General features: G+C 41.4%; 3 protein-coding genes across 3 annotated transcripts; all 3 read left to right on the top strand.

Moving 5' to 3' along the window:
* Positions 1–79,343: 79,343 nt before the first annotated feature.
* cpxm1b (carboxypeptidase X (M14 family), member 1b) lies at positions 79,344–102,432 on the top strand. Its single transcript, XM_060902720.1, has 13 exons — positions 79,344–79,674; positions 86,594–86,703; positions 88,240–88,379; positions 88,658–88,742; positions 91,177–91,327; positions 92,674–92,762; positions 94,114–94,237; positions 97,830–98,026; positions 98,219–98,398; positions 98,618–98,912; positions 101,016–101,155; positions 101,486–101,588; positions 102,125–102,432. Exons 1-13 carry the CDS (start codon positions 79,344–79,346, stop codon positions 102,430–102,432), a joined length of 2,253 nt encoding a protein of 750 aa, XP_060758703.1.
* A 722-nt stretch (positions 102,433–103,154) lies between these two features.
* On the top strand, positions 103,155–125,932 carry LOC132869131 (cytochrome c oxidase assembly protein COX18, mitochondrial). Its single transcript, XM_060902486.1, has 7 exons — positions 103,155–103,293; positions 108,434–108,815; positions 111,406–111,506; positions 113,509–113,675; positions 115,582–115,697; positions 116,234–116,341; positions 124,780–125,932. Exons 1-7 carry the CDS (start codon positions 103,274–103,276, stop codon positions 124,945–124,947), a joined length of 1,062 nt encoding a protein of 353 aa, XP_060758469.1. The 5' UTR covers positions 103,155–103,273; the 3' UTR covers positions 124,948–125,932.
* Positions 125,933–127,951: 2,019 nt separating this feature from the next.
* Positions 127,952–143,873, top strand: igfbp7 (insulin-like growth factor binding protein 7). Its single transcript, XM_060901148.1, has 5 exons — positions 127,952–128,447; positions 130,152–130,261; positions 135,959–136,066; positions 138,778–138,904; positions 143,317–143,873. The coding sequence occupies exons 1-5, from the start codon at positions 128,015–128,017 to the stop codon at positions 143,337–143,339; spliced, it is 801 nt and encodes a 266-aa protein (XP_060757131.1). The 5' UTR covers positions 127,952–128,014; the 3' UTR covers positions 143,340–143,873.
* The last annotated feature ends 306 nt before the right edge of the window (positions 143,874–144,179 follow it).

Genomic DNA, 144,179 nt, shown 5'->3' with positions numbered 1-144,179 from the left:
AAGAAAAAAGAAATGGTGGCAGTGAAAAATAAAGAAACAAGTCATAAGAAAGAAAGAAAGAAAGAAAGAAAGAAAGAAAGAAAGAAAAGGAGGATGGAGGAAAGAAAACAAGCAAAAAAGAAATGGTGGCAGTGAAAAAGAAAGAAACAGGTCATAAGAGAAAGAAAGAAAGAAAGAAAGAAAGAAAGAAAGAAAGAAAGAAAGAAAGAAAGAAAGAAAAGGAGGATGGAGGAAAGAAGAAATGGTGGTAGTGAAAAAGAAAGAAACAGGTCATAAGAAAGAAAGAAAGAAAGAAAGAAAGAAAGAAAGAAAGAAAAGGAGGATGGAGGAAAGAAAACAAGCAAGAAAGAAAAAAGAAATGGTGGCAGTGAAAAGAAACACAAGTAGCGAGAAAGAAAGAAAGAAATGGAGGCTGGAGAAAAGAAAGCAAGCAAATAAGAAAGAAAGAAAGAAAGAAAGAAAGAAAGCCATGTTCTCTCTGATTCTGTGGTTCGTTAATTCTGTATCATAATTGATGAGAAGTCCAGGGGTGCAAAAACATTTGAGCAGCGGTGAATTTTCATGACAAAGAAATGGAAATGAAAGTAGATCCTGGTGGTGGACGTGGATCATCCGGCTTTATTAAAACATTCAGGTTTGATCTCTGTGTGTCTGTTTTTTGACAGGAGATGGAGTGTCTCTCTCTCTCTCTCTCTCTCTCTCTCTCACACACACACACACACACACACATACAAAAACACACACACTGAGTACTGTTGTAATTACGAGCACCATCAGCTGCAGCCTCCAGCTCTGTTCCGTGTGTGTGTGTGTGTGTGTGTGTGTGTGTGTGTGTTCCCGTCTCCTTCTCAGTGTGAATCACCAGGACGAAACGGAATGAAACATCTGAACAGATGTGACACACTTTTCTGTTTGATATCGAAGAAGGTTCATGAACTCACGTGTCATGTCAAGACTTTTGCACAGTGATACTGATATCGTATCTATTCATATTAATGCGCTTATCGTTTCCATAGCAACAAGAATTTTTCTGTGAGAAGATATATCCTTGAGGATTTACGGAAGGAGTCTCCAGTGTCGGAGTCGGAAGGAAAGTTGGAAGGAGTTTAAGAGACGCTCGACAGCTTCTTGGTGACACGACAACATACTGTAGGTTTTGTTTTTGGAGGGAAAATGGAGGCGAGGGAGGAAGTGACTCTTTTCATTGATGTTCCACAACATTAAACATGTGGATGAATGTGACAATATGACGCCATTCTTAAGAAGTCGAGCCTGTGTGTCTGTCTTCCTTCATCCATTTTACTTTCAATCTCAAGTCAGAATTGTTGGTGTGTTATGTTTTGTTTCAGAGAAATTTTCTCCTCGAAAAACCCGAGTGCCTTCACACAGGACAGAGGCTGATACTCAGCAAATCAGGTGAAAAATCTAATTCACTCCAAATTGCTTGAAACTGCTCTCACTGAATTCAGAACTGAATGCAGAACAACATACTTTTTACAGAATTAAAATATGTTTATCTGTTCTTGAGATTGAAAAAACGGCTTAATTTTTAGAAAACGTCTGTAAAATTCTGTATGAGGATCACGTGGTCCAAAACGGGCCTCATTAACCTCATCTCATCTCATCTCATTATCTCTAGCCGCTTTATCCTTCTACAGGGTCGCAGGCAAGCTGGAGCCTATCCCAGCTGACTACGGGCGAAAGGCGGGGTACACCCTGGACAAGTCGCCAGGTCATCACAGGGCTGACACACAGACACAGACAACCATTCACACTCACATTCACACCTACGCTCAATTTAGAGTCACCAGTTAACCTAACCTGCATGTCTTTGGACTGTGGGGGAAACCGGAGCACCCGGAGGAAACCCACGCGGACACGGGGAGAACATGCAAACTCCACACAGAAAGGCCCTCGCCGGCCCCGGGGCTCGAACCCAGGACCTTCTTGCTGTGAGGCGACAGCGCTAACCACTACACCACCGTGCCGCCCGGCCTCATTAACCACTGAGATCAAATGTTTTTTTTTCTTCATAACTTTTCTATTTTTCAAGATATTTACATTGAAATTGGCAGGAACATAGATGGTTGGATGCTGAACACAAAGTTTGAAAAATTAGTAAAAACCAAACATGCAAATTAGTATTTCATGAGTATTAATTATGCTAATTAAGTTTAAAAAATTTTTTAAATCAGTTCACTCAGTAAAGAAGTAAAAAAGATTATTTCTAATCCCCTCTTTGTGCTCTGTAGGCCTTTGTATTTCTCAGGAAGGCCTACTAGTGTTTATCTGAAAGAATATAAATGATTAATATTCACAGCTTTCAAGGTGAACCACGAAAAAACTGTCTGATCCACATCCAGTAAGCAATTCACATGAGCTGGACTGAAATCGACGCTCGCGTTTCTGACTTCCGTTTTTTTTAAATCTCATTCCGACCACTAAGATCTCAATATTTTTCATCAAAACAACTCCAGTTATATTCTAAAACAGTTATTTATTTACAGGAATCGGTTTGATTTGAAAAAATAAGGAGGTAAAGCTCTGAAAACTCACTTCAAAGTCTCCTGTGAATCAGAACATCAAAACTAGCAGAGGGAAAATTTTGCTGAATCTTAGATCAGAAACAGTGAGAGTGAGAGAACATTTCGATAAAAGTTATCTGACTGATATTGACGAGTAATCCAGTGGGAAACTGATCAGAAGAGAGAGAGAGAGCCTGAGCGCTTTCAGTTTCCTGACGTCTCGCGAGCAGAGTTTTTACTCTGTTGTACCGACTTCAACCTGCCGTTACTACCAAAAAGTACTGAACAGATCTTAACCAGATAGATTTCTTTGGAAATCAGAGATTATAAGCTTTTTAATGATCATATTCATGATAGAAAATATTCACGAGTTAAGCAATGACAGGTTTGGAAACTTTGATGAGCGTCTGATATGCCGACTGATCTGAGGCGAACCTGAAGATTGATTCTCCAGACAGGAAGTGATCCTACTTTACATGGCTTATGTACTTTTGTCACTCTAGTCATTTCCCTTATCATCATCAGCCATCTTAGGATGATCATAATATTCCACAATTTGCCAGACAAACACCAGTTTGTTTCATTTATCAATGTTTTCCCGATTCCTGTTCAGAGCCTCTGCTTGAAAACGTCTCAATTCCTGAGCGCCCTGACCTGATAGAGCATCGAAAAGTGCTCAAGTATTCTCTTTTCTCAAAATTTCTCCTTGAGATCATTTTATCAAGCATGTCATCTGTACACCGAGCCAGTGCTGCGTCCTGTACCGTCTTAAACACATAATCCAGTGTTAGAAATGCTAACGAGGCTACTACGGCCTTATAACTGCTCACAGAACTCGTGTGTGTGTAAGTCACGCAGTGTTGTAGTCGAGTCATTAAACCTCGAGTCCGAGTCCAGTCTCGAGTCCCCAGTGTTCAAGTCCAAGTCGTTTAAAAAAATTCCGAGTTGAGTCTGAGACTCCAACTGCACTACGTGACGGTGTCCGTTTCAGCGCCATTAACATTAAGTTTGTTCCTGAACATGGCGTATGAACAGGTGAATGTGCTTCTCTTTATCAGGGAGTGTGAAGTATTCTGTCAGAGATGGTTGGGAGATGGATGTAAGTACAGAAGGTGTGTTTATTTATACAAGTGAAGACGGTAAAGAATCCAGAACGGCAGGCAAAATCGTAAAACGGTGAAACAGGCGATCGTAGACAGCAGAATCAAAGACGAGAAACAGGAAATCAGGGATCAGGAACCCAAACAAGGAAATAAGGCTCGGTAATGTGTCAGCAACGGAACTCAATACTTCGCTAAGTAAGTGTGTTTTCACAGTTTTTATATCAGCACGCTGATTGCGCCTTAATCCTGTACAGATGCGAGTCGTTTACAGCCTGCGCAAGAGTCCGCTTGGCGTGTGCACTGTCCAAAGTGTGCCCGAGAGTCTGTCTAATGCACGCGCCAAGGCGCACAGGTGTGACACTCTTACATGAAATTAGTATAAAAATTAATGTAGACATAAATATCTTATGCCAAATTATTATGGCATGTTACAAAAAATAAAGAAAAAATCCGAGTCTCCAATTTCCGAGTCCGAATGCAGTTAATGCACGAGTCCGAGTCATCAGTGCTCAAGTCCAAGTTGAGTCACAAGTCCTTCAAATTAGGGAACGAGTCAGATTCGATTACTACAAGCCTGAAGTCAAGAAATTCTGTTTATCTTGAACAAATTATGAAAAGATAAGCTACAAATGCTAGCTCTGGATTTGACGCTAATCCGAAACGTCATGCTAACATTATCTGTTCACGTCTCATCTCATCTCATTATCTCAAGCCGCTTTATCCTTGTACAGGGTCGCAGGCAAGCTGGAGCCTATCCCAGCTGACTACGGGCAAAAGGCGGGGTACACCCTGGACAAGTCGCCAGGTCATCACAGGGCTGACACATAGACACAGACAACCATTCACACTCACATTCACACCTACGCTCAATTTAGAGTCACCAGTTAACCTAACCTGCATGTCTTTGGACTGTGGGGGAAACCGGAGCACCCGGAGGAAACCCACGCGGACACGGGGAGAACATGCAAACTCCACACAGAAAAGCCCTCGCCAGCCATGGGGCTCGAACCCAGACCTTCTTGCTGTGAGGCGACAGCGCTAACCACTACACCACCGTGCCGCCCCTATCTGTTCACGTGTTTAGCATATTCATTGGTGTGAAATTACTACGTAAATGTTAAAAATAAAGAAAAATAAAATGCCTGTTTCTTCAGCATTTGATCAGTCGATGCACCTCGTTAGCTTTAAGATACACCTTGGTGTTAGAGCAAAACCCGACATTCAAAGTGAACTTGTCAGCTGCATCATTGGAGCCGAATAATGATTCAAAAATGTCACCGGAGATTTCTCATCTCATCTCATCTCATTATCTCTAGCCGCTTTATCCTGTTCTACAGGGTCGCAGGCAAGCTGGAGCCTATCCCAGCTGACTACGGGCGAAAGGCGGGGTACACCCTGGACAAGTCGCCAGGTCATCACAGGGCTGACACATAGACACAGACAACCATTCACACTCACATTCACACCTACGCTCAATTTAGAGTCACCAGTTAACCTAACCTGCATGTCTTTGGACTGTGGGGGAAACCGGAGCACCCGGAGGAAACCCACGCAGACACGGGGAGAACATGCAAACTCCGCACAGAAAGGCCCTCGCCAGCCACGGGGCTCGAACCCGGACCTTCTTGCTGTGAGGCGACAGCGCTAACCACTACACCACCGTGCCGCCCTAATATTTTTTATTTTTAGCGCAGTCGCCTCACAGCAAGAAGGTTCCGGGTTCAAACCCAGCAGCCGGCGAGGGCATTTCTGTGTGGAGTTTGCATGTTCTCCCCGTGTCTGCGTGGGTTTCCTCCGGGTGCTCTGGTTTCCCCTACAATCCAAAGACATGCAGTTAGGTTGACGTGGGGCGGCCTTGGGCTGAGGTGCCCTTGAGCAAGGTACCGAACCCCTGACTGCTCCCCGGGCGCTCTAGTGTGGCTGCCCACTGCTCTGAGTGTGTGTGCGTGTGTTCACTGCTTCAGGTGGGTTAAATGCAGAGGATGAATTTCACTGTGCTTGAAGTGTGCATGTGACGAATAAAGGTTTAAAAAAAAATTTAAATAAATAAATAAACTTTGTGTGTTCATGTTAACGAAGCAGTGCTCACTGATCACGTTCAGGATGCTGAGTTATAGGCCAAGTCTTATCTTTTTTGTCGAACGCCGTGTTTCCTGGGCTTATGCAAATGACAAAAACATGTTCTGTGCTCGCCCCTCCATCCCGATCTGACCCCGTCACCCCCTCATCGTTCCAGGCTTTAGGGATTACGATGAGTTGAATATGATTTTTGGCAGGAGCCCGTGGAAAAATGTCAGATGGCAGGGAAAAAAAAAAAACAGAAAAAAACCCCAGAAAAAGACGCCTGCGCTCAGGAAGTTCATCATGTTTAATGACAGACTGAGAATGAGCAGTTTGAGGATGTCACATAAGGTTATTCCAAACACACACACACACACACACACAGATACACACCAAGCGCTGCCAAAAATCCTGAAAAATCAGGTTTGACTCGTACATTGTTTCCTGTCAACGGTAACAGCTAAAACAACACAAAGAAGAAAAAATGGTCAATTGCCTGCTGTTTATAATCCACTTGAGAATCGTGTTTGACCGATACAAAGATACTGGAAGGAAAAACACAAATTATCTTGTCAGTGATTTAGCGATTAGATGCTAGCCTCTAATCCCTAACCTTAAACCCTTGTTTTAAAGTTTGAGTCAAGCCAAAAAGGAAATGGACATGATATTGTTAGGATTTTTTTTTCCCCTCCAAATATACTCAATCAGGCGGGACTTGTTTGCTGTCTGATGTTTGCTTCTTTAGTTTTGCACTGAAGGTGCAAAGCAAAAGCTACGATCACACTCCAGCTCGCGATGGGTTCACGAATACATGGCAACGAAAAACTGATCGCATCGTCACCAATCGTGCGATGCACAGCGAATGTTCTCTGAGGTTCACGAGCTGTTTTTTTGGTGTGTCTCCGTCTCAAAAACGCAGAGAAAAATTTCAGTGCATGCACTGAAATTTGGTGGCGATGTTTTCGGTGTTTGGGATTACTTCACTTCCAAAGGTTGAGGAAGCATCGCCACCAAACGCCTCGTTTTCATCGATAACCAAAACAAAGCATCGCAAGATGGTATGTGAGCACTGCTTTGCTAACTCTAACACGTGTACTTTAAAAATAAAAAAATTTAAAAATTAAATCTCCGGCAACATTTTTGAATCATTGTTCAGCTCCAACGATGTAGCTTATAGGTTCACCTCGAACGTCAGGTTTTGCTCTTCGCTAGTTTGCAAGCAAGTGAGCCGCATCTTAAAGCTAACAAGGTGCATCGACTGATCAAATGTTGAAGAAATAGCTGTTTTATTTTTATTTATTTATTATTTTTTATTACGAATGTAGCTGACAAGTCAGGGAAACTTATCGCGACAAGTTTTGCGCTGTGCATCCAGTTGTTTAGTTTCACTTGAGATATAAAAAAGGGACAACAAGACATCACAGAGCTAAAAAACAAAACAAAAGAAACCAGACGCAGTACCATCTTGAATCCGATCACGCAGTTTGGAGTCGGATCGTAGCCTTGACCTCAACGTCACAAACTAACCAATGTTCTGCCGAGCAAGCGACAAGTTTCTTGTTTCTCCTGTACCGTAGTTTCACTCCTGTCTGCTCCACTTTGTCACTTTGTGTTCTGCCTACAGGCAGGTCCTTCCTTATAGCTCCCGTTCCATGGCGTGCTTCTTGACTATTACATAGGGGCCGCCATTCTTTACTCTGTCCAACATTCCTGTTCGGGGTCTTCCAGGAGGCCTCCTCCCTTCTATTCTCCCCTCTATTACTAGCGGGAGAAGATCACCATGCCGTAGAGAATGACCAAGCCATCTACTCTGTCTTCTACTGATAATAGATATGATGGCTCTCTTTTCAACAGCACGTCACAGTACTTCTTCATTGTTTATTTTGTCCGACCAAGAGATGTTTAAGACTTTTCTCCAAAGCCACATCTCACAGCTCTCCAGCTTCCACACATCCTCTTTCTTCATAGACCACGATTCGGCCCCATACCGTAGAGTACTCCAGATGACAGTCTTAATAATTCTCTTCTTCAGATCAAGGCTGAAGGCTCTTGTGAGCAACTCCTTTCGTTTAGAAAACGCGTCCTTCGCATGGGCTATTCTTGATCTGATGTCTTTCTCACAATATCCATCCTGGGTAATCAGACTCCCAAGATAGTTGAAGTGTGTTACTTGGTTGGCTGCCCCCAAGGAAGATCACGAATTCCCCACCAGGTCTCTTACTGATTTTCATTACCTTGGTCTTCTTAATGTTGATCTTCATACCATATTCCACTGTGGTCTCCTGCATTTTATCCATCATGAGCTGTAGACCTTCAACCGAACTGGCAAAGGTTGCTTGATCAGCCGCAAAACTCACTGTCTTTATTTCTGATCCAATGGGAACTAATTCCAGGTTGTGAGTGTGGAACTAAAGAAACTTCAGACCTCATAAACTATCAGATTGGTCCCAGGAATCATCCAGCCACAACGAATTTGCATAGAATAGAAAAAAAACCTCTTGCTTTGTTTCGTCGCCTACTCATCTGAACGTTGAAGTGATTTCAAAGTTTGAAACGACTTCCAATTTAATTCAATCTTGATATTTATCTTCAGGAAGCGTTTGATCCTGCCTGGTCAGGTGAGTGGCAAGTCCAAGTGTGGGTTTCCTCTGGGTTCTCCAGTTTCCTTCCACCTCTGAAAACACTTGCCTGGCAAAGATAACCCACCCTGAGTTATGAACAAGTGTCTGGATGTGTGTTTGCACGGTGCTCAGATTAGCGTCAGGTCCAGGATATCGTCCTGCCGAGTACCATGTTCCCGGGATTGGTTCTGGATCCAGACAAAGCACCTGCAGAAGATGGAATTAGAGTGAGTCAAAGAGATAGAGATTGGTTTCTGGTTTGGCAGAAGGACACCAGTCAGAACGTCATTTTCTGAAATATCGCAATTAATGGCGTGAGCCTTCTCGAACACAACGACAGTGTCGTAACTACAACTCGGATATTTTGGAGCCCTGATGGTCAGTTTGATGATAAAATAGGAACATATAAGTGCAAATTTTATACACGAACTATCAAATTTTAACATGAAGACAAAGAAATAAATTTAAAAAAAAAATCTTTCTCAACCAAATCCACTTAAACACGCACCACGTCATCGTCATCACTGTTATCATTCCAAGCAGGAATTGAAAGCAGCATTTCTCAATAAACAAAAGAATTAACTTGTGGAATTGTTTGAATTGGTGGGCGTAATATTAAAAATGCATCACAAACCATAGAAATTGCAACTCGGTCGTGGAAAAATGGGCAAAAATGAACTGATTCTTGGTTCTTAGATCCCTGTTCTTGGCTGTAGGACTGGAACTCAATGTGTTCTTCTGTTTTCTGTTGCATGCTGAGATGCTTTTCTGCTCACCACGGTTGTAAAGAGTGATTATATGAGTTACTATATCCTTCCTGGGCAAAAAAAAAAGCTTGAACCACCTCAAATCTGTCTATTGTCTGATCTCTGACCCTCTTTTATCAACAAGGCATTTGTTTCCACCCACAGAACTGTCGCTCACTCACTCACTCACTCACTCACTCACTCACTCACTCACTCACTCACTCACTCAATGTTTGTTTTTTGTTTTTCGCACCATTCTTTCTGTATAAACTCTACAGACTGTTGTGTGTGAAAACCCCAGGAGATCAGATCAGCCATTTCTGAAATATTCAAACCAACATCAATGACACAATGAAACGAAAGTCACACTTTACTTTGAGATCACAGTTTTTCCCGTTCTGATGTTTGAACATTGCGAACATTAATAAGCTGAAGCTCTTGATTTGTATCTGCATGATTTGATGCATCAAGGGATCGGCTGATGAGAGAACGGCGTCAAACAAAACAGCAGGTGGATGTCTGGGTGTTCCTAATAAAGTGGTCGGTGAGTGTATTTCCATATAGAATGTCAGTCCATTGTTCAGTTGCCTTACTGTAATATCAGATGAGGTCTAATTTTGTCCTGATCCACTGCTCATGAAACAAAACAAGCAAGCGCAATCTGTCAGACTGCATTACTGTGATTGTAAATGTGATGCTGCGCGATCAAAAGTTCATCTGATTCCCATCCACGGAACAATTACTGCATGATCTAAATCGGGCCTGATAATGAGCCACATGAGGGAATGGCCACAATTCCACAATTTCCACTTCGGCAAGGTCACACTCTGTGTGGTTGTTTTTTGTTTTGTTTTTTTCTTTCGTACATTCAGTTCACCGCAGCCATTGTGAAAAAAGATTTCGAGACATGCGCGTTACCCTTTAGATCGCCAAACACATCGCTAGCTCATCCGCTAACATGTGGAAACGATTTATCTGCTCATAATCAATCTCAGAGTTTTAGCAGGAAACAGATTTGGCGTCAAAGTTCTAATGCATTTGTGATGAGAGCTGTGTGTATTCGACTTGTGTTTTTCGTTCTAAATCAAACAATTATTCATATGTTTTCTCTCTCTCTCACTCACACACACACACACACACACACACACACACACACCATGCAGACACAGTTCAGTTTTAGTATTTCACCAGTAGAGGTTGCTGTATTGCACTATATACAGTAAACACATTCATATTTGCACACAAGTTGGGTCTCCACTGTCTCACACTCTCTCACACACTGCATTGGATGATAATTTAAACAACGACTCATTTTACTCGTCACCCACGAAATCGAGAAATCACTTCTTCTTAAATTATTCATTGGTACCATGGGCTCCAGTTATCTTAATCCATCTTGAACATGAGTGTGATTATCATGAACAAACATTTTCACCAGAACTAAAAACAAAACAGTTTCAGATAAAATTTACTTTATAATCAAAGTCTCATGAACTCCAACAATAAATTGTTAAAATGATATCAGGCGAATTCAATCCTCTAGCCATTACGCTCAAAGAACTGTGTTGTTCTTATGACCTGGGCGTGAGAGAAAGTTTTAGCGAGGCTCTTTTTCTCAAGTTTGATCCAAATTTTCATTGTGAAAGCAAAACAATAACAAGTGTTGCCAGGCAAAACACGTATTTTATCCCTATATGTTGATAATGGTAATATTTCTCAATCATCAGCTGGCAGGTCACAGCCCAATGAAAATATATGACCTTGAGTTTGACATTTCAAAGTCGTTCAAGGTCAAAGGTCATGGCAGCAACTGAAAGCCCATATGGGACTTCCTATAAGTTGATAATAGTAAATATCTGGCTATCGTGAACCATTTTAAAGTTATAACCCTTTGAAAACCCATGACCTTCAGTTTGACCTTTCAGGGTCACTCAAGGTCAAAGATCATGGTGCCAAATGAAAGCTCATATGACACTTCCTATAAGTCGATAATGGGAAACATCTGTCTGCCATCAACCATTTTTGAGTTACAGCCCTCTGAAAATCCATGACCTTGAATTTGACCTTTCAAGGTCACTCGAGGTCAAAGATCATGGTGCCAAATGAAAGGCCATAAGGGAATTCCTATATGCTCATAATGGTAAACATTTGTCTATCAGCAACCGTTTTTGAAGTATAATGGAAAATATGTTATTTTGACAGAAAGGTTGACCTTTCCGGTGACCTTGACCTTCACCTTGACTCGATTACGCCGAAAATTTAATTGGGTAATCTACAGACCATTGCCCACCTACCCTGAAAATGTGAAGTCAATCAGTGCAACCGTCTAGACGCTAGATTGTTAACAGACAGATACACAAACAAACAAACTGATTACAATACTTCGCCCAGCTTATTCCGTCATGGGCGAGGTAAAAAGTAGTTCTGGTTACGTTTTGCTGTAGCCATCCTCCTTTCGTGCACAAACATTCGCAATATGATTTGTACAAACCAAAATGACAAATGATCTGAAAAAGTCGTTCCACATTTACAAATATCACAAATATTTTTGCGATAAATTTCTGAAAATATTTCACTTCGAATTTTATTTCGAATTCATGACAAGAAAAAACATCTCAGGTCCAAAAATCAAATTCATGTCATAAATGCGAGCTAGTTTACGAGTTTCCCTTCCTAGGTTACGAGTTAGCTAACTTAATGTGAGCTAGCTTCAGAAGAATTAGCAAGCCAGGCTGCTAGTTAGCTATGAGTGAATGCACGTGATGAAATGTATAGTTTTATGTTATGTTATATTTCGTCAGATTTGGTTCCTGTTGAAATAATGATTGAAAATGTGACAACTCGGAAACTGAAATCCCGCTCATTTGAACCGGCGAGTTAAGTTAGCGAATGAGCAAATGGGAATTCGACATAAAATTGTTTGTCTATTTTGTGATAGTCAGGTTTGGTTGCTGTTGAAGTCATTCGTAATTATCTTTCAGTGAATTGATCGATAAACTGGTTAACACTGGTGAACGAGCAGCTCGCTAGCTGGATAGCTAAATGAGCTCATGTTCATGATATGTCGAAGAGACCAGAAGGACATGAGCATGACAAAATGTCCAACTTGTGTCTCAAGTATTTTTCTAATTTGATATTTTTACGGATTGAATTCCTTTGAGACATTTGATAACTTGTTGATTTGTGTGCTAATCTCCTCAGGATAGCTAATGCGCTAATCCTCAGGCAGAAATGATGAAACAGTGGCAGTTCCTCAAGCCATTAGCATCCAGGCCCATCCGCGCTAATGAAGTGTCATTAACTAGCGCTCGGCTGCTTTCTGTGGGTTTTTCAGAGCCTGGCACTCAGAACCGGCCAGGTGGCAGCTGGGTCTTCACGGGTGCCGTTAGCGTAGCATAAAAAGGTAGAAAAAAAGCAGGAGAAAAAAAAAGCTTGGCTGAAGAACCTTGATCTCTGAGTTTTTCTTCAGGATAACAGCAGTCGGGAGACGCAGAGCGTTTGGCAACGTCGTGACAAACACTGATTCTCACAGCTCGGCACTTTTTACTTTTTTATTACTCGACAGTAAAGACATAAACTCCTCGTTTATTCTTTGCCTAAACTCTTTTACTACTTTTTCTCTGACTTTTTATTCTGATTGTCTTGTTTTGTTTTGTTTTTGTTTTGTTCTTGAATGTCTGGTGAGATCTTTCTGGAACATGGAGCTCATGCGAAGTTAGTACATTCTGTCAGTGGGCTAGTAACCTGTTAGCATTTAGCAAACACGGGAAACATGAGCATCATCATCATTTTCACAGCGATTTATTTGACAGTAGTCTCTCTCTCTCTCTCTCTCTATCTCTCTCTCATCTTTTGTCCTTTCTCTCTTCTTTCTCTCTCCCTTTCCCTTACTTCTCATTTCCTTCTTTGCTCCTTTGTTCCCCATTTTCTCCCTTCATTCTCTCTCTATCACTTACTCTTCTTCATTTTTGACTCTTTCTTCCTTTTCTCCATCATTTCTGCTTTTCTACTTTGTTTTCTTCAGTCTTCTGCTTTTATATTCTCTCTTTCCTTTTCCTCCCCCTTTCTCTGACTTCTCATTTGCTTCTTTGTTCCTTTGTTCCCCATTTTCTCCCTTCATTCTCTCTCTATCACTTTCTCTTCATTTCCCCCCTTTCTTCCTTTTCTCCATTTCTCCTTCATTTTTGTCCTGTTTTTTTTCTACTTTCTGTCTGCTTCCTTCCCTCATGTTGTCTTCATCATTTCTCCATTTCTTTCTCTCTCTCTTAATTTCCTTTTTTTCTCATACATTCATTCAGTCTTCTGCTTCTCTCCCTCTCTCTCTATCTCTGTCTATCTTATCCCTCGTTGTATTTCTTCCATTTTCCCCGTTCTATCCCTCCATACCTGTCTTCCTTCAGTCTCTTCCCTCTCATCTGCATCTCCGTTCCTTTATCTTCTCTCTCTACCTTTTTTTGCCTTTCTTCTTGAATCTTTCTCCTCTTTTCTCTCTCTCTCTCTATCCCTTTCTCTTCTCCTTCATTTTTGTCCTTCCTTCCTCATTCCTTCCATTTCTCTTCTTTCGCTCTCCTCTCTTCTTTCTATCCTGCCTCTTTCTTTTCTTGCTCTTTCTTCTGTCCCTCACCTCCCCACCCTCTCTCTTCTCTCAATCTTCTAATTTTTCTGCCCCCTTTTCTCTCTCTCTCTCTCCTTCCCTCCCTCCAACTTCTTACATCCTGTCTTCCTCTCTTCCTTCTGTTCTTCCGAGCTCTTTGGACTGAACTGAACGTTTACTGTGATTCAGGACTAAATATTCACCTGTTGCTTTGGGACTGGAGCCAGTATTAGCAACATTAGCATTAGCATTGTCGCTCATTCATAACGTCCAGCATTCTTGGCGAATGTCTTGAAGATAAAAGAATAATCGTACGTGCAGTCGTACAAAATAACCTTTTTGAGAAGTTTCCTCACTAAACGCCAAATCGATCATGCGATGCGCTGAAAACAATCATGCGCTGAGCAAGAATCATGCCATGAATTTATCACGCAAAACAAAACTGATGCGCGGATGGAGGACAGGACGGAGCCTGGGGGCCAGACACGAGACGTGAGTGAAAGAAACGCTGATGGTATCAATTAATACCAATAAAGACCTTAAGTGACAACACGGAGAGGCATTAGGGCCGACAAAGCGGCGCTGCTTTGTTCCAGCGAGGCGCCAGCTGCCGAGTAGCGGGCACCGAGGACGGCGTTTCCGTGCCAACGGGCCGCGGATGGCGCGAGGCGACGGGCGCGGGACGACGCCTGGGCTCCCTGCGCGAGTTCAGTATTAATGAGGCGACAGCTCGGCCCTGCTTCCGTATTCATTAGGCATCTGGGCCAGCAGATGTGAAGTGCCGCCTCAAGACGAATAAAAAATGACTCCCCATCTGGAGTCCCTAAACTGGAAAAGACGAGTGCGAGCGAGCGCTTCTTTTTCACACCAACTCACACACTCTTTCTTTCCCTCTTGCCTCCTGCATGTCGTGCCTTTTGACTGTCAAAGTTGCGCGTTTTGATTGAACAAGAACGTGGACACAGCTGATTCGGGATTAATGCTGTGTTACTGATGTGTTTGTTGGATGGGATTTAATACGTGTGTGACGTGTTTGCGTTTAGCAAACTGTCTCTTTCTCATCCAGGATCATTTGCGGAGATAACTGTGTCTATAATTAGCACAGAAATTCAGCATTAAAGGGATCCTCAGACGTTTTTGAACATCATCTCTGTTTTCCACGTTTTGCAGTGTATGTTGTCGTATTTAATCTAATTTTCAAAAATTGCTCTGTTTTTGAGGAAAAAAAAACCAAATCCAGTTGAATTATGTCTAAGGGCAGTTGTAAAATGTCGTTCAAGATACGTCTTCCCTTAAAGGAGAACTGAAGTCATTTTTAAACTTGCTTTATTTCTTAATTAACGTGTTATTCAATTACGTTTTCGGTTTTAGTAACCTTATATCGTGACTCGTATTGGGAACTAATTGCAATTAAATATTATACTTATCGGCCTGTTTGGTTTTTAGCCGTGTTGAATTTAGTTCGTTTGGTCCACGGCAAGCGTCGCTTATCCGCGCAATCTTCATGAGACTTGTGTGAGACTTCAAAACGTGAAGCATGAGCCAGGTGTCAGTGCCGCCATTTTGAAAACTGTTTTCCAAACGAAATATTGCACAAAAACAAGTTTAAATGACGATTACTGCCTACTTTTTTCAAACTTTCCTGATTGCTATCAAAACAAACAAAACTTCCGGCTTGATTACGTCAGCATTCGAAAGAGGGCGCGCACGTCTTTTGACAACCCCTGTGTCCGAAATCGCTCCCTACTGACTATACAGGGCACTATACAGTGGGGACGCCATTTTGTAGTGCTGTCTGAAACCTTAGTGAGGATTGTTTACACCCGATATGGTGCACTCAAAGTATCCCACAATGCATCACGAAAAGTAGTGTACAACGATGTTCACTAACCAAAGCAATATACAGTGGTGCTTGAAAGTTTGTGAACCCTTTAGAATTTTCTATATTTCTGCATAAATATGACCTAAAACATCATCAGATTTTCACACAAGTCCTAAAAGTAGATAAAGAGAACCCAGTTAAACAAATGAGACAAAAATATTATACTTGGTAATTTATTTATTGAGGAAAATGATCCAATATTACATATCTGTGAGTGGCAAAAGTATGTGAAACTCTCGGATTAGCAGTTAATTTGAAGGTGAAATTAGAGTCAGGTGTTTTCAATCAATGGGATGACAATCAGGTGTGAGTGGGCACCCTGTTTTATTTAAAGAACAGGGATCTATCAAAGTCTGATCTTCACAACACACGTTTGTGGAAGTGTATCATGGCACGAACAAAGGAGATTTCTGAGGACCTCAGAAAAAGTGTTGTTGATGCTCATCAGGCTGGAAAAGGTTACAAAACCATCTCTAAAGAGTTTGGACTCCACCAATCCACAGTCAGACAGATTGTGTACAAATGGAGGAAATTCAAGTCCATTGTTACCTTCCCCAGGAGTGGTCGACCAACAAAGATCACTCCAAGAGTAAGGCGTGTAATAGTCGGCGAAGTCACAAAGGACCCCAGGGTAACTTCTAAGCAACTGAAGGCCTCTCTCACATTGACTAATGTTAATGTTCATGAGTCCACCACCAGGAGAACACTGAACAACAGTGTGCATGACAGAGTTGCAAGGAGAAAGCCACTGCTCTCCAAAAAGAACATTGCTGCTCATCTGCAGTTTGCTAAAGAGCACGTGGACAAGCCAGAAGGCTATTGGAAAAATGTTTTGTGGACGGAGGAGACCAAAATAGAACTTTTGGTTTAAATGAGAAGCGTTATGTTTGGAGAAAGGAAAACACTGCATTCCAGCATAAGAACCTTATCCCTTCTGTGAAACATGGTGGTGGTAGTATCATGGTTTGGGCCTGTTTTGCTGCATCTGGGCCAGGACGGCTTGCCATCATTGATGGAACAATGAATTCTGAATTATACCAGCGAATTCTAAAGGAAAATGTCAGGACATCTGTCCATGAACTGAATCTCAAGAGAAGGTGGGTCATGCAGCAAGACAATGACCCTAAGCACACAAGTCGTTCTACCAAAGAATGGTTAAAGAAGAATAAAGTTAATGTTTTGGAATGGCCAAGTCAAAGTCCTGACCTTAATCCAATCAAAATGTTGTGGAAGGACCTGAAGCGATCAGTTCATATGAAGAAACCCACCAACATCCCAGAGTTGAAGCTGTTCTGTACGGAGGAACGGGCTAAAATTCCTCCAAGCCGGTGTGCAGGACTGATCAACAGTTACCGCAAATGTTTAGTTGCAGTTATTGCTGCACAAGGGGGTCACACCAGATACTGAAAGCAAAGGTTCACATACTTTTGCCACTCACAGATATGTAATATTGGATCATTTTCCTCAATAAATAAATGACCAAGTATAATATTTTTGTCTCCTTTGTTTAACTGGGTTCTCTTTATCTACTTTTAGGACTTGTGTGAAAATCTGATGATGTTTTAGGTCATATTTATGCAGAAATATAGAAAATTCTAAAGGGTTCACAAACTTTCAAGCACCACTGTATCCCATTATGCATTGTGGTCACGCTGAAAGAAATCAAATTAAAAGTCTCAAATGTGATTTAATAAAAGGCAGCGGCAAAGAAGAAAGTATTCAGCCTTGATTTAAAAGAACTGAAAGCTGCAGGTACTTTGTATTGATTAATGTGTGAAATACATTCAGTATAATATGGATTTATCACTAAAACACATGCATGTATTAATTATTTTGAAAACCCACCAGCCGACTGATCTGGCACGTTTTAATTGTGCGACAGTAATGACGTAAATACCATCGCGATCACTAGTGTCCGAAAGTGCTTTTACATTTTACCAATGAGCTCACTGTATAGTCCTCAATATAGTAATTCCTTATATAGTGAGTAGGGAGTAGTGAACGAGTGAGCGATTTCAGACACAGGGAACGTTGGCAGATGTTGGTCACTTTGATTTCCGCTATATGTTTTACTTCCGTCCTACGATGTCTCGCACAGGTCTCAGCGAATCTCGTTTATGGCCTTCGCTTTGACATATGGACTGATATATTACAGAGCATATTTCAAACACTCAGAACTTGCTATAGCAGCGACAAAATAGCAATCAAACATGCATTCTCATCTTTAATAAAATGAGATAAATAGAATTTTGATAAGAAAAAATTTGCCTTAAGTTCTCCTTTAAGAGACGGGACTACTTTTTCATAAAAATGAATCTGTCCAAAATCACTCCACAATTGTGAGTCTCTGAAGCGCTCGGCTCATGTTTCTGTTGTTGAAACGTCGAAAACGAAAGCACTGAGCACAAAAAAGTCACGTTTAGAAAATTCAACACTGACGTCAAACCGTCTCTTTTAACTTTTTCATGAAAAAAGAAACATTGAATCAGAATTCACTTCGCATATCAAAATCATCTTTTTCTTGTGTCAAGTAATTGCAATGTCCATGTTGATCATACAGTACATATTTTGTCATTCAGCGCAGGATTAAAGGGATACTCTGACTATTTTCACTTGTTTTGATCCAACGCATCTAATCTGTGTGTGTGTGTACTATAGACACATTTTGATAAATTTCCCAGAACATTTTTTTTAAAGATATTTTTTGGGGCTTTTTTCACCTTCATTGGATAGGACAGTGTAGAGACAGGAAATGAGCGGGAGAGAGAGACGGGGAGGGATCGGGAAATGACCTCGGGTCGGAATCGAACCCGGGTCCCCGGATTTATGGTATGGCGCCTTATCCACCTTATCCACCTGAACTATTTTTTCTAGTGGAAGAATCTTTCATTTCATGTCTCAGCACAACAAAACCATCAGGAAAGTGGAAAGTCAACAAAACTACTTTTTCAACAGAACATCTTCCATCATGTCTGTTTGGTTCGTTCTCCCAATTTCATTTCATTTCATCCAGCTCTGTCAAATACTTTATACATGTATTCACAGGATTTCAACAACTGCCCTTAGACTTTCAATGTAGTTTAATTTCTCTGGAATTGTTTCTCTGTTCTTTTTTTCAGCACAGGTAAAAAAAAAAAGTTTTTTTTTGTGCTAATCGCACATACATCACGGATATAATAAGTGGATTTTAAGTCATTATGAATCATAAAGACCAGACTATTCCTTTAATCTGTATTCCAGGGACCAATAAAGGTGGGTTTTGACGCATGTTTCAGACCATCCATCCATCCATCCATTATCTCTAGCCGCTTTATCCTGTTCTACAGGGTCGCAGGCAAGCTGGAGCCTATCCCAGCTGACTACGGGCGAAAGGCGGGGTACACCCTGGACAAGTCGCCAGGTCATCACAGGGCTGACACATAGACACAGACAACCATTCACACTCACATTCACACCTACGCTCAATTTAGAGTCACCAGTTAACCTAACCTGCATGTCTTTGGACTGTGGGGGAAACCGGAGCACCCGGAGGAAACCCATGCGGACACGGGGAGAACATGCAAACTCCACACAGAAAGGCCCTCACCGGCCCCGGGGCTCGAACCCGGACCTTCTTGCTGTGAGGCAACAGTGCTAAAAATAAAATAAAGCTTAAGTGAGTGATTTTCTTGCAAATAAACTGAAAGAAATGAAATACTTCCTGAAAGCCAGTGATGTTTAATTTTAAAAGAAAGAAAGACAAAGACTTGATGATCTCTCGAGCTCGCTCGTGATCTTCACCACATTTACAATCTGTGCTTTTGACCCTTTTGTGATTTAAAAAGCAGATTTCCTTTCATCTCTGTCCTGTTCGTTTGATCTGCCCCCAAAACGTCTTTGAGTTTTCACCATTTTCCCTCGAAAAACGACAAATTTGGTATGCGGCGCGATTCAGTGGCGTTTCTTTCCATTTTCTTTGACTCTGTATAATTTAACGAGGTGATATTACACTTCCTGACTTTTTTGACAGATCATGAAAAGGTGGTGAACTTGAGCAGTTTGGGCTGATGAGCGAACTCACGGAAGGTGTTGTATTTTTCTGTCATTACGCTCGTTATTCAAACAAGTCGGGTTTTGTTTGACGTGGAAAAGATTGAAAGAAAGAGAAATCAAGATCAAGTGGGGTTTATTTAAAAACCATCGGGGAAACAGAGAGTGACGTGATGAGAAGACAGCGATGTGGGTTGTGGGTTGTGTTCGACTGGACGGATTGTTGTGATTAATGTTGTAACACTAAAAATATCACTGTGACTGAAAGGACAGTGCGCAAGACTTCACCTTTAAAGCTGGACAGCATGTCGACGCCATGCGCCAGTTCAGATCCATCAACTTTCAGCAGGAAAGAAGTCGAGCAGGTGATGGGACGGAGCTCAAACTCAACTGTCAGCTCCTTCTGAAAAACGACTGACGCACTTTGAGTCCGAACTCCAAATTTTGTCCACGTTTGGTCTGGAAGACTTTCAGTTCTGTCATCTTCAGTCATCTAAATTAATTAAATCTATAATTCCATCAATATTCAATCATCTAAATGAATCGTCATAGTAATTAAAAGTTGCTTCTAACTCTATGTTAATTTATTTAAAAGGATTTGCCAGTAGATTATTGATGCAATCTGGGCAAAAATAAATAAATAAATAAGTTAGCTTTAATTTTTTTTATTATTATTCAGCATTAATTAAATTCAAACTTTACGATAAAGTGTTTGACCTTATTTTTAAAAAAATAAGATATTAAATGTATTTTAAACATGACACGGTAATTATTCATTAATTTCTCATGAGTTAATCAATGAGCTTTTAATGTTGATCAACTGTTTTTGTGCTGATAAATGGTTTATTATTGAAGGAAAAACAATATGAAAAAAATTATTTTTCTTTGAATATTATTCCATTGTAAAAAAAAAAACATTTTGGAAATTTTCAAATAATAAATATTCATGAACTATTAAGGTTTCATTGGGAAAGTAATTTTACTCCACTGCATGAAGGTTTTTTTTTTTTTTGTATTTGGAAATTTGGAATATCACCGACCCTGAAGACTTGATTTGAGAATTCTTGCTTTTTTTTTTAATACATTTTTCTTTCAAATTTTAAATCTCAGAATCTTTGGAAGATTTAGAAGCGATGTTAAATTTCTGATGTTAATAAAAGCATCATTTTTTGGCTCTTATTTATATTTACAGTTACTTATTTACAGTTTATAACCCTAGTGCCGCTGTATCCGACGTCTACAGATTTATATTCTATCACAGCAGAATATATTACAAATAATTATATTGTCTTTTTCTGTACATGTTCTAACTGGTCAGCAAAATTTGAGGTGAAAATGAAAATTACAGACAAATTCTTTGGCAAATGATTCCTTCGATCAGCATAAAGTCTAATTTACTAGAGTAAGGAGTGAAATCCCAGCAAACGAAGGCAAACGACACGTCAGCTGATCTGTGTTCTGTCCTTTTGGCCTTTCTTCATTTTCCTAATCAGGCCTCCAATTAAAAGGCTCATTTCCTCTCATCTGCTTCCTGCGTCGTTTTTTTTTCTCTCTTCTTCCTTTCGGCACGAGCTTCAGAGCTCAGAGCTTTGTGAGCTAATCTTGGCTGGATTCCTCAGAACTGTGAAGGTCACCAGTGGACTGCATCTGAGTACACACACACACACACACACATGCGCCTGTGTGTTCCGACACCCTCAGCCTGGGCTGAGAAAGGAATTAAGTCAATCTCAAAAACAACCAAAATGAGTCGAATTTGTCCATCGGTGGAAAGAACACTGCGCAGAAAGTCACATAAATTTCACAAGTGAATGAAAAATGATTTTTAAGCACTTCACAAGTTATGTCATTATTATTTTTCACATTCATTTCTTTTCAAATGAGTCATTGATTTTCACATGCTTTTTCCCACAGTTTATTTATTTCTGGATGATTTTTTTTTTTTTAAGAATTCAAATATTTTTCAAACGATTCGTTTTTTTCACATGATTCACTTTCCACGTGATTCCTTTTTTCACATGATTCATACATGATTCACTTCTTCTCCAATATAATTTTTGACACGATTCATTTATTTCCACATGTGATATTTGCAAACGATTCATTTTTGTTCATATGTTGTTTTTCGCATGATTTTTTAAAAAAATTTTAATTCACATGATTTTCTTTAATCTTTCAAGATTCTGAGATCCTCGAACAGGTCCAGGGGAAAATAAATGAAAAGAAATACATGTGAAAATAAACAAATCATGTGAAAAAGATTTATTTTCTACAATTCAAATATTTTTCAAATGATTCATTTTTCACATTATTCCATTTTCTACATGACTCCTTTTTTGCATGATTCACTTCTTCTCAAATGTAATTTTTGACACGATTCATTATCTCCACATGTGATATTTGCAAACGATTCATTTTTGTTCATATGTTATATTTTTCACATGATTTTTTAAAAAATTTCATTTATTTTTCCCTGGACCTGTTCTTGGATCTGTGAGTATTTAACTTTTAAAGATTATGAGATCCTCGAACAGGTCCAGGGAAAAAAAATTATGAAAATAAATTCACGTGAAAATAAACGAATCATGTGAAAAAGATTTATTTTGTACAATTCAAAAATTTTTCAAATGATTCATTTCTTTTCATATAATTAATTTTCAACATGATTCAGACATGATTTACTTCTTCTCAAATGTAATTTTTTGATACGATTCATTTATTTCCGCATGTGATCTTTATAAATGATTCATTTATGTTCATCCGTTATATTTTTCGCATGATTCATTTATTTTCACATGGTTTATTTTTCCTTGGACCTGTTCCAGGATCTCAGAACTCTGCCTGTATTTTGTTGTTCCTTGTTATAAACTCGACCTGTAGCTGATTTCATTTCATTCATCGCTGATGAAAAAATGTGAAATCTCTTTTTCCAGAAAATATAATTGAATCTTGTGTAATGTGTCAATTTGGACGTGATATCTGGACACACGTTCAAACCTGATGTTCATTTCTTCTGGTCATTTTATTGAGTGTAAAATACACAGGATCATCTGTCCAGACATTGTGCATGGTTTGTCCTGTGAAAAAAAATGACTCACGTGGCATTGTAAAATTTTCTTATTGCCCCTTTAATGCAAGTTGCAAATGGAGTCTTTGTGACTGATCTGTGTTTAGTGACTGTTTTTGAATTTCCAGCCATGAGAAGGTTTTTAGCTCTCATTTTCTCTGAGATAGATCACACACGTATTCGGGAATGTGCTAAAACTATATTGCTGGATGTCTTTTCATCATCACAAAGGTTTTCAAATGAAATTTTTTGCACCAGTCATTCCATGATGGTCGTCCATCACTCTTGCACGGCTACGAGGTGTGATTAAAAATGCACAGGCACGCGGCCAGAGCAACACTGTAATGATCAAGTGAATAAAAACAGACATCTCAGGTGATCTCTCATCATGCTGGACCGGTGTGTGTGTGTGCGTGTTCAGTCAGTTCGGTGTAAAAAACCCTGCAGGCGATTTATTTCTCTCTCTCTCTCTCTCTCTCTCCCTCACACACACACACACACCTCACTCCATCTCTTTAGATGAAGAGTAATGATGTGATGCTTTGGCCAGACCCCCCAGACACGGAGACATCAGGATCATGCCATACATGCACATGAGAGCTGACTCAGCAATAAACCCACTCACGTTTGCACATTATTCATTTCAGTATTAGCAAACGCATGCCAAACCGCCAGGAGTTAATTATAAGTTCGATGATAAGATGATAACTTCGTCCCAACAGTGAAGCATGGTGGTGGGAGCACCATGTTGAAAGTTACTCTCAGCCTCCTGGTCGCTTCTCGAAGTAATGACCTCCTTATATATATTGCTTAAAAAAATCTCAAGAGAGGTAAAAGGAGGTTTTGGAGAGGATAATGTCCAGACATCGGAACTGCGTGCGCATGATGGTGACCATGTTTTCCACACAGAAACAAAGAAAGAAGTCCCTTTTTTAGAGCCCAACTTTTTTGTTTGTTTCTTTCAGATTTTTTTTTTTTTTGGTTGGGGGGGGGTTGGGATAACTGTCTGGCAACTCCATTCCGAGGTTACTCGAAATATTCACTCAATTATACTCTATTACACCGTCCATTACGAAAGCCTCTGAACTCCACTGCGTTTGAGGCGATGCCGTGATTAATGTCATCCAGCCAACCCTCATAAAGTGCTGTTGTGGTTAATGGGGGTGAATACTTCTGCACGACATGCGACATTCCATTGTCAAGAGAAATGATGAATCTACAATAAGAACCAGATTTCTCAGAAACGCTGAAAAGTCCATATCGTCGAGACAGGAAGTTCACAAACGTGTCCATGACATTATACACGAACATGAAGACCGAGACAAAAAAACTGATCTGGGGTCAGATTTCAGCTCTGATCGTGTTTTATGATCCTCTCCAAATGCTGATTCCAGATCAGCAATGCGAGCGCTGATGGTTTTATGACTAGCAGCCGTGATCAGGAGTCAGTGACGGAAAAACGGTCTCGATAAAACGTCGATGACGTGTGGACATCGCTTGGCATGCACCCGTTAAACAACGGGAGCTGCGTAATCCCGAGTCGTAAAGTGTTGACGTGTGGAATGTTGTAAGGCAACGAGAGATGAGAGCAAGGAAGAGAGAGGAAGAGAGAGGAAGCCCTTTCAACCGGGAACATCTGGAACTTTCTGTCCACTCCAAATAGAGACAGGGAGCAGTTTGAGGAAATGAAAGCTGTCACATCTTTTATCCTGCAGCACGCTCATTACAGAGCAGGAGGGCGTGCGCAGCGGTAATTTTTTTAATTTATTTGTTTATGGGAGAAGACAGAGGGGACTGGCACATGGCACTCGCCTCCTTTTTTCTTTTTCTTTTTTTTTCCTTTTTTTTATTGAGAGCATATGGAACGCATTTATCACCATTTGCAGCGATTGGGCCTAAACGATTTTATTAACTAATTTGTAACTTTACACTTTTTTAATCAAACACATGCTGCGCGCTGTAATGTTTCGGGAATGCTCGCGGGCTTTGTAAAGGGAATCTGCGGCACCCGAAGGGAAATAAAAAAAGAAAGAAGTAAAAAATGACATAACACGCAGGAGAGAAAGTTGTGCTGAAGCCTGGAGATGCTAGAAGGCCTTAGCGATTCTTATCGTCATGGCAACCAAGATGATTATGAGTGCATTTTGCATAATGGAGGAAGAGATTTATGATCTCATCATGTGTGATTCTTGACTTAAATAGACGTACAGTACATGTGTGTATATATATATATATATATATATATATATATATATATATATATATATATATGAGAGTAAAAAAATCGGGACCCTATGGGTCCATGTGGCTACTGCTTATAAATAAATTAAAAATTTTCTGATCCCATGTCCATACAGTAAGTATCGCATATATTCATGTGAATGGCGGCACGGTGGTGTAGTGATTAGCACGGTCGCCTCACAGCAAGAAGGTTCCGGGTTCGAACCCAGAGGCCGGCGAGGGCCTGTGTGGAGTTTGCATGTTCTCCCCGTGTCCGCGTGGGTTTCCTCCGGGTGCTCCGGTTTCCCCCACAATCCAAAGACATGCAGGTTAGGTTGACATGGGGCGGCCTTGGGCTGAGGTGCCCTTGAGCGACGTACCGAACCCCTGACTGCTCCCCGGGAGCTCTGGGCTGCCCACTGCTCTGGGTGTGTGTGCGTGTGTTCACTGCTTCAGATGGGTTAAATGCAGAGGATGAATTTCACTGTGTTTGAAGTGTGCATGTGACAAATAATAAAGGGTTCTTAGATTTAATTATCCTCTTCTCATCTCTTATAAGCATCACCAAGCTGTGAGCAGCATCAGGGCTTGGAGTATTTTGGTTCCCAATTCAGTTTACTGTCTTTTGTTCAAAATCCAGTGCTGTGAACTCGATCTATTCTCAAAATCGTAAGAAAGAAAGCACTTGTTCATGAATTGCCTTCGAAGCATTATTTAGTTGAAATGAGCACATTTTGTTTCACAAGTGTAGTGTAAAGACTCTAAAATAAAAATAAAATTAAACAAGTGTTGCCAGATAAAACAAACCACTTATGATGAATATGAAGGAAGACATCACAAAAAAAAGGGTCCCCATGGGTCCATGTGGCTACTGGTTTTATATATATGGGTCCGTATCAGAAACTGGTCTCTCATTTGGGACATTATGGTCAAAAAATAAATTTTCTAATTTTACTTTTTTTTTTTTTGCATTTACTTAACGCTCAATGTTTCTTTTGTCATGTTTAATAAGAATAAAGATAGCATCTTGCTTTATCTGGCCTCCACTGTGGAAAAATTTTTAATGATGTTCTGAAGTTCACTCGCGTAACATGGAAACGTATGTATTTAAAAACCCTCTTTAATAACCAAGGAATATCTTTTTCTGTACATATATTTGTTTCTTTAAATGCACTTACTGGACAGAAAAACAAAAACAAATTTGTTATCATTATTTTTAAATTTTACTCCTTAGTTTCGAATGTTCATAAGTTATCTGGGTGTGATTTGCTGGGGGGGATTGTGGGGATCATCCCCCCCTCTGGTTTTTATCTCTGCTGAAAAAAAATCCTCGGGGACAACCCCATCAATAAAACAAACAAACCAAAAAAAAAAGTTGACATGACAGGCATGTTGTGACACAGTTTTCTATGGTCTACATTGCACTCACTTTCAAAATGACCCGAAGTGGCAGCTTTGATGTTTACGAACGTCCCCAGCAAATAGATACATTGTAGATAATAACAATATCCAGAGTGTGAACGTGGATTTAGCGCCATGAATCACATCCTTACTGATGAGCGCAACAGAATGAATGTATCCACACTGACAGCCTTCTTTTCCTCGCTGTCAATGGGCCAGACGTGCGTTCCTTCCCTGCTGAGAAATTCGCAGAAATGTGGATTAAAGAAGGGCGAAACGCGGCGGATAGCGCACCGACGGGAAAGCAGAAAAGGCCACATGAACTGCGCCATCAGAGCAAACTGTTCATTTAGTATTCATGTATTTTAGTGATTTTCGAGTCACTGTCCATTTAATCCGGAGGGAGAGAAACATCACAGCAACTCGACAAGCAATGCGAACTTTGTTGTGTGCTAGTGTTCGTGTATTTAGTCAGAGAGATACGGTAGGAAGATTTGTTCATTTTCATTTAGTGTTATTCATTTGATGTCATCAGATGTTATTGAGCTGTTAGCCTATTGTTACTTTAATTTTGTGACTTTTCATGATTAAAAAAAAAAAACATCCACCCCTTCTGGTTTTTTGACAAATCGCACCCTGTAAGTTATCATACATTTTATTAAAGTTTACTTTGTTGTGCCTGCAGGATGTCATGTAGATACACCCCTTATTTTGTTCTAAATTATCAATTAGCATAATAGTAATAGCATAATAGTAATAATAGCTGTTCGTATTGCGAGATCACGATTCGCCATTCTGGTGATTGTAATGCTTATGCATATCCGCAGTGCATTATTGTTCCACTCATTCTTCCACTCTTACAACACGATGACATCGTGGCTACTGCCTCGCTTCGCCTCTATGAGGCAGTAACCACAAAAAGTTCATGTTAACACGCGTAACACGTCTTAATGCTGAAACGAAGTTAATTTTTAAAAAATAAATAAGTTATTTCAAGGTCATCTGAATACAATTTAAAGTTCAATTATCGCTCAGAGAAAGACTTTTGAAATAAAAGTCCTTCCGACAGTTAAATTCGGGACAAAACATACCATGTTGTGCAGTTTTCAGAAAAACGATGAAGTCACGCTACTGTTCTTCCTCACAACGATAATTATTTCCCTGTAACTTCCTGAAGTGTTTTATTCCACACACCACAGCAATTTCCTCACAATTAAAATTTTTTTAATTATAATTGTTTCAAGAATGACCAACATTGACTTTTTATCCATTTATTGCGACATTTTCTGTTGTGGAATGTCTACAAAACTGTTCAAGTCTCTTTTTGTCTTGACGAAGATGAAAAAAAGTTACAGAAAACGAATCAACACCTCCTGACCAATCAGAATTCAGAATTCTGCGGCGCCGTGGAAGAAAAGTGAGTTAACATGAACTAATGAGAAAAAAACAAAAACAAATGAATCCTATCACATGCTAAGCGGCACATTTCCATCTCTGGGCAACACGTAGTGCTTTGTTATGCAGCACATCGCACAAATTATGCAGCTTCGGAAAACAGTTGACATGCTGTGACAGAGAGCAAGCTCCTTTTTTCCTTTTTTTTTTGCTTGGATAATAACCTGCGCATCAATATGTGAACGAGTGTGTTATGTTATAATGGTGTTCTCAAAAGGGGTGGCATCGTGCCAGCTCGTTTATTCCGGATCCGCACCACGTCACATGGGATTCAGAGAAAGAGAAAGGGGAAAAAAAGAACTGAACGAGTTGAAGCACCATGCTTTCTGTTTCTTATATTGTGAAGAATAATTCAGTCTTATTTGACCTTGGAGTCACCTTCTGATACAAAAAAAACGTGGATTAATAAAGAACGTAGGTTCGATGAACGGTTTAAGGACCGGTATGTCTTGTTTATATCAATCTGTCAGTCTCAAGGATGCATTCGAAGGTGAGTTGCTCATGGGAACAAATCCGAATGAGTAATATTTCATGATGACGCAGCAGTGATGGACTCGTCAACGAAAAAAAAGTTTGGTGATTCATCTGGCATGGGGAATGAAAATGAACCCTGATCCTGATGCTGTTGTATATTTAACAGTTACTCCACAAAATCGAGTCGTGCATGAGCTCACGTAGCACTGAGTCGTCTATAATCCATGTACGACGAGATTGAGTGGAATAACTGTTTTATTCCATCCACATTCACTGGATTTTGAGGAACAGAGTATTTTTATTTTTATTTTTTTCAAATTCGATCAATAAAAACTTTATACAAAACGTCCGACGAAATAATTTCCGCTTAGAATGCAAACAAACCGGCGAAATGACAATTCGCCAATTTTTATTATAGCAATTTGTGAAAAATGCTATAATAATAATAATTATTATTATTATTATTGAATTTTTAAAAAAAACATACGTTCTTACTATCAAATACTTTCATTCCATATTTTGTTGCTTTTTTTTTGGTATTTTGGGAGTTTTGTTTTCGAGTTGCGTTTTTATTTCGTCCTTGGTTGCTTCAATAACACGCTCCGCCATTTTGTTTTTCTCTCCTCACAGGATATGAGCTAATATCCTAGTATCTGATTAGACTAGCCAATCAGAGTGCACAATTGCTCATATCCAGTGAGTGTGGATTGAATAATTTGATATGTTTGCGAATTCGCTAAGCTTGCAACAACTTCCAGCCGGAACTATATAACTAGACATCTGCCCTCAACGAAAACGCACCAAAAATATGATAGGATATTTAACAGTTATTCCACGAAATTGAGTCGTACATGAGCTGATAGCCGATGAGGCGTGTAGCACCGAGTTGTCTATAATCCATGTACGACGAGATTGAGTGGAATAACTGTTTTATTCTCTCCACATTCACTGGATTTTGAGAAACAGAGCATTTTTTTTTTTTTTGCAAATTAGATCAATAAAAAACTTTCTACAAAACATCCGATAAAATCATTTCCGCTTAGAATGTAAACAAACCGGCAAAATGACAGGAGCAATTTGTGGAAAAGGCTGTAATAATAATAATAATAATAATTCTTGATTTTTTTTTAAAGATACGTTCTTACCATCAAATACTTTCATTCCATATTTTGTTGTATTGGGGGGGGTTGTATTTTTGGGGGGGGTTGTTTTCGAGTCGAGTTTTTATTTCGTCCTCAGTTGGTTCAGCAACACACTCCGCCATTTTGTTTTCTGTCCTCACAGGATATGAGCTGCTATCCGAGGAGGAGAGTAGCCAATCAGAATGCGCGATTGATCATATCCAGTGAATGTGGATAGAATACAAAACATGATCTACATCCAGTAATGAATCATAAACACGACCCGAAATCTGGCACAAACACTCCAACTCAGATGAATAAAACATGACCAAACTTGTTTGGAAAGCGAACATTGAGGTGTTACATGCCAGAAGCTCCATTAGCAGGACAACAGAGCTGATTCTGTCTTAACCGTCTGTGCATGCATGTGTGTGTGTGTGGACTCGGGAGAACAAACAGTGTCGGTCCGCATGATGTCAGCCGTCACACCGACAAAGGTTTGACCGAGAGCGACTTCGACGAGTCTGACTCACTTTGTTTAATGATTAAAGCCGGGAAAAGAAGAGAGAGAGAAACAGAGGTGCACGTCGCCGCTATAATTGAGCCCCATTTGTAGCCCGACAGCTGGACAGAATTCACTATTGCAATTTGGACGCGGGACAACGGCGAAGGAGCCACATGTTCGATTAAAATATGATGATGCGCGTCCCTCCCAAGGTGCACGTGCCGTTTGAAGTGCTCGTCTTTAGGGCCCTAATGGGAAGTACCGGCAGTTGGCACCCTTTAAGCAGCCGCTGGGTGGGATTTGACGCGCTCGTTTGTGGCCAGATGTCGCGGGAACGGGGAGAATGTCACCAACTTCTTCGCTCGGGAGGAGCTGTCAGCTCGACACACAGCAACTGAGGCGACAGAGACGGAGAAGTAAAGCGCACAGAGGAGGAGATGGGGGAAAGGGGGGAAGAAAGTGTGTGAAAGTTATTTCACCTCGAAACACATCAAAAGGTGTTGGGAGGCAAAGTTACAGACGTAGCGTCTACCATTTGATGCGACAAACATTTATTTCCAGACATGACAAAGATTCAAAGTTCACTGCCTTTGGACTATGTGCACGTGTTGAAAATTTCTACTCACTGGCTACTTTATTAGGAACACCCAGCCAAACATCCACCTGCTGTTTTATGCAGCAGAAAAATTGCAATCTCAAAGTGTGACTTTCTTGCACCGTGGCGTTTGAGTATTTCAGAAACGGCTGATCTGATCTCCTGGGATTTTCACACACAACAGTCTGTCGAGTTTAAACAGAAAGAATGGTGCGAAAAACAAAAAACAAACATCGAGTGAGTGAGCGACAGTTCTGTGGGCAGGGGCGCCGCCAGAAATTTTGGGCCCCATGAAAGATTAGAATTTTGGGCCCCCCAACTTTGCCCACCCTCGTCACAATTGCACTATTGTCATTATTTGACTTTTGATGGCCCATGGACCTTGAGTTTGTGACTTTGTTATTACATTTTACGTATTAACCTACCAGGGACTAGATGAAAACTGGTCAGTGACTAATTCTGGTGCATTTACAATCACAAATGAAAATTCAAGATTTTGCCACATGCCTTGTTGTGCTAGGACAATTGGTAGTGAAATGTGTGATGTGACACGTTCTAAACCAATGGTTTAGAACGTGTGAACATTCCACACACGTAACCATGTCAAACACTTGACTGGTGTCCGTTATTAACAACACTTTAATCTAGCAAACTGTATATGGCGCTCGCTCATTAAAAACTTCAATCCTAAAGCATTTATGGGTTGTATTGCTGCTTACCTCCTTCTCCAAAGGGGGGTTCAGTGGTTTGGTAGGGCGGAGGTCCCCCTGAGGCTGAATCTGTGCATATTTAGGGCACCCCATTAGTTATGAAACTGGTTATTAGCACTAGTTATTAGCACCAGCATAACGTAATATTTCATCTTGTTTATCACACAAGTCAGTTCAGTTATTAAAATGGAAAAAATGTCACTGTACAAACTGTAAAAGTGTTCTCTTGATAGGCTAATCCAACCACGTTCATACTGTTCATTTACCATTCGCTAATATTTTGAACACACATGTGAGCGATAGCTACCTTTCTTTGGGAAAAACTGAGTGACCAGTTGTCTGCCTCTCCGGTCCCTCTCAGCTTTCAGCTGCCTTTCTTTACATTTTTGACAGCCACTCTTCATATTTAGCGATCATAGACTGTACGCACTCCACTGCTGGCTGGCTGCTGCACCGCGACACAGCAATCGCGCTTCTACCAGAACTGGACCGTACCGTTTCGCAAAAGGGGGAGGGTTAAAAGACAATATGTTGAAGAACTCAAGAAATAGACAACCTTGTTCAATTAGCTCATTTTACCAGATGGAATATTGCATTGTTGTTATTTCAAAAGTCTTATTAAAATCATTAAAAGCATATTATCAGCCCCTTAAAGGGCCCCATGGCAGTGCTGGGCCCCTAGAATTGTTCTAACCTTTCCCCCCCTGGTGGCGCCCATGTCTGTGGGTGGAAACAAACGCAGTGTTGATAAGAGAGGGTCAGAGATCAGAAAATGGACAAATCTGAGGTGGTTCAAGCTTTTTTTTTTCCCAGGAAGGATATCGTAACTGATATGATCACTCTTTACAACCGTGGTGAGCAGAAAAGCATCTCAGCATGCAACAGAAAACAGAAGAACATATTGGGTTCCGGTCCTGCAGCCAAGAACAGGGATCTTAGACTCAACAAGAAGTTCCTATTAAAGCAGCAATGAGTGTAGTTTACTGTGTGTTGGTTTCCTGGCACTGAAAATGAAGTTATGTACATGTACTATACAAACGAGGTGTTTTTGAAATAGTTGATGTCACAGCATCACGCTGTGCATTGACATGCCATGTTTTTATGAATGTGCGAGGATTCTGTTTATCACACCTGTTGACCAGGTGTGTGTACTTGTGCTCTGTAATTCCTAATTTGATCGCATTTGCAATTTATCTCGCTTTGTTTTTATTCGTACAGCCTTGTATGGAGGAGGCAGAGTATGATCGACGCTGAACTGTTCCTGGAAAAAAAGTCAAAGTCCTTCCTGTGCCAGGATCTGGTCTTCCCAGGGAGTCTCCCATCCAAGTATTAACCAGGTCCTGAAGGTACATCAAGTGGCTCCAATCTCCGTTTCAGTAGCCCTCGTCCTCTCGCTGATTACATACCTTGGGTTCGAGTGGGGGGTTGGTTCTCTTGTAACCGCAAGAGTTTGACTCCCGACTCACATTAGTATTGCGACACCTCGCCAGATGGCAGTAGTTGATCTCTCAGTCAAGAGACGGACACGCTAACCACTCGGCCAACTTGCGGTACACGGCTCCTGAAGTTTCCCTCCAAACCACATTGTGAAGAGAGATATTAAATCACACTTAATTCACTCATTGTTTGTCAGGCTGGAATCAAAACCACTGTTGTTGAAGTCCAAGACCAGGATGAATTGAGAAGGAGTTAAGATAGTCTTCAGGGGGTGGAGGCCGAGTCAAGCTCAAGTTGAAATGAAAGCGAGACCGAGCCAAGATCTCATTCCATTCCATTTCATTCCATTCCATTCCATTCCAGTTATTTAGCAGATGCTCTTTTCCAGAGCAACGTACAACATACCCAGAGCAGCCTGGGGAGCAGTTGGGGGTCAGATGCCATGCTCAAGGGTACTTCAGCCATTCCTACTCATCCAGGGAATTGAACCAGCATCCTTTTGGTCCCAAAGTTGTTTCTCTAACCTTTAGGCCACGGCTTCCCTGAAAACCATGAAATTCTCTTTGAAGCCACTTCAACGAGCTTCATTCATGCATTGCACCAATGATTCACCGCGACTCGAGCCTTTTTTTGTCAAATTTTGTGCATGCAGAAAGAAAAGATACCACAAACAAACTCTCAGTCAAGACCAATACCCAAGACTAAGCTCCAAACACCAGCAACTCCATGATCACTAAGTCCAAATCAGTGTGGAAAAATTCTTGAGATTGAATTCAGACTTCTTTTTTCTGAGAACTTTGTTGGTCTTTTTTTCTCATTTTTGCCTTTTATTCCACTCAATATCCAGCTCTGATTCTCCCATGACCAAATGGGAACTGGGAAGTTTCTAAAGTTTCCGACTTCCTATGAGGAAAGATCTGCTTGAACGACTCTCTGACTTGCAGTTCCTCCGCATAACTTCTCACAGTTGTGATTCCATGATGTCACAGAGCAATGAGAGCAAGAACTTACAACGTGATTTTGGGCGTGTTCGAAATGCTGTCTCACAAGGATGACGAACAAGACAGCAAGGCATCAAGGACCATTTGACATGGATTGAACTTTCATTTCCTTTCTTCGATGATGCCTTCAAACTTCAAACTGCCGCCAGTTGAAGGCAATCTTGATGAATCCTCGATGCTGCTGATTACCCATAAATCTGTGCAGCAGCTCCTTCAAGCAGTGGGAGAACATCACGAAAAGTGATTTCGTCTCCAAATACGTTTTTTTCACTTTGAGTTATGAAAAGTTACCAAGAAATAAACATTGTACGATCTGAGAAACATTGTGGCTGCAACCAAATCAATTCATTTGATGTTATTTGTGAGGCAGCTGTTAGCCAACTGGCTCACTCTTTGGCTTCGTTACCTAGAGCACTATGGAATCAATTTTGTGCCAAAATGTTCATACAATACTTTTGAAATATCAAACAAAAACGACAAATCAAAATACAAAAAAACAAAAAAAAGTAAATTTTTTTAGACTGGCAAACAAATTATTCGTGTAATCGTGCAAAATATCAGTCTATTACTCTTCAGAAACCTTTTATTTTTGTTCCGCATCTTTCTCAGTTTTGTTTGACGTAATTTATTTTGGTTGCGATTCCAGCTTTCTCGTTTGCGCTCCCTGACTTTTTGCTTGCAGTTTTGGCACAAACTTCACGTGTGGGTGGGCTGTCCAGGAATGCATTCCCATTGGGTAACTTGTGTTTGACTGACAGCTACGCTCAGCGATTCCCCCGGAGGCTGTTGCGGCCATTTCCTACTCGGATTCTGGTGGACTGTTTGACGAGTGACCGATCCATTGACGGTAAACAAGGATGGAGTAGACTTCAGTGTCGACTATGATATTGAATTAATTCAACAAAGTGTAAATTCAATATCATAGTCGCCACTGAAGTCCACTCGATCCTTGTTTACCGTCAATGGATCGGTCACTCGTCAAACAGTCTGCCAGAATCCGAGTAGGGAATGGCTGAGCGTAGCTGTCAGTCAAACACAAGTTACCCAATGGGAATGCATTCCTGGACAGCCCACCCACACGTGAAGTTTGTGCCAAAACTGCAAGCAAAAAGTCAGGGAGCGCAAACGAGAAAGCTGGAATCGCAACCAAAATAAATTACGTCAAACAAAACTGAGAAAGACGCAGAACAAAAATAAAAGGTTTCTGAAGAGTAATAGACTGATATTTTGCACGATGACATGAATAATTTGTTTGCCAGTCTAAAAAAATTGACTTTTTTTGGTTTTTGTATTTTGATTTGTCATTTTTGTTTGATATTTCAAAAGTATTGTATGAACATTTTGGCACAAAATTGATTCCATAGGAGCACTGACATCATATGTTGAAATAAATGCGATCTGAAAAGGTCGTTCGAAACTAACGTTTTGAGAAGATGCCTTCAGTCGAAAGATTTTCATTTATACAAATCTCGCAACTGCAAATTCATACCAGTAAATGAACTGGGGGTTTTACTGAGCTGCTATGAAGGTTCGAATTGGGGCTGTGGGCGGGGCTAGAGCTTGTAACTCTGACTTGTGAACGCACACAAAATCCAATCATGTCGCACTCATTCATGAGATCTGATTGGACAAATGGCAACTTAATAACATAGATTCTGAACACTTTGGATTCAAGTGTTTGTCGTTGTTGGTATTTTTCCTTCTCTGTCACTCAATACACAGCCCTTATCGTTATTCTTGAGGTGCTTGATGTCACAGTTTATGACATACTATCGCCACCTACTGGGTTGGAGCGGTCATATGAGGTTTTTCCAAATCATTTTCATTCCACTCCATTTTGCATGAACTGGATTTTTTTAACAGACTGATAAAATCAAACATACATTCCAGAAATATCCGTAAATATGCGTACGCAGACTTAAAGTTGAAAAACTTAAGCAGAATTTTTTTTCCTGATGTCAGATCAGATGTCTGCGAGAAATTCATCTGAATTCAAGAATTAAAGAACCAGAGCTCATCTCAATTTTTTAAAAATTCTATAATTAATTTTTTTTACAACACAAAAACACAACATGCAACAACTTATGATCATCATGACTGTACTAATCATCATCATTCTGATAATCATCAGCATCATCATCCTGGATGTTGACGCTACTGTGTGTGTGTGTGTGTGTGTGTGTGTGTGTGTGTGTGTGTGTGTGTGTGTGTGTGTGTCCCATGCGTCCAGCATGGAGACGGTTTCCAGGGCGACACCTGGCCGCGGTGTTGTGATGAGAGAGCCCATGTGTTAATTAAAGCCCCATCTGTGAGGAGGAGTCCGTCTTCTCTCTCTCCCTCTCTCTCTCTCTCGCTCTCTTTCTCTCTCTCTCTCTCTCTCTCACACACACACACACACATACACACACAAGGGACTCAGTATGTACAGCACAACTCCACACACTCTACCGACAGTACTGTGACCACACACACACACACACACACAGACACACACACACACACACACACCACAGAGGCTCCAAATCCTCTGTGTACCTGCCATTAAAAATAACAAGCCAGAGAGAGAGAGAGAGAGAGAGAGGGAGAGGTCTGTTTGTTTTCTTCTCCATATTAAATGTGAGAAGTTGCGGTCACCACAAGACAACACCTCTGACCTGACAACGCACAAATGTCCATCTTCTCCATGATACTAAATATCAGACATTAAATAAGGATTCGTCTAAAATGTAATGCTTCACTGAAGAAATATTATACTTTGTCCTGGACACTCACCAGCCACTTTATTAGGAACACCCACCCATCCATCTGCTGTTTTGTTTGACGCCGTTCTCTCATCAGCCGATCCCTCGATGCATCAAATCACGCAGATCCGAATCAAGAGCTTCAGCTAACTGACGTTCACAATGTTCAAACATCAGAATGAGAGAAATCGTGATTTCAAAGTGTGTGATTTTCTTTCACTGTGGGCGTGGGTGTTGGTTTGAAGTATTTCAGATGGACTGCTGGTTTGAGCATTTCGGAAACTGCTGATCTGATCTCCTGGGGTTTTCACACACAACAGTCTCTAGAGTTTACACAGAAAGAATGGTGCGAAAAACAAAAAACATCGAGTAAGTGAGTGAGTGAGCGACAGTTCTGTGGATGGAAACAAAAGAAATGCCTTGTTGATAAGAAAGATCAGAGATCAGAAAATTGACAGATTTGAGGTGGTTCAAGCTTTTCTTTTTTTTTTGGCCAGGAAGGATATAGTAACTCACATAATTACTCTTTACAACCGTGGTGAGCAGAAAAGCATCTCAGCATGCAACAGAAGAACACACTGGGTTCCACTTCTGCAGCCAAGAACAGGAATCTGAGAATCAACAACAAGTTCCTATTAAAGTGGCCGGTGTGTGGAAACTCATCTCATCTCATTATCTGTAGCCGCTTTATCCTGTTCTACAGGGTCGCAGGCGAGCTGGAGCCTATCCCAGCTGACTACGGGCGAAAGGCGGGGTACACCCTGGACAAGTCGCCAGGTCATCACAGGGCTGACACATAGACACAGACAACCATTCACACTCACATTCACACCTACGCTCAATTTAGAGTCACCAGTTAACCTAACCTGCATGTCTTTGGACTGTGGGGGAAACCGGAGCACCCGGAGGAAACCCATGCGGACACGGGGAGAACATGCAAACTCCGCACAGAAAGGCCCTCGCTGGCCACGGGGCTCGAACCCAGGACCTTCTTGCTGTGAGGCGACAGCGCTAACCACTACACCACCGTGCCGCCCCGTGGAAATATCCATAACTATAATTTGATTTGAACTAAACTATAAAACCAACCGTGTGTGTGTGTCTGTGCCAGACTGTGTAATGATTGACAGCGGTGTCAAGCAGGCTCGTGCTAGTTCTAGTGCAAGCAAAGTGCGATAAATTGAAAAAATGTCTCATCCAGAATATTCCATGGTGTATTTGATCCATTAGGGATGGAATCAGTTGTTCGGAATGAACGGATACAAATCATGACTCGAATAGGAGGTACAGTGTTTGTTTGTGGGGGGTTTTCTAAAATGTTTGCCAGCATATGTTGTCATCGAAGGTCATGGTGTGAGTTAAATCAAGCAAGGAATTTGTGTCAGGAAATAAAATCGAAAACAAGAAGTAGCATAAACTCTTCTGGTTTCGACCACTCCCACTTTGGGTTTTAAATCCGAATACAGATCCGGAAAAACAGAAACAAATAGTGGCATCTTTGTCGTATCATTATAAGTTAAGATTGCTGTTTTACTAGAAAAACTTGCTAGTAATACCAGCTGTCAAAACGAAGTGTGGTGAAGCAGCCTTTAGTTGCTATGCTGCTAAGCTTTGGAACCAACTTCCAGATGAGATCAAAAATGCTCCTACTGTTGTTAGTTTTAAATCCAGGCTCAAGACAAAGCTGTTTTCAGATGCTTTCACTTGATTAATTTTTACCTAAAGTGTAATTAATTTCCTTTAACATAATTTATTTTAATTTTGATTTTAATGATTTTACTTTAATTCTTTATTTTAATTTCTTTTTAATTTTGGATTTTAATGATTTCACTTTTACTTTAATTCTTTGTTACTGTTCTTATGCTTTTATTTTTTGTGAAGCACATTGAATTGCCTGTGTGTATGAAATGCGCTATACAAATAAACTTGCCTTGCCTTGCCTTGTTTGTGTTCGCTCCACTGTTGTGTCATCTTTACAGATATTTTAAAAAAAAAAAAGCTCGGCACTGAAATTTGTCGGATTAGCATAAAAAATTTGCTTCAAAAATTTGTTTAAATTTCATCACAGTGTGGTGGGTGAAGCTGGGATCAGAAGTTTATGCGACACAGTCTGGTTTCATTTTCTGTTGATAACTTTGTGAAAGCCCGTCAAACTGTTCATAAGATGTTCATAATATTACAAACAAACACGCAAATAAACAAGTGTTGCCCGGCAAAACAAACCTCACCCGGTAGCACTTATGATGAATATGAAGGAAGATATCCCAAAAAAAAAAAAATCAGTACCCTGTGGGTCCATGTGGCTCCTGCTTATAAATAGAATAGTTTTCTGATCCTGTGTCTATGCAGTAAATATTGCATATATATATATATATATATATATATATATATATATATATATATATATATACTCTATGAGGCAGTAGCCACAAAAATGAAGCATAATCCAAAAACAAACAATTTAAAAATCACAGAAGTAAAATATACCAAGTGTGTGTACTTTATATTATTCTACTCTTACCTCTTACAGTTTTCGAAACTGAAACCTCCGAACCGAGGCTGACATACACACGCTGTCGCCATGACCCAAACTCTTATTTCCCGGAAATGGCCCGGCGCTAGAGCTCAGTGGAACGCACTTTCCCTCTGGAATAAGCATAAACATGTCTGAAAGTGATTTCTTTAGTCCATTTATTTCAAATGGTGAACCGAATTGTATCCACTCACTGGCCATTTTAATTGGAACACGTGTATGCGCATGCGCAGTGCGTGATCGTTACACTCCTACATTCTTACAGCACGATGATGTAGTGGCTAGCACCTCTATATGAGGCAGTCATAGTCCCTTCCCACACTATGTGGCGCACAGGGCGGCGCCGATCTCCGTTTCCGTAGCCCTCGGCCTCTCGCCTATTACATAGCTAGGGTTACAGCAGGGGACTAGTCTTCTGGTAACTGCGAGTTTGACTCCCCACTCGCATCTGTATTGCAGCCTGCCTTGCCAGATGGCAGTAGGTACCATTTTTATGATGGTCTTTGGTATGACCCGACCATGAGTAGAACTCCCGATCGAGAGGCGGACAAGCTAACCACTTGGTCAACTCATGGTCATATGAGGCAGTAGACACAACAAAATGACAAGATGGCCTTCAAAATTTTGGAGGTTCTATTTGAGACCAAAGCCCATCTATCCTGAAAGTTTCCTGAAGATTGATCCAGCTGTTTTCCTGTAATATCGTTAACAAAAAAAAAAACAAAGAAACCCAACCAAAAACAATACCTCGCCTCCTGGTGGACTCCGTCCCAGGTGAGGGAGGAAATAAATAAATAAATAAATAGCAGACTGCACTTTACATTGTCTCGAAAGATTTTGTCGGGTAAGGAATATAAAAAAAAGGAGGTGGGGTTGTTATCATCCTGAAGTTAAGTCAAGTGTTTTATTCCTCTCACACAAGCACATTTTTTACATTTTATACATCACTGATAACTTTCTTGAACAAGTGCATTAATATAAACCTGCCATTTGCCTTGCAGATTTTTTGACCAATCAGAATCGAGAATTAAACAGCGCTGTTATAGAAAGTCAAACACTCCAGTTCGATCCAACACCTTTTTTCTTTAAAATGCACAACCATTTCTCAGAAACCATTTCAATTCCAAACATGACTCATGAATCAATGAAAATATCATTGAAAACAAAAGACCGAGCCAAAATTTACCAGACGGTGCTCGTCAGTAAAACGAAGCCGTGCTGGATGAAAACCGCAAACAGCTTCCTGAGCTTTTCGTCGGCGTTGCTGTCAAATCCTGCAAAAGTGTTACGCTCTGAACCATATGACGAGCCATTTGGTCGGAGTTGATTGTGCAGTCAAACCTAATTAGACGAGAGAGCACTGGTACAGCGCCAGCGTGGAGTCATACGGCCATATTTTACACAGTTTACGGTGGAAAAAGAGAGCTTAATATGTGCGGCGCTAAAAGTCGCCATATGGTGATGGCTGCGAGGTATTTTTCATTTTCACAAAAAAAGATTCATATGTCTGAATGTAAGATTCTTCGACATGGGTAACAGTTTTCAGACCAAGTATGAGTGTGAGTCCATGTTTTTTTGGTCCTTGACGATCCTGATGCTCATATTTCAGAACACTAGCTAGCTGATTTTAAAGGGGAACTGAAGTCATTTTTAAACTTGCTTAATTTCTTAATTAATGTGTTATTCAATTACGTTTTCAGTATTATTAACCTTATATCGTGACTCGTATTGGCAACTAATTGCAATTAAATACTTATACTTATCGGCCTGTTCGGTTTTTAGCCATGTTGAATTTAGTTCGTTTGGTCCATGGCAGGCGTCGCTTATCCGCACGATCTTCACGAGACTTGTATGAGACTTTGAAATGTGAAGTGTCAGCCAGGTGTCAGTGCCACCATTTCGAAAACTGTTTTCCAAATGAAATATTGCACAAAAACGAGTTTAAATGACGATTACTGCCTACTTTTTTCAAACTTTCCTGATTGTTATCAAAACAAACAAAACTTCCGGCTTGATTACGTCAGCATTCGAAAAAGGGCGCGCGCGTCTTTTGACAACGTTGGCAGATGTTGGTCGCTTTGATTTCCGCTGTATGTTTTACTTCCGTCCTACAATGTCTCGCACAGGTCTCAACGAATCTCGTTTACGGCCATTGCTTTGACACATGGACTGATATATTACAGAGCATATTTCAAACACTCAGAACTTGCTATAGCAGTGACAAAATAGCGATCAAAAATGCATTCCTACATTTTATAAAATGAGATAAATAGAATTTTGATTATAAAAAAATTTGCCTTCAGTTCCCCTTTAAATGAAATGCATTCTCTCGCTACATTAGTTCACTTGTATGAAGTAGCAAAGCAGTACAGAAGAGTGCGGGGGGGTCTTTTTTTGGGGTGGGAAAGTGGAACGGCCAGAAATAAATGGTCAATTACCAGGAGTGCATGGTCTCAATTCCATTGTTGCCGTGGATGCATCCCAATGAACAAGTTGTCAAGTTTATTTGTATAGTGCTTTTAACAATAAACATTGTCGCAAAGCAGCTTTACAGAATTTGAACGACTTAAAACATGAGCTAATTTTATCCCTAATCTATCCCAATGAGCAAGTCTGTGGCGATGGTGGCAAGGAAAAACTCCCTCAGACGACATGAGGAAGAAACCTCGAGAGGAACCAGACTCAAAAGGGAACCCATCCTCATTTGGGCAACAACAGACAACATGACTATAACATTAACAGTCCTAACATAAACTCAGCTTCGTTGATGCTATAAACCCTCCACCGATGGAAATCCGAGCGCAAAACCGTTCACGACAACCGCAGTCCCAAAGTCAGCAAGTCAACTGCAGTCCAAAGTTGTCCAGAAAATTTCAAACATCTGGTTTGCAGCAGTATTGTGTCACAAGGAAAAAGCTAGAAAAGTGAACATACTTTTGTGTTTTGGTGAACAGTTTGCAAGGTAATGAGCTAATTAGCAGACAGCACACAGGGACACGAAACACATATGACCTCAAAGAGGTAATGCAGATGATGAAACAGGAGAAACATTAAAACATTTTGTTCATGTTTTATTTGGATTATGGGTAGCACACACAGTCCCTCAAGTCCCAAAAATAACTCGAATTTCTTTTGTTCTGAAAACACCTGATGCTTAAAAAAAACCCTCAGATTTGGGACACCTTTTGAGAGGTATAATTTTTTTTTCAAAAACAATAAAACTTTATTTCTTGGTTCGGCCAATGCCATGACCTCCAGGTCCCCCGCCAATCCCGCCATCTGCTCCCTATTATCATCTCTGCTCCTTTTCATTTCCTTCCTTTTACAGAAATGGACGTATTAATCGCTCGAAAACACTGCTGAGTGAAGCGACGGTTGCCATGACGGCTGCTCCTCCAGGGTCACGGTGAGCAGGCCAGATGGAGGTCTCGCACACTTCCTCTCCATCCCATGACGCTCCAACAGAAGGAGCCGGTCTCTCGGGAGCTGCCGTTGCAAATCTTTACATCGTACTCAGGTGTGCAGGTGTGTTTTTGAAATCAAATATCGGTGCCAAGTCTGGTCTTCTCTGAGAGCTGGAAAGGAGGGAACGGAGATGTTGTGTGTCATCATTTGGCAGAGAGCAAAAAAACCATCCTCATCATCATCATTATCATCATCATCATCATCTATCTAGGATGAGAATGAGTATGGACAGAGGACTGAACCCTGAGAAACTCCTGTCGTGAGGTTGTGAGGTGATGACACTAAACCTTTGCATGTACGATGTGCTGGGGTCAATTCTGTTGATGGAAGCCAGATTGGACTGCACCCTCAAGGGGTAAGAGGAAAAGTACATGTGCAAACCAGAAACAAGAACAAACACTCGGTGCAGCTGAGTACATGCATGAACCGGACACCTGGACACCTGCGTTTTCAGGCGATTATCTCATTAACCAATCAGGTGACAACAGTTCAATGCTTAAAATAATGCAGAACCAGGTCCATTCATGATCCCTAACCGTGTCCTGTGCAGGGTCACTGACAAGCTGGAGCCTATCCCAGCTGACTATGGGCGAGAGGCGGGATACACCCTGGACAAGTCGTCAGATCATCACAGGGCTGACACACAGACACAAACAACCATTCACACTCACATTTGCACCTACGGTCAATTTAGAGCCACCAATTATCCTAACCTGCATGTCTTTGGGCTGTGGGAGAAAACAGAGCACCCAGAGGAAACCCAAGCAGACACGGGGAGAACTCCAAACAGAAAGGTCCCCGATGGCCATTGGGCTCGAACCCAGAACCTTCTTGCTGTGAGACGACAGTGCTAACCACTACACCATGGTGCTGCCCAGAACCAGGTCAAGAACCAGGCCAAGAACTTGAATTAATGTTCATCAAACATCAGAAAAGGATGAAAATGTGATCTCTGTGACTTGACCATGACATGGTTTTGGGTGCCAGTTTGAGTATTTCAGAAACTCCTGGGATTTTCAGACACAATGGAGTCTCTAGAGTTTATACAGAACGGTGCAAAAAATGAACATCCGGTTCTGGAGGTGGAAATGTTTTGTTGATGAGAGTGGTCAGAGGAAAACAGCCAGACTGGTTCACGCTAATGGGGAACCCATGAGACCTCAAATAACCACTCTTTACAAACGTGGTGAGCAGAAAAGCATCTAAGAACATGTTGAACCTTCAGGTGGATGAGCTCCATCAGCAGAAGATCACATCAGGTTCCATTCCTGCCAGCCAAGAACAGGAGTCTGTTCAGGATCTCTGAAATTGGATGGTTGAAGATCGGAACAAACGTTGCCTGATCTTTTCCAATCATGATTTTTTGGCACTGCAGTGCTGCCACATGATTGGCTGATGAAAGACAAGAATGTCTCTTTCTTGGAAATCGCCATCTTAGAAACTGACAATGAAGCCTGAGAGAAAGTATCATGGAGTCTGAATCTGATATCTATCAGTATATCTATCCCTCCTTCTGTCTCTCGACCTCTCTTTTGAATATAAACAGTGTCGAGCTTGTTCTCTTGTTCTTCTAATTTACCTGTCCATCACCAAGTGTGCTTGCAGCAGTGGGAGGATGACTTTAATATCATCTCAGTCTCCTCCAGGGAGCCGAGCGTTAATAGCAGCTCGGCTCTAATTTGTTTTGCGTCTACATTAGCAGATCAGGATCGGGGCGACGTAACGCGACTTGTCACTAATAACGGGAATGGGAGGAAGGAAAGGGTAGCATGTTTGCAGTTACCAGAAGCTTGAGGACTTGTCACTGACTCCAAATTCCATCCAAGTCTTCCCAAGTCCCTCAAGAACTTCAAGAGATTACTGGTAATGAAGGTATTTCTTGACTTGCGCCATTATTAATCGAGAACACAGAAGGACTTCAAGCAATCGTCTGATGGAAAAAGGAAATATTATTTCCCCATCAGTATCCATATTCCCATGCTCTGCAAAAGCAATGCTCATCAAAACAATAAACGATGAAAAGAGATACGGATGTTAGTTCTCAAAATCTCTATGTTCCACTGATGGTTTGGAGCACTTTAGGTATTGTGGTCTTTTTGACGATTTTATGACATTTTCAGGAGGACCATCATGAGTGGAAATGTGGCCTGATTTGAATTTTCTCTTGCCGACATTTTTGAAACCGCTAAACATAGTGAAACAAAAATAAGAAGCAGGAAGCTGTCATTTTTATGAAAGCAGTTATTGAATAATAATTTTGTGTCCATTCCCTGTTGGACATAACAGCCTGAAGCAAGACGGAGGGCAGAATCTCTGATTAGCTTCGAGCCACCCTGGGACATATATTTCCAGTGACGTCCTGATAAACCAGCACACACCTGATGCTCGAACCGAGGGACTGACATCAGAATAATCAGACAGAAAATAAAAAACAGGCTTCCTTTCCCTCTCTGACATCCGTCCACACCTTCAGTGTGATCATCTTGTGGTTCTGTGTGGTCCTAATTCGCTTCAAAACATTGACCAGCTGACCTGGACATGCAAAAGCGAGACCACATTTCCAGCTTTCCACGCTCCATCTCTCAATGCCAAGCGATCAAAAAACGATGAGTAGATTCATTAAATAAGGACGGCACATGCTGCGTGTATAGAAGTGTTTGTATGCGTCATTTTGTGAAGACCAGTTCACACACCAGCCTCATGGGAACCAGAGACTTAAATCCTGGTCCCCAGAAGGAAAGTTCATTGAAACGTATGGAGAAGGCTGTAATTATGGCTTCATACTCATTATGGCTCTGTGGGTGTGTTGGGTGGGGGAGAGATTGCAAAAACACTCCACAAATTATTTTCGCACTTACGAAGACATTTGGTACGCAAGTACAGCAAGACGAGGATGTGTGTGTCGGAGAGGTAGACTAACGTAAGCAATCAAATGCCAAGTATTTACGAGGAAATTACTTTCCAAGTGACCTTGCAACAAATCAAATTGCAAAAGTAGGGAATATTTTAAAATTTCGTGACTCAGCAGGTCCCTGGATGCCAGGAAAATGTCAGTCGAGTCATCTTTACCTTTAATCTCTGTTTTCAACTTTTTTAAAGTAAATTTTTTTTTGTCTAAATGTTGAACTGGCTAGCTAGACTTAGAATTAATGTTGTCTGCCCAAATGTTAATTTGAGTTAGCTGCTTTTCGCGAGAAAATTATTCATCGACGTATGTTTCTTTCCGATTTAAAAAAAAAATTAAGATCGTACCAATTTTGTTTCGCATTTTCAAAACTAAAGTACCTTTCAGCTATTAATTCGTCCTGTACAGGTGGTAATCACAGTACTAGCTAGTGCGACGCTCCCGAAAACGTTTTACAATCTATGGTGTGTATCATTAGGGGCCCAAGCGCTAAAGGTAGCAGAATGTATATTGTACTGTATGTTTTTTTTTCTCTTTGACTTTTTTGGTGTTTGTGGCCAGAAAGGTCAATAGGCACGTCAATCTTAACAATACTTAACAAAACAAATTCGCAATTCAGAAACCAATTATCATTTTCATCTTAAATCTGAGGTCGGCAAGTTTTAAGCGGCTTCAGGACATAACTGCAATGTCTCAAACATTTTAAAAAGATATTTACGGGAGGACAAAAGGGGCCGAGTGCGACGATGAGTAAACCAAGGACCCATCTGTTCGCCTTTAACGACCTTTACATGCCTACTTTAATTAAAGGGGCCCTTTTAATGGCTGTGTGTGTGTATGTGTGTGGGGTTCACACTCACAGCTGGTGGATGATGTCGTTTAATGCCTGGCAGCAGAGCAACGTGCCAACCGTCAGATATAGTCGACAGAAAGAGGGTGAGGGAGAGCAAGAGACAGAAAAGACAAAGGTTGCTGAAGACTGAAACTTTCAAGGGCAACGAGGTTTAGAAGGCGTGAAATTTAAATGCATGATGATTCTCTAGCTCTTACCCTGAATGCACCGTTTAGCCACGACACGTCCACGAAATCACATTTGAAGTAATTGAGGATGGGACCTGGGGTTATTTGCATGCCCATTAACGATAAATCGGATAAACTAGCATGAAAGCCGAGGTCTAGAGAGAGTTTGCGTACGAGTGTATGTCTTTCGGTTGTCCATAAGGCCAAACAGTTTGCAAAGTATGCATTGTGAATGTTGTTGATGAAAACGAATATGAAAAAATGTTCATCAACAAGCATCTTTCCACATCGAAAGTATCTGGTGATCTTGGTGACGTGAACTCCAAGCAGGTCGATTTAATAATCAGAACGGGACGCTTCGAAGAAGAACGTGAGCAGGTGCGTCACCTGACTCTGACCACAAGCAACTTTCCTCACCGAAATCTTGACATAGCTTTTAAACTTAAGTAGCTGCAAGAGGTGAGGTGAGAAAGCATCGCAGTGGTCTCCTGCATACTGCTAATTAGACACCAGACTCGTGTCTGAATTTGTGCTAACACTTTGTAGAAAGATGATGTCATAACTCCTTACTTACTTTATAATATTCACCACCTTTTCGATGACGGTGAAGTTATTTTACGCTAAAATGTTTTGCGCCCTCATAAAAACTTCTGAGGCTAATACAATACTAGCTAGCTACTGCATAACTAGCATGCTTGATGGCTAAAATCACCAAGTTTAGTTTTATAAGTAAATGTTATTATAGACTAATGCTATTAAATGCTGCCGCATCTTTAAAAAGGAGCTACAACTTGTCATAGCTGTGGAAAATGGACAGATATTACAACAATCTGACATAGACACCATCTTAATGATTTTGAACACAAAATTCCAGCTTCAAAACTTGGGCTACGCCTCTGAACCCAGCCCAATGCTGGTACGGAGTGACACCAAACTATGTACTGAGAAGTAAAGTTACTTGGGTCGCAATTTTCGGTGTGTAGTTTGAATCATGCTAAAGCGCTAAAAGTAGATATAGAATCCATTAGTTGTTAGCTACATTAACCCTGGAGCACTTACAAGCACTGTCTTAAAGGTAGACCGCCTTTCAGATTTTTCAAGTGTAGGTCAGAAAAAGAATTTTCCCCGACGCCCGATTATTTTTGTTTAGTGGACCGAAAGCTACTGAATTCGAATCACAGACTTCCAATTTTCTGAGGTTTTTTAAAAATAGAACAATTAATGAATTTCAAGCCACGTGGCCCTAAATTTTCTGCTATTTTTTCCTGCTTCACCATGACCCAGTACAAGATACTATGTCATGCATCACGTGGTGGGCTTTCCCCGTTCGCGCAAGGCATTGTGGGATACAAATTTGAAACAGGAGAGAAAAATGGAGGACGTGAGTGTGCGAATGAAACGAGAAAAACCTACTACAGTAACGGAAAGCAAGAAGAAAAGACGTTATGTTATATAATAATATAATAATATGTTCAATTTATATAGTGCCTGTCTCAAAACCCAAGGTCGCTTTACAATAATAGGCAGAAAAAAGAAAAGAAAAAAGGAAGGAAAGGAAAGGAAAGGAAACGACGAAGGAAAGGAAACGCAGGACCAAACTAATAAATATGGGCGCTCAGCGAGCACCTCGGTGTGATCAACTGTTCGTTTAGCGGCAGAATGATGGAACTGTCAGTGCACGCTCAAAGGTAAACCTGCGCATGCGCGCACACACACACGGACTTCCTCTGTCTGCTTGACTGCACAAAGCGAGCGATTTCATGCACATTATTTGCTTTAATTCCCTCAAATTAAATAACTTCCCAGCCACAGAATAGACTGATATTTTGTGAGATCTCATCTCATCTCATCTCATCTCATCTCATCTCATCTCATTATCTCTAGCCGCTTTATCCTGTTCTACAGGGTCGCAGGCAAGCTGGAGCCTATCCCAGCTGACTACGGGCGAAAGGCGGGGTACACCCTGGACAAGTCGCCAGGTTATCACAGGGCTGACACATAGACACAGACAACCATTCACACTCACATTCACACCTACGCTCAATTTAGAGTCACCAGTTAACCTAACCTGCATGTCTTTGGACTGTGGGGGAAACCGGAGCACCCGGAGGAAACCCACGCGGACACGGGGAGAACATGCAAACTCCGCACAGCAAGGCCCTCGCCGGCCACGGGGCTCGAACCCGGACCTTCTTGCTGTGAGGCGACAGCGCTAACCACTACACCACCGTGCCGCCATTTTGTGAGATATTACAGAAATAAACATATATCACAATGACTAAATTTCAGACGGGACTAAATTTCACCTATTTTTTGACATCGAAAGGCCGGCTAGCTTTAACCTCCTGGTCGAGGCAACTATGTTTTGGATTGGTTCAACAAAATCATTCTTCTGTGTTCGAATTCCTAAAAATGCAATCAGCTTGGAATATGTACTGTATCCATGTATGTTTTTGGAGTCAAGCTGGCTTGGCCTTTATATTTACTTCCTTTTTTTTTAATCACTGGCCACTTCCTGCTTTTAATATATTCCTGATATGAGCTTCCTTGGCTGTAATTGCTTGATTTGGCTCGTGCCTCTCACTCTCTCTCACTCACCAGAAAGTCTTTTTCACTTTGATCTGCGAGTCTTTGCAGGCTCATTGACTGTAATGAGATCTGGAGAATCCATAAACACTGCTGGGATTTGAGCGGCAGCCGAAAAAACTCCAAGCTGGGAATCGGCTGCATTTCACGGACGGCGTGAAACAAAATAAGGGAATCAAAAAAGGGGGAAGAGAGAAAGCTCTCAGATGAGTTGGCAAGAGTTCATGTTGCCCTCCTTTCCCACTAGAGCAAGCGTTAATTTCCCTGCAGTCTGGATTTCCAAACTGGATGGGGGGGGGGGGAATTTGCAGGATGAAATTTGGCACGGAAGTTTCCGGACGTTTCTGTGAGAGACCCAGAAGGACGTCCCATGGCGAGAGATGCCGTTTCTGTAATCTCTTGCCTTGACTAGCATCCAGTGCATCCTTCTTTTGCTCAAAGGGCTTCGTCCCTTTTGCTCTATCGAGGACAAATTTCAAGGGTCTGAATTTCAGAGGCCATGCTACTGGGTCAGGATTTTTCCTGCTGCTTAAAAACTCAACAAGCCAAAAGGTACCTCTGAACACGACCCAGACGTTCTCCTGAACTCGGATGTCATTAATTTACACCGGACACATTTGGCTATCGAAAATACAGACAGGAGATCATTGCCAGGAAGTCTGTCAGAAAGATTCAGAAAGGGTTCCTAAAAATATCTCGCTCTATCAGTGATGTCCGAGTGAATTAGAGAACAGAAAGGAGTAGCAGTGAGACACTTTTTAATGAGACGACTTACTTCACTTGATTATGTGGGTGTAATTATGTTAAGTGAGACAGAGCAGGTCTGATACCTTGTAATTGGATATGTGAAGTGTTTGTGTGAATAGATTATTCATGATAGAGTGAGAAGACGAGTCATTACTTCGTCACAGGTAGAAAACCTGAAAAACTCCTCGAAGAGGAATTTCAAAGACAAATCGACGTCTTGTTCGAATGTGAACAGCAGTTTCACGTTCAAGACATTCGTTCATTCATTTTCCTTCCACTTGTCCGTTTGGGGATCACAGTGGCAGCAGGCTGAGATGGTCAGTCCAAAACTTCTTGACCTTGCCTCAGATTCCAGCTGTTCTTGAAGGATCTCTAGATGTTCCGAAGCCAACTGTGAGCTCTCTCGAGCAGGTCCTGGCTCTGCCCTGAGGTCTTCATCCAGTGGAATGTTCCTGATATATCTCAAGTGAAAGCCTGCCAGGGGAACTGTAAGGAACCATCTCAACTGCCGCCACACAATTGGGAGGACTTGTGGATCTGCTCAAAGGTCCATGAATTGTCCAAGATCCATGGATTGTGACTGGAAACAAATTTTCAATCTCAAAATAAGTTCCTGCTTCACCAACACAAACCGGTTTCGAGGCTGTAACACTGCTGCCATTGACCAAATCAGTTTCCATCACGAGGGACGAAGATCTCAAAGTACTTAAACTTCGACACAAGGGACAAAGTTTCAGAAAGCTCTTAAAGGTGTTGATTTTTATTCCAGCTGCTTCACATTCAGGTGCACTTTGAATAGTGCCAAGAGAACATCATCTGCAAAGAATAGGGATGATGCCTCGAGCCATCCCAGACTTGAATTGACTCATCCCTTCGACTTGATTAACCCCACCAACCTTTGACCAACTTATTCAGTTTTGTGTGTGACTCATGTAAAGAGTATTTAGCTTCCTTTTAATACACAGTCTCACACTCCAATCTTCCCTCCATCCTCTGTATCCCACCATCCAAAAGCAAAGCCCACTGCACCTCGAATTTGCTCAGACGATAAATAAATCAGAATCTCTCTGTGCCCTCTCTCTCTCGTTCCTCTCGCTGAGACAGGCTTGTCTTAATTGAGGCTGAAAGCCGGCTTTTCTCACTGCTAATTAGTGGCTCGTGCTGTTAAATGATTTAAAAAGTCAGGCCTTATACCGGCCCTGCCGATCATCACTTATTCACATAGCGCGCGCCATTTTGTGCGAACACGCCGCCCGAGGTAAATTAATTTACTCCAATTAGCAGCCGCTGTCGACACGCATCAGTGTCTCCTACGCCTGAAAACGTCGCCGCTGTCGGACAAACAAGAAAAGAAACAAGAACAAGAAAGAGTCGCTGGGTTGCTTTCCAAATGCTTTTATGCCAAAATATTGCATCAGAAAAGAAACATATGAGGGAATTGGCAACACACAGAATGTTTGCACTGGCTTGAAGTGGAAAGTGTTTAGTTGCGAAAACAAATTGTGATGAAGTTTGATGGAAAAGGAGTGAGAGAAAGAGAGCAAATGAAAAAATAGGGTTCGACAGAGACCACAAAAGAAAATTGACATGAGGCTGAGGGGGGTTAAAAAGTCTCATCTCATCTCATTATCTCTAGCCGCTTTATCCTGTTCTACAGGGTCGCAGGCGAGCTGGAGCCTATCCCAGCTGACTACGGGCGAAAGGCGGGGTACACCCTGGACAAGTCGCCAGGTCATCACAGGGCTGACACATAGACACAGACAACCATTCACACTCACATTCACACCTACGCTCAATTTAGAGTCACCAGTTAACCTAACCTGCATGTCTTTGGACTGTGGGGGAAACCGGAGCACCCGGAGGAAACCCATGCGGACACGGGGAGAACATGCAAACTCCGCACAGAAAGGCCCTCGCCGGCCACAGGGCTCGAACCCGGACCTTCTTGCTGTGAGGCGACAGCGCTAACCACTACACCACCGTGCCGCCCATTTCGATCATGCAAATCATAAAATTCCAGGTTTTTCTCGAGTAGAAATGTCCGAAACACTGCTTTTAACCACAATCTTTTCTATTTGTTGTCAAATTCTTTGCTGTCAGGAAACCAAGCAATATGGCCTCCACTCTTGTTAGACTACAGTTTATAAACTAACACACGCTTTTATCTTGTTATTGTTGTTGTTTTTAATTGCGTGCTCTGACAGTTACTCATGCCCACAACTTAATTAAGACAGAAGATACCAAATCAAGGTGATGAAATGATTCAAACATCAAACCATCAAATAAAGCTAAATATAATGCATACAGGATACTTTTTCAATGGAATAAAAACGTGTTCTAGTCCCTTCCAGCGGGTTTCATTCATTTGGTTTGATAGCATGCAATATTGTTAGTATATCGCTCATCCGACATGTATTACGTCCAGGGGCGCCGCCAGAAATTTTGGGCCCCATGAAAGATTAGAATTTTGGGCCCCCCAACTTTCAACAAAAGCAGCAATCCTAAAGCATTTATGGGTTGTATTGCTGCTTACCTCCTTCTCCAAAAGGGGGTTCAGTGGTTTGGTAGGGCGGAGGTCCCCCTGAGGCTGAATCTGTGCATATTTAGGGCACCCCATTAGTTATGAAACTGGTTATTAGCACTAGTTATTAGCACCAGCATAACATAATATTTCATCTTGTTTATCACACAAGTCAGTTCAGTTATTAAAATGGAAAAAATGTCACTGTACAAACTGTAAAAGTGTTCTCTTGATAGGCTAATCCAACCACGTTCATACTGTTCATTTACCATTCGCTAATATTTTGAACACACATGTGAGCGATAGCTAATTTTCTTTGGGAAAAACTGAGTGACCAGTTGCCTGCCTCTCCGGTCCCTCTCAGCTTTCAGCTGCCTTTCTTTATGTTTTTGACAGCCACTCTTCATATTTAGCGATCATAGACTGTACGCACTCCACTGCTGGCTGGCTGGCTGCTGCACCGCGACACAGCAGCAAGTAGCGTTGCACTGATCAGCACACAGATTTAACGCATCGCGCTTCTACCAGAACTGGACCGTACCATTTCGCAAAAGGGGGAGGGTTAAATGACAATATGTCGAAGAACTCAAGAAATAGACAACCTTGTTCAATTAGCTCATTTTACCAGATGGAATATTGCATTGTTGTTATTTCAAGAGTCTTATTAAAATCATTAAAAGCATATTATCAGCCCCTTAAAGGGCCCCATGGCAGTGCTGGGCCCCTAGAATTGTTCTAACCTTCCCCCCCTGGCGGCGCCCATGATTACGTCACTCTAGCCAATGGAGAATGAGCGTTGAATATGGTTTGCGATATTGCATGGCTCAATATTCAAGACAATGTGACGTCACACGCTGGAGACATAAAACTAGCGAGCAACTGTGACAATTTGTAAACAAACATGGCCGCCAGGTTTGCTTTGTTAAATACGGAAGATTTTGAGAAAATTTTGAAAGAGAAAGATGCTTTGAACACCTTGAACAATATCATTTCATTGGCCTTGTTTTTTTTTTGCAAATCTGTTATTTAAAGTGAAAATTGCAGGTTATTAACGTGTGGAGATCTGAAAAAGATATCTGGCATGTATAAAGGTAAAGTTACAGAGCTTGCATTTTATAAATCCGGAAATGTTCTCGCAGTTCTGTGCATTCAGCACATTGAAGTATTAAATTTACTTTTTTCCATGTTTTACACAGGAGACCCGTGGACACTTACTGTTCCTCTACACTGAAGGATAAGGATAAGGCTGTTATTGTGCTGTATGCTCATATTCCCCTAATAGATACAGTAACTTATCAACGTAACTGTAAATTTCAGATATTTATTGCTCATTTTTGTAAAGAATTTCTCTCTTGAAACAGAATTTGGCATCCATACCTGATGGACTGCCATTAGTCGAGCTTAAATCACCCAATGATTCAACTCTAACACTGATCGTATATTTAGTGCTGAAAACCTGCCCGTGTTCTCCACTCTGACCCTCCACCAACCCTGACGTCTGTATTAGCACTGAATAAACTCAATGTTTTGTATCCATGGCATTCCCATTCAATCCCAGGTGCTTCTGGCAGCCCGAAGACGGTTCAGTTGAGCTCACCTCAAGTTGTTCCAACACTGTTGTTCCAAAATGCGGGGCTTATTAGGGAAACGATATCGATGGAGATATGACCTCATGCTAAGACGCTGCAGCTGGACAGCAGCTCGGGTTACAGACAGAGAAGGAATCTGGGGAAATCAGGGGCAGAGCTGAAACTTGGGAGGAAATAATGGGAGTCAAATTTTGGGTGTGTTGTCAAGAAACCATGGTGTCAAGAGTTGCTGTGTCATAACAAAAAGTCTTCAAAGCTTTGCACTTTTCTAACCTCATGAGCAGAGAGCTCATAGCCTGCTCGCAAAGAAGAATTATCAGCAAGTGGTATAGGTCGCGGCAAAAATCAAACTGACTTGTTAGAATGGAGAACATAGGATCATAAAAATACAGAGTAGAATTTCTGAATGGATTCAATCACATGATCGTGATCATTCAGCTGGTTCTTGACGTTCTTCCCGCTGTTCTTCTCGTCCATGCCTCCAGGCCATGTGAATACTTGAATGGGTTCCTGATGAACCTTGTGCTCTTCATCTTTTTGCTTCTTTGCCCTCTTCAGGGTTGAAGCTACTCATTTAGTTCCCAAGTACCTTCAGTCCTTCCTGCTCTGGTGTTTTCCTCAAGTCCTTCCGAAGCATCCTGATTTCCGTGATGACCTCAAGGACTTTCTTTCATTTCTCCTCCTCCCACCTCCACAGAGGGAGTGCTACTTTTGAGCAAATTTCCAAATTGCATATCCAAAGTTAGTGACATTCTGTTGAATCCTACATCTTCGCTTCCAGCCTGCCTCATGGGAGACAATTTGGTTGTCTTCCTGCATGTGTCGTTTTTTAAGCCTGAATTATGCTTGCTTTTAGCTATGCGTTTGTGTAAACAAGATGGCTGCCATTCTGTGGTCGTTCAGAGCATCGTCTTTGGACTTAATTCATGCAATTAATGCTGCACATCTACAGTATGCGCTGGAAAACCAGCATCAACAGTGTGGGCGGTGTCGCACCATGTGACACTGTGTCCACAACTGATGAAACAAATCTCATTCTGATGCACTGTTCAATACAGATATTACGAGTTCCTATTAAATTTAATGTTTGAATGTGTTACCTTACAGTCAGCATGTCAGGCGAAAAGTCAAATTCAGTCCAAACTGCTTGAATCTGCTCTGATTGAATTCAGAATTGAATGCAGAACAACATACTTTTTACAGAATTAAAATATGTTTATCCGTTCTTGAGATTGAAAAAACGGCTTAATTTTTAGAAAACAGACGTAATATTCTGTATGAGGATCTTACTTACTTACTTACTTACTTACTTACTTACTTACTTAATCCCTTGACTGACATCGTAGGGGTGCCATGCTGGAGAGGGCAATCAGTGACCTCCAATGTTCTTGGTCTTCCGCCAATCGCAGCAGTATGTTGGGGGCTTGTCCGGACCACTCCTTGATGTTGTCAAGCCAGGATTTGCGCTGGTGTCCTCTGCGGCATTTTCCTTCTGCTATTCCCTGGAGAATGGTCTTGGCTAGTGACTCATGGCACATCACGTGGCCATACCAAGCAAGCTTGCGACAACGAACTGTGTATGAGGATCACATGGTCCAAAACGGGCCTCATTAACCAATGAGATCAAATGTTTATTTTTCTGAATAACTTTTCTATTTTTCGAGATATTTACATGGAAATTGGCAGGAACATAGATGGATGGATACAAAATACAAAGTTTGAAAAATTAGTGAAAACCAATTTTGCAAATTAGTATTTAATTAGTTTTCATGATACTAATTCGGTTAAAACGTTAAATCGGTACACTCAATAAAAAAGTAATAAAAGATTATTTCTAATCCCCTCTTTGTGCTCTGTAGGCATTTGTATTTCTCAAAAGTAGGGCCTACTAGTGTTTATATGAAAGAATATAAATGATTATTTCAATTAATATTCACAGCTTTCAAGGCGAACCTCGAAAAAACTGTCTGATCCACATCCAATAAACAATTCACATTAACTCAACTGAAATTGATGCTCGTGTTTCTGACTTCTGGGTTTTAAAAAAAATCTCATTCCAACCACAAAGATCTCAATATTTTTCATCAAAACAACTCCAGTTATATTCTAAAATAGTTATTTATTTGCAGGAATCGATTTGATTTGAAAAAAATAAGTAGGTAAAGCTCTGAAAACTCACTTCAAAGTCTCCTGTGAATCAGAACATCAAAACTAGCAGAGGGAAAATTTTGCTGAATCCTTCATCAGAAACAGTGAGAGCGAGAGAACATCCCTCTAAAAGTGATCTGATATTGATGAGTAATCCAGAGAGAGAGAGAGAGAGAGAGCCTGAGTGCTTTCCCATGACTCAAAAAGAAAAGCACTGGCAGTTTCCTGACGTCACGCGAGCAGGGTTTTTATTCTGTTGTACCGACTTTAACCTGCCGTCACTCCCAAAGTACTGAACAGATCTTAACCAGATACATTTCTTTGGAAAGCAGAGATTATAAGCTTTTTAATGATCATATTCACAATAGAAAATATTCAAGAGTTAAGCAATGACAGATTTGGAAACTTTGATGAGCGTCTGCATGGATAATTTTCACAGCACGGCCAGCGAGCGTCTGACAGAGGTGGACAGTAACAAAGTACATTTACTTGAGTACTGTACTGAAGTACACTTTTTGAGTATCTGTACTTTACTTGAGTATTATTTTTTTTGGAAACTTATTACTTTAACTTCACTACATTTGAAAGACAAATATCGTACTTTTCACTCCACGATGTTTCTGTCAAGGTCCTCGTTACTCGTTACAATGAAGCAGCTTTGAAAGTGAATGTTTTTTTCTTTTCTTTTCGAAAACGTAATTGTTTTTTTTTTGCAGGTGACACTGAGACAGCCAATCAGTAATCATTAGGGTCACGTCACATCCATAGACTATAAAATCAAGTTCAATGATTTCTCAGCAGCATTATTTTACATGATCAGTTGATGACAGAATGGAAGGAGGCGGTTCTTCTGGGGAATGCACACACCCATTGCCATACCTCAAACCCATGTTTCAGTTTTCTATAAGGATTAAAGACTTGTTTTGTTTTAAACGTTTGCATTGTTTGCCGAAAATAAACCAGATCACGGCCTAGAAAAACTCTCTGCCCAACCTGCGGAAGCATATTGAGGTATATAAACGTTTTATTCCAAGAGAAAGCTTGCAATGAAGTTATCTGTGCTTTTAGAGCTAGCGATAGCGTTGCAATAGCTATACAGTCTGGTTAGTCAAATGACTTTCTATGGATTTGCCCGCCAAGTTGCCGTAGCCTTGTCCACAGCTAATGTTTACACATAGCTAGTTAACTTGGACACTGTTAGTTAGCATGTAAAAATGGAGTTACGCTAACAAGAATAACGTTAACTTATCTGAAGTCCTTTCAAAAATATGTTTTAGCATAATCTTGCCAAATAAACAGAATGTAGAAATCTTTCTTTTCTAGTAGCGTTAGCTACCCGATATGATTTAGGGTTTGAAAAGAGTTTGCTAGCATGTCCATACATGTCAACCCCTTTGGGCGTCCACCTGTAATATCAGAGGAAGGAATCCATAAAATCAACATAAAATCCTTATAGCCTTTGAATCGCACCAAACTTAATTAATAAATAAATAAATAAATAAATATAACTTGCCTGAGAACTTCGTCCAGCATGTCGAAAATCGCCTCGCCCGTGTCGATATTGCACACGGGCATGTCTATGATTCTTGACTTCGCCCCTCTGTTTATGTCGAAGATCTGCACCAAAACGGCCAGTCGCTTGTCCGTCTTTTTGTCATTGGATTCGTCGATCATCAAGGAAAATGGCGACGTCCAGCAGTGCTGGATGATCAGTAGTGTAGCTTCGGGGGCCAAGCTCTTTTTGATTATTTGCGTTGTTTTGGTGCGCTTACAGCTGATAGATTTCGCAATCGTACTGTCCGTGCAAATTCGCGGCAACAGTTCTGTCAGGTGGTCCGCAACGGCTAGCGGCAAATTGTGCTGAGCGATAAAATTACAGATCGTAACTTCTGCTCTTATTACACTTGTTGGTTGATCATCAGTCTTAGGCTTTGCAAACATCGTCATTTGCGGCTGATTCTGTTTCTGGTGCAACTTTCGCTGATGTAGTTTGGACCTCATGTGTTCCCTCACGTCATAAACTCCAGACGCAGCAACTTTTATATCTCGCACACAAACTGTGCAGTGCGCGTACTCCTCATTTTTCGCCTGAACAATGACACCATTAAATGTCTCCTTCCATTCAGGAAGATACCGCCCGCCGTATCTCATTTTCTTTCTCGGTGTTCCCATTCTTTCACTCAGCAGACGCTATTCAAAATCTCTCAGGTGTAAACAATGTCGCTCTGCACAATGAGAAAATCGTTCGAACAATGACCGTTTGGCGCGTTTAAATGCAGATCGTGCGCATGACCGGAACGAGCGAAGTCTCGCAGTCGCGATACTGCACGAGGCTTGAGGAATAAACATCCGGTTTCACATGGTCTGGGTTATCTGCCCCTGCGTACATGCTGTTCTTTGTCTATAAAGCGAGCTTTTGTTTGTTTTTGTGACGATCAGCTGACGATGTTCAAGTAAGATACACAAAATAAATTTAGGTCAGAAAATATTGAAAATTCATAAGACTTTGTTTATACGCCCGTACGCCCTTGAAATAAGCTAAAATCCATATAATGTCCGGACAATCCGTATAGGTTGACATGTATGCATGTCAGGTGGAGTTTTATTGACTAGCTAGCTTACCGTTAAACCACCATGATGGCACAGCATGCGTTCATTTTGTGAATTCACATTTCTGTCTTTGGTAACGGCATTCGGTTTTGTCAGCGTTGTGGCAATAATACAACGATGCGTTGACAGAAAATGTACTTTTAATACTTAAGTATTTTTAGAAGCAAGTATTTCAGTACTTTAAGTAAAAATTTGACCGTACAACTTTCACTTGTATCGGAGTAACATTTAACCAGTGGGATCTGTACTTTGATTTCAGTAATGAAGTCGGGTACTTTGTCCACCTCTGGCGTGATACGCCGATTTACAGACCAACCTTGTGGAATTTCTCAATCAGGAAATACTTTTTCTCAATCAGGAAATACTTGGACTTGTAAGGTCATAGTTTTCTATTCAAGATGCAGTTCAGGACAGCAATCACAATGACGGTGGAAAGAAAAACAGAGCTTGTATGTTGTTAAACACTGCTGTGCAGCAAATCGTGAAACATTTTACACTTCAATTTTAAAACGGGGCGTTTTGGATCTGACGTGTCATCCCCATGTGAAGACGGTAAATCTTTGCAAGCTTGCACTGTCGTCAGTGAAAAACGGTTTGAGCTGAAGCTGTCGTTTGTTTTTCGAGATAATTCCATGCATGATTTACAAGTAAAATTGCATCTTTTTTTTCTGTGTGATGAAATAGAAATAGTTGGTCTTGGGCTCGGATATTTCGACCTGACGCTGTGTTTCTTATTAGCACTTTAACCTTTTAACAGGTGTGTAACATGAGCGAGAGAATGAAACACACACCAGTAAAGGGCTACACTTCAACTCCTCAGTGGAACAACCTTCATCTGGCAGACACACTCTCTCTCTCTCTCTCTCTCTCTCTCTCTCTCACTCTCGCTCGCTCGCTCACTCTGCCTCTGTTTCCAGAGATGGCTCAGCGTTGATTTTTGCCACATGTCTCAATGTGTGCACGCTTAAATCCATGCATTGTCATGCACTCTATAAAACAGTCACTTCTAATTAGACGAGGCCGGGACACTTTTACGGCGCGACTGTAAACCATATTCTGTGTTACGACCTCGTTTTTAGGGGGCATTGAGGTTCATCGAATGTGTAAATTATAGCGTCTGCGGTTTCTGAGTCTGAGTTCACACATGGAAGTATGAGGGAAGGCTTCAAAGGTTTGTGGCTTTTTTGGATTCCCTTTCGGATTGAGGAACGTTCTCTTGTAAGGTTCTCCATAAAACCTTTGAGGCGTCCCTCTGACAAATGAAGAACCCCTGAGGAACCTTCTTTCATTTAAGGGTTATTCATTTTAATTGTTTCAGAGGCAACTCTCAAAGAGGTTGAAGGTCCTTCATGAAGAAAGAGATGAGTCCGTCAATGGTTCTTCGGATAATTGTGCTTGGGACCCTTTTGGATTGATGACGTCATCTTGTAGGCCTTATTGGGACAACTGAAGAATGGTTAAGGGTTGAATCTGTGCCTCCCAGTTGCTTCTGAAGATACTGTTGACAGGTTCAAGATCCTTAAAGAAGCAAGAGATGAGTCTTTGTTTACTTGTGGAAGTGCTTGGATACATTTATGATACAGGAACATTCACTTGTCAGATTGTCCAGAAAACCTTTGTGGCTTGCTCGAGTTCAGTGAAGAACTCGAAACTGTCCTAGATGTAATATTAGATCCTGTTTTTTTTTTTTTTACAGGGAGCTCTCAGAAATCTTCAGGGAAACCTTTGGGATGTTCTGCTTGGAACCTTTTCTGTTTGAGAAGCATTCTCTCATAGTGTTCTACATTAAACCTTTGAGGCTTCACCCAGGAAAGCCCTAAGGAACCCTCCTTCCATTAAGGGTTCTTCTTTGGCTCTTTTGATCCCACCAAACCTGAACAGGCTCTCGATTTAATCTTGAGTTCCTGTGTTTCTGAGATGGCTTGAAAAGGTTTGTTGTCCTTCAAGAAGAAAAAGATGATTCTTTCATTGGTTCTTTCAATAGCTCTGCAAAAAACACCTTTTTTTAAAAAAGAGGAATATCCTCTATGAAAGTTCCACATCAAATCTTTGAGCGTTCCCCTTGACAAATCAAGAACCCTTGAAGAACCCTCTTTCTGTTGAAGGGTCATCATGAGTTGTTGAGCCAGTTTTTCATCTATACCTTCTCATTGTTTCTGTGGCAACTCTTTAAAATGGCCAAGAGCCTTCTAGAACAAAAAGATGAGGCCTCTTTTTGGATTTTCTTTTCATCCAGGCAATGGAAGAACCCATGAACAACTCGCTTTCCTTGAAGGTTCCTTCTTTTTTTTTTAGGAAGTTCTCAAAAAAGATTGGTTCTTTGGCTGGTTCTGCCTGCAACCCTTTCTGATTGAGGAACCTTCTTTTGTCGTGTTCTGCATCAGTGTTTTCAGGCATCACCAAGTCCAGTGGAGAACCTTCAAGCGTTCTCAATTTAATTTTTTTCATTCTTGCTTGTTACTGAGGTTACTCTCAAAAACATTCAATTGGAAAGAGACGAGTCCTTGGCGTCTTGCAATGATGTTCTGAGATTAGACAGATTCTCCAGCGTTCCACCATTTATCACAATAAACGGAATGCAGCTCATTACTGCAGAAACACACCACCATTCCAGCAAGGGCAATTTGGCCTCCCCCAAAAAAACGCGTGGGAGTTTTTAATACTGCAGAGCGAAGTGTGCGGCACCCGGGGACCCACTTCAGCTTCTCATCAATCTGCTGCACACACGTACCCCTACGGACTCCGGCAGAGATGAACGCAGGAAACAGACTTTCCGAAACAATGTCCTCTCCCCTCGCAAGAGATTTTTCTTTCCCTGACAAAACGATCTTTCATCTTCTGAAGTCTCGTTTCATGACAATTAAAGGGAAGAAAAGATACAGATGGCGTGTCTGATGGTGTGTTTTATCACGTGGAGGATCTTCATTTCACACATTGTTGTTGTTTTTTTCATTTATTTTCCAGATGATGAAGTCAGTTCAGGTTGAATTTGATTTTAGAGACAAACACAGAAGAAGAACCAGAGCACCGGTAACACTTTATATGAACGTTCAATAAAATAACGTTATTTATTGCAGTTTAACCCTGAACTTCAGCATGGTGCATTATCCCATAGTGTTGCTGAATTCTTGACTCTGATTGGTCAGAAGGTGTTGAGTAGCTCTGATCCAGCTGCAACTTGTTATCGTTTCCGTCGTAACAACTGGTTCACAAGGACTTGTATGGTGGAGACTCTACAGAATCGTTGATCTGGTGAAGTTGAACTTGAAGTTTGAAGTCTACGAAGGAGTTGACAAAGCACTTTATGGTGTTTTCTCATTGGAAAAAGAATAAAACTCAGCTTGTATCCTGTCTTCCGGCACACTATTCCCTTTTCTAATCGTCCCTTGTTACCTATATTTTATTATACACAGACAATTTCATATTATTTGCAGCGTGTCATTGTGTAATCTGTGTATGTATAGTTGTTTTATTTAGTATTTATTAGATGTGATGGAGTCAAACACTAGGGGGCCAGTTGTAGTAGAGTGAGGAAAGAGACTGGTTTCCGGTTTTTGGGACTGGTTTTCCGGTTGGGACACGGATTGCACGCGCCATTTTGGCGTCTCCTTCTTCTTCTACATCGTGGTCTCGCAAGCGAGCAAACACGAATTGATTTCAGCCAGACGCCTTTGGAATACACGTTCATCAAGTTGATCTGCGGTCTCGCGCTGCCGCTACTCATCTCTTGTTCCTGTGGCTCGCGCGCACGGCCGGCGACCATCTTAGGAGCTGATGCAACACGCATTTCATCGTTACGCAATCTGCTGTAGGAGTTACACACCCTGATACACGTCAGGAATAATCCCTCTGGATTACATCGTGGATTCATCTTGTCATCATCTCTCTGGACTCACCATCTGACTCGAGTCAGGCAGCTAAGGACATTATTACACTCACCAGGCCTGTTGACGTCATACTAGTTGATAATTATAGCACATTATTATAAATATTTGTATATATTGTAATTTGCAAATATTGTTGTGGTTAACTTTATATAATTATATATATTACTTTTGTAAATTTGTTCAAAATATATTATTTTGCAAATATTACATATTGTTTTGTTATATATCTGTTGGTTACCAAATTCTTTCTGTTACTAAGCTGTGATTTTCCTATTTCTACGAAAAGCTTAAATAATTACCAGTACGTAACACCCTCAATTGCAAAACAGGTTGGAGTTGATTCGTTTTGAAGAGAGTTGAGTTTACGGTTTTGAAACGGACACGTCGAGCAGGTGCTTTACTTCCAGGTGTTCCATGCTGGAATATCGCGTCTTCAGAGTGAGCAAAAACGTCATTCATCAGCACTTCTCCATGAGAAAAAGTATCTTGCTTGGTTGTTCTCCATATTGAGCTAGCTTGCAAGGCTACTGTCAGGTTTGTTAACATTACATTTATGGCATGAAGCAGACACTTTTATCCAGAGCGACATACAACATATCCAGAGCAGCTTGGGGAGCAGTTGGGGGTTCGCTGCCGTGCTCAAGGGCACGTCAGCCATTCCTGCTGGTCCAGGGAATCAAACTGGCGACCTTTTGGTCCCAAAGCTGCTTCTCTAACCATTACGCCATGGCTTCACCCTTTTCGTTTAGATATGGCGGGGGGTGTGGCATATCTCAAACCCTACTGGCTATTGTGTTAGTGAGTCAGGCAGTTCAACACGACATCACTCTGACTTCCTGTTTGGTACAGAAATACGTCAACGAATCACCATGAAGAAGCCGTTCATTCATCAGGACTTGAACTCCCGCTCTCTCTTGAGCCATTGGTCCCTTTTCGTGTTCAAAGATGTCAAGTTAATCATGAAAATGTAAAAATCGACAGTGAGTTATGTTATTAACACTCTTAACTATTAGTGTAAGTCATGTCTCTAGCTGGCGGCACGGTGGTGTAGTGGTTAGCGCTGTCGCCTCACAGCAAGAAGGTCCGGGTTCGAGCCCCGTGGCCGGCAAGGGTCTTTCTGTGCAGAGTTTGCATGTTGTCCGCGTGTCCGCGTGGGTTTCCTCCGGGTGCTCCGGTTTCCCCCACAGTCCAAAGACATGCAGGTTAGGTTAACTGGTGACTCTAAATTGAGCGTAGGTGTGAATGTGAGTGTGAATGGTTGTCTGTGTCTATGTGTCAGCCCTGTGATGACCTGCCGACTTGTCCAGGGTGAACCCCGCCTTTCGCCCGTAGTCAGCTGGGATAGGCTCCAGCTCGCCTGCGACCCTGTAGAACAGGATAAAGCGGCTACAGATGATGAGATGAGATGTCTCTAGCTACCTCTAGCTTACTGTTTATTTGAGCTTGTACACAGAGTCAGTTCAAGTTGCAAATCTGCTTCAGAGCCCTCTTATTCCAGACACTCATCTTTGTTTATTTGAGGATAATATGTGATTTAAAACCATCGACATTGTAAGACAGCGTCCCCTCCAAGTGATATTATATAAACCCTCCAAATTCTTTATTTTCGTTGTCAGACTCGGCGCACACAACTTTCCTTTCATGAAGAATGAATCAGGATTATAAACTTTTCCTGGGTTGACTTTTAGCTGATAACTGACTCCAGTCCTCAACTGAATATATCGTATGTTCCAACTTTCTTAACATCTTTAGCTCACATCACTTTGCGCAAATTTGTATCATCCATGTTCAAGCTTTATCGTGTTACACTAAAAAAAATTTTCTCGTCATGGAACACTGCAGTTTTATCCCAGGTAAGCTAATTTAGCTCCAAGCGGATGTGTGTGTCGTCCCAGGAGCTTCAAGATCCGAACCATCTGGTTAGCGTCTCACAGTCCGCTTGCTTCGGCTCTGAAACCGCGGGTGTGTGAGCGAGACGGGCGAGAGCGAGATCTCGAGAGTGAGCCATTGTTGAGCACAACAATCTATTATGCATATATCCATGCTGCTGGAAAAGCTCTTGTCAGGTCTCACCACACACACACATACTTATACACACACACACACATCCACTCACAGAAACTCCTGGAAACAAGATGTTTGTGGGTTTTTATTTAAGGGTCACTGAAAGGGATTGTTTCCCGTTGACGAGGCGTTTGGCCTTCAGCCTGCGCTCTTCTCCTCGAAGCTCGTCATAAGTTTTCTATCAGAGCGCACAGTGGAATCGGGCCCGGGAAAAAGAAGGATTACACACACGCCTGTAAAAAACAATCTCCATCTGGACAAAAGGAGGAGGGGCGGAGGGGTGTAGAGAGAGAAAGTAAGGGAGGAGTGGAGGGTTTCTTCCTCAAAAAAAAAAACATCTGGAAAAGCAATCTGGCATAAATAAGCAGGCTGGCTTTCACTGCCCACCCAATAAATAACTGTGTGTGTGTGTGTGTGTGTGTGTGTGTGTGTGTGTGTGTGTGTGTGTGTGTGTGTGTGTGTGCATTCAGTGTGCATAGTGTCCTCATACAGACCATATTTAATCTGGGTTTGGATGAATGTGTAAAATTGCAAAAAGTATTGGCACCCCTTAAGAATATTTGCAGTAACAGCAAATCAACTTTTGTGAGGTTTTTTTGTTGTTGTTGCTGTTCTTTTCCAGTATTGCCTTTTGAACATTTCCTGTTTCCCTGGGGTATAAATATGAGGTGGCACACATGTAAAACATCAAATATTTTTGTTAATCATCATAAAAGGATGAATAACCAAAAAAAAAAAAAACGGTTCAAGTTCCCATGAGGCACATTCAGTGTTAAAAGAATAAAGGAATAAAGCACAAACGCATGAAATGTGCAGGGAAAGGAAAATAATCAGTGCTTGGGTGGTGTGATGAAGCAGGTTCCAAAGTGACTCCAAAGTGGATTATTTTCCATTTATTTCCCAGGACGTCTTGAAGTGGTTTATTCCTCTTATGCCACAGCAGTGCGCACTTTTCTTACTCGTAATTTTTGTTTTTGTCCAGGTATTTTTTATCCAGTTTAGCCAAAAGATGTTATTGGACTGATTTTCATTTTTAATTATCCAACAATCATATTTAGTGATTGTGGAGGTACCTATATGGTCTATGGAGGCACTGTGTGTGTGTGTGTGAGAGAGAGAGAGAGAGAGAGAGAGATTCCCCATGGCTTTTCCATCTTGGCCGTCTCTCCCTCATTGGCAGCGACGCACTCTCCTGTTGTCCACACTACAAACCGCCGCAATCTTCCAGAGCAGCTCGTCCTGCCAGCGCATTGGAATCATGCTAAGTCCACACACACACACACACACACACACACACACACACACACACACAGATCCTGCTTTTCCCTCGAGGGGGCCACCAACCATCCACTTGTAATATTTGTTTTGCGCACTCGGATAGCGGTTCAGGTAAACAGCGCTCCGCCACTCCTGCTTGGCACAAACACGCTCGTGTTAATTGTATTTTCCGTGCCAAGCGAATGCTCACTTTTTTTTTTTGACAATTCATCACTGAAAGCCACATATTCTCATTACAACATTACAACAACAAAGCACCATGTCTGTTAATGCGTTGTTGGCCGGGAACATGAACATTCATTGCTGCTGTGTAAACTTTTTAAAAAGTTGAAACGCATTAAAGCCATTAACACTGAGGGAAAAAAAACGGATTCAAATTCTCATACGGATGAAATCAGTGGAATCAGGCTAATGGACAATAATGGAGTGTGTTGTGCACGCAGCACGTGCTAGCGAAGAAAACTTTTCATTCGTTCTAATGAAGTTCGAAGTAACTTGGCTTTGTGATAAAATAATCTGGTTTGTGTCAATTCCAAGCCCAGAACTCTGGCTGTCCTGGAACGGGATCCGATCCAAATCCGATTCCTGCCGTCTTGACATCCACACTACAGTACGCTGTACACCGTTTCTCCTTCTGACCATGACTAATAGGCTAACTAATACACAGATCAGCTTCTTGTTAATCATTACCTTATATACTCTGGTCGAACCTGAATTACCCCGGAGTCCCAGTGCCAGGCAGGGGAGGGCAGTTTAATCACTAAAATGATATGTAATAGCAATTAAAAAAGGAAATTTAAATCTTTGTTGAACTTATTAACCGCTCGCTCTCAGATTCTAATGAGGCTCTAAATGAGTGCTTGGAGGCTAAAGCCGTTATGCCTATACATAAAAGACTCATCGACAGCTCAAGTATTAAGTGTAAGACATAAATATGTGCTGTGCTACTAAGTGCCTAATTAGAGTGATTTGTCTGATTAGATTACATCTTGATTGTTCCAATAACACTGAGTCATTTCAAGCATTTATCAATTCACGAAACATCGAATAATAATAATAATAATAATCATCATCATCATAAACATTTCACCATTCGCTTTTTTATTCCTTCATTACATTTTTCAGGATTTAAAATGAGGTCATTTCAACAAAAATGCAAAAAGATAACATGGGCAGGACTTTCAACTGGCAGCGTATACTGGATAGAGTATTCAAAAAAAAGGAAGGAAGGAAGAAAGAAAGAAAGAAAGAAAGAAAGAAAGAAAGAAAGAAAGAAAGAAAAGTACGATTGCCAAGATAATATTTAAATCAGTTTGATTCTGATTATCACTTCAGTCACATCAGGATTTCTTGGACACATTTGAAGTCAATGTTATCTGAGCTTTCATTCCGTGATTACATTGCGTCATCACTGAAACCCCTCCCTATACATGAAGGGGTCATGAAGGACTGAAACTCCTCCCAGTACATTACATCATAACTAAAACCCCTCCCATGCTAATACATCATAATGGACTGAAACCCCTCCCAACACATTGCCATAATTGAAACCCCTCCAATGTCATTACATGATTAAGGACTGAAACCCCTCCCAACACAGTATGTCATAACTAAAACCCCTCCCACGCTATTACATCATAATGGACTGAAACCCCTCCCAACACATTGTCATAATTGAAACCCCTCCCATGTCATGACATTATGAAGGACTGAAACCCCTCCTAATACATTGTCATATCTGAACCCCTCCCACTCTATTACATCATAACTGACTGAAACCCCTCTCATTCCATTACATGATGAAGGACTGAAACCCCTCCCAACACATTATGTCATAACTAAAACCCCTCGCATGCTATTACATCATAAATGACTGAAACACCCGGTCAACGCATTATGTCAAATGTGAAACCCCTCCCATTCCATTACATGATGAAGGACTGAAACTCCTCCCAACACATTATGTCATAACTAAAACCCCTCACACTCTATTACATCATAATGGACTGAAACACCCGGTCAACACAGGATGTCATAAGTGAAACCCCTCCCAATACATTTTGTCATATCTGAACCCCTCCCACTCTCTTATATTGTAAATGACTGAAACCCCTCCCAAAACATTATGTCATAATTGAAACCCATCCCACTCTATTACATCATCATGGACTGAAACCCCTCCCAACACATTGTCATAATTGAAACCCCTCCCATCTCATTACATTATGAAGGACTGAAACCCCTCCCAGTACATTATATCATAACTGCAACCCCTCCCAATACATTATGTCATATCTGAACCCCTCCCACTATTACACTGCAAATGACTGAAATGCCTCCCAACACATTATGTCATAAGTGAAACCCCTCCCACTCTATAACATCATAAATGACTGAAACACCTGGTCAACACATTGTCATAACTGAAACCCCTCCCACTCTATTACATTGTAAATGACTGAAGCCCCTGCCATTCCATGACATGATGAAGGACTGAAACTCCTCCCAATACTTAACACCAAAAATGACCAAAACGCCTCCCAAGATATTCTGTAATCAGCGACCGAAACCCTGTTCCATAACATAACAAATACAACCCCGATTCCAAAAAAGTTGGGACAAAGTACAAATTGTAAATAAAAACAGAATGCAATAATTTACAAATCTCAAAAACTGATATTGTATTCACAATAGAACATAGACAACATATCAAATGTCAAAAGTGAGACATTTTGAAATTTCATGCCAAATATTGGCTCATTTGAAATTTCATGACAGCAATGCATCTCAAAAAAGTTGGGACAGGGGCAATAAGAGGCTAGAAAAGTTAAAGGTACAAAAAAGGAACAGCTGGAGGACCAAATTGCAACTCATTAGGTCAATTGGCAATAGGTCATTAACATGACTGGGTATAAAAAGAGCATCTTGGAGTGGCAGCGGCTCTCAGACGTAAAGATGGGAAGAGGATCACCAATCCCCCTAATTCTGCGCTGACAAATAGTGGAGCAATATCAGAAAGGAGTTCGACAGTGTAAAATTGCAAAGAGTTTGAACATATCATCATCTACAGTGCATAATATCATCAAAAGATTCAGAGAATCTGGAAGAATCTCTGTGCGTAAGGGTCAAGGCCGGAAAACCATACTGGGTGCCCGTGATCTTCGGGCCCTTAGACGGCACTGCATCACATACAGGCATGCTTCTGTATTGGAAATCACAAAATGGGCTCAGGAATATTTCCAGAGAACATTATCTGTGAACACAATTCACCGTGCCATCCGCCGTTGCCAGCTAAAACTCTATAGTTCAAAGAAGAAGCCGTATCTAAACATGATCCAGAAGCGCAGACGTCTTCTCTGGGCCGAGGCTCATTTAAAATGGACTGTGGCAAAGTGGAAAACTGTTCTGTGGTCAGACGAATCAAAATTTGAAGTTCTTTATGGAAATCAGGGACGCCGTGTCATTCAGACTAAAGAGGAGAAGGACGACCAAAGTTGTTATCAGCGCTCAGTTCAGAAGCCTGCATCTCTGATGGTATGGGGTTGCATTAGTGCGTGTGGCATGGGCAGCTTATACATCTGGAAAGACACCATCAATGCTGAAAGGTATATCCAGGTTCTAGAGCAACATATGCTCCCATCCAGACGACGTCTCTTTCAGGGAAGACCTTGCATTTTCCAACATGACAATGCCAAACCACATACTGCATCAATTACAGCATCATGGCTGCATAGAAGAAGGGTCCGGGTACTGAACTGGCCAGCCTGCAGTCCAGATCTTTCACCCATAGAAAACATTTGGCGCATCATAAAACGGAAGATACGACAAAAAAAGACCCAAGACAGTTGAGCAACTAGAATCCTACATTAGACAAGAATGGGTGAACATTCCTCTCCCTAAACTTGAGCAACTTGTCTCCTCAGTCCCCAGACGTTTACAGACTGTTGTAAAGAGAAAAGGGGATGTCTCACAGTGGTAAACATGGCCTTGTCCCAACTTTTTTGAGATGTGTTGTTGTCATGAAATTTAAAATCACCTAATTTTTCTCTTTAAATGATACATTTTCTCAGTTTAAACATTTGATATGTCATCTATGTTCTATTCTGAATAAAATATGGAATTTTGAAACTTGCACATCATTACATTCCGTTTTTATTTACAATTTGTACTTTGTCCCAACTTTTTTGGAATCGGGGTTGTATCTGAAACTCCTCCCAAAGCATTACATCATCAAGGAAACTCCACTGAAGACAAGAGAGCTGATTATGACAAAACCAAAACTCCTCTTAATACATGATGTCATCATCGAAACCAGAATATCTGGTCCTGCCTCCTGAGTATAACCTTTAACCTTTCACGATTATATTAAAGATAATTCCGTGTACAGATCGTATTCTGGAAAAGGTCTCGATTGTTCAGGATATTTTTGCACCCAGAGACAGATTTCGGTTTTGATGATTTATTAATAATTCTCAGAAGTGGGTCAGAATGTGTTCAGTAATTTTATCCAATAAATTGTACTGATTGGAGTATGTACGGTACTTTGAACTCTTACTTGAGTACATTTCCGATTTAAAAAAAACGTACTTACAATCTGTCACATTAGACTCCACACTTCTCACGACTTTAATTTATTAAATCGTTTTTATTCACATGCGCACGTTTTCTCCAATGTCAACATCAGTGTGGAAGTGTATGGGATCATATTCCCGGCCCCAGTGAGAAGGGTCTCATTGCAGAGCCGCAGAGCTGCAGTTTTCCAAAAGCCGTTTCAGGCCAGTGGCATTGAACACATACTCAACAGGACATCGCGTGAAAGTGCTCATTTATGTGAGTGTTTCATGGTCGACAGTAACCGTTTGAGCTGGTTGGATGTGTCACCATGCAGATTAGCATTCAGGAAGAGAACCGAACTGCAATCCAATGCTGAAAATGGCTGAAATGTTGATTAGCGTAACGGTGTCGAAGATCAACCAAGAAAATGTCAGCACATGTGTTGGACGCCACTGAACTGAAACTGCTGGTGTAAAGCTGTGGGTGTGTAAAACTGAAGCTCTGTGGCTCTGCAGTCAAAAATAATGGAAGAGATGTGATTCATGTGATGAACGTAAAGCTCGTTTGAAAGATTTATGAAACTAACCTGTCGCAAGATAACCTTAATTTATATTATTTGGTGAGGACATCATAAAAATAATGCATTATTATTACTGATAAGTTTTGTTGGGTTTTTTTTCTGAATATTTTTAGTCCTTGAATGAGTAGATTTTATGTTGTGTTTATTCAACAGGCACCAAATTTTTATTGTGGTCATAACTGATATAACTGATACATTTATATATCATACATTATAGATGTAATAAATCAAGTCAAGTTTATTTGTAATGCGCTTTTAACAACAGACATTATCACAAAGCAGCTTTATAGAAAATTAAAGAGCTAATTTTATCCCTAATCTATCCCCAGTGATCAAGCCTGTGGTGACAGTGGTGAGGAAAAACTCCCTCAGACAACATGAGGAAGAAACCTCGAGAGGAACCAGACTCAAAAGGGAACCCATCCTCATCTGGCTGATAACAGAGAACGTGATTATAAATAACTCGCTTCTATAACAGTGTCCTTTTTAGTCCCAAAGTATAACTGTGAAAACAGGACATTCATTATAGTTTTAACATGAAGTCTGTTTTGCTGAACTTATAAACTGTTCATTGATGGAAACTTGAGTGCAAAACTGTTCATGACAACTGCAGTCCAAAAGTTAGCAAGGTAACTGTAGTTCTCAGACATAACGGTAAGTGTCCAGAGTGTTTTCCAAGTGCAACTTTCGACTGTCCATATATATGGGGCCGTCCTCTACAGGAGCAACGTGATGAGACTCCAGCCAGAAGTAGGGCATCAGGATGGATCAGGCAGGTCCAAGGAGCAGAAGTTGTTCAGCATCACAGTTTCAGGATCAACATGTAACTCAGAGGGACAGATAGAGTGGCAGGGACATCAAATATCATCATATGAAGTCATTTTATGATTCTGTGAGTACTTTTACTTCTACTTGAGTCATTACTTTGCCGGGACAGAGCCCACCAGGGGGCAAGGTATTGCTTTTGGTGGAGTTTCTTTGTTGTTGTTGTTGTTGTTGTTGTTGTTGTTTTGTTAACAATATTCCGGGAAAACGGCTGGATCAATCTTCATGAAACTTTCAGGATAGATGGGCATTGGTCTCAAATAGAACCTCCAACATTCTGAGGGTCATCCATCAAGATCACCAGAAAGGTTAAAATCATTTTTGTTGTATCTACTGCCTCATATAGAGGTGCTAGTTACGACATCATCGTGCTGTAAGAATGTAAGAGTGTACCGATCGCACACTGCACATGTGCATACACGTGTTCCGATTAAAATGGCCGGTGAGTGGATACAATTCGGTTCACCGTTCGAAATAAATTGACTAGACTAAAGAAATCGCTTGCAGACATGTTTCTGCTTATTCCAGAGGGAAAGTGCGTTCCACTGAGCTCTAGCGCCGGGCCATTTCTGGGAAATAAGAGTTTGGGTCATGGCGACAGCGTGTGTATGTCAGCCTCGGTTCGGAGGTTTCAGTTTCGAAAACTGTAAGAGGTAAGAGTAGAATAATATAAAGTTCACACACTTGGTATATTTTACTTCTGTGGTTTTTAAATTGTTCATTTTTGGATTACGCTTTATTTTTGTGGCTACTGCCTCACAGAGTAAATATATATGCGGTATTTATTGTATGGACATGGGATCAGAAAACTATTGTATTTATAAGCAGGAGCCACATGGACACATTTTTTAGGGGACCTATTTTTTTTCATGATATCTTCCTTCATATTCATTATAAGTGCAACCGGGTGAGGTTTGTTTTGCCTGGCAACACTTATTATTATTATTATTATTATTATTATAAAGGAACAATAGTTAGAAGAGAATAGTTCATCATAATAATAATCATACCGTATATGGCTTTGAACTTCCTTTAACTTGTGTATTGTTGCAGAGACACAATTTAAAATCTTTCCACAGGGGAAAATTACGATTCCAAATCCAGTGAAAAAATCGTCGTGAATTTTTGTGTGATTTTATCCAGATTTTTTTTTCAAGCACTTTTTTCTTTATTCGTTGTTCAATTGTTAGAGCAGCCCACATGTTACAAATATGACTTTTCAACCAATAATATGTTTCGTTACTCAATCTTTACACCAATCAGAAGTCCAGTCATTCAGGAAAGGGCTTTCTGGGGAGAATACACTGAGGATTTCTTCCACAAGGAAGCAAAACATGTGAATCATCCTCATTTATTCTGCAACAAGATACCCAGATTTTGCTTTGCCTCACGGCATGAAGGGTGTGTTGTGTGTGTGTGTGTGTGTGTGTAGCCCTTGCAGAACATTACCCATGCATTATAGGAAGTGAGGGAAGCAAAGGGACGAGGATCATGAATAGTTTATGGAACATGAGAGAGACCAAACGGAGGGCATCAGGAGAGATTCGAGCACATCAATTTTACAGAGATGTTCCGTGTGTGTGTGTGTGTGTGTGTGTGTGTGTGTGTGAGGAACAAACAACTTGGTGGAAGTCTTCAAGTAAGGTTAAACTTTCTGGACTTACTTTTCATGACGGATAATTTTATTTATTTATTTATTTATTTGATTATGATGGGCAGGTGTTCCTATTAAAGTGGCCGGCGAGTGGACAAATTTTTCCCCACAATTTTGACTCAGGATGTGCCTTTCACGAAAAATTACACTCTTCGGCACAGTAACAGTTTCTTCATGACTCCGCCCAGTTCTTGATTATTTTCCTGGAACAGTCTGACACGCAGTGATTGATTCCAACTTGATACTTCACTTATTCTTTCCTTCATGCCTTCATTCACTGTTAATGAATTATTCATCTCCAACATTGAATAATTACTCTCGAAGTCCATGAAAAACTTGACTGAACCTTTCTGTTCGATAAAAATATTCTAAAAAATGAAAAAGCTAATTAGAATGATTATGTTATTATTTTACTATAACCAAAAGGCACCGTTTTTATTCTGGATCAGTTCTCTTAATTCTGTTCTTTTAAGACTGTGGTGTTTTTAATAGCAATAATTATTGGTGGAGTAAATCCTCAAAACACACACACAAAGTATTTACTCAAACACACATAATTAGTGCACTGGCCCTGCTTGTGTGTGTGTGTGTGTGTGTGTGTGTGTGTGTGTGTGTGTGTGTCCTCTCTCTCTCTCTCTCTTTTTCACTCTCACACACACACTGTGCAGCAGGTCCGAGCATGGCTCAGATCAACAGAAGTTGCTCAGCAGGACTGTCGGTAGGTCGAGTGTGTGCTGAGCCCTCAGCCCTCCGAGCTCATTAAACGAGAGCTGCACGCTGCTAACTCTCATACTGCTACTGCTGGGTCTCTCTCTCTCACACACACACACAAACACACACACACACACACATCCAACAACCTGCAGACATAGTCATAAACACAGCAAAAAGTTCACACATGCTGACAAGTGCACACACACACACACACACACACGACTAAAATAATCAATATAATCCTCTCTTCTTCCTTCTTCTGGACCACAACTGATTCTGTTCCATGAATATCTCCTGTATAATAGCTGTCGTGTTTTTGCCCTGGAGATTATTTTACACTCGCACATCTGGGACAGACATTTTTCTGACCATAGTGTTTCGATTAATGGTCATGGAAGAGTCAGTTCTGTACATATAAACAACATAATATCTAACATGCAAAAACAAAACGACAACAGAAACCCCTGAGAGGACGTGAGGAGGAAATCAGACTCCAAATGAAGTTCTGAGATGCTTTTCTGCTCACTGTGGTTACACAGAGTGGTGAGTTGAGTGATCAAGTCAAGTTTATTTGTATAGCGCTTTTAACAATAAACATTGTCGCAAAGCAGCTTTACAGAATTTGAACGACTTAAAACATGAGCTAATTTTATCCCTAATCTATCCCCAGTGATGAAGCCTGTGGCGATGGTGGCAAGGAAAAACTCCCTCAGACGACATGAGGAAGAAACCTCGAGAGGAACCAGACTCAAAAGGGAACCCATCCTCATTTGGGCAACAACAGACAGCATGACTATAATATTAACAGTTTTAACATGAAGACAGTTTCATTGATGTTGTAACTCTTCATTGATGGAAACTTGAGTGCAAAACTGTTCATGACAACTGCAGTCCTAAAGTTAGCAAGTCAACTGTAGTCCTCAGCCATAAAAGCATCACTGTAAGAGTCCAGAGCGTCCTCCAGGTGCGACTTTCAACTGTCCTCATGGGGCCGTCCTCCACAGGAGCGATGTGATGAGACTCCAACCAGACACAGGGCACCAGGATGGATCAAGCAGGTCCGAGGAGCAGAAGAGGTTCAGCATCTCGATCCCAGGACCGACATGTAACTCAGAGGGACAGATTTGGGGGGGGGGAGAAAACACAGGTTGTTAGGTTGAGTGATCAGGTCATTCAGCTCATGTGTCCTCCAGTTTGATTTTTTTTCGTCGTTCTGATGTTCGATGTAAATGTTTCCTGAAGCTTATTGATGCAGTGCACTCATCCCACATGGTTGCCTGATTGAAGAGTCACATGAACGTCCTGGTGGAGATGTACTGTATATGTATACATTCCAAATAAAGTGGACAGCAGTGGATTGAAGTGCTTCTCAAAGTGGGGTCCGTGAAGCACAGCCAGGGGGTCCATGACTTTTTTTTTTCTTTTGTTATACTGATGGAAATCACAATGTCAGGCCGTGAAACTGATTATATTTCAGGGTTCAAGCACCAAAGTCAACTCTGTGTTCTGTGTGATGTGTTCTCTGAGTGGAAATGATCAGGAATTGAAAGTTCTACGGGTCCAAAAAATAGAAATGAAAATTCTAAGATAATTTTCATGAAATAATTCCGTCCTGGAGGGGTGAGTGGAACTTATTTTACAGTTTCCAGGGTCTTGAAAATGTTTGAGAACCACTGACACGACTGACACTCAAGTGATTTGAACTTTCTTGGAGTCTTCTAGAGAAATGGATTCGCAGTCCTTCAGCGCCATCTAGTGCATCATGGGAAATTCTGGTTTTGTCCGAGACAGTTCTTTCTTTTTCCCCTCCAAGTTCGCAAATCAACAAGATGCCGGAACACGCTCACATCTCTGGAAGGAGTCTCCAGTGTCGGCATTTCAATCCAAATGATTCAGTGCATAAAAAATTATTCTTTGAAACGATTCATTTCCTCAGGATCATTTTGAACCAGACTTCGTGCGAACGCTTCCGTCTGAATCTTCTCCCACCAGCAGAAGCTCAAAATATATATATATACAGTATCTACAAGAACAAAAGTCCATGAACCATGAGTTCTGTTCTCCAAAGCTCCACCTCATTCGCTGATTCCGATGGGTGTGTTAAAGAGTTCGAGAGCTTAAGTGTTCAGGTTGTTCATGTCTTCATGAATCCTTGACTATCACCTGAGTATGAGAGCAGACTCGAAAATTGCTGGGTTTCAGGTCACTTTTCTTAGTGGTTTTACCAGAAGTGAAATAGCCAGTGGTCGAACAAACCAAAACAGCTGCTGTAGTGCAAACAACTAGCGATATCTTATCAGAGCACGCTCATAATCTAGAAGCCGCTGCTTGCTTTAGATATATATTCAGAAGATTGCTATGTGCAATGGAATCGACCCCTACAGTCTGGGAAAGAAGGATTTGTCATACAATCTTGAAAACTACCCTTCAGTCGAGTTCCCCGACATCTCGAACTATCTGGTGTTGCAGACGTCCTTCTACACCGCAAAACAGATGAAAGCGTGGAAGAGTATGGAGGATTACAACTTTTTTGTATGTGGCTGGGTAAAGGACCTCGCTATCAAGTCGCTGCCCAATGAATCCTGGATTGTTTTTGCCCGTGTAAGTATGGGTTTTTTTTTAGCTTTTCGTTCATGTCTTTACAACGAAGCGCTGTAAGTTGAAGTGTAAATGAACAACAATTGGCTTGATTCTCACTTGTGTTGGCTCTTATCTCTCAGCTAAATCATTCACAAAGATCATCAGAAACCCCTTTAAAGACCTGGATCTTAGTTAAACAAGACGTGATCACGGCGCATTGTAACTGTGCGGCTGGGGAAGAATTTTGTCGCGACCTTCATGCAGATGGACTTTGTGAGGAGGAAACAAAGAAACAGCTGGGGACTTTAGCGCTTTGGGACTAAAAAAAAGTACCATACATAGCAAGAAAAGTACTTGGAAAACACAAAGGACAGAGCTGAGAGGGAAATGCAAACCTTTCACCAAGTGATCACCGCAAACTCCAGCATGTTTTGACTCGGCTCCCTTCAATTTCAGTGAGAGGTTCAAAAGCTACCTTTCTCGACGTCTTTTTGTGAAATCCTGGGTTCGTTCACCCTTTTTTATTAGTTCACGGGGAACCCTGAAGAAACTTTGATCAGTTTCATGGTTTGATCGATTCGAACAACCTAAAACAACGCAAGAGTAAGGCATTGCACCTTCTCCATACAAACGCTTTGTAAATTGAGCTTTGGTTGACCACCAGCTAAAGTTTTGAATAACTAATGAGGCGGATGTGACGTCACGTGAAACCCAGCAATAAGCTTCATATACAGTAAAAGTCTGATCATTGCCTGTAGGTGGCGCACTGCTCAAACTCATCTGAGTGCAGCCTGACATTTAATCATGTTGATTAATCATGCATTTTTATGGCATATACATAGTTTAATTACATAGTTTATTCACATATATATAAAATAATCGATTGTTTGGATTTGGTTTATTCATGAATCATTCATTTTATATTTATTCGGCTGTATTTGAAATCGAGTACGTAACTAAGCAGCAAAATATTCACAATAAAATGAGATAATATTCTGTTTATTTGTATGGTTTTTAATAATTTTTGTCTTGAAAATATTGAAGATTTTTACTTTTTTACATGAATAGTTTTATATACTTGAACATAGTTTTAATTTTCAGGTTTTATTTGAATTTATTCTACATTTTGTTGAGAGAAGTTAATGCACAATACTCCATAATATCGATGTCATATTATTGTTGTTGTTGTTGTTGATGATGATCATGATGATATTATTATTATTAATTTACTCTATAGTTCTTGTCAATCAAATATATCACATATAACTTAAAGCGTAAAAAATATCTATTTCTTATTCATTTTATTATGTTCCATGTTATATTTAAATAATATTGGCTGGTATTGAGTGGTATATCAGATATATTCCATTCTGCTAGCATGATATTGAACGAGTCGAAGACGAGTAGCTGAATGGAATATATCTGATATACCATGAAAAAAATCCAGCCAATATTTTTTTTCCCATACACACTCTCTTTATATCTGCATACTCAAAGGCCAACATGAGCTTAACTGCGAGTTGGCACCATCAGTGCAGCAGTGAAGTCATCTTCCAGCCGGTGTCAGCAGTAGTGTTAGCGAATGCTAATAAAGCGGTCAAGCCAGTGCTATTGAGAGCTACAGGCTAACAACCGAGAAACTAAGATTTCTGTCTCTCGACTCTTCTTCCACGCTGCACACTCGCCACACCACAGTATTTTTCACTCATACTTAAGTATTCATTTCCTTCTGTAATTTACTTTGTTACTTTTAAAATCAACATCTATAGCTACACACAATGGAGCGACCTGACAGCCAAAATTCTCTCAAAATCTTCCATATTTAACAAAGCAAACCTCACGGCCATGTTTGTTTGTTTAAAAATTGTCACAGTCACTCACTAGCATGGAAGTTATGTCTCTTTTCCAGTTTTTCGATGTCCGTTGGTATGTTTTTCTCTTGTAAATATGCATGAAGAATATCTAATGAAGTTTTGGTAGCCTTTCAGGTGTTCAATGCATCTTTCTCTTTCCTGGCAAACACAGAAATGCTTGTGCTCATACGCAGCAGAAAACTTTCTCATTGAATATTTGCATCAGCTCCGACATGTGACGTCATGTCTTGACAACCATGCAAGATCGTAAACCATATTCAACGCTCATTTTCCATTGGGTAGAGTGACGTAATACACGTAGGATAAGCGATATGATAGCAATATTACACGCTATCAAACCAAATGAATGGAACCTGCTCAAAGGGAATAGAACACGTGTTTTTATTCCATCAAAAAAGTGTCCTGGATGTATAATAATTCCCGATATTTCACTCTGATGATGCCACTCCCAGTGTTTTCCAGCTGACTGGATGCATGTTGTCAAAATGGCGAGCCAGTTCAAAATTAAAATTCTTTTGATTCACTTGTGGGGTTTTTTGTTGTTGTTGTTGTTGCTGGATGTGTCCATATAATATAAAGAACGTTACATGGTGGTGTGAAGGTATGACGTTTATGAAGTTCAGTCTGAGTGTTTAAAGGTTATATGTTAATTTGCAGCCTGGCATAAACCCATTTGTAACACTAAAAGGATAAAAATAATTCTTTGTTCAGATGTAGATTGAAGTTAAAGGACATGGCTTGGAAAAATCTCCTCTCTTCCTGCAACTAGATTTCTCATTCAAGGAAATACATGCTTCAAACCCTTTTCTTCACTCACCATTCATTCTGCAGACCCTCTACTCCAAGAAATGTGGCTTTCTGTGACATTAGTGGGGGTTTCACGCTCACACAGTCCCGCTCTGGAAGCTGACCAGTGCAGACATGGCTTCATCATGGCATCAGTCATTTATGTTCTGGTGTTTCAGTTTGCTCACTGGAGCTGAAATTGTTCTGGGTGGCATTCACAGATCGTCTACAACTCCTTCTGTCAATCAAACATCATCTCCATATAGAACCACTGTGCTGATCAGACATGGCACGAGGAGCAAGGAGAGAAAAGTCATTCTGACAAAATCTTCAAGGAGGACCTTGTCCTCCAAAGCAAAGCCCACAGTGGTCCATTTCGGCACTGAAGATCTGGAGGAGAAGATCGAGCCAAACCTGGAGAGATGGGTGTGGGGTAAAGGAGAAGAGGGAGAGCCAACCAAGTTAGGTAAAATAATCTCAAATGGCATGAATACTCTATGTCTTGTATTATCTGTATATTATGTAGGGATCATTTTTAAGAGGAGTCCGAGCAAGGAATTCATTATTAACAAAAAATGTAATGATAAATCAGTCAGAGAGTCTATTTTGTCAAGGGAATATGAAGTATACATTATTCATGTCCAGTTCAGAGTGATACAGATCCTTTTTCACCAGGACGCAATGATGTACAGGTATGAAGCTGGACTGCAAGAGTTTTTTAAATCTAAAATGGAAATGTAACTTGGTGACAAATCAAATTTAAAAGAATACACCCTTTCGTCAAAAGTATGTTTGCTGTCCAATATTTGTGTCTTTAATTTTGCAATGTACTGTAGCTATGTAACATATATAAAACTCGAAGGGCATAACTCTGCCAAACCACATCTTCAAATTTGCATAAAATTCGAATTAATTGTTCCTTGGCCCATGGCTCACCTTTTCTCCAAATTTAATCAAAATCTGTTCACTACTTTTTGAGTTACGCTGGGAACAGGCAAAAAAAATCCTGGTTCTGTGTACATATCTGGATCCTGGATCTGCAGACACATCTGAATTTGTTTCAAAATCTAAATATTTGTTCCTTGGCCCATGGCTCAGCTTTCCTCCAAATTCCATCAAAATCCATTCACTACTTTTTGAGTTATGTTGGAAAATGACAAAAAAAAAAGATCCTGGTTCTGCATACATATCTGGATTTGCATCAAAATCTAACCAATTGTTTCTTGGCCCATGGTCAACCTTTCCTCCAAATTTCATCAAAATCCATTCCCTACTTTTTGAGTTCGTTGGGAAAAGCCAAACAAACGGAGGTGAAAACAGAACCTCCTCCAACAAAGTTGGCGGAGGGAATAAATGTTCTGTAAATGCCTTCCGTAATCTTCATCTCCTTTTTTCCATGACATCAATAAGCTGAACCCAATTTTCATCAACAATCCTGCAAAATCACAAGAACAATCCATTTGATCAATTTATGTTTAAAATGGAACGGCATTCTCATGGATTTGAAGCCATTCGAGCTTTTTGGTACAATTGTATTTCATACTTTGGGAGGCGGGACCTCAGGGAAAAGTTCAGGGAAACTGTTTTTAAGTAAGTACAAGTGTTGAAATCTTCCTCAAGTGTCAAGTTTCAAAAATATTTGCGTAAAGGACCAATCTTCCAAAATAGTCCTGATGTACAGTAATGAAATACAACTAGTCAAGTGAGTACCCATTATCACGAGCGTAAATGAGTGTAAACACATCCTCCAATAAGTTTCCTTTCATATTAAAACCAAACTGCGCTAATGAGAAAAGAGATTCCGGTTCTCCAAAATGGCCGCCTCCGTGATGTTCAAGTGTTTGGCGAAACTCAAGTTTTATTAATGTGTAGAGATAACAGTTACCTTTTGGTGCTCCAGTGCAAAATTAAATAATTGAACTTCAGAGAACAAGCATGACTTTGCTGATCGAAAAGGTTTGCAGCAAGTGAACAATTATTTAAAAATTATCGTGAATTTCTCCAAAGCCAGTTAAAGTAAAACGACTAAAGACGGAGAGTAAACAAACAAAACCTCCTGTGAGGATTTCCTTTGAATATTTGAATATTATATTTGTGAATTGCCTCCAAATGGCAAAAGATAAAGGGAAAATAATAAGGGTCCTAAAACAGAGCCTTGGAGGACACCAAATTACATTTATTAGGGTCTGAAGATTCTCCAGGAAGGCTGATTATTCTAATCCAAAGATGTCTCAATTTTCCAACAAATATCTTTTCATTAACTTGTACTACATTGTTTTGAGAATACTTCAGTGTGACAGACTTCAAATACTTCAAGATGACTTCCATGAAGGGCGGCACGGTGGTGTAGTGGTTAGCGCTGTCGCCTCACAGCAAGAAGGTCCTGGGTTCGAGCCCTGGGGCCGGCGAGGGCCTTTCTGTGTGGAGTTTGCATGTTCTCCCCGTGTCCGCGTGGGTTTTCTCCGGGTGCTCCGGTTTCCCCCACAGTCCAAAGACATGCAGGTTAGGTTGACTGGTGACTCTAAATTGACCGTAGGTGTGAATGTGAGTGTGAATGGTTGTCTGTGTCTATGTGTCAGCCCTGTGATGACCTGGCGACTTGTCCAGGGTGTACCCCGCCTTTCGCCCATAGTCAGCTGGGATAGGCTCCAGCTTGCCTGCGACCCTGTAGAAGGATAAAGCGGCTAGAGATAATGAGATGAGATGAGATGAGACTTCCATGAAATTTGGTTTGGGCGAGAAGATACTGTCTTGACTGTATGCAAAAAACCTCTAACTCATTATGATGAGCAACCAAAAGCTTCTGGAATATCTTGAAATGTTCAATGCCTGAGACTTTGAAACCATTTGAACAGATCAATTTTGAAGCTTCTGCTATCATGAGATCACGGGCGATTGCTCTAAGACAACGAGGGAGGCTCAGCCTCCTCTAAAAATGACGAACATCGTGTAGGATGAATTGCGCTAGGCTTATGTTATAGCTGACCTTATAACATTGCTATTTCAGATCCAGAATCATAGAAATATATGTGCTCAACCCAACTACTGTGCGAAATCATTCCGTTATAACTTTCCCCAGTTCGCCTAATGTGCGCGTGAGTTTTTCCCCCTCGTGACAGCGCGATGCAGCGGAGCCTCAGTGCACTTCAATTGCATTTGGGAGCGATGCGCTTTTCAATATCAAAATGCAAGACGATTATTGGACAAATACTGCGAAAACGCCCGCCCACAGACTCCCAGCCTCACAGTGGGAGGGACATGGCAAAGCTTTCCGCGAGGAGACTGGTGATTGGTGAAAGCGGCCGGATATTTTCTTTGATTGACAGCTCATTTCAAATATAGACAGGCAGCGGTGAATCTCAGTTCAGTCCCATGCGGATTCACAAGTGCTGTGGTGTATTGTAAGAGATCAGCTTACATTTCGATTTCATTCATTACATACGGTTTCTACCAGCTTTTTTAGTTTGTATATATTTTCAGTGTAAATATAGTGTTGTCAAGTTTGCTATCTTAGTTCCAGAAATTCCGTTTATTTGAGTGACTGAACTTGAACTTGAGGGGGCTAGTCAGCTAGCAAGAAAGCTGCACACGGATGCCAAGCATTGCTGATTTAATTTTGGCGAAGCCATTTGCCAGTCTTCCTTTCGAGGAAAAAATTTAAATTAAACAGCAGGGTAGACCAACGCCTCAAATTGACTTGGTGAAAAAGGTAGGGAATAATACTCGTTCCTTTCAGCTCTCCTGGTACGAGAAAGTGAATTGGCTAACAGCAAGTGACCCACATCAACAACAGTAAATAGGCTACTTTAGTAATATGTCATGGATGGACCAAAAATATAGAATCTATTTAAAATGTTTATGCTGAGTATATTATATTGGAATATATATTTCTCTGGATATGAATTAAACACAGCTACAATTTGGAAAACATTTTTAAACAAAAACACAGCCGAGAACATTTCACACTACAGACCTGGATTAAAAGTGAAGGGTTATCAAAATTGTCAATAAAACATTTCTCAGTCAAAATAAGTAAAATATAGGGAAAGTGTCATTGAATGAAATGTGTGGCACCCAGCTCTATGTTTGGCTCCCCAAGGTCAGTGCTTGTGCCTATTCCAGAACACTCTGCTGTTACTGCTGAGGTTCCTGACAAAGAGCTGCTTTCAAGAATGATCAATTTTTAAACAACATGCCACATGACACAATTTTAAAATATAAAATGTTAAAATATACCCCCCCCCCCCCAACACCACCATCATGTATATTGGAGAGTAGGCTAATGGGCCAAAAGAAACTTATTTCACAGTTTGTGACCCTGCCAACAATCAGCCAGATCAGAGGCAAGAGTATGGGCAAAATTGATGTGTTTTTTCTTTTTTCTTTTAAAATCTGGAAATATCGTAACCGACCAGCCTCCCCTGTTTGAAAGACTACCAGTCGCCACTGCATGAGATCCATAAGCTTGATGGTTCAATTGGTTCATGACAGAACTTTTTCAAAGTGATTTCAAAAATAAAGAAAAGCATTGGAGTTCTGGATACCTTTGCACCTGAACCCAACTCTAAAGGTTCTTGGCTAGGAATTGAGGAAACTTTGTGTTGCAACAGTCAGGAGTCAGTGAGCACTGAAACATTCCTGCAGTGTTCTAGATTCAAGGAAGTGGAAAGACTTCGCAAACAGATGGTGCAAACTAGAAGAAACAAGAAACTGGGAGGACACGGGGACATTTCTGATAAACTGAAGCTCATCAGCTTGTTTTGTCTTCATTGCTAATCTAGCAAAGAGCTCTTTAAGGAGCTGAGGAAAGGAGTCGAAAAAGGTGCAAAAGAAGAGAATTTCTGCAAAATCTGAGCAAACAAAACCCAAACCGAGAAAGCTGGGGCCAACCTTGCATCCAGGTAAAGCTGTGACCTGAGACTTGGTAAATGGGTATACAGTATGAATGGGACTGCTGAGAGCAATGCCACCATATTGGATCAACTCCACTCAGAGTCTGTAGTTTCGGGATTAAAGCATTGGCTCGAGTTTTGCTTTGCCTTCCGAACACTTTCACCTCGACATTCAAAACAGGAAATCTGCTTTGGTTTTCATTGGCTGGGGAAGCGGGTGTTGGTCTCCACTGAGTGTGATTGCTGTGGTCTCAGCTGCCTAAAGAACTGCACGAAGGGGAACAAAGAACCAGGGTTCCATTCAAATCGACGAAACACTGCGTATGTCAAAGCAGTCTTCAAGAGCGTCTTTTGACATGCTTTCCAGGGTTTCTTCTCTTGTAAAGCGGCAGGAAATGAATCAAACTGGTGACAGACTTCTGCTTCAATACAATCCTGACAAGTTGCTTTTGTCTTCCTTTTGTCTTTTTCTCCTCTCTCACCATTTCTTCAAAATTCTTTTTATCTCGACTGCTTCTACCTGTCCACTTCTCTCCAAAGGATCACAGCAGCTCGTTTTCTCTTTCCGATGGGCCGTTTGCATTTTGTCGTCTGAAAAACAAAGGTGAAAGTTGAGCGAGAGAAATGCGGTCCATCATCTGTGCGTGAAGTGAAAAACAAAAGAAAATTGTCTTCAGCGAAGCTCTGAGGAAGTTCACATGGTCATGTTTTCACACTGCGACATAGCTGGGTCAGAAAGGCTCCAATCCAAACACACTTCATATTCATTATCTTTAAGACTCAGATTACGGCCTGCGTCTGTCCTGCCAAACCACAACTGTGCGGAATGAGTTTATTGAACCGGTATCATGGAAGGCTCCGTCAGCTCTGTGTGGTCTTTATGTGTAGGTGTGCGTATATTAGATGTCCTGTTTTGTTGAATGATCTGACGCAAAGTTTAGTGTGTCGTGGGTTTTATTTTTCAGAAGGCTAAAAAGTTTGGCAGGCCCATAAAATGGGATACTGTTTCATGAATGGAAATTTGCCAGAATGGTTCACCGAGGACAGGCCCAGGAGATAAATCGAAGGTGATTTGTCCCAGAGAGCATAGGTACATCATTAATAGCATAGCAAGCAACTTGTTATTGATGTAATTGGGAAGACATCACCACAATGTGATGTTCATTCACTCCAGCTCCCGTCCCATGCTGAATCAGTGTGTCTGAAGTTTCTGGTAAGGTTCTGGAGCTTGTGCTCATGTTCCTGCTGTAAAAATGCATCAGATTATGACCTTCAAGGTTTGTTTTCAGACTCAAGCTCAGAAATCACTGCTGTTTGAAAGACAACATGTCAGCCATGACAATTCCAAGACTCCTTCCATCCATTATCCGAAACCGCTTATCCTGTGCGGGGTCGCAGGCAAGCTGGAGCCTATCCCAGCTGACTACAGGCGAGAGGCGGGGTATACCCTGGACAAGTCGCCAAATCATCACAGGGCTGATAAATTATAGACAAACAACCATTCATACTCACAGTCAATTTACGTAGAGCCACCAATTAGCTTAACCTGTATGTCTTTGGACTGTGGGGGAAAACGGAGGAAACCCACATAGACACGGGGAGAACATGCAAACTCCACACAGAAAGGCCCTCTTCAGCCACTGGGCTCGAACACAGAACCTTCTTGCTGTGAGGCAACAGTTCTAACCACTACACCACCATGCCGCCCCCAATTACCAGACTCATCTCATCTCATTATCTCTAGCCACTCCATCCTTCTACAGGGTCGCAGGCAAGCTGGAGCCTATCCCAGCTGACTACGGGCGAAAGGCGGGGTTCACCCTGGACAAATTGCCAGGTCATCACAGGGCCGACACATAGACACAGACAACCATTCACACTCACATTCACACCTACAGTCAATTTAGAGTCACCAGTTAACCTAACCTGCATGTCTTTGGACTGTGGGGGAAACCGGAGCACCCGGAGGAAACCCACGCGGACACGGGGAGAACATGCAAACTCCACACAGAAAGGCCCTCGCCGGCCCCGGGGCTCGAACCCAGGACCTTCTTGTTGTGAGGCGACAGCGCTAACCACTACACCACCATGCCGCCCAATTACCAGACTATCTCAGGAAATCTAGAAGTTTGTTCAATGGCAGATGAGTAACCCAAAAAGACACTGGAGGTTAAATTCATCTTCTTCTTCATAAACAAAACACCTTTTTTCTATCTCCATCTGTCTCCATTCTCTCTCTGTCTCTTTTATTGACACCTTTCTGTGCTTCTGCTTATATCAGCTTTTGTTCTTCATTCCTGTCATACATAAACTGTTGAACAAACATTGGCTCCCAGTGAGTTCACATTTTTCCAATTCTTCTCTGGATCATCTTTAATCTAGCTGTCTGGTTTTGTTTGTTGTTGTTGTTGTTGTTGTTTTTAATTTCCTGTTTTGAATATTGAAGTTGTGTTTGGAGCACCTCCAAAATTGTGTGTGTGTTTTTTGTCTCAGAATGCCCTCCACTGGGTTTGGAGAGTTTGAGAGTTAAAGATGCCCAGCTGCAGGCCTCATCATATAAACGCCGCGGTCTCGGACCCCACCGTGGTCGACTCAACATCCAGGCAAGAAAATGCTCATGTTATCCCAACACAATCTCAATAACTGAACTTGATAAGAATTCAGACAAGCTGCTTTGTCTCGTTCAATTTTATGGTGCGTTTAATTTTACGGACTTCCACAAATTTAATACATGCTTCTTGTATGTTGAAATTTGCACATGTTATCGCTGTTTTTGATCTTCTTGTTGATGTTTCTGGAGCTCAACGTTCTTTTTCAGAAACTGGTGCCTACCCCTCGCCCAATCCTCCTCCTTTCTCATCCGGGCTTGGGACCAGCAATGGCGGAGTTATCAAATCGCTGGTTTTTCGCAGGGATTTTCAGTCCTGTTACATTGCCAAAGCAAAATTCTACTCTACTCTACTCAATTTGCAATGGTTCCACTCTGGATTTTACACATTCATTCAAGAAAACACACAAAAATCAGGAAACATTGCTATTTTCCTCTTGTGAAAGACGCGATCCTTTTCTTGCATGTTTTTGCAAGTGTTTCAATTCATGTCTTCACACAAACAAACCTTTGGAAAATTTGCACCAGGCTGTCAACAATTGTATTTCATCATCATCATAAATACATTTATTCTATCCACATTCACTGGACATGAGCAATCGTACACTCTGATTGGCTACTCTACTCTTAGGATATCAGCTCATATACTCTGAGTAGAGAAAAGCAAAATGGTGGAGCGTGTTGCTGAACAAACCGAGGACGAAATAAAAACCCAAAAAATACACAAAAAAAAGCACAACAAAATATGGAATGAAAGTATTTGATGATAAGAGCATATCTTTTTTTATTTTTCAAGAATTATTATTATTATTATACAATTTTTCACAAATTGCTCCTGTCATTTCACCGGTTTGTTTACGTTCTAAGCGGAAATGATTTTGTCAGACGTTTAGTCTAAAGTTTTTATTGATCTAATTTGCAAAAAATAAAAATGCTCTGTTTTTCAAAATCCAGTGAATGTGGATCGAATAAAACAATTATTCCACTCAATCTCGTTGTACATGGCTTATAGACAACTCAGTGCTATGCATCTTGTCGACTATCAGCTCATGTACGACTCGATTTCGTGGAATAACTGTTAAATATCCGCCAATGACTGACACCCAACCTGAAATCTCAATAACAGTGGTTCTCAAATTGGGTGCCCATGGTCCATGAAGCATAAACAGAGGATCCATGATGTTTTTTTCCCTCAATTTTATTATGTTTAGGGGTCCAAGCACCAAAGTAAACTCAAACTGAATGTCTTCGACTGGTGGACAGTTCAGGAATAAACTGCTCCTTTGCTTCAAAAAAAGAATTCATTTGAAATTTTTAAAAAAATATTCATGAAATAAATCCATCCTGAGGGTAGCATATGGAATAAATTTGATACGTCAAGGCATTGTGCCTCCAAAAACTTTGAGAACCACTGCTAAAGCAACTCAAGATTGTATCTTCCAGACTCCCAAATGAATGTTTTGTTCAGGTTAGGATTCATGAATTTCTTATTCCTTCTGGCTAAATAATTTCTCCTGGCTTGTGTCTCTAGTCTGGTATTGAGGATGGGGACATTTATGATGGAGCTTGGTGTGCACTACAGGAAAACAAGAAACAGTGGCTTCAGGTTGACACTTTGAGAGCCACTCGCTTCATGGGGGTCATCATACAGGGCCGCAGTTCCATCTGGAGGTAGAAACCATACAGACATCCAGTGTGACACAGAGTACACCAAGTACATGCACATTAATGAAAAACAGCAATTTGTGCTGGATCAGAAAATCAGCAAGAAAGTGGTGGGGCAAAAAAGAAACCTCAAAGCATAAAAAGCAGTGCGAACACTGGAGACGCCATCTAAAAATGGTCCAAAGCTGTCTCCTCACTGAAAGCGTTCACCTTACTAAAGTCGTAAAATCATCCCAATGTCTTCGACTCATCCCTGATATTGTGTGCTGTCTTTTCTTCTGTAGCTGGAATTGGGTTGAAACCTTCAAGGTGCAGTTCAGTAACGACTCCATCATCTGGAAACCCTGCATGAACGGGACACAAGAGGCAGTAAGATTCATGAACTTCGAATTCCTGACAATTATTATCCTGCAGTGTTATACAGAATGATATACTCCTCAATAACTGCAAATCTTGACTTCATATATATTTTCTTGAAATCCAGTTCCAAACATCTGTTTCAAAATTTAGTTTCAAAGGCTGAACGGATAGAAAGAAGATGACGGCATTTCAAACGAACTATAACTTGATAGCTGGATGAATAAAGTGGAATGAAGTGGTGAGGAAGTTTGATAAACTGATGGTTCGAGCAATGAGGAAGTGATGAGAAGTGTTTTGGAAGCTGTATGAATGAAGCTTTTAGAGAAAGCCATGAACTGAATGGATGGTAGGAGGTTGAAGAACATGAAGAATAAGAACATGATGACATGATGGATGGATGGATGGATGGATGGATGGATGGATGACAGAGTATTTTGGAAGCCATGTGATTTAATTATTTTGGAAAATGGTGAAGTGGTTGAGCAGGTGTTTTGGAAGTGATCCAGATGGATTGATACTGCATGTTTGTATTTTGATGGATGGAAGATGAAAGGCTTATGGATGTAAAGATGGATGGACCAAACAGCAGGTTTTTGGGTGGAAAAATGGATGGATGGTTGGAGCAGTTCTTTGGCAGATGGATGGATTGAAGGATGGAGCTGATAGAAAGTGATGTACAGTAAATGGATGGATAATGTGTTTAAGAAGCTCTATGAATAGATGAAGCATTTGTAAAGTGTTCCAGATGAAAAGATGAAGCATTTAGAAAGCACAATGGATGGATGGATGGATGGATGGATGGATGGATGGATGGATGGATGGAGTATTTTGGAAGCCATAGGAATGAAGTAAATGATTAATTGACTGAGTGGGTGTTGTAGAAGGCTGGATGCTGGATTGAAGAGGAGAATACGTCAATGGATGGATGGAGAAATTAGAAAACCTGATGGATGGGTGGGTTGGAGCAGTTAGGAAGTGCTATAAATGGATGGATAGAGCATTTAGAAAAGATTTTAAAGTTTAACAGATAAATGCAGATGGATGGATGGATTGAGTTAATGCTGGGGCATGCATGACTTTATGGATAGACAACATTTATGGATGGATGGATGAATGGATAGATGGATGGAGGGGTGGGTCGGTGGGTGGGTGGATGGAAGGGTTGGAGTAGTTAGGAAGTGTGATAAATGGATGGATAGAGCACTTAGAAAATATTTTTAAAGTTTCATGGATGGATGGTTGGATGGATGGATTTAATGCTGGGACATGCATGACTTTATGGACAGACAGAGCATTTATGGATGGATGGATGGATGGATGGATGGATGGGTTGGAGCAGTTAAGAAGTGCTATAAATGGATAGAGCATTTAGAAAATATTTTTAAAGTTTAACAGACAAATGCTGATTGATGGATGGATGAATGGATTGATTTAATGTTGGGGCATGCATGACTTTATGGATTGACAGAACATTTATGGATGGATGGATGGAGGGGTGGATGGATGAATGGGGGTAGGTGGGTGTATGGGTGGGTGGACTGTTGGAGCAATTAAGAAGTACTATAAATGGATAGATAGAGCATCGAGAAAATATTTGAAGTTTAGCGGATGGATGGATGGATGGATGAATTGAATGCTGGGGCATGCATGACTTTATGGATTGACAGAGCATTTATTTATGGATGGATGATGAATTCAAAAGCATAAAGATGGGGAGGTTATTGAGGAAGAAATGTAGATGTATGGAAGGAATATTTCATGATCTGTATACGTCACCAGATCCTTATCCCGAGGCTTTAAACACTGGGAAATATCTTCCAAATTTTCCTTCAAGTCATTTTAGTTTCCCAACTTTATTGTTAATCACTGTGCGCACGTGTAAGGACAGATACATGGGTTTCCTCGACACAAGGCTAAAGGCTTTCATTCTCTGCTGCTGATGTCTATTGGCTCAGACATCACCATGGCACTGTATCATCTCCATCATTCGGCCAGCAGGACTCTCTCCTGGCAGCATGCTGGTGGCTCTGATACACATTTGGACATGGCAGCTGGCAGCAGTTAGCTTGATTAAGTGGCTCTGTTGGAAAGAACGGCTTGCCTGCCCACTGCTTCTTGCTTTACACCAGATTTCTGTGGGCGAAACCTGGCGAGCAACATCACAACAAACACCACTGAATCAAAAGTAGTTCTGGATTCAATGATGAGCTGAACACAATCTTTCATGCTAACACAATCATGGAATCCAATCAAAGTCCTTCATCTGTTTGGTTTCTATTAAAGGAAACATTTAAGTCAATCAAACTGACCATTTCCTGGTGCATAAACAACAGTTTGACCCCGCCCTGCGTTTCTGATGCTGTCTCAGCTGATACTTTGCCAAGTGAAATTTGGGCTCGTTGAATTGGAGAGGTTCACTCAATGCAATCTTTCATGCTAACAGGTGTTTGAGGGGAATCAGGACACTGACACTCCAGTCCTGGCCATCTTCCCTGACTCCGCGGTGGCACGGTTCATTCGGATCAACCCACAAACCTGGTTTCAAAATGGAACCATCTGCTTGCGTGCAGAAGTGTTGGGCTGCACGCTGCCGGGTAATAATCACAAATTTACACTGCTTAAGAGTATTAACACAGTCTCAGGAAGAGAAACTGGGAAGAATTTGTGTCTGGGGGATCAGATTACGAATCTCACATCCATTTTCTTTAAATTTTTCGAAAAATATTTTCCTTTGTGGAACTTTTTTGAAGGGTTATTTTCAAAATAATTGCACACGTTAATTGGACAAAATTCACGAGTTCATGTGAATTTTTTTTTAATGTGTGAAAATGATGCATTGGACTGACTGACTTTCTTCATTTATGTGTGAAAGTTTTGAAAAATTCGTTTTGTAGTTGAATTTATTTATTTGTTAGTTAGTTAGTTAGTTAGTTAGTTAGTTAGTTAGTTAGTTAGTTAGTTAGTTAGTTAGTTTGTTTGTTTGTTTTATTTTTTCTTTGTGCTCTTTTTAATGTTTTTATTGATTTGTTTGCTTCTGTGCAGTTTTGTTTGTTATAAATTATTTCTTTGTTAGTTTTGTTGGACATTATTTCTTTGTCTTATTGCTTATTTTCTTTAGTTTTTAATCAATGTATTTAGTAAATTAACTAATTGTTTTTATTTGTTTCTTAATTTTTATTTATTTATTTATTTATTTATTTATTTTGGGGGGTTATTTTGTTTTATTTGCTTGTATGTCATTTTATTTATTTTTATGTTCTTTCTTTGTTTTAATTCTTTCTTTCATGAGTTTGTTTCTCTGGATATTATTTCTTTATTTTATTTAGTTAACTGGTTAATTAGTTCAGGGTGTTTTTGTTTGTTTTTGGAAATAACCCATACATTGTTATTACCTCCGCCAATTTTTTTAGAAAAGGTGATATTTTTGCTTCTCTTTGTTTGTTTGTTTGTTTGTTTGTTTGTTTGTTTGTGTTTGTTCCCAACGTAACTCAAAAAGTTGTAAACTGATCTTGATGAAATTTGGAGAAAAAATGAGCCATGGGCCAACGAACAGTTGAATAGATTTTGATGCAAATCCCAATACGTATGCAGATCCAGGATCCAGATCTGGACACGGATCCAGTTCTCAACATAACTCAAAACATACTGAACAGATTTGGATGAAATTTGGTGGACAGCTTTAGTATTATCCTGAGTTCAAGTGATTTGATTTTGATGTTGATAACATGTGGCTTGCTGGAAGAATGCACTCGACTCTACCGAGTGCCCTTCTCGATATTATTAGATTCTTCTCGTTGTGTTTTGCATCAGCTTTAAAAGTTGTGAAAAGTTTATAATAAAGGTTGACAACTGGTGATCCTTTTTTATAATTTCTACAAATTTTGTGTGAAATACGGTTGAATGGTGTTTATTCTTTAATGGTATTCATTCTTAATTTTAGACCCAAATGACATTTACCATTGGCAAGTGGAAGAAAGAACACAGGACAAGCTGGACTTCAGACATCACAATTACAAGGAAATGAGGAAGGTACATTCCGACATCTTGAGCTACATGGAACAGTGTTGATGCTGTGATATGAAAATAAGGCACAGCCGGGGAGAGCGATACCGCACGAATCAGAGTTATGAAAAAATGCAAAGTTGTTGTATCACAGCATGGCCTTAAAATGTTTCATTTATTCATGGACAATACGCCTCATGGTTTATAGTCAGAGTTCATGCTGTGGAATGTCCAAGAGACAAGTTACTATTCTCACCGATACACAGTCATCATTCCCTCATCAGTCTCTCTCTCTCTCTCTCTTGATCTCTCAATGTTAACTTATTAGAACGAGGGCATTAATATGAACCAATTGTTCCTGTTCCAGCCAGGACTATCTGTGCTGTTATCCAAAACTAATGCACACCTCCTGACCAATCAGATTCAAGAATTAATCTGGAGACTTTACAAGAAATTGGCAAAGAAATCTCAAATGCTTGAATCTTTCAAAATGAATCTTCTTGCCTACTTGTCACATTTGGGAAACATCTGGATTCAGCGTACGTTGTAAGATTTGGCAGAGCTGTTCAGGTTCCTGGTGTCTGAGTGTGTACTGAGGTTCACCACACTCACCAGAAAACAAATATTACTCCAGGTTCTGACTTATCCTCATCCTGTTCTCTGCAAATAACCGCTAATCAGCAGGGAACCGCGGTCCACACTCGCGTTACAATAATGTTCATGCCGAATTGGTTCAATTTTGGCTTCGAAAGGAAGAACAGGAATAACTTTCTGCAAAATTCCTGTCTTTCCGAGATGTTCTGGATAAGAACCCATGGTGTGGTGAATGATCAACATGAAAATATTCCCTGATCTGAAATAGTTGTGGTAGTTGCCTTGATGTTGTCATCTCATCTCATTATCTCTAGCCGCTTTATCCTTCTACAGGGTCGCAGGCAAGCTGAAGCCTATCCCAGCTGACTACGGGCGAAAGGCGGGGTACACCCTGGACAAGTCGCCAGGTCATCACAGGGCTGACACATAGACACAGACAACCATTCACACCTACGGTCAATTTAGAGTCACCAGTTAACCTAACCTGCATGTCTTTGGACTGTGGGGGAAACCGGAGCACCCGGAGGAAACCCACGCGGACACGGGGAGAACATGCAAACTCCACACAGAAAGGCCCTCGCCGGCCCTGGGGCTCGAACCCAGGACCTTCTTGCTGTGAGGCGACAGCGCTAACCACTACACCACCGTGCCGCCCGCCTTGGTGTTGTATCGTGTTAAATTTTTGTATGCACAATGTTGGATGGATTTTTTCTTTGAACCTTGGCAGACTGGAAGATTTAACGACCTGTGACATCGCTCACGTTGCTGTGTTTATCTTTTCCAGCTCATGAGGTCAGTGAACGAGGCTTGTCCAGACATCACACGCATCTACAGCATTGGAAAGAGCTACATGGGTCTGAAACTGTATGTCATGGAGATCTCTGATAACCCGGGCAAACACGAGCTGGGTGAGAAAGAACCTGGTCGAATCTGTGTTCGCTTTTAAGTTACCTTGCGTAGCTGTCGTAAGACAAACAAAAGACTCCTTACGTAAAGATCTCCTTCCTGAAAGCTTCTCAAATTACCATATCAACAATGACGCACTTTTTTAAAAGTCTGTTTTTATGGCGTGTCCTGTCCCTGTGAGCGTCAATGTTGCTATAGAAACGATAACGTATTAAAACAAATGCATTAATGTCAACCAAGATTGTGAAAATGGATCAACACCTTTCGACCAGTCAGGAGTGAGAATTGTTCTGATACACTGGAATAAGTTGACAGGTTTTTAGCTTTGTGTGAATCCGGAAGCATTTTCCAGGTTTATGGGACAAAATGGAAGAATCCTGCAACTGGAGCCAAGGTCAAAGGTCACCACAGAGCTGGGACTTGGATTCCTTTCCTGAAGGGGGATCTGCAAGTCTCTATACTGAATGAGTGAACTGTTGTCCAAACCTCAAGGGCAGGAGAGGAGACCTTCACCTTGAAAAAAGTGTTTTTGAGGTTCAGCACAGATTCGGCTTGTTCGAGAAACGATTTACGGCCAAATCTGTATTTGTTGAACACAAGCTCAGGCATGTATAGATGCAGCTAAACAGCACAGTGTGGCCATTTTGTAAAGCTGTAAGACAGTGAAGAAGTGTGTGACTTTTTCCTGTGATCTCTGGACTCATGTGAAGAGCGGGTATAGATTTGTTTGTGGTTTATTTCTCCTCAGGTTTTTGGGGTTTTTTTTTTTACCCTCACAGTCACTTGCTAAAACAGAGCTATATTTTGTGTTATGACGTTCGCTCTTGTCCCTAAGAACAAGCTGAGAAACCTAGCAAGCTAGCTAGCGAACTAACTCACTAACTATAGCTCAAAAGCAAGTTATTTCCGCTGTCTGTTCAATTTTATCGTCGAGTGAACTGACAAACACAGCTACCTAGCTAGCAAGCTAAGAAACTATCAGTAGCTTTAAAAAATTAGCGAAGCTGCCTGTCAGATTTAACGACATCAGCTATATTTAAGATGTAACCCTTGAATTTCTGCCAGGAATAGTCCAAATCATGAAAATGTTAGCTGTGAGACAGAAAGAATTGGATATTTTATTGATGTAACTGTATTTATGTGACTATTTTGACTTATTTCTTTCTTCTTGAGCATTAGAGAGGGAAATGTTTGACTGGCAGTGCTTTAATTTTAATATTTTTCTTCTTTGAAATCTTTGGAAAACCTCGTTTTGAGTGTTTATGTGACCAATTTCATGGATTTCCCCATTTTATGAGGCACGTGTGTGTGTGTGTGTGTGTGTGTGTGTGTGTGTGTGTGTGTGTGTGCAGTGCAGAACTGTTTCAGAGAAGGTGCCAGATTTCAGACTCCTCTGTTAAAAAGAGAGAGAGAGAGATCATGTTTCATTCATCTCACATCTTTTCCTTTACCGTAATGTCACTGTGAGATTCTCCTGTGAAATTCTCAGTTTCACTGTTTCAGAAGCTGAGAGCTAAAACGACTTTCCAATCAAATGATCTGCAGGGATGTAAAGACACGTCTCTGTCACTTGCATATGCAAATATCATCAGTGACATCACTCTGTGTTGTTACGTTCAATGAAATCATGGATATTTTACTTTAAACTGTTAAACAGCACGACGTTCTTTCAGACAAAATGGTTTTCTAAGATGTCGCTTGAGAATTAACAATTCTGAGCTTCTGAAATTGGTTCTACTTTAAACTTTTTTCATTCATTCATTCATTATCTCTAGCCGCTTTATCCTTCTACAGGGTCGCAGGCAAGCTGGAGCCTATCCCAGCTGACTACGGGCGAAAGGCAGGGTTCACCCTGGACAAGTCGCCAGGTCATCACAGGGCTGACACATAGACACAGACAACCATTCACACTCACATTCACACCTATGCTCAATTTAGAGTCACCAGTTAACCTAACCTGCATGTCTTTGGACTGTGGGGGAAACCGGAGCACCCGGAGGAAACCCACGCGGACAACATGCAAACTCCACACAGAAAGGCCCTCGCCAGCCCCGGGGCTCGAACCCAGGACCTTCTTGCTGTGAGGTGACAGCGCTAACCACTACACCACTGTGCCGCCTTAAACTTTTTTTTTTTTAAACCCATTTCTCAACCTCACGATCAATGAATATTCACTCTTCGAAATACAGGAGCCACTCTGTTATTGGGTTCCACACAGAACCTTCCAGTGTTTCCCCCAGATGGACAAACTGAACTGCTTTAGGGTCCTCGATATTTTATACATCTATAAATTCAACAACGTTAATATTTTGACACAAATAATTGTGCACGCACTTTTGGCAACACCAGTTGCTTGCCTTCTTGTTGCTTTGGCAACCTCACAATTTTAGTTAGATTTTTTAACGTAATCTGAAATAAATATAAATCTAAATTACAAGGCAAACAAATATTAAATCGTGAATAATTAAATGTGCAGAACAAAAACAAGTTTTTATTTCTGAAATAAATATTTATTTTTAGATAATAAATGTAACAAACACAAATATTTATTGCATTTATTAAAATGGATTGTTTTTTGTTTTTTTTTTAAAAAGGAATGGAAACCCAAAGATGATTGATTGTTTGTTTCATATTTTGTAAATATGGAATAAATAAATAAATAAATAAATAAATAAATAAATTGCTCGATAAATAAATAAATATTGTTATTTAAAATTGTAATGGAAACAAAGTTTGTTTGTTACAGCTTTATGAAACACAAAACAAACAAACAAATAATCTTCGTGTTTCCAATCTTTTTTAAAATCATAAATTTTAAATTAAATAGATAGATAGATAGATAGATAGATAGATAGATAGATAGATAGATAGATAGATAGATAGATATTTGCTATTATTTAAAAATGCAATAGAAACACAAAAGTTGTGTTTGTTTGTTTGTTTGTTTGTTTGTTTGTTTGTTTGTTTGTTTGTTTGTTTGTTTATTATCTCCTCATAAAAACATTAAACAAACAAATAATTTTATTTGGGTTTCCAATACTTTTTTAAAATAACAATACATTTTTACATTAAATAAACAAATAATACATAAATATTCATTCTTCTTTAAAAAATGCAATGGGAACACAAAAATTGTTTGTTTGTTTGTTTGTTTGTTTGTTTGTTTGTTTGTTTGTCTATTTATCTCCATGTTCTTATCAAAAATATCAATCCTCAATCAATAAATAAATATTTACATGAAATAATTATCAATTATAAACAGATTGGTCATTTCATGTTGACATTTTTAAAGCCACTTTGCTCAGACAATGCTGTGCAGAAGTCTTGGCCCCCTAATTCTTCTGAAAGTAAATTTCACCTTCGAAGTTTATTTGATGTCATTTCTGTTCACGTTTAAAATATGTTTCCAAAGGAAAAATAAATTGACAGAATATTTTTTGTCTGGCAGTAAAGAAATGGGTCTGCTCACTCGACTCATCACAGAACCATAAAACACCATGAAATCTCAGATAAAGCACGGCACACTCACACCACTCTGTCCAAGTTGGTTGTTCGTTTGTCTGAATAGTAAAAGAGCTCTGCTGCCCCCTACAGGTGAGCCGGAGTTTCGTTATGTTGCAGGGATGCATGGGAACGAGGTTCTGGGGCGAGAGCTGCTGCTCAACCTGATGCAGTACATCTGTCAGGAATACAAACAGGGCAACCAGCGCGTAGTCCACCTCGTCAAAGAAACTCGCATCCACCTGCTGCCCTCCATGAACCCCGATGGCTACGAGATGGCCTACAAGAAGGTACGGTCAGGCCCACAATTCTGAATTTCAGTCTCCACATTCTCATGATTTGCTTTATTTTTAAAAATTGTAACACCATACCTTGTGTTGAGACGATAACTTCTGGACGCGAACTTCATCCTGTGTTGAAAGGAAACTTGACTCATGTGTTTTCATGTGTATTTGGATGAGTGAGTGATGTTTCATCTTCAGGGTTCTGAGCTAGCCAGCTGGGCTCTGGGTCGTTTCAGCTACGAAGGCTATGACATGAACAACAACTTCGCCAATCTGAACTCCGTGATGTGGGACGCCAAGGAGCTCGAGACGGACAAGTCGAAACTCATTAACCATTACATCCCCATTCCGAAACAGTACACATCGAAGAATGCATTGGTGAGTGGGTTTCACGAAGAAATCGACGTGCTGTCAATCCTGTATCTGTAAATCATTACAAATATTATTTATAAACTCTAATAATGCCTCACAAACCTGAAGAAATGTATGTGAATGAATGAATCGCCTGTTAACACACTGTAACATTGGGTCACTGAAGGATAAAACATGTCCCGGATCATTGACTTTGTGTCACTGTTTCCTGACGGACGTCTGAAGGTGGCGCCGGAGACACGCGCAGTGATCAACTGGATGCAGTCGATCCCCTTTGTACTGAGCGCCAACTTGCATGGCGGTGAGCTGGTGGTGACGTACCCATTCGACATGGCGCGAGACTGGGCTCCACGCGAACACACCCCCACCCCGGATGACAGCTTCTTCCGCTGGCTCGCCACCGTCTACGCCAGCACCAACCACGTCATGTCCAATCCAGACCGACGGCCATGCCACAACAAGGACTTCATTCGGCAAAACAACATCGTAAACGGCGCTAACTGGCACACTGTTCCCGGCAGTGGGTATCGAAAAAAAGCATAGTTCCTGTTTAACATACCTTTGTCCACTTCCTGTTGAAATTCTCTCATCACCTTTAGATAATTTCAAATGAAGTAGATTTGATGTGTGAACTCCTCTGTCCTGAAGATATCGGAAAACTTAAACTTAAAGCTTTACATCTGACTGTTGCAAAGTGCTGACACTGGAGACTCCTTCCATAAATGACACGCCTCCTTCCAGGAAAATTCACTATCACTATCAAAATAATTCAATAATGTTAATGTTAATTAAGGAAAATAATGTTCATTAAAGGAACACGAATGTCACATGTTAGATTCAATAATTTGCACAGAGGTCTCCATTTCTCGAAATCTCAAAAAGTCACATACAGTGGTACTTGAAAGTTTGCGAACCCTTTAGAATTTTCTGTATTTTTGCATAAATATGAGCTAAAACATCATCAGATTTTCACACAAGTCCTAAAAGTAGATAAAGAGAACCCAGTTAAACAAATGAGACAAAAATATTATACTTGGTCATTTATTTCTTGAGGAAAATGATCCAGTATTACATATCTATGAGTGGCAAAAGTATGTGAACCTTTGCTTTCAGTATCTGGTGTGACCCCCTTGTGCAGCAATAACTGCAACTAAACATTTGGGGTAACTGTTGATCAGTCCTGCACACCGGCTTGGAGGAATTTTAGCCCGTTCCTCCGTACAGAACAGCTTCAACTCTGGGATGTTGGTGGGTTTCCTCACATGAACTGCTCGCTTCAGGTCCTTCCACAGTATTTCCATTGGATTAAGGTCAGGACTTTGACTTGGCCATTCCAAAACATTAACTTTATTCTTCTTTAACCATTCTTTGGTAGAACGACTTGCGTGCTTAGGGTCACTGTCTTGTGGCATGACCCACCTTCTCTTGAGATTCAGTTCATGGACAGATGTCCTGACATTTTCCTTTAGAATTCGCTGGTATAATTCAGAATTCATTGTTCCGTTAACGATGGCAAGCCGTCCTGGCCCAGATGCAGCAAAACAGGCCCAAACCATGATACTACCACCACCATGTTTCACAGACGAGATAAGGTTCTTATGCTGGAATGCAGTGTTTTCCTTTCTCCAAACATAACGTTTCTCAAAACATTTTTCCAATAGCCTTCTAGCTTGTCCACATGATCTTTAGCAAACTGCAGACGAGCAGCAATGTTCTTTTTGGAGAGCAGTGGCTTTCTCCTTGCAACCCTGCCATGCACACCATTGTTGTTCAGTGTTCTCCTGATGGTGGACTCATGAACATTAGCCAATGTGAGAGAGGCCTTCAGTTGCTTAGAAGTTACCCTGGGGTCCCTTGTGACCTCGCCGACTATTACACGCCTTGCTCTTGGAGTGATCTTTGTTGGTCGACCACTCCTGGGGAGGGTAACAATGGTCTTGAATTTCCTCCATTTGTACACAATGTGTCTGACTGTGGATTGGTGGAGTCCAAACTCTTTAGAGATGGTTTTGTAACCTTTTCCAGCCTGATGAGCATCAAACTTTTTCTGAGGTCCTCAGAAATCTCCTTTGTTCATGCCATGATACACTTCCACAAACGTGTGTTGTGAAGATCAGACTTTGATAGATCCCTGTTCTTTAAATAAAACAGGGTGCCCACTCACACCTGATTGTCATCCCATTGATTGAAAACACCTGACTCTAATTTCACCTTCACATTAACTGCTAATCCTAGAGGTTCATATACTTTTGCCACTCACAGACATGTAACATTGGATCATTTTCCTCAATAAATAAATGACCAAGTATAATATTTTTGTCTCATTTGTTTAACTGGGTTCTCTTTATCTACTTTTAGGACTTGTGTGAAAATCTGATGATGTTTTAGGTCATATTTATGCAGAAATATAGAACATTCTAAAGGGTTCACAAACTTTCAAGCACCATTGTACTGCCGCTTTAAAGTCGAAAAAAAATGTTGTCCTTGAATTATCTGAAAATCTGGTATATTCCAGAAATTTCTCCAGCTGAATAATTTAACTCCTGTGCTGCTGTTTTTGTGATTTCTATTTCATGCTCGTAAAAGTGAGTTGGACGGCTATGATTTTTTATTCTCTCTTCAGGCATGAACGACTTCAGCTACCTGCACACAAACTGCTTCGAGGTGACAGTCGAGCTGTCGTGTGATAAATTCCCTCACGCCAGCGAGCTCCCCATGGAGTGGGAGAACAACAGAGAGTCGCTGCTGGTCTACATGGAGCAGGTAATACAGAAAATCCAACTTGTCGAATTGAGTAAATGCACATTTTTTTTTATTCATTTGTTTTTCTCAGGACCTAAACAACATGGACAACATCTCAGGATTTTTTTTGTTGTTGTTGTTTGACTTCATTTTCATTAAATAGATTGAGCCAAGTACACTGAATGAAAAAATTATTCTTCTAACTGGATATTTTAAACTTATTTCTTCCTCTCGGGATTAAACAAGCCGAACATTACCTTAGCAATGTATGTTCTGTCCTGGAAAAATGATTATAATATTGTTCCATATTTCGTGAAAATGTTTACATTGTGACATTTTTATCCTTCACAGGTCCACCGGGGCATTAAAGGAGTCATAAAGGACAAAGACACCAAGGCTGGAATTGCAGACGCCATCATTAAAGTGGATGACATTGACCATCACATCAGATCCGGTGAGGGAAATCAAACAGACTGAATTTGAACCTTGACATTTTTTCAAGAAACCAAGGTAAGAAGACATGCGGAGTTGATTACACAGACAAATAATCTGCTATCAATGCAAAACGAATGCACAGAGGACAGATCGGAAATCAGAAAAAAAAACAACATATGAAGACAACTAAAATTGGAAAGAAGGCAAGACTTCACAGTGGGCTTAAAAAAAACAAGTTAATAAACAGCAAGTGAACGTCATTTACTACTTTAACCAACGCTGTTCCTGAAGTCTGTTTCATCCAAAAACTTTTTCAGGAAACACATGCAAATCTTTGCATATTTGTAGAAAATGGCAGATGTACTCTCATATTTGAGGAATAATACCAAACTGTGCTCAAGAAAAAAATAACTTGTTTGGAAAAGATAATGTATTCAAAGGAGCACATAGAGTAAATATGTGAATTGTAACTGTCAGAGCTGCTGTTTCAGAAAATTCGCCAAGACTTTCTGACCAAACATAATCCAAAATTCTGTCATGGTTTTATATCTCCAGCATCTGAAGGGGATTACTGGCGCCTGCTCAACCCCGGCGAGTACGAGGTGACGGTCATGGCAGAGGGATACGTTCCAGTCACACGCTCCTGCAGGGTGGAATACGAGCACTATCCCACCATCTGCAACTTCCAATTATCCAAAAGGCCCAAGCAGAAGCTGCGTGAGATCCTCACCGAGAGAGGAAAGATCCTCAAAGACCAGCAGCTCCGACTGCACCGGCTGCGTCTGCGCAAACTTGGTGCCAACAACCGACGGTGGACCGCACAGCGGCGTGTGGTTAGGAAAGCACTTTGCCCTTTGACCTGATTTGCAAAGCAGTGACAGGACATTTTTATGGTTGATGAATTCGATTCGGGATCAATTTCACAGTCCGTGTCATTTCGGGTTGCAGTGTTTATCAACAGAAGATGATCAATCACATGTTTTACCTAATTTTTTCAGTCTGGAACTGATGTTTTTTCTCAATAATAAAATGAAAGTATAAGTGCTCAAACTTACAATTGTGCATTATTTCTTGTCAGAATTATTTATTCTCTTTGCAAAGTAATTTTTTGTTGATTTATTACATTGTTGGTGATTTATTGTCCAGAAACCATGACTAAAACAAAAACACTCACAATACTGTCCACATACCGGTACATGAAATATTGTCAATAGATTGACATCACCAATGAATCAGCGTTTGTGTCCAGCAGATGGCGCTGTTCTCCATTAAATTATTGTTTTAACACAGTCAATATTGACACAAATGGTTCAAAATGTTCTGTATCTTCATCCCAGTCACTTAAATCATTCACAGGGACACTATGGATGGACAAATGTTCGATTAAATTCAATAAAATGGTCAATAAATCAAAAGAAGACGTTTATCCACAACAACTCCCGCCTCCTGCTCGATGATTGGCTGATGCGTCAGACTAATGCGCACTTTTTGATTGGAAGGCCTTCTGCTCACCATGGCAACAGGAGAACATCGCGGAAGCGTCAAGAATATCACCGGCGCACTCAATCGCGTCATATGTGTGCGCCGACCTGTCATGCTGCACTGACATTTACCGGGTTAAAGTGTCAAATAGTTGGAGATAATGATACACAAATTGCTCTGTTTTATTAAATTTTATTAAATGTGATCACGTGTTTGGATAAGATGTGGAAAAACGCCAGAAGGTGAGTATTTTTCTGTTTATTTATCATGGTTAGCATTTTAGAGCGAGCTCAGTTCTTCTGGATGGAGTTTATTTTAAATATTAGAAATATTTCAGGGTGAAAATGTTTGCTTTCTGTAGATATTTTGGCCTTTTAGTTTTGTAATTGTGAAAAGAAAAAAAAAAAAGCAATAACCAAGCTGGGTTACTTCTGGAAATTATACTAAAAATATATGGAAAAATATATATATAGTATATATATATATATATATACACACACACACACACACACACATATACACGGAGTGCAGAATTATTAGGCAAGTTGTATTTTTGAGGATTAGTTTTATTATTGAACAACAACTATGTTCTCAATCAAACAAAAAGACTCATAAATATCAAAGCTGAATACGTATGGAAGTTAGAGTGGGGTGTTTTTAGTTTTGGCCATTTTAGGAGAATATGTACGTGTTCAGGTAACTTTCACTGTGCAGAATTATTAGACAACTTAATAAAAACCAAATGTGTAGCCATTTCACTTATTTATTTTCACCAGGTACACTGATATGACAACTCCAGATTTGCAAATAAACATATGACATTCAAACACAAAACAAAAACAAATCAGTGACCAATATAGCCACCCTTCTTCATGAGGACGCTCAAAAGCCTTCCATCCATAGATTCTGTCAATTTCTTTATCTGTTCACGACCAAAATTGTGTGCAGCAGCAACCACGGCCTCCCAGACGCTGTTCAGAGAGGTGTACTGTTTTCCCTCTTTGTAGACCTTACGTTTTATAATGGACCACAGGTTCTCTATGGGGTTTAGGTCAGGTGAACAAGGGGGCCATGTCATTATTTTTTTCACCTTTCAGACCTTTACTGGCTAGCCACGCAGTGGAGTATTTGGACGCATGAGATGGAGCATTATCCTGCATGAAAATCATGTTCTTCTTGAAAGATGCTGACTTTTTTTCCTATACCACTGCTTGAAGGTTTCTTCCAGGAACTGGCAGTAGGTCTGGGAGTTGAGTCTGAGTCCATCCTCAACTCGAAAAGGTCCAACAAGCTCGTCTTTGATGATACCAGCCCATAGCAGTACTCCACCTTGCTGGCGTCCGAGTCGGAGTGGAGCTCTGTGCCCATTACTGATCCAGCCACAGGCCCATCCATCTGGCCCATCAAGAGTCACTCTCATCTCATCACACCACAGCACCTTAGAAAAATCAGTCTTCAGATATTTCTTGGCCCAGTCTTGACGTTTTATCTTGTGTGCCTTACTCAGTGGTGGTCGTTTTTCAGCCTTCCTTACCTTGGCCATGCCCCTCAGTATTGCACACCTTGTACTCTTTGACACTCCAGGAATGTTGCAACTCTGGAATATGGCAGAACTGGATGCTAATGGCTGCTTGTTAGCGTCACGCTTGATTTTCCGCAGATCATGTGCAGTTATTTTGCGCCTTTTTTTCCCCCCACACGCTTCTTTCGACCCTGTTGACTATTTGCAATGAAACGCTTGATTGTTCGGTGATCACGTTTCAAAATCTTCGCAATTTCAAGAGTGCTGCATCCGTCTGCAAGACATCTCACAATTTTATACTTTTCAAAGTCTGTCAGATCTCTCTTCTGACCCATTTTGCCAGAGGAAAAGAGGTTGCCTAATAATTATGCACACCTGATATAGGGTGTTGATGTCATTAGACCACACCCCCTCTCATTACACAGATGCACAGCACCTGATATACTTAATTGGTAGTAGGCTTTCAAGCCTAAACAGCTTGGAGTGGGACAACATGCATTAAAAGGATGTTGTGGTCAAAATACTCACTTGCCTAATAATTCTGCACTCAGTATATATATATATATATATATATATATATATTCATGAAGGTTCATTTTCCATCCATCCATCCATCCATTATCTGTAGCCACTTATCCTGTCCTTCAGGGTCGCGGGCAAGCTGGAGCCTATCCCAGCTGACTGTGGGCGAGAGGCAGGGTACACCCTGGACAAGTTGCCAGGTCATCGCAGGGCTGACACGTTTTTTTTTTTCCCAGAATTTTGCAGGTTCATTTTCCTTCAGTAAAGAAAAATAAATGTAACATGTTCACACTGGTGGGCAGCATGGTGGTGTAGTGGTTAGCGCTGTCACCTCACAGCAAGAAGGTCCGGGTTCGAGCCCCGGGGCCGGCGAGGGCCTTTCTGTGCGGAGTTTGCATGTTCTCCCCGTGTCCGCGTGGGTTTCCTCCGGGTGCTCCGGTTTCCCCCACAGTCCAAAGACATGCAGGTTAGGTTAACTGATGACTCTAAATTGAGCGTAGGTGTGAATGTGAGTGTGAATGGTTGTCTGTGTCTGTGTCAGCCCTGTGATGACCTGGCGACTTGTCCAGGGTGTACCCCGCCTTTCACCCGTAGTCAGCTGGGATAGGCTCCAGCTTGCCTGCGACCCTGTAGAAGGATAAAGCGGCTAGAGATAATGAGATGAGATCACAGCACTTTTATTTTTTTTTAAAGTACTTCATCAACTTCAACAATGTTACACAAATATCAATCCATAACAGTTGGAAATGTCCCTTAATTCCACAGCGTGTTGATAATGGTGGACACCGGTGAAAGTGATCACGATTATCGACACCTCACATGACTTCTCAGATGTGCGGTTAGATACAAAATGGCGCCTGTCACATGAAAGAGTAAGAAACAAAGTAGGTTTCAATGAGGAGATCATGAAATATCGGTGAATTTGATCAGTAAAAACATGTCCATGATCTGTCCACCATGCTTGCCTGCGATGATAACGTCCAGGTTTTCCAAAAAGTTGCTGATCATGCTAAAAAGATTCCATCTCGGGTAATGAGTTGTGTCATCAGACAACAAGATCAAAGGGTGAGGCGGGTCTTCCGGTTGATTAATTAACCAGCAATAACTGTTGTAACTGAAACTCACCTTTGTAAAATTGTTTTTTATTGGTAAATCTGAAAAGGTGTCGATAATTATGGGCTGTCGATAATTGTAGCCGCTGATCTCATTGTGACATGTTTTTATGTTGTTGGTTTTTTTTATCTAAAAATGTGATCAAAGTACAACCCTGATTCCAAAAAAGTTGGGACAAAGTACAAATTGTAAATAAAAACGGAATGCAATGATGTGGAAGTTTCAAAATTCCATATTTTATTCAGAATAGAACATAGATGACATATCAAATGTTTAAACTGAGAAAATGTATCATTTAAAGAGAAAAATTAGGTGATTTTAAATTTCATGACAACAACACATCTCAAAAAAGTTGGGACAAGGCCATATTTACCACTGTGAGACATCCCCTTTTCTCTTTACAACAGTCTGTAAACGTCTGGGGACTGAGGAGACAAGTTGCTCAAGTTTAGGGATAGGAATGTTAACCCATTCTTGTCTAATGTAGGATTCTAGTTGCTCAACTGTCTTAGGTCTTTATTGTCGTATCTTCCGTTTTATGATGCGCCAAATGTTTTCTATGGGTGAAAGATCTGGACTGCAGGCTGGCCAGTTCAGTACCCGGACCCTTCTTCTACGCAGCCATGATGCTGTAATTGATGCAGTATGTGGTTTGGCATTGTCATGTTGGAAAATGCAAGGTCTTCCCTGAAAGAGACGTCGTCTGGATGGGAGCATATGTTGCTCTAGAACCTGGATATACCTTTCAGCATTGATGGTGTCTTTCCAGATGTGTAAGCTGCCCATGCCACACGCACTAATGCAACCCCATACCATCAGAGATGCAGGCTTCTGAACTGAGCGCTGATAACAACTTGGGTCGTCCTTCTCCTCTTTAGTCCGAATGACACGGCGTCCCTGATTTCCATAAAGAACTTCAAATTTTGATTCGTCTGACCACAGAACAGTTTTCCACTTTGCCACAGTCCATTTTAAATGAGCCTTGGCCCAGAGAAGACGTCTGCGCTTCTGGATCGTGTTTAGATACGGCTTCTTCTTTGAACTATAGAGTTTTAGCTGGCAACGGCGGATGGCACGGTGAATGTGATGCAGTGCCGTCTAAGGGCCTGAAGATCACGGGCACCCAGTATGGTTTTCCGGCCTTGACCCTTACGCACAGAGATTCTTCCAGATTCTCTGAATCTTTTGATGATATTATGCACTGTAGATGATGATATGTTCAAACTCTTTGCAATTTTACACTGTCGAACTCCTTTCTGATATTGCTCCACTATTTGTCGGCGCAGAATTAGGGGGATTGGTGATCCTCTTCCCATCTTTATGTCTGAGAGCCGCTGCCGTTCCAAGATGCTCTTTTTATACCCAGTCATGTTAATGACCTATTGCCAATTGACCTAATGAGTTGCACTTTGGTCCTCCAGCTGTTCCTTTTTTGTACCTTTAACTTTTCCAGCCTCTTATTGCCCCTGTCCCAACTTTTTTGAGATGTGTTGCTGGCATGAAATTTTAAATGAGCCAATATTTGGCATGAAATTTCAAAATGTCTCACTTTCGACATTTGATATGTTGTCTATGTTCTATTGTGAATACAATATCAGTTTTTGAGATTTGTAAATTATTGCATTCCGTTTTTATTTACAATTTGTACTTTGTCCCAACTTTTTTGGAATCAGGGTTGTCGAATTATTTTTCAGATTTTCACAATGTTTGTTGTTAAATTTATTTTTGAAGAAAACAATAAAAATTGTCTAAAAACAAAAAGAGAGCACAATATATTTACAAGATGTCAAAAAAGCATTTTACGATATAATTGATCACGTTCTCGATATTATATTGTCGTTTTGCTCAGCTGTACTAAATAACAAAATCATAAAAATATTAAAAATACACCTTATATTATGTTGTTGATGTTGAACAAAATGAAGCCATCGTCTTTATCAACTCTGGACTTGGACTGGAACTAATTTAGTTTCACGATTTGTTGTGACGTGATCTGAAGGGACGTGACCCAGCGTCCTTCATCACCTCGATCAACTCGGTGACAAATAAAATTGTCTCGAACAATTATTATGATTATTATTGAATTGTTTCATGTTTCTGAGTCCTTTGTTGTCGCTGTCCTCTGATTAATGTCATGTTGATGTCGACTTCACAGAGGACAGGTCAACTCTACAATGCTTTTGTTTTCACACAATCCATCTTTCTTCCAATCCTCTTTCCTTCAGGCTCTCGACCATGACATGCTGGAAACTCTCCTTCCATGGCGTCCAGCTGACTGTGAAACCCCAGGTGAGATGTATCTCGCAGGGTGTGTTCAGGAGGGACTCGACACCCCGACCTGCTCGCTCTCTCAGGTCCAGGTGTGTCCCGTTCCTGTCCGGTTTGTACCTGCAGCCGTGCGGCGTGAGGCCCGTGAGCTCGTCCGGATCCGGGTGGTACGAGAGCGTGGCGGATTCTGCTCCCGTCCACTTCACCGAACAGCTTCTGATCTCCAGCCAGCAGATGACGGCGCTGCCATGGTGGGCGGGGATCGTCTGCACGACACTGGCACTGCGCACCGTCGTCACTCTGCCGCTCGCCGTCTACCAGGCCGTCATCATCGCAAAGGTCTCGTCTCGCATCCTTACGATAAGATCTCAACCTGCATGAGACGTTTTTGTCCAAAGCAGAAGCCTCATAGGTTTCAGAAAGGTTTCTGTTGGTGCTTTGATAGAATTGTGATCATTTATTTTGTTTAAAGGTGCATTAGGGACTTTTTTTTTTTTCAACATTACATCCACTCTCTTATTCCTGCCTATATTCACAAAACTCCGCCCCCAGGATCTCCAGTGGCCTGTGAGTGACAGGAGGAGAATCCAAACACAAACAAGCACTCGGGACCGGGAGGGAGTCCGTTTTCCAACCTGTTTTTTTTTTTCAGCACCTTCAAAAACTTCTGCTCAGTATAATATTTTTGTCCTGATCATGTTGCTATAATCGTATAATCAGGCATCGACTCAAGTTGTTTAATTGAGAAACTTCTAAGAGTAGTTTAGTTCGGAACAGAAATCTCTTTCGAGTGAATTTTACACTCCTGACAATTCAAAACATGACTTTTTTTTTTCGATATAAGAATCCATGTTTTTCATAATTGCTTTTTAAGAAAGTTAAAGGTGCGGTTTGTTATTTTTAAAAGTGTCTCGAGATCTCAAATCATCACATTATTTCAAAGATAGCTTCGAAAAATCATGATTTGTGAAATCGCCATGCAGGAGATCTTAACACTTTTCTCATTACAGGCTTTTGTTTTGGATGTTTCTGGCCCTGAAATTAGCTCCACCTCCTTTAAAATAAAAAAAGGCTTCTCAGTTTGTTTGTTTGTTTGTTTGTTTTTAAGTTGTTTTCCTCATGGTCTGTGAAGCAAAGCCAGGGGAGCTTTCTGTGAGCTTTTATTGAGTTACAGTCGTGGAAATCACATCACATCACAGCACATCACATGATCAGAATGATGTGGTTTATTCATGAGATCTTAGAGTTCTGAAGTTGTTTCATTGGTCAGTTGATTTGAATGATTGATTTTAATTCAAACCTCAATCGCTGAAAAACAAGTCGGCCGAAAAATAACGTCAAGAGGAACGTCGTATATCTGAAGTAGCCAAGAATTCAGAAGGAAATTAGGATTAGCTTCAGAAAAGAAAAAAAAAATTCACGTATAATCACAGCATCCATCTTTAATCTCAATTTTTTTGAGTAAAAGATGCTCATTTTTGAGGGAAAATCTTGAAAAATATTAATTTTGGTATTATTTTCAACGATGTCCAGGGTATTCAGAATGTCCTCCAGATCAGAATCCATGAAAAGGGCTTTAAGCTTGACAGACTGAATCAAATGAATCATATGAATTTTAATGATTTATCGTTGAAGAGTTGAATTGTTTTCGATTCAGCGATTTGACGGAGCAATCGGAACCCGAGCAGGGCCTTTCGCAAGTATCCCAGAAGTGTGAAATAGGTCCAGGATCAGTTTTTTTTTTTTTTTTAATTGGATCCATGTCCGACAAACTGAATCGACTCCTAATTTGACTCTCTTGCTGTATTTTGTGATCTCAGCCTCCACATTTTGTCAAATGCTTTCTTTCCCTCCCTCGCGTGTTCTCAGCCCCATCTGGGAGAGATGTAGATTTAATTTGACTCTGTGTTTGGGTTTTATTCCCCCTGGAGATGACCTGCAGACCTTGTGGTGAATCTCTCTGCGTGGGTGAAGTAAACAGGCTTCAGCTCTGATGATCAGCGAATGAGATGTTTATCTCCATGTCTTCCTAAATATCTGCACTGTTTATGCGTTAAAGCCTTTTTCCTGATTTTCTTTTTTTCATCCATCGTCTTCTGGTTCTGAGAGGAATCTCCCTGAGATTCTGTCTGTATTCTCACAATCGCTCATTTCCCAGGAGCTCTCTTTTTTTTTTTCTTTTCCCTCGTCCTCATCGTTGCTGTTTTTAAATTTCTCGCTCCTGGCTGTCGTTCAAAACCTTCCCAAGAGTCATGGGTCACATTTCTCAGAATATTATTAATCTGGGAAAATTGTGTCATCCTTGGTGTCCTCCTCAGTGTCGTGCATTTCTAGGAAACTAATCAGCGACAGCATGGTGTGGGTGTGATGCTTCAACTTTGAAGAAAATTAAAAGTTCGTCTCCCATCTGGAAATGTTTTATTCCTCAAACAAAACAAGCTTATGATTCCCGAAAACAGTTAAAATGTTTTGTTTATTGAAGAATGACGCACTTTTTATCCTTTTAATGTTGCACGTGCGTTATCACCGCTGTAAGACTCGTTCCGTCACGCCCACGCTTCTGTAAATCTTAACGAGCTATTTCTTTATCAAAAACGTCAACGATTATACGTTTTTCATTCAATAGCACATTTTTAAAAATCGCTCGATGATTCGTTTCAGATTCCGAATGAGCTGTTGCGATAGACACAATAACGTTTCTATAGCAACATTCACGTTTCTATAAAATAAAAGGACGTGACAATTTTTAACGTTGGTTATTGATGATACAAAGCATTTGATGATCGTTATTCCCTTCCTGTTTGCTTGAGTTGATCTGGAGTCAGTGCTTGGCGTTTTGTATTTTGTTGCTGTTTTTGAACGAGAAGCGTGTTTCTGGATCAGTAATAAGAGTCGCGAATAACTGCGGGATCATCTTTGTCTTCGCCAGATTGAAGCCTTGCAGAAGGAAATAGCCGAGTTAGCACAACGGCTACGCTACGAGATTTCCATCAGAGCCAAGGAGAAGGGCTGGTCTGAGAAAGCGTGCAGGTAAAAACACACTTTAGTGTCAGATGAGGATTATTGCATCATGTCTGAAACCATTATTACATCGTCTTTCTAGTTGTGTTCGCTATTTCATAACTAATTCTCGCGAGTAATTACACAGACTCGAAGGTTGTGTTCGCTCGCTTTAATGTAATCTTTCACACAAATTTTCGCTCATACTTAGACAGACTCGAAGGTTGTGTTAGCTAGCTTTAACGTAATCTTGAGCACAAATTATAACTAGGAATTCCACAGTCTCGAAGGTTGTGTTAGCTAGCTTTCGTATAAACTTGAATACAAATTTTAGACAACAAATACAGTCTTTTTAAGTTTGTGCTGGCGAGCTTTAATTTTTAGCGTAAACTCTAGCTTGGAGTTACACAGTCAATAAGTTTGTGTTAGCTTGCTTTAACGTACTCTTTAGCACAAATTCTAGCTAGTAATTACACAGACTCGAATGTTCAATGAGCTAGCTTTAATGTAAACCTGAGCATAAATTCTAGCTAGTAATTCCACAGTCTCGAAGGTTGTGTTAGCTAGCTTGAACATAAACTTTATGACAAACTCTACCTACTAATTACACAGACTCGAAGGTTGTGTTAGTTAGCTTTCACGTACTCTTGAGCACAAATTCTAGCTAGCAATTCCACAGTCTCGAAGGTTGTGTTCGCTAGCTTTAGCGGAAACTTTATTGCAGATTCTAGCGAGCAATTCCACAGACTTCAAGGTTGTGTTGGTTAGCTTTAACGTACTCTTTAGCAGAAATTCAAGCTAATAATTCCTCAGACTCGAAGGTTGTGTTCACTAGCTTTAACATAAACTTTGTTACAAATTCTAGCTAGTAATTACACAGACTCGAAGGTTGTGTTTGTTAGCTTTAACATACTCTTGAGCACAAATTCTAGCGAGCAATTCCACAGACTCGAAGGTTGTGTTCACTAGCTTTAACATAAACTTTGTTACAAACTCTAGCCAGTAATTACAGACTTGAAGGTTGTGTTAGCTAGCTTTAACGTACTCTTGAGCACAAATTCGAGCTAGCAATTAATTCGAGCTAGCAATTGCACAGTCTCGAAGGTTGTGTTCGCTAACTTTAACATAAACTTTATTTCAAACTCTAGCTAGTAATTACACAGACTTGAAGGTTGTGTTAGCTTGCTTTAACCTAAACTTTATTACAAATTCTAGCGAGCAATTCCACAGACTCGAAGGTTGTGTTTGTTAGCTTTAACATACTTTTTAGCACAAATTCGAGCTAATAATTCCACAGTCTTGAAGGTTCTCTGAGCTAGCTTTAATGTAAACTTTAGTATAAATTCTAGCTAGTAATTCCACACTATCAAAGGTTGTGTTAGCTCGCTTTAATGTAAACTTGAATGCAAATTCTCGATCGCAAATACAGAGTCTTTTTCAGGTTGTGCTAGCTTTAACATCATCTTTCACACAAATTATAGCTAGTAATTATCCAGACTCGAAGGTTGTGTCAGCTTGCTTGAAAATAATCTTTCGTACAAATTCCCGCTAGCAATTATTTTCTCTGTCGGGTTTTCCGAGCGAGTTTAATTCTTTCTTTATAACTGTTTCTCGCTCGCAATTATGCAGTCTATCAGGTTGTGTTGTGTGAATGTCATAAAATTTCACGATTAAAATGTTCAGGAATTACTGACGCTGTCTCAGGTTGCTTGAGCGAGATTAACGGACTTTTATCACAAATTCAAGCGAGTAATTGTCTCATAACTCATGCTCGCTTGAAATGATGTGCGCTGTTTGTCAGGTTGTTTTCCTCGTGAGCTAAATTCAATCACAAGCTCGAATGCAAGCTGGGAAACTTGTGCATCGTCTCAAGTCGTCATTTTATTGAACGAAATAACATGAATTTCAGGTCGTGTCGTGTTCAGATATCTGTCGAATTTAAATCAGATCATAACTGATCTGAAATAATTAAATTGTGTGTAAAATCTGTTTGTCATGCAGAAGTTTGATTTCAGGTTTTAACGATGTCCAGGTACCATTTTAAGAAGAACCTGCGGCGGATCGTGTCCGAGCTGTACGTGAGGGACAACTGCCACCCGTTCAAGGCCAGTGTGCTGGTGTGGGTGCAGGTGCCCATGTGGGTGTTCGTCTCTCTCGCCCTGCGGAACATCAGCGTGGGATTGGAACACGTCCCGTCGGGTAAATCGCCTCCTGTGGGATCTGTGTATGGCGGAAAGTCAAAATCATCTACGTATTGAACGTGTTTGAGTTTTTTCCATTTCAAAGTCAAGTGGGCGGGGCTAAATTGAATTTGGGTATGACATTTTCCATGGATTTTTTTTTTATCAGTCCATTTTTGGGGGGGGCAATAATTTTTTTTTTTTTTTTCCTTGTCAGGACAAACCTCGGCTAAGATCTGGAACATTCCATTTTATTCCACTCGGCCGCCATTTTAAATAGAAATACAAGTGTGTTGAAGAATTTTCTAATATTTTGGCATCACTTGAGACTTGGAGAAATAAATGTGAAATTGATGTGTGTGTGTGTGTGTGTGTGTGTGTGTGTGTGTGTGTGTGCTTTTCTATACTACTGAGGACCAAATGTCCCCACAAGGAAAGTAAAATCTGACAATTTTGACGTTGTGGGGACATTTGGATGGTCCCCATAAGGAAATTGTTTTTGTTTGTTTTTAAACAAAAAAATTAAAAGAGCCAAAAAGTTTCCTTTTCATGACCAAGGTTAAGGTGAGGGTGAGGTTTTGATGCAGCACAGCATTAATAAACAGCTCAAATCTCTTCATTAAGTTTGCGGACGACATGACTGTGGTGGGTCTCATCAACAATGGCGATGAGACAATCTACAGGAGTGAGGTGAGCCGCTTGGCCATGTGGTGCAAGGACAACAATCTCCGCCTGAACGTGGAGAAGACGAAGGAGATTGTTGTGGACTTCAGGAGAGAGCACACCCAGCATGCTCCACTAACTATCAACGGTGCTGCAGTGGAGAGGGTGAGCAGCACCAAGTTTCTGGGTGTGCACATCTCTGAAGACCTGTCCTGGAGCAACAACACCGCGTCACTGGCCAAAAAAGCCCAACAGCGTCTGTACTTCCTCCGCAAACTGAGGAGAGCAAGAGCCCCGGCCCCCATCATGCACACATTCTACAGAGGCACCATCGAGAACATCCTGACCAGCTGCATCACCGTGTGGTACGGCGCCTGCACCGTGTCCTGCTGCAAGACTTTACAGCGCATCGTGAGAGCAGCTGAGAGGATCATTGGTGTCTCTCTCCCTTCTCTAATGGATATTTATAACTCCCGCCTCACCCGCAAAGCCATCAGGATTGCAGGTGACCCCACCCACCCATCTCAGAGCCTCTTCAGCCTGCTGCCGTCGGGGAGGAGACTGCGGAGTCTCCGAGCCAAAACCAGCAGGTTCAAGAACAGTTTCTTTCACCAGGTGGTCAGGAGGCTCAACTCCCTCCCTGTTCTGCCCCTCCTCCCCCCTCTGCCCCCTGCCACAGATTCTGCCTGCACACCCCCCTGCCCCCCCTTCAGCATCTGACATGTCATCCTCACAGTTTCCCCCCCAACACACACACATACATACATACATCTCATCGTTCATTAACGCACTGAACTCAGGGACCACACATCTCACTTTACCTCGCTCATTTGCACTATTCCACACTACCTCAGCTTAACAGCTGCTAGTTTGTTTATTCTGCTTATTTCATGTTTCATGTTTACCTGCTATACCTCAAGTGCCCTTGACTGTTTGGCTATTTGTACCAATTTATATATATGTGTGTGTGTGTGTGTGTGTGTGTGTGTGTGTGTGTGTGTGTGTATGAGTGTTTAGTCTAGTTCATATCTAGAGTGTTTATACTGTTTATATTGTTTTTTTTTTCAATTATTCTATTTTTATTTATTGCATTGCCAGTTTGCACCGTGGGTCAGAGAGGACTGATATTTCATCTGTGCTGTATGTCGAGCATGTATAGCATATTTGACAATAAAGTTGACTTGACTTGACTAATAATGATGTCAATGGAAGGTCCTCACAAGGATTGTGAGATAAACGTGTGTGTGTGTGTGTGTGTGTAGGATTGCAGCAAGAGCTGGCAGCAGGTGGCGCTCTCTGGTTTCCAGACCTCACGGTACCGGACTCAACCTGGATCATCCCCGTGTCTCTGGGCCTCATCAACCTGCTCATTACCGAGGTGAGAACCACATCAAGGACACGTGTGTGTGTGTGTGTGTGTGTTAGAATTATGCTCTAAATTAAAAACCATGAAGACGGATCATGAATAAGTGTCAATTTAATCATTAATTAATTAACTAAGGGGGGTTTGTTTGGTTGTGGGCTTGCTTTATTTTTTTTCTGTCATGGAGGAAAACGTGCTTTTATCCTCATCTCATAATTGGACAAGAGGAAATCTCTCTCTCACACACACACACAATTTCAATAAACAATAGAGCGATAAGAAGGGCAGGATTTCCCGATTCCTGTTTTTTTTTTTTTTGCCCAGAGCACAGTATGTGGCAGGACGTTTAGATTGGAACATAAAAGACGTTCACGAAAATAAAACTGAAGACAAAAATTTGTGGGGGAAAAAAACGGTTTTGACGTAACACTCAACACTGTGTCACGTTCAGATGTTTTTAGCGTGACATTAACAGGGGTTGGATTGAGTAGCGGGGAATGTTTGTGTTTGTGTATGTATTATGGTATTGTGTGTGTGATGGTTTTCGACAGGTCTACGCCTTGAGCAAGCTCGAACAGTCAAAGTTCCAGAAATACGTGACCAACTTCATCAGAGGAATCTCTCTGGTTATGATTCCTTTAGCTGCCACCGTGCCTTCTGTAAGTCATCAGTTGTGTGTGTGTGTGTGTGTGTGTGTGTGTGTGTGAGTTAAATAAAGGATCTCCTGATTCAGTAATAAATTTATCCGAGATCATATTTTGGTTTGAACCAAACCTCTGGTGTGTGTTTATCCTCCTGTCATCCTGACTGATCTTTTCGTTATTTTTCACAGAAAGTACTCGAGTCATTATTCGTAAACATTTGCTGAAAGAGAACTCGATGAAGCCGAGATCAGTAAAGTATTTATTTCTTCATGTTTTAATACAACGAGGACGTCTCCACTCGCGCTCATGATTATCGTTTATTAAAGACCTCGACATCTACTTCTCATTACGTTTAACGTTCTGGTTCGAGTAGCTATCGATAGCTATAAACGTGAAAACTTTGACCTCTGACAAATACAACCCCGATTCCAAAAAAGTTGGGACAAAAAACAAATTGTAAATAAAAACGGAATGCAATGATGTGGAAGTTTCAAAACTCCATATTTTATTCAGAATAGAACATAGATGACATATCAAATGTTTAAACTGAGAAAATGTATCATTTAAAGAGAAAAATTAGGTGATTTTAAATTTCATGACAACAACACATCTCAAAAAGGTTGGGACAAGGCCATGTTTCCCACTGTGAGACATCCCCTTTTCTCTTTACAACAGTCTGTAAACGTCTGGGGACTGAGGAGACAAGTTGCTCAAGTTTAGGGATAGGAATGTTAACCCATTCTTGTCTAATGTAGGATTCTAGTTGCTCAACTGTCTTAGGTCTTTTTTGTCGTATCTTCCGTTTTATGACGCGCCAAATGTTTTCTATGGGTGAAAGATCTGGACTGCAGGCTGGCCAGTTCAGTACCCGGACCCTTCTTCTACGCAGCCATGATGCTGTAATTGATGCAGTATGTGGTTTGGCATTGTCATGTTGGAAAATGCAAGGTCTTCCCTGAAAGAGACGTCGTCTGGATGGGAGCATATGTTGCTCTAGAACCTGGATATACCTTTCAGCATTGATGGTGTCTTTCCAGATGTGTAAGCTGCCCATGCCACAAGCACTAATGCAACCCCATACCATCAGAGATGCAGGCTTCTGAACTGAGCGCTGATAACAACTTGGGTCGTCCTTCTCCTCTTTAGTCCGAATGACACGGCGTCCCTGATTTCCATAAAGAACTTCACATTTTGATTCGTCTGACCACAGAACAGTTTTCCACTTTGCCACAGTCCATTTTAAATGAGCCTTGGCCCAGAGAAGACGTCTGCGCTTCTGGATCATGTTTAGATACGGCTTCTTCTTTGAACTATAGAGTTTTAGCTGGCGACGGTGGATGGCACGATGAATTGTGTTCACAGATAATGTTCTCTGGAAATATTCCTGAGCCCATTTTGTGATTTCCAATACAGAAGCATGCCTGTATGTGATGCAGTGCCGTCTAAGGGCCCGAAGATCACGGGCACCCAGTATGGTTTTCCGGCCTTGACCCTTACGCACAGAGATTCTTCCAGATTCTCTGAATCTTTTGATGATATTATGCACTGTAGATGATGATATGTTCAAGCTCTTTGCAATTTTACACTGTCGAACTCCTTTCTGATATTGCTCCACTATTTGTCGGCGCAGAATTAGGGGGATTGGTGATCCTCTTCCCATCTTCACTTCTGAGAGCCGCTGCCACTCCAAGATGCTCTTTTTATACCCAGTCATGTTAATGACCTATTGCCAATTGACCTAATGAGTTGCAATTTGGTCCTCCAGCTGTTCCTTTTTTGTACCTTTAACTTTTCCAGCCTCTTATTGCCCCTGTCCCAACTTTTTTGAGATGTGTTGCTGTCATGAAATTTCAAATGAGCCAATATTTGGCATAAAATTTCAAAATGTCTCACTTTCGACATTTGATATGTTGTCTATGTTCTATTATGAATACAATATCAGTTTTTGAGATTTGTAAATTATTGCATTCCATTTTTATTTACAATTTGTATTTTGTCCCAACTTTTTTGGATTCGGGGTTGTATTTAAAGGTAGACCGCCTTTCAGATTTTTCAAGTGTAGGTCATAAAAAGAATTTTCCCCGACACTTGATTATTTTTGTTTCGTGGACCGAAAGCTCCTGAATTCGAATCACAGACTTCCAATTTTATTTGTTTTTTTTAACAGAACAATTGATGAATTTATCTCCACGTGGCCCGAAATTCTCCGCTATTTTTTTTCCTGCTTCACCATGATGCGATACAAGATACTCCGTCATGCATCACATCACGTGGTGGGCTTTCGCCGTTCGCGCGAGGCATTGTGGGATACAAATTTGAAACAGGAGAGAAAAATGGAGGACGTGAGTGTGCGAATGAAACGTGAAAGACCGACTACAGTAACGGAAAGAAAGCGAGAAGAAAAGACGTTATGTTATATACGAAGGAAAGGAAACGCAGGACCAAACTAATAAATATTGGCACCCAGCGAGCACCTCGGTGTGATCAGCTGTTTGTTTAGTGACAGAATGATGGAACTGTCAGTGCACGCTCAAAGGGAAACCTGCGCATGCACACACGGACTTCCTCTGTCTGCTTGACTGTGTGATTTCCTGCACGTTATTTGCTTTAATCCCCTCAAATTAAATAACTTCCCAGCCACAGAACAGAATGGCCTGATATTTTGTGAGATGTTACAGAAATAAACAAATATCACAATGACCACGTTTCAGAGCGAACTAAATTTCACCGGTTTTATGAAATCGAAAGGCCGTCTTGCTTTAAACGTCTTCCAGAGAACTGCTTGGGAATGATCTGAAACCGACTCCCTCACGACTTCCTCGTATCTCTGCCTTTCTGTTTCATCTCTGCTGAAATCCGCCTCAGGATCAGAGCAGTGACACTGTTGTGTCTTTCTGCACCGATCCATAATAAACGCAGAGATGCTCAGACTGATCTTCCCCAGCAGGAGAAAGGGGAAGACATCTGATGTGTCTGTCTGGGGAAGACATCTGATGTGTCTGTCTGGGGAAGACATCTGATGTGTTGGAAACGTGACCTCGCGCCGAGATTGATGTTATCATTCAATCTTCGTGGCTCAAGTTTCCAGTTGTGCGAAACCGAAATCAGGAACAGATACCAACACGGGGTCACGTTCACATCGTGTTCGCAAACGCGGGACAACGTGTCGAGTTCGTTTCAACAATTTCAGCCGGTTTAACGAAATCGGTCACTTTTTACCTATTTTGCGTCAAAACTTTGAACATCGTAGAACGCTGCGATGACTTCAAACGGAACACACCGACATGTAAATCTGGCATCACTGACATCTACGTCGATGTTTCATCTTGCTTCAGAAGATCCCATGATGGTAAACAGAGAATGTTTGTTTGTTTTCAGTGAAATAAAATCGATCGATACACACTCAGTGGCCACTTTAACAGGAACTTCTTGTTGTTGATTCTAAGATCCCTGTTCTTGGCTGCAGGACTGGAACCCTTTGGAATCAATTTTGTGCCAAAATGTTCATACAATACTTTTGAAATATCAAACAAAAACGACAAATCAAAATACAAAAAAAGAAAAAAAAGTCAATTTTTTTTAGCCTGGCAAACTAATTATTGGTGTAATCGTGCAAAATATCAGTCTATTACTCTTCAGAAACCTTTTATTTTTGTTCCGTGTCTTTCTCACTTTTGTTTGACGTAATTTATTTTGGTTGCGATTCCAGCATTCTCGTTTGCGCTCCCTGACTTTTTGCTTGCAGTTTTGGCACAAACTTCACGTGTGGGTGGGCTGTCCAGGAATGCATTCCCATTGGCTAACTTGTGTTTGACTGACAGCTACGCTCAGCCATTCCCTACTCGGATTCTGGCGGACTGTTTGACGAGTGACCGATCCATTGACGGTAAACAAGGATCGAGTGGACTTCAGTGGCGACTATGATATTGAATTAATTCAACAAAGTGTAAATTCAATATCATAGTCACTACTGAAGTCCACTCGATCCTTGTTTACCATCAATGGATCGGTCACTCGTCAAACAGTCCGCCAGAATCCGAGTAGGGAATGGCTGAGCGTAGCTGTCAGTCAAACACAAGTTAGCCAATGGGAATGCATTCCTGGACAGCCCACCCACACGTGAAGTTTGTGCCAAAACTGCAAGCAAAAAGTCAGGGAGCGCAAACGAGAAAGCTGGAATCGCAACCAAAATAAATTACGTCAAACAAAACTGAGAAAGACGCGGAACAAAAATAAAAGGTTTTCTTTTTTTGTATTTTGATTTGTCGTTTTTGTTTGATATTTCAAAAGTATTATATGAACATTTTGGCACAAAATTGATTCCATAGAACCCAATGTGTTCGTCTGTTTTCTGTTGCATGCTGAGATGCTTTTCTGCTCACCACGGTTGTAAAGAGTGATTCTATGAGTTACTATATCCTTCCTAGGGAAAAAAAAGCTCAAACCACCTCAAATCTGTCCATTTTCTGATCTCTGACCCTCTCTTATCAACAAGGCATTTGTTTCCGCTCACTCACTCACTCACTCACTCACTGACTCACTCACTCGATGTTGGATTGTTTTTTGTTTTTCGCACCATTCTTTCTGTGTAAACTCTGGAGTTTACCTTTGTTTGGCCTTTAAAAGTGTTTACATAAAACGAGTGTCGATTCAAGAATACATCATCTTTACAGAATATATCGTTCATTCTGTGAGGCGCCATGATGAGCTTTTACTTTAAGCATTTTTTAACACTGCGTGATGCAATACACCAAACTCACGGACGCCGCCATCTTGGGTTTTTTAGTGATATTCAGCAGTCACCAGTCCGTGTATTTTGTTGTTGCTTCCTTCCAGCTCGCTCACTGTTGGTTCAATCGGCTTGAAACTCCTGATGGTCAAATCTCTCATGTTGACTTGTTTTTCCAATAAAGTCGCCAGAACACTGTGGTGTCTCGTCCCCGCGAAAGATCGGAAAATTCACTGAGGAAAATGTTGTCCCCTTCCTAAAAATCCATGATTTTTCAAATATTTTTTTCATGGAGAAAAAATGAGAAGGTGCTTAAATATCCGTGATACTGTTTAGAAGAGGATGAACAAAAGTTTGAGCCTCTTATAGACAGCGCATTCGAGCACCACCGTCATTAGTCATGCTCGACGTCCACAGTTTAAAGTGAGCATACCTGATAAATTCTAGCTTTTATGTTTAAACACAAAGGATGGACGGATTTGTGACGGATTAATTTTCAGCCTTCGAGGTGCAGAATTGTGATTCAAGAAGAAGAAGAAAAAGACTTTATCTGTCATTCTTACCCTGATACTCAAAATTCTCAATCTGTTCATTTTTGGCTTTTTGGTCGATTAGTTTCTGATGGAGGTTTTTTTCTCATGAATGGAAAATTATCACTGGTTTGTGACCAGGGCAACGACAGAAAGGGAAATTTTATAAAACGCTGGATTTTTCAAATGTTCATAAGTTTGTTTTTTGATATGTATTTCCAAAATTAAACAAGTTTTCAATTCAGATCTTCACGGTCTTTAATTTGATACTTTACACAACACTATGACGACGACTTTAAAAATACGGCCTGTCACTGCGACTGAAACCATGAATGAACGCATCTTTTCAGACAGTAAGTTCTTTTTGAAGAGTGTTACTCGCGCGAATCAATTTGCGATCAGCCGTGTTTCTGTGAGCCTGCCGATCATGCAATTAGAAATTGCGAAGGAAAAAAAACAAGGAGCAGAAATTTTTATTTTGGAAAAAAAGATGGAAAAATATCCCAGAAAAAAATGTTATGCTCACATGAGGTCGTATTTCAGATAATTAACAGTTATTCCACGAAATCGAGTCGTACATGAGCTGATCGCGGCTATAATCCATGTACGACGAGATTGAGTGAGTGGAATCACTGTTTTATTCGATCCACAGTCACTGGATTTAGAGAAACAGAGCATTTTTTTTTTCAAATTCAATCAATACAATCTTAATACAAAACATCCGACAAAATAATTTCTGCTTAGAATGTAAACAAACCGGCGAAATGACGGGAGCAGTTTGTGGAAAATGCGATAATAATTCTTGAAAAACAAACCAAAAAAAGATACATTCTTACTATCAAATACTTTCATTTCATATTTTGTTGCTTTTTTTTGTCATTTTTGGGGGGTTTGTTTTCGAGTCGAGTTTTTATTTCATCCTCGGTTAGTTCAGCAACACGCTCCGCCATTTTGTTTTTCTCTGATCACAGTATATGAGCTGATATCCTTGGAGCAGAGTAGCCAATCAGAGTGCATGATTGCTTACATCCAGTGAATGTGGAGAGAATAAATATCAGTTAGTGTGGCTACTGCTTCATATAGAGGCGCAAGCCAGTTCATCATCGTGCTGTAAGAATGTAAGAGTGTAACAATCGTGCACTTACCAGAACGGTGAATCGTGATCTCGCAATACGAACAGTTGATCTCGCGTTATCAAAGGTACACAAGAACGAGTGGCGAAGCTATGATGTCATCGTGTTGTAAGAATGAGTGTAACGAGTGAAACTTCATAACCAATCAGCGCTTATCCTGATCGAGTTCGATTACCCGTTCTACTTCTTGATAAACTTCGGAACCAATCAGAACCAGAAACGAAATAAGAGAAACCTTGTTCTAACCTTGTTGTATCGGAAGATAATCGGCAGATAAAAAGATAAACGAAATTCACCTCGTGGTTCGCCGAGGCTACTGATTCGATCTCAAGTAAGTGGTGTTTATTTGAAGAAAACTGACCTTTTGATTATCACAGCTTTTGTTTGGTCGTTCTGAAAGGTCAAATGAAAGGTCTTGTAAGTTTTTTTTTTTTTTTTTAAGCTTTTTGGCAGATATATCAAGAAGCCGATATCAAACTTCTGCTATTCGCTTTAATTTTTACTTCGCTCAGGACGGAGCCCACCGGGGGCGAGGTATTGTTTTCGGTCGGGTTTCTTTGTATGTTTTTTTTGTGAACGATATTACAGGAAAACGGCTGGATCAATCTTCATGAAACTTTCAGGATAGATGGGCATTGGTCTCAAATAGAACTTCCAACATTTTGAGGGTCATCCGGTCAAGGTCACCAAAAAGGTCAAAATCATTTTTGTTGTATCTACTGCCTCATATAGAGGCGCTAGTTACTACGTCATCGTGCTGTAAGAGTGTAACGATCGCGCACAGCGCAGACGTGTTCCGATTAAAATGGCCGGTGAGCGAATACAATTCGGTTCACTGTTCGAAATAAATGGACTAGACTAAAGAAATCGCTTTCAGACATGTTTCTGCTTATTCCAGAGGGAAAGTGCGTTCCACTGAGCTCTAGCGCCGGGCCATTTCCGGGAAATAAGAGTTTGGGTCATGGCAACAGCGTGTGTATGTCAGCCTCGGTTCGGAGGTTTCAGTTTCAAAAACTGTAAAAGGTAAGAGTAGAATAATATAAAGTTCGCACACTTGGTATATTTTACTTCTGTGATTTTTAAATTGCCTCACAGAGTATATATATATATATATATATATATATATATATATATATATATATATATATATAATATGCTTTATTTGCTGTCTAGACATGGGATCAGAAAACTTTTATTTATAAGCAGGAGCCACATGGACCCATAGGGGACCTATTTTATTTATTTATTTTAGTTTTAATGATAAGGGCGGCACGGTGGTGTAGTGGTTAGCACTGTCGCCTCACAGCAAGAAGGTCCGGGTTCGAGCCCCGTGGCCGGCGAGGGCTTTTCTGTGTGGAGTTTGCATGTTCTCCCCGTGTCCGCGTGGGTTTCCTCCGGGTGCTCCGGTTTCCCCCACAGTCCAAAGACATGCAGGTTAGGTTAACTGGTGACTCTAAATTGAGCGTAGGTGTGAATGTGAGTGTGAATGGTTGTCTGTGTCTATGTGTCAGCCCTGTGATGACCTGGCGACTTGTCCAGGGTGTACCCCGCCTTTCGCCCGTAGTCAGCTGGGATAGGCTCCAGCTCGCCTGCGACCCTGTAGAACAGGATAAAGCGGCTAGAGATAATGAGATGAGATGAGTTTTAATGATCATGTTGTTGTGACTTGGCGACACTCTGCTCAAAACATTGTGAGTGAAACATCGATGGCGAATTTTGAAATTTCGGTACGTTCTCCAATCCATGCAAAAGAACGCATTCATTTTAACAACTTTTACTTTTTTGGTTGGAAAAAATAAATATTTTGAATGATTTGCTTCACGCCGACTGATTTTCTCTTTCACTGGAGTGTGTGAGAATAATCAGGGGGTCAATAACCTTCAGCAGCAGACCACTGGGAAAGGAAACGTCCTGGAGATTGGAGATGGGTCGAGGAATCTTTTCTTTGGACTTTTTTGTTTTTACACATAATTCAGAAAATCTCTGTTTGAAATATCATTTTGTCGTTTTGGAAAAATTTAAAAATCTCTCTCTGTCTCTCTTTTTCTTTCTCTGCTCTAGTCCATGGCGCTGTACTGGCTCAGCTCCAGCTGCATCGGTCTGGGTCACAACCTCCTCCTGCGTTCTCCACGTTTCCGATCTCTCTGCCGAATCCCTCCATCACACTCGGACTCTCACACACCCTACAGGGACGTTGCTGCTGCCTTCCGGAACAAATACATGAAATAATTATTGATAAACTCACTCAAGATTGGTCAGGTTCAGCAGAACCACCAATCTCGAGTGCACACCATCTGCAAAAGACAGTCCACCATCTGTCTTTTCTTCTCGAGGTCACTGTGGAGGATGTTTGTAAAAAGCGAACGATAAACATGAAGACTGAAGTGTTTCTGGAATGTACAGTTTTGGTGTTGAGGTAGAAATATTTATCAAGGACTCCGAAACCATTCTGGGAACTTTGTGGAGGAGGAAGCGTTCTTCTCTTCATGTCTTCACAGGTCTCCTCCTTCATCTGCTGGAGTCGTGAATCCTGTCTGTGGAAAAGGACTTTAAAAAGCTAAAACTTCTCTGTCTCGCTCTCTTTTTTTTTTTTTTTTTTTTTTTTTTTTTTTTTAGATCTGAGTTTTGATTCTAAATTTTATCAAATCTTTTCAGACTGCTGACATTTTGCATTTTTGAGGAATGGAGAATTTGTGAGAAAAAAAATACAAAATAACGCAAAAGTGGTTTGGTTTTTCAAGATTAGGATCTTGATGTCATAAGATGTTTGTGTCCTTTGCGATATTTAAAGACGCATCCCATAAATCATGGCTGGAACAATCCCACCCTCCGTCATCTGTGGAACTTTTCACACTTGCGTTATTTTCAAATTGAATCCAAAATTCAGTTCATTGTTGAATTGAAATCGTAAACACTGAAGCGTGAAATTCATTTTCAGATGTGAAAGTTGTGATTTTTCCTGGTTTCGAGTCGCAGAGGAAGTTTGTACGGATGAGTTCGGAGGTCGTGATGATGACGTGGTGTGTTGCTGCTGAAGTTTCATCATTCTGAGGTGAGCGCGCTCGTCTCGAAGAAAACATCATGGTGGTTCCTCCAGGGAATAATCATGACCTTTGAACTCGTCTTCACAAACTGTTCAGGAAGGCAGCATGGCAGTGTGAGAGAACTTTCCGTGGGTTGTTTGTTTTGGATTATAATTGACAATAAATACATTTTCTCCTCCTTCTTCTTCTTCTTTTGGTTGCTTCTGTATGTTGGGGTCGCCACAGCAGATCTGGTCCCTGTATTTGATTTGGTGTCGGTTTCACATCCTGACGCGACCTTCCCTCAGCTGTCCAGGCATCGGACTGGCACTCAGAGTGTGCTGGGGAGGAAACCAGAGCACCCGGAGGAAACCCAAACAGACACAGGCAGAACATACAAACTCCACATAGGAAAGCTTCCATCGGCTGTGACGTTTGAACCCAGAACCTTCTCGCCGTGATGCAACAGTGCGAACATCTCATCTCATTATCTGTAGCCGCTTTATCCTGTTCTACAGGGTCGCAGGCGAGCTGGAGCCTATCCCAGCTGACTACGGGCGAAAGGCGGGGTACACCCTGGACAAGTCGCCAGGTCATCACAGGGCTGACACATAGACACAGACAACCATTCACACTCACATTCACACCTACGCTCAATTTAGAGTCACCAGTTAACCTAACCTGCATGTCTTTGGACTGTGGGGGAAACCGGAGCACCCGGAGGAAACCCACGCGGACACGGGGAGAACATGCAAACTCCGCACAGAAAGGCCCTCGCCGGCCACGGGGCTCGAACCCGGACCTTCTTGCTGTGAGGCGACAGCGCTAACCACTACACCACCGTGCCGCCCACCAGTGCGAACATTTTACATTTATTTTTCTTTACTGAAGGAAAATGAACCTGCAAAATTCTGGGAAAAAAAAAAAACGTGTCAGCCCTGCGATGACCTGGCAACTTGTCCAGGGTGTACCCTGCCTCTCGCCCACAGTCAGCTGGGATAGGCTCCAGCTTGCCCGCGACCCTGAAGGACAGGATAAGTGGCTACAGATAATGGATGGATGGATGGATGGAAAATGAACCTGCAACATTCTGAAAAATAAAAAAAAAACATGACAGTCCTGCGATGACCTGGCGACAACCTGGCAACTTGTCCAGGGTGTACCCCGCCTCTCGCCCACAGTCAGCTGGGATAGGCTCCAGCTTGCCTGAGACCCTGTAGGACAGGATAAGTGGCTTCAGATAATGGATGGATGGATGGAAGGAAAATGAACCTGCAACATTCTGAAAAATAAAAAAAACATGACAGTCCTGCGACTTGGCGACTTGTCCAGGGTGTACCCTGCCTCTTGCCCATAGTCAGTTGGGATAGGCTCCAGCTTGCCCGCGACCCTGTAGGACAGGATAAGTGGCTACAGATAATGGATGGATGGATGGATGAATGGATGGATGGAAAATGAACCTGCAACATTCTGAAAAATAAAAAAACATGACAGTCCTGCGACGACCTGGCGACTTGTCTAGGGTGTACCCCGCCTCCCACCCATAGTCAGTTGGGATAGGCTCCAGCTTGCCCGCGACCCTGAAGGACAGGATAAGTGGCTAGAGATAATGGATGGATGGATGGAAAATGAACCTGCAACATTCTGAAAAATAAAAAAAACATGACAGTCCTGCGATGACCTGGCGACGACCTGGCGACCTGTCCAGGGTGTACCCCGCCTCTCACCCACAGTCAGCTGGGATAGACTCCAGCTTGCCCGAGACCCTGTAGAACAGGATAAGCGGCTACAGAAAATGAATGGATGGATGGATGAAATTTGAAAATTTGAGGGAAAAATTTCTGATTTGGGAAAAATTTCTTCGTAAACTCAATATTTTCAGACAGAATTTGAAAGCAGCGTGGTTCTGATTTTTTTTTTTCTGACTGAGTGAATGCTAGACCTGGCGACTTGTCCAGGGTGTACCCCGCCTTTCGCCCGTAGTCAGCTGGGATAGGCTCCAGCTCGCCTGCGACCCTGTAGAAGGATAAAGCGGCTACAGATAATGAGATGAGATGAGATGAGATGAGATGAGATGAGTGAATGTTATTTTTCCAAACCCTGAACTTCTCACTTTGAGATTTTGAGATAAAATTCATGATTCTCTGCTGGGCAGACTGTGCTGAAAGTGGGCGTGTCCGAATGGGCGGGGTTAGCTCTGACTCCGAGTCTCATTCTCCAGTGGACGCCAGAATCCGCGCAGCGACTGTCCGCACGCGCTCCGGTCCCCCGTGATGTTGTGGTGTTTGATCCTCCCGGCGCTCACCGCCGCTGCGGTCTCGCGCGCGCCGCGCTCCTGCGGGCCCTGTGATCTGAGCTCGTGCGCCGCGCTGCGGCCTGCGGGCTGCCCGTTCCGGGTGATGGACGCGTGCGGCTGCTGCCAGCTGTGCGCCGCGGGGCCCGGGGAGCCGTGCGGGGGCCGCGGGGCCGTGGTGAAACGGTGCGGCTCCGGGCTCGAGTGCGTTAAAGCGCAGCAGGAGGACAAGAAGAAGCTGAAGAAGAAGAGCGAGCTGGGCGTGTGCGTGTGCAAAAACGGGGACTACGAGGTGTGCGGCTCGGACGGGGCGGAGTACCGGAGCGTGTGCGAGCTGAGAGCCGCCAGCGCGGCCGCCGAGAGTCAGGGCAGAACCGGGATTAAAGTGCACAACAAGGGCAAGTGCGCCAAAGGTGAGGGGGCGAAAACTTTTGAGCAGGGGACCGAGTGGATACACTCAGTGGTTTTAATTTTAGTTTTCATGCGACTTTTAAAGACATAAAAATAAGTGTGTTATTATTTTTAAAGTGAAGTTAATTTAAAGTTTAATGGAAATTCAGTTTTTCAAATTAACTTATGACGGAAAAAAACCCCACAGAAAATCTAAAATTTGTTCAACAAGGAAAAACAAAAAGCCAAAGATTTCACCCTGATCCAGTCTCATCTCATCTCATTATCTGTAGCCGCTTTATCCTGTTCTACAGGGTCGCAGGCAAGCTGGAGCCTATCCCAGCTGACTACGGGCGAAAGGCGGGGTACACCCTGGACAAGTCGCCAGGTCATCACAGGGCTGACACATAGACACAGACAACCATTCACACCCACACTCACACCTACGCTCAATTTAGAGTCACCAGTTAACCTAACCTGCATGTCTTTGGACTGTGGGGGAAACCGGAGCACCCGGAGGAAACCGGAGCACCCGGAGGAAACCCACGCGGACACGGGGAGAACATGCAAACTCCACACAGAAAGGCCCTCGCCGGCCACGGGGCTCGAACCCGGACCTTCTTGCTGTGAGGCGACAGCGCTAACCACTACACCACCGTGCCGCCCCCTTTTTTTTTTTTTTTTTTTTCTTTTTTAAATTTTCAAATCATGCCTATTATTAAAGAGCACCACGGTGGTGTAGTAGTTTCTGTGCGGAGTTTGCATGTTCTCCCCGTGTCCGCGTGGGTTTTCTCCAGGTGCTCCGGTTTCCCCCACAGTCCAAAGACATGCAGGTTAGGTTAACTGGTGACTCTAAATTGAGCGTAGGTGTGAATGTGAGTGTGAATGGTTGCGACCCTGTAGGACAGGATAAGCAGCTACAGATAATGGATGGATGGACTATTATTAATTTGCAGGATGATCCAGTTGTAAAACACATTTCTTCAGGTTTGCATGAAATAATTTATTTTTTTTTCAATAAATATACTTTTTTTAATTTTTATTATTATTTTTTTAAATCCTGAATGGGAAAATTTGTTTTCAAAAAATATTTATTTATAAAATTATGAATAAAATTGGCCAAGCCTTCTTGTGTTCCGTCTCCTCACGAGATGTTTTTTTGAAGTTCGTCGCTTCTTCGGTAAACAGAATTCTGACGTTCAGACTGTTGGTTTCATTCAGATTTGGATCACAGATTTGTTCGAATTTGTTGAAAGAAAAAATAAAAAACATTTGAGCTCTGCATCTGAGAGTCTCTCAGGCCTCGGGACTAAAACCAGTCGAGGACTGAAATGTCCCTCGGGACAGTCCCTGTCCCCGTCCCTCAGGGTGCTGGGAATAATTTTAAGCGTTTTTATGATTCTCATTTTCGTTGTTCAGTCGATCACGATATTGTGCCCCCATCAGACAGATGGAGATTTCAAGAACTAGTCGATAGATTCCAGTGAAATGAGTCACAGTGATTAATATCAGTGCCCCGGAAAAGCTGAAGAGGGTTTACGTGACACAAAAATACACAGTGCGAGTGTAAACAAGCCAGTCTGTATCCCTGAGTTGACATGTCTGAAATTCCATCCTTTCAGATGGGATTAGGATTTGTGAACACACGCACACATCACATGATCTGACTTTTTTTTTTCTCCACCCCCCCAACTTTCACCCATCTCTCCTCTCCTCTCCTCTCTCAGCTCCTGTGATCGTTACGGGTCCAGGTCAGGTCTGGAACGTCACTGGTGCTCAGGTTTATCTCAGCTGCGAGGCCATTGGCGTCCCGACACCGGTGCTCAGCTGGAGGAAGGTACACTCCTCAGACACACCCAGTCACTTCACCATGTCCGACAAGGTTTCCAGAAAACAACCAATCAAAAATAATAATAATCACTTTTGTGTTTGTGATCTCAGTTCCAAAACATAAAGTCGGAGATCTCAAAATTCACGTCAGCTTGTTGACTTTATTAAACTAACTAATGATCTCACTAAAACTGATTCCGTAAATCCAACTAGCACGAATCGCAGCTTGCTAGTTGATAAGATCGTTTTCCACGCTCACATCCCAGACTGCAAACTGATGATAGACCAGAGTCAGTGTTCTAAACCTGCAGACATTCTGCCAAATTTCAAGTCTCTGTGAAATCGCTCCATGGCTGTGATGAGTTTCAGGACTGAGGACGTAATTTCTTTTTCCATCACAGTGATGACGTATCAAAGTTCTTGACTGACTGAAAAAATGACCAGCAGTGTTTTTGCGACACTCGGCAAATCTAAACAAACCTCAGAGTGAGTTAAATCTGAAGAAGTGCGAAGAGTTTTCCTCAGAATCATGTTCTCACTCAGTCTGAGGAAGAGGAAACGTTTGGAAAAGGGAACAATGTGCAGGAAGAAGACCTGACAAAAATACAGCCGTGGACAAAACGTCTTTACTGCAACGCAGCTGTGATTGTCGAGCAAGACCCGCCCAGAGGGGCGGGGTATATACAGACGATCGAGTGTTTCATTCAGTGATATGAAGTTTTGCTGAGATCTGGATTGTCGATTTTAATCCCAGAAGTAAAATCTATCAAATTAAAATGAGAGCATTGACAACACTTTTTTTTTGTTCCAAAAATGGTTTCTTTTCAAACTTTGGTGGAACATATAAAGAGGGACAACATGGCAACCCAAAATAGAGATTTGGCCAACGTTAAATTACGACCTGAGGTAAAAATGAAAACCGCCAGCAAATTGGGGTTCAACATGACTTCACCTGAACAGCTGTTTCAATCACTTCAGCTTTAAATCACGTTTATTTAATGTGCATTTTTAGTTCATAGTGCCAATTAACGCTGTGTCTGTTCACTGGAACACGAGTTCAGGTTTTGTATGTTTAAAGCAAGTTCAAAATGGCCCCCTTGGCTCTTGTGCGAGTTCACAATGGCCCCCACCTTGGCTCTCGCGCAAGTTCACAATGCCCCTCCCTTGGCTCTCGCACAAGTTCACAATGGCCCCCCCTTGGCTCTTGCGCAAGTTCACAATGCCCCCCCCCCCCCGGCTCTCGCATGAGTTCACAATGCCCCCCCCCTTGGCTCTCGCGCGACTTCACAATGGCCTCCCCTCCTTGGCTCTCGCGCAAGTTCACAATGGCCCCCCCCGGCTCTCACGCGAGTTCACAATGGCCCCCCCTCCTTGGCTCTCGCGCGAGTTCACAATGGCCCCCCCCCGGCTCTCGCGCGAGTTCACAATGGCCTCCCCTCCTTGGCTCTCGCGTGAGTTCACAATGGCCCCCCCCTCCTTGGCTCTCGCGCGAGTTCACAATGGCCCCCCCCGGTTCTCGCGCGAGTTCACAATGGCCCCCCCCTTGGCTCTCACACGAGTTCACAATGCCCCCCCCCCCTTGGCTCTCGCGCGAGTTCACAGTGACCCCCCCCCTCCTTGGCTCTCACGCGAGTTCACAATGGCCCCCCCTCCTTGGCTCTCGCGCGAGTTCACAATGGCCCCCCCCGGCTCTCGCGCGAGTTCACAATGGCCCCCCCCCTTGGCTCTCACACGAGTTCACAATGCCCCCCCCTTGGCTCTTGCACGAGTTCACAATGCCCCCCCCCCCCCCCCCCCCCCAGCTCTCGCGCGAGTTCACAATGGCCTTCCCTCCTTGGCTCTCGCGCGAGTTCACAATGGCCCTCCCTCCTTGGCTCTCGCGCGAGTTCACAATGGCCCCCCCTCCTTGGCTCTCGCGCGAGTTCACAATGGCCCCCCCCCCTTGGCTCTCACACGAATTCACAATGCCCCCCGCCCTTGGCTCTCACGCGAGTTCACAATGGCCCCCCCTCCTTGGCTTTCACGTGAGTTCATAATGGCCCCCCCCGGCTCTCGTGCAAGTTCACAATGGCCCCCCCCGGCTCTCGCGCGAGTTCACAATGGCCCCCCCAGGGCTCTACGTTAACTTTGAGACATGGTTGCCCATTCGGGCAACCTTAAATCTGGTTGCCCGAACTCAGAACATGGTTGCCCAAATATTACATACTTTTTTCCTTTGAATATGCCACAAACACATATGCTTACAACACAGTGTTCACTCGCATGCTCTACTAATGCCTCTTAAAAGCTTATTTTGTTGATTTTCTTATCCTTCTTTGTGTTCCCTTGGTTTCTGGGTTCAATTATATCGTGTCTAACCACTTTTTGTGTAAACCACCATGAATGTGCATTGTGTTCTTCTTTTGTGTGCTCATAATTCTATAATTCCACAATTACAATTTGCTCTCTGGTGATGGTACCATTAAGTTTTCATTTCTACACCATTTGAACAAAATAATTGGTTTCAAATTTGCACATTCATGCCTGTCCCAAGTCATTAAAGGTGAGGGCACAAAAAGTCTGATGAAAATAGTACCAACTGAAAGGGAGGGAAGGTATGATAATATATGATATCAATGCATAAAAGATCAAAACAGACATCTGGACCTGTTGGAATTTTCATGAAGTGATTTATGAATTATATTATGTCTGGAAATTTTATACCTTTTATTCAGATGATGTTTCAACCACAAAAAAGTCATCATACATATCATGAAATGCAGTTTTTCTGATCAAATGGCATGTTCTGTTGTAACTAACTGTTGTAACACCTATATAACACATATGATTTCAGGCACTTGACATGAAACCATCTAATCAGAGTCATCAGAATCATCTGATTCAGGACGCACAGCACCAATCCTTCTTTTTCTTCTCTTCCTTGTCTTTGTTTATTTTAAAACCAAATTTCTCCAAACCAGACATAATGCCAAAGTTTGTGACTTTAATGTTTATTTTATTTTTTAATTTATTATTCAACCTTCTCATATGCTGTCTGTATCAACAAGCATTGACACTAGCGCCCCGTGCGAGTAATGCGGTAATTAGTCATGTCGTGAAGGACATACCAATAGAACACTGAATATGCACTACGCGATAATTATTAGCAATAGAAAACTGCATTGCGAGCCCACGATGTGCAAATGTGAATTCCGCTAGTTGTTGAACATCCCGTAATGATAACATGGACGCGGTCTTTCCGAGTCAAACAATCACAAATCGTGATGGAATTTCATCATAATATGAATGAATAAACATCGTTTTTCACGTAAGTTGACATATTTGGGTAGTTGCCCGATTGGGCAAGCATTTGTGAGAGTCTAGTTGTCCGATTCTATTGAATGGTTGCCCCGGGCAATCAGGCTACTGTTAATGTCGAGCCCTGCCCCCCCCCCGGCTCTTGTGCGAGTTCACAATGGCCCCCCCGTCCTTGGCTCTTGCGCGAGTTCACAATGACCCCCCCCTTGGCTCTCGCGCGAGTTCACAATGCCCCCCCCTTGGCTCTTGTGCGAGTTCACAATGACCCCCCCTTGGCTCTCGCGCGAGTTCACAATGGCCCCCCCCCCTTGGCTCTCGCGCGAGTTTGCAATGCCCCCCCCCCTTGGCTCTCGCGCGAGTTTGCAATGCCGCCCCCCCCCCTTGGCTCTTGCTCGAGTTCACAATGCCCCCCCTTGGCTCTAGCGCGAGTTCACAATGGCCCCCCCCTTGGCTCTCGCGCGAGTTCACAATGGCCCCCCCCCTTGGCTGTCGCGCAAGTTCACAATGGCCCCCCCCCCCCTTGGCTCTCGCGCGAGTTTGCAATGCCGCCCCCCCCCCCCCCCCCCCCCCCCGGCTCTTGCTCGAGTTCACAATGCCCCCCCTTGGCTCTAGCGCGAGTTCACAATGGCCCCCCCCCTTGGTTCTCGCGCGAGTTCACAATGGCCCCCCCCTTGGCTGTCGCGCGAGTTCACAATGGCCCCCCCCCCTTGGCTCTTGCGCGAGTTCGCAATGGCCCCCCCTTGGCTCTTGCGCGAGTTCACAATGGCCCCCCCTTGGCTCTTGCGCGAGTTCACAATGCCCCCCCCCTTGGCTCTCACGCAAGTTCACAATGCCCCCCCCCCGGCTCTCGCGCAAGTTCACAATGGCCCTCCCGGCTCTCATGCTCATTTAAAAATAACGGTTTCTGATAATGCGAGTTGAAAAGGGCCTTGTTTACTGCAACGCTAGTTCAGGCTTTGCGTGTTTCTTCTAACACGAGTTTAAAATAACCCTGTTTATTACAATTCTAGTTCATACTGAGTCTGTTTACTGGAACGCAAGTTAAGGTTTAGCACGTTTCCCATAATGCTAGTTTAAAATGACCCTGTTTCTGATAAAGCTAGTTTAAGATAACCCTGTTTACTGGAATGTTAGTTCATTCTTAGTCTTTTTACTGTAACACTTGCATGCTAGGTTTAGCACGTTCACTGTGATGCTAGTTTGCGATTACTCTGTTTACGGTAACGCTCGTTTAAAATGACCGTTGACTACAATGCGAGTTCCTGCTGAACCTGATGACTGTCGTGGAACAAACATGGACCTGGACGGAGGAGAGAAACTTGCTAACTGAGTCACTGCAAACGAGACGCCACAAGTTTGTCCAGAATCCCAGACACAAATATTTTCTCTTATTTGATTTATATTGATTTGTTTGGCTTCAGTAAAATGTTTGCGAGTTCCTGATTCCTCTGATGCTCGTTCTTCGCCTGTTTGGACCTCGAAATGTGGATTTGTCCTGTAGATTCCCGTGTTCTGCGTAATACGAGGACGTTTTCTCGGTCATTCGTTCGCCTGGATAGTCAGGATGGCAGTGAAGAGGAAGTGAAGGTTTTCCAAGTGATTTCTGTTGAGGATGTTTGCTCTGAAGCGTTAAACGCCTCAGAGAACAGATGCCGTGTTTGATGAGACGCTTCCTCTCCTGAAGTTCTCCCTTGTTTTCCGGCTGTATTGTTTCCACATGGCGTCGTTCAGAATGGTGTGCGTCCTTTCACACAGAACATGCACATCCTCAGTGATGGGTTCTACAGTCTCTGTGGTCATAAACAAATACAGGGTCGAGTTTTAGGACAACTTAAGCAGCAGTTTATTCAATGAAACGAATAAGGAATAACACGGTGTCATGCTGTGATAGAAAAATAATCAGCGATGGCGTGGTGGGATGAAGCCGAGTGATTGTTCCTGCTCCAGATTTGATTATTTTCTCATCACGTGACATCACAGTGTTTTACTCCTCCGAGACTAAAGCAATTTGTCAATAATGACAATTTGTCAGTTTTTATCCATTTTGAGTTGCGTTCAAGGTTGCAGAACGACAAAAGAAATTGTCGCATCTCAGAAAGACATTTTCCCACGTTTTCTTTCGAAAGTTCAGAAGACCAAGTGCATTTTGTTCCTGTCAACGTAAAAATTACAAAATACAAATGACTCAGTCACGTCAAAGTTGATTCGTTTCCGAAAACAGCATGACGACGAGTGTTTTGGGTGAAATCACAACAGTTTGCTGGTTTTATCAATTAAAGGACATCGCATGATTTAAAGTGGCGTTTAATGTGTCGGATTCACGACATCAGGAAGACACGGGATCTTAGCGCTGAGTTTTGGTGTTCTCTCTCTCTCTCTCTCTCTCTCGCTCATCCCCTCGTTGTAGATTTCAGACAATAACAAGAAGTCTCAGCTGCTCCCTGGAGACCAAGAGAACCTCGCCATCCAGATGAGAGGAGGCCCCGAGAAGCACGAGGTCACCGGATGGGTGCTGGTGAGTCTGTCACTCGAATAAAGAGAATTAAACCGCTGGAAAAATCTCAATCAGGTGAAGCAAAACGCTCACCCTGAAACTGACCAGTTTGTCTCAAATTGTTTAATTTTTGAACATTAAGAAGGAAACATGCATCATGTATTTTTGTCCAGAAGAAATTCTTTGTTGATTGTTCAGAAGGTTTGAGCATTGAGGTCTGGAGGATTTCCCGTTTGAGCCTTGTTTACTGTGTGAGTAACAATGCAGGCATTAAAAAAGGGCTTCCTGATTGACGATGTTACACATGGTTGATCTGTGGCTTCAATTTGTGCCGTCGAAGCCATGACTCTTGGTGATCTCGACCTAAAATTACAAGTATCAACAAAGTATTTTCGCGTCTGAGGATTTCTGAAGCGGTGTCGTGGTTAGCGCTGTCACCTCACAGCAAGAAGGTTGTGGGTTCGAGCCCAGTAGCTGATGAGGGCCTTTCTGTGTGGAGTTTCCTGTACATGTTCTTCCCGTGTCTGTGTGGGTTTCCTCCGGTTTCCCCCACAGTCCAAAGACATGCAGGTTAGGATAACTGGTGGCTCTAAATTGACCGTAGATGTGAATGTGAGCGTGAATGGTTGTCTCGATGTGTCAGTCCTGGGCCATTATTAAAAAATGTTCTGTTTCCGGTCCACCGGCTGGGTGAGTACCGTTTGTGCGGTTGAAATTTTTTTTTTAACGCCGGTTTTTCGACATTTTTTTCGGGTTCGTAAATCTAAAATCGAACTTGACATTTACGCATTCCCAGGGCTTTCCACTAAGGCTCATACTAGCCAGCCATGACAAATAAGTAGCCAGCCGGGCGGGGGGGGAGTAAACACAAAATAAACTCCTGTGCATGCAGTTCCCAGGATTAAATGTATTTTCCACAGACCATTTTTCACTTTACTCAAATACAAAGTAAAATGGCAGTAAATCTTCTTTCTTTTCTTGCGTATTGCATCATGAGGCGTTCCTGGCTTGTAAGTCTCTTATTTTCGGTGCATGACACATTCACGCAGCTGAGCATGCTATGAATTAACAACGACAACGGTCTGTGGTGGGGCTACACAATTACACACTCAGCGAACATTTCTCCATTTGTGTATGAAAATACACTCCAACCACCCAGTTTGGTTTCATTTACAACCAACGGTGTCTTTTGATGCCAGCACGTAATTGAACGAGAGAAGACTGGTTTACCGGAGACAAAATAAGTGTCATCTCTGCTTCTGTTCCCTCCGACGGCCCCGACACACTACTGCCTCTGCCGAGTGCGCGCGCACACACCGCATGTCGGGGCCGCGGATGAGTTACTCTCCCTTGATCAATGAAGTCGGCGGGGAATTTGTGGTTATTATCGGTACAAACAGCGCGAATCACAACTTAAATGAGTGCGGTTCAGTTTGACATTATTGTCAGTCCGTTAGATAAACATTTAATTTTATTAAAATCGAAAATTAGTATTTAGAGCCTGTGGGCTACAAAAATAATAGTCATTAAAGTAGCCAGCTGGACTTAATTGTGCAGCCGGCGCTTGTGGAAAGCCCTGCATTCCGCGCAGAATATAGAACTGAATCAGCTCTGCGCATGCGCCGTGCGGCACAAAAAAATGGCAGCCACCATGAAGGAAGCAGATCCGGAGTTTTCAAACATTTGCTTAAGTGTGAAATCGCAAAATGGTATTCTAGCGAACAACAAAATAGTAAAGATTCAGAAAAACAAATCATTCAGTGATCATTTTAATAGTGTAATTTCATCCGAACTAGGCCTAACGCTCGATTTAAAACTACAAAAAGTCCGTGTGTCGGACATTTTAAGTACCTTTGTAAAAGTTTTGCAAATGTTGCAGTCAGCATTTAAAATGCTAACTTAAAGTTTTTGTACAAGTTTCAGTTGATTAAACCGTCATATTTTATTAAATGTGTCTGCTTTTGTAATAAAAAAGTACTGAAAGAAAAAGCAAACACAGCATTGCGATTTCTTATCCATCCATAAAAAAAAAAATCCCTCCCTCCTGACTGAAAATTTTTTTGCTCACCCGGTGGACAGGAAACGGATTTTTTTTAAGGATGGCCCTGTGATGATTTGGTGACTTGTCCAGCATGTACCCCACCTCTCACCCATAGTCAGCTGGGATAGGCTCCAGCTCACCCGCGACCCTGCACAGGGTAAGCGGTTACGGATAGGTGGATTTCTGCCATTAGGGTTGATCAAGTTTTTGTTAAGTCAGAAGTCTGAGGGTTTTGTGCGAGCAGGAGCGTTTTGGATGAACGCAAGGTTCAGACTGACGTAAACGTGAGTGTTATGTGAACGCAAGAAGGAATGAATCAAATGTGGAATAAAAATAGTGATTGTGAAAGCAGTTGAAGTGTTTTGGAAACCAAAGTAGGCCAGTCATACATTTGAACGCGTGTTGCGTCAAGGTCAGAGATTGAGTTGTGTGAGAACGTGAGAGAGAGTTTTGCCAAATTTTAGTGTGTTGAGTGCAAATCTGGTAAGGGTCTTTTCCCCCCTTGAACACACGATGTAAAGTAGAGAATTTTGTGGGTTTTCCCTCCCAGAGAAAAGTTGTGTGACTAAGGTATAAAGTCATTTTGGAAAGAGGAGTGTTTTACTTGAAGGCACAAATGTTGTTCAGATCCAGTTTGTTCGTTGAAGGTTTGAGTTAAAACGCATGTGATGGATAACGGTCCCTGTTGCAGATCTTCCCCTTGACCAAGGATGCAGCGGGGACGTACGAGTGTTACGTGAGCAACCCCAAGGGTGAGGCCTCTGCTACGGGCACCATCCATGTGGTCAAGTCAATCGAGGACATTCCCACCAAAAAGGGTGAGAGCCCAGGCTTTTTTTTTATTTTATACCCTGAGTATTATACAAAAACATTTTGGTGAGCAGGGGACCATTGAGCTCATCACATCCCTGATCAGTCATAACCTGTGCAGCCTCTTGTTTTTCCTTTTTAAGGGAACCAGACAAAGAAAACAAAACCGTCTGTTTTGACGTTAAAGTTACTGCTTTACCTCGGAGATCAAGCCCCAACACTGAAGCTTTCGATTCAGAGCAGGGTTGGGTGCACGAGAGCATTTTTTGTTCATGTCTGAACATGCCAACTGCTGCCAATACAAAGAACATGTCCACCAGGCATCTCGAACCGTGTTGATTTAATCAATGATCATATCAAGATTGTTTCAGTCCATTCCCAATCCTTCACCAAAATCAAGATTACTGTCTGGAATCACATTTTAGAATTTAATATTAACAAATTAATTTCAGCCATTTTACAAAGTGATACTGAAAGGAGAACTGAAGCCAAGTTTCAGTATTCGATTTCTCTCATTTTATTAAATATAGGAATTTTTTTTTTTGCGGTCCGGTTTCCATCAAATCCTGCGCTCTGATTGGCTGGCGAGCAGGTCCATATCCTACGATACGGACCCCGGATACGGACCTCTACTGACTTGCTCGTTCACAGCAAACATAACAGCAATTTGTCAACATTTATTTATTTTCGCATTTCTCAGGAGAACAGCATTAATTTTACAGCATGGATAGCGATAACGACAGTGTTCACAGCGAAAGCGAGTTTTACTACCCTGAGGAAGAAGAAATAAAATAAAACATTTCAGGAGAAAGCTAAAAACCTGTAACTTGCTAACGCCGAGCAAAAGCATGGCTGAATCCTGAATGACTTCTATTTGTATAAATAGGGGACTACATAGGCGGCAAAATGTAGTTTTTTTTCCTGCCATGGAAGTGCACTTGTATACCGAGGAGAAAGCAATTTGCATTACAGCCGGGAATGAGGATTCAAAATGGCGGCTCGGCTCGGATTGGTTTTCCCTTTCGGGCGCTCTCGTTTTCTGTTAGAATTTGGGAAAGAAAAAAATAAAATATATTATTTACCAGCTTAAGGTCGGTCCGTATGGTGAAATGCCATGACCTCAGCCTTGAATACAGACCTCAGTCCAGAGGGCCTTGCTCAGTACTTTCAAGACCTTTGTCACTGTATTTCACGATACGGACCTCCCCGCTGGCAAACATGTATTTTTGATCACCATTTTGTCACCGCTTTAGCAAGTTGAGTGTTTGAAATATGCTATATCATATCAGTCCATATGTCAAAGCAACGGCCATAAACGAGATTCGTTGAGACCTGTGCGAGACATCGTAGGACGGAAGTAAAACGTACAGCGGAAATCAAAGTGACCAACATCTGCCAACGCTGTCAAAAGACACACGCACCCTCTTTGGTATGCTGATGTAATCAAGCCGGAAGTTTTGTCTGTTTTGATCACAATCAGGAAAGTTTGGAAGAGGGGGAAAAAAAGTAGGCAGCAATAGTTATTTAAACTCGTTTTTGTGCAATATTTCATTCGGAAAACAGTTTTCAAAATGGCGGCACGGACACCTGGCTGACACTTCACATTTCAAAGCCTAGCAAAGACCATGTGGAGGAGCAACACCTGCCATGGACCAAGTGAACCAAATTCAACATCGCGAAAAACCCGAATAGGTTGATATAGCTGCCAATATGAGTCGCAGTATAAAGTTAGTAAAACTGAAAATGTAATTGAACAACATGTTAAGAAATAAAGCAAGTTTAAAAATGACTTCAGTTCCCCTTTAAGCATGACCTTCTCACACCGTGTAACCAAGAGGCTAGATGTTGCAGTTAAACCAACAACTGAACTTGATTCTGATCCAGTAGAATTTTCTAGATTGCTGATTATTTGTACCCAATACCAAAGCAAATAACAGATTTATATCCACTTACTCTGACAAGTCATGACTACTTTGGTCACAGCTCCTTCCCAGAGACTTGTCTTAGAGATGTGACATTTGAACAAGTTTTCAAATCATGGATAATTTTTTTCCTGTGGCAGGGTTTAAACAGTCAAGGGGAGAGCTGGAATGGTCCTGAAGAGGGTACATTGAGCAAGCCAAATTCACAAAGAAAAACCAACATCAGGTTAACCAACTCAAAGTGTCAAAACCAAACGGGTCAGGACGCGGGCATCCGGCTGGATTATTTAGAGACCAAAGTTAATTGGAACAAAAACCTCCACTTGTGTTGAACATGAATTGGGCTTTTATCAGCAAATTCTCAATGTACAAAAGGGATTCAACCTCAAGACATTGCAATTCACAATGAAAACCTTTCCATGAAAAAAAGAAACAAACAGCTTTAGCTTTACACTGTGGTCGTGTCACAAATTAGAATCGCCAAGGACGCAGTTGTGACTCATGAGTTGACACAAAGCCCATAATATTCAGCTGCAAGAGGGAAGTCCTACGGCAGAGCAACAGGGCCAGGGTTTTATATTTTATTTGGAAACTTCTGAGAAAAAAACTCAGAATTTTTGAGATTAAAGTCAAAATTTTCGAGGAAAAAAGTCAAAAGTTTCGAGAAAAAAGTTGAAATTTTCAAGAAAAAAAGTCAGAACTTTTGAGAAAAAAGTCAAAATTTTCGAGAAATAAAGTCAAAATTTTTGAGAAAAAAAGTCAAAATTTTTGAGAAAAAAAAGTCAGAAATCTGTAGAAGGCAGGCTTCCATAAGGAAGTGACACTCACTCGCGGCCGGTAGACATGAATGGCTGAGACCAGAGCCATGGAATTCAGAGTTGTGACAACCGGGGTACAGGAAGTCGGTTGGTGATGTGATTCACGTAGATTCAAATACTTCTAGGCAGCGGCTTTCTGTTTGCTAGAGACTAACACAGAACCACTACATAACAAGTTCACGACACCGCCTCTTCAAAGTCCGTATAGAAATCACAATATTGTGATTCTGTGCCAAGACTGCAAGGATCTCTTTGTTATTAAACCCAATCCCGAAAAAAACATTTGATTAAGTCGTCCATTTCAGCAGCACAAAACACAGTCGTAGCAGACTAAGTCTCCGTCAGCTCTGAATGACCTGGTACTTCCTGGTAGCCTAAATTTGTGACTTTTTTCTCGAAAAATTTGAGTTTATTTTCTCAAAACTTTTGACGAAAATTTTGACTTTTTTCTTGAAAATTTCGACTTTTTTCTCAAAATTATTACTTTTTTTCCGCGAAAATTTCGACTTTTTTCTCGAAAATTTTGACTTTTTCTCAAAATTTTTGACTTTTTTCTCAAAAGTTTTGAGATTGTTTCTTGAAATTTTTGACTTTTTTCTCGAAATTTCTGACTTTAATCTCGAAAATTCTGAGTTTTTTTCTCAGAAATTAAAAAAAAATATGTATTTCTTAGTGGAACTATCGCTCTTCCGTAGAAGTCAGTATTGTTGACTTGCACTTCAAAATTACTGACAGAATGAACGTTTGCTGCAAAACTGCGAGTCATTTTGGAAAGAAAAACATGATAAACGCCATTAAACGTTACACAGGAGCACGTTGCCAGAAGCAGGGTTGAAGACTTGAAGTTTGAGGATCCAATGGAAACCAACAGAAGAACCAGAACACTGCTGGTGGATTTGCAAAACTAACCATTTGTTCTCCGTAGCCCATAATCACGCTCCCTTCAAGTGGGATACACTTCACTCTTTGCCATAAACACTGCAATTTTTAGATTAAAAAAAAAAAGTTCCAGTTTGTTTGACTCACTCTTGTTGCATCACAGCAACGAAGAGATCCACGTGAGGGATAAAATCTCGATCAAGAAACGTCATCATCCCAATTTAGTGACAAGTTCAAAGTGTGAATATTTCAACATTAAGGGAGTCGTTTTAACACAGTGCGACTGTTTATCTGGTTTCAGATGTTCGATCCATTTTCCGTCAACGCCAAACCATCACTGCAAGAAAGTTGACAAAAGACAAACGTTAAAACACAAAACAAACACTAACAGCAGAAAGAAAGTAAACAGGAACTAACACCAACCAACTCTGAAATACAACAAAAAATAATTCACTGTCAATATACAGCTTTTAAATCCAAAACTCCGCCCTTTTGACCAGGTCTCTGCATTCCCATTGGTCAGATTGTTACTGCTGTGTGCGCTCTGATTGGTCAGAACATGTGATTCAGGATTGTTCAATGTGGAGGCAGAGTGGAGAAAGGACACAGACGGAGGAACAAATGGTCATTGCTGTGACAACAGGAAGTTGGAATTCATGACTGTAATGAGAAATGGATAAAGAAGAAGAAAAATGTTCTTTCATTTTCTAGAATGAGTAAAAAATTGCAAATCAAGCCAGGCTGAACAACCAGTCTGAGGTTGCTGTGGAATTGACTGTGTGTGTGTGTCTGTGTGTGTAGTGATCCAAGATGATGAGCTGTAACAAGGATGAATGTTCAGCCCTGACGCCACCTCCTGCAAGATCAGGACTGGGATCGGATGCAGAACATCTCCACACTCCTGTATAACACACACACACTCTTTTGTTCTATCCAAATCTGTTTCTCAGCCACTTATGATACTCGAATCAAGACACTGAAATCAAGATAGATAAAGCTTCAGGCTTGTGTTTTCTCGTTCTTTGTCAGCAGATAAAATCTGTTTGTATTTCTGCTGCCTGTGAACATTATGTACTCGCAACATGTCGCAGTTTTGGAGACCAGGAGCTCCAGAGATTATAATCCTGAGGAAGAATGATATCTGAGGTGTAACACTAACGTCGACCAAGTTTTTTATGGTGCTGAAAGTATGGGAAGCTGCAAGTGAAAAAAAGCCGGAGCATGAAAGTGTTTTCGGGGGAGGGGAGGGGGTTCCTCAAGCTCATTTTCTTTCCATTAAACCTTCTCTGAAATCTATGTCTACTAATGCACTTGTTGAAATGTCACGTTCACTTTCGAATAAAGAGTTTACAATGTAACGTGGTTTCAACTCTGTTTGTCTCTTGACTCTGAGTGTTGTTTCTGGAAATCTGACCTTCTCACGACCTTTCCCATCCACTCACCACCGAGCTCTGCGACTTCCTGTGCAGCTTCACTGACGCAAACTTCATGCTCACGTCTGAGGACAGAGGCTTCTTCAAAGGGTTTGATGATCATTACCAGATTCCTGATTGAGCTCAAAATGGAAGATCACCACCACAGATCAAGTTTGTCCAAAAGCCTGTTTTTTTTTTTTTTTCCAAGGTTGCAACCCAGATCAGGGATTGAACCAAAAACCTTTGGTG

This window comes from Neoarius graeffei, chromosome 20, assembly GCF_027579695.1.
Source record: "Neoarius graeffei isolate fNeoGra1 chromosome 20, fNeoGra1.pri, whole genome shotgun sequence".
In the NCBI taxonomy this organism is placed as follows: Eukaryota; Metazoa; Chordata; class Actinopteri; order Siluriformes; family Ariidae; genus Neoarius; species Neoarius graeffei.
This window is presented reverse-complemented; position numbering and strand designations above follow the sequence as displayed.

Bases quoted from the DNA above. Each gene is read 5' to 3' on its own strand.
- LOC132869131 (XM_060902486.1), top strand. From the start codon at position 103,274: ATGTGGAAAAACGCCAGAAG. The intron at 113,676-115,581 runs GTAAATCGCCTC...GTGTGTGTGTAG, and splicing joins ATTGGAACACGTCCCGTCGG to GATTGCAGCAAGAGCTGGCA. The intron at 115,698-116,233 runs GTGAGAACCACA...GGTTTTCGACAG, and splicing joins TCAACCTGCTCATTACCGAG to GTCTACGCCTTGAGCAAGCT.
- cpxm1b (XM_060902720.1), top strand. From the start codon at position 79,344: ATGGCTTCATCATGGCATCAGTCATTTATGTTCTGGTGTTTCAGTTTG. The intron at 98,027-98,218 runs GTACGGTCAGGC...TTTCATCTTCAG, and splicing joins ACGAGATGGCCTACAAGAAG to GGTTCTGAGCTAGCCAGCTG. The intron at 98,913-101,015 runs GTGGGTATCGAA...TTCTCTCTTCAG, and splicing joins CTGGCACACTGTTCCCGGCA to GCATGAACGACTTCAGCTAC.
- igfbp7 (XM_060901148.1), top strand. From the start codon at position 128,015: ATGTTGTGGTGTTTGATCCTCCCGGCGCTCACCGCCGCTGCGGTCTCG. The intron at 130,262-135,958 runs GTACACTCCTCA...CCCTCGTTGTAG, and splicing joins CGGTGCTCAGCTGGAGGAAG to ATTTCAGACAATAACAAGAA. The intron at 136,067-138,777 runs GTGAGTCTGTCA...TCCCTGTTGCAG, and splicing joins AGGTCACCGGATGGGTGCTG to ATCTTCCCCTTGACCAAGGA.